At 42.5% G+C, this 144,179-nt stretch overlaps 1 protein-coding gene across 1 annotated transcript; it reads right to left on the reverse strand.

Moving 5' to 3' along the window:
- Positions 1–20,039: 20,039 nt before the first annotated feature.
- B4GALT5 (beta-1,4-galactosyltransferase 5) lies at positions 20,040–99,580 on the reverse strand. Its single transcript, XM_054981200.1, has 9 exons — positions 99,293–99,580; positions 47,648–47,782; positions 39,933–40,046; positions 38,848–38,972; positions 36,109–36,225; positions 33,761–33,948; positions 33,408–33,530; positions 32,621–32,722; positions 20,040–23,153 (listed from the first exon to the last, which is right to left on the reverse strand). Exons 1-9 carry the CDS (start codon positions 99,414–99,416, stop codon positions 23,006–23,008), a joined length of 1,176 nt encoding a protein of 391 aa, XP_054837175.1. The 5' UTR covers positions 99,417–99,580; the 3' UTR covers positions 20,040–23,005.
- Between the last annotated feature and the right edge of the window lie 44,599 nt (positions 99,581–144,179).

Consider the following 144,179-nt stretch of genomic DNA (forward strand, 5'->3'; position numbering starts at 1 on the left):
CAGGGAAATCACGAGGTGACACAGTTTTGGGTATTGGATAAGTCCTTCTGTAATCTTGATTTATGTACAGGGTTCATATGTGCAATTAAAAATGGAAGACTTTTTGACAAAGCACACACATGGGAGACAGAGCACACACATCTCCCACAGAAAGTCCCAAGTTCAACTGTAGACACCTACTTACTTAAGACAAAAGATCTCAGATAAGAGGTTAAGAAAGTTCTCTACCTTGAGATCTTATTGAGCAGATGCAGTAGGAACAGGGGTCATTGTGTAGAAAAACAGCTGGAAGAATTCATTAGCATAACTTATTAGCACAACTCATTAGCATATGCCACGCCCCTTGACATCACCAGAAGTGTGTCATTCGCATAACTGATTTGCATATGCCACACCCCCTGACATCACCTGTCCTGGCTGTTTTGGACCCAATCCTGGCCATTCAGGGCCGAAATTGGGCCCAAAATGGCAAAAAGGGGCTGGAAATGGCTGAAAAGGGGCCCAAAATGGTCAGGATCAGGCTGCTGTTGAGTGGGAGAGTAATCCATCACCCATAAGAGGCCCAATTCGGGCTGTTTCGGCCCCAAACCAGGCTGAAGCGGGCCCAAAATAGCGGAGAGTCAGGTGGGAGGGCCACCTGACATGTGACCTCTTTGGGGGACTGCTGGAACTGCATTCCTGCACATTCCCTCTCGAAATGAGCCCTGAGTAGGAGTAATATATGCTCTGGATAAAGCAGTTTCCTATGCTCAGGGCTTTTTTTCAGGGGGAACGCGGGGGAACGGCGTTCCAGAACCTCTTGAAAATGGTCACATGGCTGGTGGCCCCGCCCCCTGATCTCCAGACAGAGATCAGGGGACGGGGCCACCAGCCATGTGACCATTTTCTCCTAGAGCAACCCACTGAGTTCCTCTTTCCCAGAAAAAAAAACCCTGCCTATGCTCATGACAGGACTATTCAGGATAAAATATGTATGCGCTAAAGACAAACATAATCACAGCAATGAATCAGTAAACCGCAGTGATTGTATCCTTCCTAAGAACATGTGGCAACATTCAGAAACCAAAGCATTTGTTGAAAGAGGAAATTCTGATGCTAAATGTGGAAGACTTTAGTGAGGTTCTCTTTTGTTCCTACTTTTATATCTACAAGCTAACAAAGATTTATGCTACCTGGAGCCAGCTCAGGTTTTGATAGGAGGGTCAGATACATAACAAGCTTCAATGCCTGCCCTTAGATTTATTCAAGATTAAATGGGCGGGTGGACCCCAGGACTTTGCCCCCCTGTCCTCCTCTCTTAGTGGCCCTGACCATTCCCACTAAGCAATGCTACGCGGGATGCTCTATTTTCATTATTTATTTATTTATTGGCCCTCCCCCACTTTCTATGGGCATGAATGGAAATCTGAATATTCAGAATTATAAAATTCAGATTTAGAAATATGCAGAACGGTCAGAATTATTCACTGATTTGTGAACATTTCTGTATCCGAACTGCACATCTTTAAAATTAACAAATACATAAATCATACATTTAGACCCTCACACTAGGTAGAGTTGGCTTCTGTTCCCCTCTAGCGCTGGCTGGGGAAAGCAAATTGAAAACTCAGCAGGAAAACCCACACACAGGATGGAGTGTATTTGTTAAATGTCAGGAAATGAACACAGACACAGAGAAAATAAATGTCTCTGACTTAGGATCAAAAAACTTGACAGTGAGTTATGTGTAGCTGATGTTTTCTCTCTGTAAAAAGCAGCCATCTGGCTTGAGAGACCCAAAGGTTAGTAGAGTAGGGCTTTTAAATTCTTTCCCCTGTTTAGTCTCTTTGTTGAGAATCACTCCCTGCTCAACCTTTTTTCTTCTGCGGGCAAAAAGCAGCTTTGGGTGGGAAAGGATTTAGTCCCTCCTCCTCCCTCCCCAGTGTGGATGTTCTAGTCCAGACTCCAGAGCACAACCTTGGTGGTTTCTATCACCAGCAAGAGGTATTTTTGCATGCAGACATATTATGTGAAGACTTATTCACTCTGTCACAAGTGGCTGATCTAATTGTGTCAACACATTTCTCACATGCAGATCCAGTCTGCAGGTGATTTTTTTTTAATAAATGAAGAAGAATAAAGAATAAACTAGCCACATTTCCATTCTGGCATAAACCAGAGAAGGTACTGATGACTGAGAACGTTTTTAAATCTACCTAGGTAGAGCTACTTAAACAAAAGATGAAAATATGTGCAATGTATATATCTTTATCTTTGTCTGTCTTTAGTTTCAGGAATTCCATTTACTTTTATTTAATTCATTAATTTTGGTTTTCAGATATAATTTACTAACTTTTCATCTGATCTGGATGAGAGTTTAAGATTGTTCCCCTCATATAAGATACCCTCCCCTGCTGAATGTCAGTGAAAGAGAACAGAGTATGACCTAGTTTTACAGGCAAAACACATTTATGGCTGTAATATCATTACTCTCCATTCAATTTAGATGAAATTTTCCAGAACTCAGTCCCTCTCAGAAGTGATCTTCCTTGCTAAATTTTAGAGAGATTGGTGCCAGATATATAGGCCATTAAAGTTACAGCAGAGAAGGCAGAGTGGGTACTCGGATACATTCAGCTATCCAAAGAGATCAGGTGTCGTGAGTCAGCCAGGGATCAGCAATGGTGAGGACTCCTCAGGGGAAGAGGAGCCCTGCACTCAAACTACCAGAAGCTGAGGACTCCTCAGGAGAAGAGGAGCTAACAGAAGCTGATCAGCAGGCACAACCAACAGCTGGGGCAGAGCCAACACCCTCCAGCTCGAATCCAACAGGTAACCCCCAGCTAGCTGGTCCAGGGCCAGATCTAGGTGCCACCCGCGCGGTTAAATGCTGCTGATTGTGCTGTACTGTGTTTTTTGAATATGTACAATGAAAGCCACTGAACAGGCTTCAACTGCTTACAAACAACCAAACTGCTTGACAAAAAAACAGCTCTCACAACCCAGTCAGCTAGTGTTTGAGCATCTCTAAGAAAGACTTCCTCCAAACACCCCGTATTCAACCTGAATACCTCTTACCAGGGCTTTTTTTCTGGGAAAAGAGGTGGTGAAACTCAGTGGGTTGCCCTCGGAGAAAATGGTCACATGGCTGGTGGCCCCGCCCCCTGATCTCCAGACAGAAGGGAGTTTAGATTGCCCTCCGCGCCACTCAGCGGCGCGGAAGGCAATCTAAGCTCTCCTCTGTCTGGAGATCAGGGGGCGGGGCCACCAGCCATGTGACCATTTTCAAGAGGTTCCGGAACTCTGTTCCCCCACATTCCCCCTGAAAAAAAGCCCTGCCTCTTACCTTTTCCCAGGTCCTGAAATGCCATTTCTTCATTTTGATCAACTTTTGATCAACCTTTCCCCTTTCCCCTTTTCCATGCCCTGAAAATGGATTGGGCCCTCCCCACCACCAATACCCCCATTTTAAAAACTCTTTTACTGCAAAGACGCTCTGAAGTAGATGTAAATCTGATCAGTGGAATTCTGTGCTGCTATTCTGATGTTTATATTTTTACTTGTATTTTAACTGTGTAAATTTGGATGTTTTAGTATTGTTAATTTACAACAACTGTTTTATATATTTTAACCTTTATGTATTTGTAATCCGCCCTGAGCCTACTGGAAATGCAGGGAGGGCGGAATAAAAGTCAAAAATAAATAAATAAAAGCAATATTTATGTTTGGACTTTGCTGCTTGTTCTGTAACTGGGTTGAGACTCTGCTCCACATGTCTCTAACAGTAAGACAAACCGCCTGCTGCCCACAGCCCTCTTCTATCTGGAAAAGTGTGCTGGGTGGGAAGCAGGGACCGATGAAGCTGCTTCTGACTCCATGCATGCTCTGAAGCCCATTCCCCCACCACCATCATTTTGAAGGTGAGTGCAGTCATACATTAAAGGCAATTTGGGTTGGGGAAAACCCAAACCCCTCATATTTAGTACACGTGTAAATCAGGCCCTCATATTTTCTGGAAAACCTTCATGCTGCCTGTTTATTTTTGAGCCAGTTTGAAGTGCAGGTGCTTTATCTTTATAGCCCAAATAAATTGGGACTGTAAATGGACTGCCATATGAGCAAAACCTGTCCATTTGGATCTGTCACAGAGATGACACTGTCCATGTTCCAATTAACTGAGGGAGTGACAATGAGGGACAGGGCCCATTATGATGTCACCACAATTACAGTACTCGCCTCCTGGAACCTTCTCTGTCCAGTGATATATGCTAAAATGAAAATGCGCTCATTTGCCCAGTGGATTGGCCATTGTGTATTTTACAGCACTAAAGACTTATTTGCTGCATAAATTTTAGAGTCATATTTTATCTGCTGTAGAAGTTGTAATGTCTTTATATTTTTATTACTGCTAATTTTTTTACACACCATTCTAGTATTTTATTGCTTTATTCACTGATTTTTTTTGTTGTTTATTATATTGCTGGTGCTCAATCTTAATAGATTTGTATGGCCACTGTGCATTTTAACATGGGCAACTCCTGAATAGAGATGGGCACGAACAGCAATACGAACAAAAAAAAGCCACAAACAGCCCAACCTGCTGTTCACGAACAAGCTGTTTGTGAGACCCCATCCTAAACGAACAGGTGGTTGTTGCAAGCCTTGTTCGTTGCTGTTCATTGCTGTTCGTCAAGCCAGACAGTCTGGTACCTGCAAACAATTCCCTTGGCAATTTAGACAGGGATTGTCTGAACTCGGTCTGAACTCCTGCTGTTGCCCTGGAAACCCCAATCTAAGCCCAATTTAGCTTGATAGGCAGGTCTTCCTTTCAAGTGTGGAACGTCAAATTTGTTACAAGGGAGCAAAGACCAGGGGGGAGGGGAGCTCCCAGCGCTGTCTTAGTTTGCAGACAGCGGAGAGGGAGAGACTGTTGCTGCTGGCATTTTGATAGAGAGAGTGCATTGGAGCTTGAATTTTCTTTGTGTGTGGTGGGATAGGGATCTACCCCTTCAAGTTCCAGGGCTGCTGCCAGGCTCTGGGGCCAAGCTATTATTTATTATTAGTACCTTTCATGATGCCTGCTCAGGTCAGGTTTCTGGGAATGGTGCAGTAGGGATCTCGACCAAACTTGGATGATGGCTGGAGAAGAGCCTGCTGGCTCCCACGAACAGCCAACCACAAATATGTTCATTAACAGTGCCATGTTCGTGGTTCTTCCTCCCTGTTCGTGGATGGCAACAAACAATGAACAACACGTTTGGGTTTTTTTTTCTGTTCTTGCCCATCTCTACTCCTGAAAAGCTTCTGGTTTCGAAATAATTTAAATAAATGAATGAACAATAGGACTTAAGTGTTTCTAGAACTGCTGCCTTACAGTTTCTAGAACTGCCTCCTTACTGTTGCAAGTCCTCCTAAAAAGTCACAATTCCTTTGACAGGCATCAATTCTCTTTGTCAGAAAGAAAAAAACAGTATCCCCTTCACATACCATCTGGCAAGCTGGATTCCAAGTACTGCTCAGGTTCTTCTGGATTCCATGTATTGCTCAAGTTACTCTCACCAAGGCAAAAATTACTCCCCCTTTTGTAAATGGAAAGAAATTTCCCAACAGATGTGGACCGTGAGAGCTCATGAGCAGATGGCTTGTGGTTCAATCCAAGCCGTTTGGGGTTGCATTTCAAATTGGACAAAGGTTTAGAGACGAGACAGTGTGAGAAAAGACAGTTGCCTATTAGCCTTGATTATTATTATCTGGAAGTGTTTGGAAGGCTTCTCCGCCTAACAAGAGAACTGGACATTGAATCTGTACAGCTGGTATGATGAAGTGGATAGAATGACTTAGATAAAAGTGCTAACAGTAAAAACTTATCGAAATTCTACAATACAGACCGGTCTGACAAGCTGAAAATTTGTCCTTGGGCTCCGCTAGGCATGATTTTATAAAAACTTGCACGATCCACTGATCAACCTGTTCTTAACTCTCCCATTGGAATCAATGGGGCTTGTCTATGGTAAGGATGGCTAAATTATGACCAACTACTGCTTTGGCCAAGGAGAAATTCCAAAATTAATGGGCATGATTGCAGCATAATATCACTGCCGGGTGCTTTGTCTGATCTTGATTTTCTTTTTAGCTTCAAAGCACTGTGTTTTCTCTTTTGCTGTCCAGATTTCCCATAAAATAGTGCTGTTAGCAAAAATACACTGGAAACAATCCACTTGTCAAGTGAACTTGCTTATAAGTGCATATCCTCCCTCCCAAAAAACACTGAACTGAATGCTCACAATGCCAAGAAACGCAAAATTGTGCTTAGGCTTCTGTCCTTTAGTCTTAAGGCCTAGTATGCATTATAGCTTAGGATAGATCCTACCGGCTTTTCCACTGATGAAAGGGGTGGTCTGTCTTTTTTTAAATAGATTTTTATTAGAATTTTAAAATTAGATAAAAAACATACAGACAAAAAAGGAAAGGGAAAAAAGGAAAAAACTCATATACATATATAGATAGGAATACAGACCAATTTTCTATTTGAAAATGTCTAACAATATTACCTATTATATTCTAACTGTAAAGTTACCATAAGTAACTACTTTTCCTTTCCATCCATACATTCCTTCCTTGAAAGACGTGATCTCTGATAAGGTGATGCTAGGGGTCATGGAACCCATGGAACCCAACAGCCATACAGAACCAGTACTGCAACGAGATACTCTTCTTGTTTTTCACACTTCTTCCCTCCAGACCTTATCAGCCTTTTTGCTCTGTTTCATCTTATTCTTTTTCCTGTGTTGTGCAGGGGGCTTAACTGGTTCCCTTCCAGCTCTATGTTTCCCGATCTCATTGCATCCTACAGTGAAATTTTAGAGACAATTGCCAAGTCCCAAAGTCCTATAGCCTTCTGTAAACTTGCAATGATTTAAATGTGCCAGAGCCAAAGGGAAAACCACAGCTGTTTTTGTGGCAACCCTTAAACACCTTGCATCCAGTTGCTCATTTAGCATTATGTGGGAGAACTTCATACAAGATCAGCATGTGTGGGGCCTAGGAGACTTAGCTATTCAATGCTGGCTTTTAGCTGTGCTGGACTAGACCTTAAAGACAATTTTAGAAACTGCTGATGCAACTGAGTCTGCAGACCAAGGGGCAAAAGAGACCCAACTTGGAGCCCAAAGCACACCAGTCCTCAGAATGCAGACATCGGCAGACAGTCCAAATGCAAGAGGACAGGGGACCATGCCATACCTGTGCAGAAGCCGTGTAGACTACCATCACCCACAGACTTGTATGTTTATTGATGCTGAAAGCCCCTACTGCAGAAGGAAAGGTCATTTGAAGAAAGTTTGCTGTAATAAAGCAAAGAGAGGGTCTAAACTACAAAAAGTCCTATTACAGAGCTTACCACTTACAATAACCCTCAGCCACAGGAGGTACAGCAGAGGGTGATGAACATCCACTGTTCACAATGCAAAGACCACACATTGATCTTGTTATAGCGACTGTTACCATGAATAGGAGAACTGTCCAAGTAGAAGTAGACACGGGCGCTTCTGCCACTATTACAGGAGAAGGAACATCCCATGAACTAGACAAAAGGTGACCCAAGCATCCAGTTGGAGCCTACAACAGCAATCCTCAGGTCATACTCTGGTGAGAAGATTCCAGTTCTGGGCTCAGTGGATGTCAGTGTTACCTAAGTTGTCCCCACTGCCAGTCTACCACTCCTGGTTGCTCAGGGCCAAGGGCCATGACTGTTAGGACATGGGCACGAACCAGAAAAAAAACGAACCATGGGGTTCTTGGTTTGTGGGGTTTCCACGTACTAGCACGGAACTGGCCCAGTTACAAACCGCTTTGTGGTTTGTGGGATTTAAATGCCCCTTTCGGGCAGGGAAAGGGACATTTAATAGTTTAAAGGGCCCTTTCCTGCCACTTGCAATGGGCAGGACCCTTTAAACTATCAGCTGGCAGGCGGCAGGGGGGATCTCCCCCTTGCCGACTGCCAGCTGATAGTTTAAAAGGACCTGCCACTTGCAACTGGCAGGGCCCTTTAAATGGCCCACCACCCCAGCCCCAGCCACAACCCCTCACCCCCCAAGCCCCAGCCCTGGGGAAATGGCCATTTAAACTGGCCCTTTAATATGAACCAAATGAACCAGTAGCCCAGTTCATGGAAGTTTGTGGAAACCAGCTTCCACGTAGCCTGGTTCGCGAACCCTGAAGCGGGCTGGTTCATGGGTTTTTTTGGTTCGTATTTAGGTTTGTGCCTGTCTCTAGACAAGACTGGCTCCAGATCTTAAGATTCGATTGGCAGAGCATTCTGCAGCCCATTAATAAAATATCACAAAGCCTCCTATCTGAAATTCTCATGTTATATGAGGCAGTATTTCATGCTAAACCGGAGAGCTGAAGGACTGGAAGGTTCATATTCAAATTGATCCAGCAGCAAGGCCTAAGCTTTGCAAACCTCTCTCATTGCAAGCCAAAGGCTGAACTACAATGGTTGGAAGCAGATGGTGTAAATATAACCACTCACCTATTCTAAATAGGCAGCTCCAATTGTAGTGGTTTTGAGGCCTAATGGGTAAGTCTGAATATATGGAGACTATAAACAAAAAGCCAGTTAAGCTACTAGACTAAACAGCTACCCAGTTCCTAGATGGGAGGAGCTCTCTTCAAAATTCTCTGGAGGAGTCAGCTTCACAAAACTGGACATGTTCCAAGTCTATCAACAGATAGTTTTGGCTGAGGACTCACAAGTAATAGTCACAGTCAACACCCACAAAAGGTTATACATGTACAATCGCCTGTCTTTTGGAATCTCATTTGCCTGTGCCACCTTTCAAAGAGTTATGGAGGGCATCTTAGCAGAGCTAAGCAATGTTGTGGTATACCTCAATGATGGCCAGATTCCTGGACCAACTGAAAGATACCATCCAAGGAAATTTGAGGCGGTCCTCAAATATTTTGCAGCAGCTAGCTTAAGGTTGAAAATGAATAAATGTATTTTCTAAGCCGCTGAAGTGGCTATCTTGGACATAAAATGACAGCACCGGATCTCCAACAATTGGCTGAGACACTGAGAGCCACTGATAATACCTCAGAACCTTACGATGAGAAGGAACTGAAAGCCTATTTAGGTCTTCTAAACTACTATGGGAGATTTTTACCCACCTTTACCCAATGACAAACACGTTGATACAAATAAGTCCTGATCCCTTTGAGCAGAAAGCTAATGATGTATTTGTACTATCCTAAAACAGCAATGCCAAGAACTCTTCTATTTCCTCTGAAGAGGGAAAGGAAAAGATTTGCATGCAGAAAGAAAGCTCTAACCCTGGCCCTTGCAGAAAGGAACTGATTGTTCAGGAAGAGGTTATCACATACTCTGAAAACCACCACATTCCATCGGAATGCCGTCCAGGCCTTGTGATTGGCAGGGGGGAAGTTAGGGGTGCATAAGAATCCTATGACTTTACTTGTGACCCTCCGCTCTAAAGAAAAACAATGTGCTGGAGAGGAAGGCAGTGCATTTCCTGTTTGTGACTTTCACTGAAATCACAGTTCTTGTACTAACCATCTCTGTATCTCTAGTGCATTTTTTAGCCCAGGCTTCTTCTAAGGAGTTCAGAACAGCACATGCCGTTCTCCATTCCCCATTTAATTCTCACAGCAACCCTGAAGTTCCTCTGAGAATGACTGATTAGCTCCAGATCAATAACGGAGGTTTTGCGGCAGAGAGGAGACCTGAATTTAGGTTTCCCAGATCCTAATCTCACCCTAAGCCAAGGGTCCCAACCCTTTTGAGCCTGCAGACGCCTGTGGAATTCTGACAGAGCATGGTGGGCACATCCACAAAATTGCTGCCACATAGGTTGTCTACTTTCGCACTCATTTTTGACAACCATTAGTAAGTACAAGCTCATTTCTGATGTTTGTCTTTGCTTTCTAGAACAGAAGAGCAGGTGCTTTGGATCAGATCAACCATCTATCATCTTGATTCACACAGAAAGATTCCTTGAAAGGCCACCAAGCAGGGCAGGGAGGCCCAAGCTTCCCTTTCTTGTCCCCACCCCCCCACACACACTGATTTTCAGGGGGCTAGTGTCAAGAACTTGGCCTCTGCCATCGGAGCCTAGGGTGGGGGGGTGGTACCGCTGGGCTAGAGTCACAGACATTACAGCACCAAGCTCTTAAAAGAATTTCACAAAAAGTACCCTCACAAACCTGGGCGGAGGGCGCATTGATTTTCGGAGAGGCAGAAGATGTGAAGATGTTGGACTCTGATGGCAGAGTGGGGGATGGTACCGCTGGGCGGCTCTGTCAAGGTTATGCAGCTGGGAGCCTGGTGGGTAAGCTTTGAGCCTGAATGTCCACCCCCACAAATCCAGAGGAGTTAGCCGTGTTAGTCTGTAGTAGCAAAATCGAAAAGAGTCCAGTAGCACCTTTAAGACTAACCAACTTTACTGTAGCATAAGCTTTTGAGAATCACAGCTTGCGTCTGACGAAGAGAGCTGTGATTCTTGAAAGCTTATGCTACAGTAAAGTTGGTTAGTCTTAAAGGTGCTAATGGACTCTTTTCGATTTCACCCCCACAAAGGGGGAGGAAAACTAGTTATCTCTGAAGTATATGTGTAACTGTTTGTCTTAGGTACCTTATTCCTAACAAAGCCTTCATTAGATCATGATACTAGGATTTTACATTAAAGCTTCAAAAGAACCAAATAGTGGAGTCTTGTGTAAATTTCCTTGGCTAGATCCTTACAGCTAGCGTCTGAACATGGAGGTTCCATTTAGTAGTATGTGTTAGTCTTTACTGAAAGTCTTAGCTCCATAAGCTTAGCTCATGTCTGCTCCAATTTCTTAATCCATTTCACTTCTCAGTGATTTTATATCCTAAAAGGAAATAGGAGGTATCATTCATAACTTATACCTGCTGACTATTAAATGGCTGCTCATAGCAACATGCTACAATGCCTCCTATCCCAGTGAAAGACCACTAGAAATTGCTTGAGCTTAGTACGCACACAGATATGCAGATGACGTCACATTACTACAATAAAATAGTGGAGACTTGAAGTGACTACTGATGAAGGTTAAGGGAGAAAGTGCTAAACAGGATTACAGCTGAACATCAAGAAGACAAAAGTGGAATTACACAATTTTAAAGTTGACAGTGAAGAAATTGTAATTGTTAAAGATTTTCTGTTCCTTCGCTCAATTATCAACCAAAAGGGTGAGAATCAGGAGATTGAGACTTGAAGGGCAGCCATGAGGGAAGTAGATAAGATCTTTAAGGATAAGGATGTGTCCCTGGGAACTAAGATCAAGATAATCCACACTATGGTATTTCCTATTACTATGTATAGATGTGACGGGAAGAAAACTGATTCATTGAAAATGTGGTACTGGATGAAAGTTTTACAGCTACCATGGATGGCCAAAAAGTCAAATAAGTGGGTTCTAGATCAAATCAAGTCTGAATTCTCTCTAGATGCTAAAATGATGAAACTGAGGGTATCATACTTGGATCACATCATGAGAAGACAAGACTCACTGAAAAAGACAATTGTGTTGGAAAAGTGGAAGGCAGTAGGAAAAGAGGAAGACCCAAAATGAGATGGCTTGACTTAAGAAAGGAAGACACAGCCCCCAGTTTGCAAGATCTGAGCAAGGCTGTGAATGATGGGATGTTTTGGAGGTCATTGGGCTGAAGCCGGCATGGGGTGAGTGAAGCTGACAGCCCCGTTCTCCTGCCGACGGGGCTGTCAGCTTCACACACTCTGCACTGGCTTCAGCAGGAGAATGGGGCTGTCAGTTTCACAGACCCCCGACCAGGTTCAGCGGATAGGCTGAAGCCAGCACGGGGTGAGTGAAGCTGACAGCCCCGTTCTGCTGCTGCTGCATGCAGCCAGAGAAGGGGGCTGTCTGTTTCAAACGCCCGGCACCAGCTTCAGCAGCCGGTGCTGGGCGTTTGAAATTCCACGAACCACGAACTGATTCGTGAACTGGGTTTTTTTGGTTTGTGCCCATGTCTAGTGCCAATCCCTCGAAAATTATCATGGCATAGAGATTAGGGTTTAGTCTAGAATCTGAGAGAAGCTAACTACCTAAGAGAGCTCCTCCAGGACTTGCATATAACCTAACCAAAAATAGCACTCCCGCCCGAAGTTGAAAAATTAAATCACCATTTATATGATTTTTATAATGTTTTTAGTATACAAAGTGCAAAAGGGCTAATAGTGCTTCTCTAATATACCATTAATAACATCATAAGACTAAACCTAGATATCATGCTAGACGCAAATACAATTTACAATCATAAATATCACAATAAATATATAAACAGATCACAATAAATACAATAAATAAGTTACAAAAATATTTTCATTCCTAAGAATATCCAACAGGTGGAAAGTCCTCTAGTATATATAATAAGGAACTACTTTAACAGGTAAGTACAGATAAGTCTCCAGGGTGTAATATAATATATATAGTATATGCAGTAGTATTTCTTTATATACTCCTTGATTTGCTGTGACTTATAGCCACTTCTGTTTACAACGTTGTCAGCGGTAGGCTGTTACTCCATACCAACATGGTGGTGAGCTAATGTTGCCTTGAAATGTATTTTTCATTTATATTGGAGCCTATGAAGAAGTTTTGTACGAAACAGGATGAGTAATATGCTGGCAATGCCCACTGGCTCTTGAATTATTGCTGGGTTCTTTGATTCTTCCTTGGCTACTTAGCCATCTCCGAGGGCTACCCTGTGATTCATCCTATAGAAGTGGCAACGACCTTTGTGGAACTATAATAAAGTTGTTCTCGTGTATTTATTATAGGCCACTACATTGTACAGTGCAGTGTCATTTATTCACACAGGATATAGACAAAGCTTCCTAAATTATGTGTATGTAATTCTTCATTTTGGAATGAAAGTGGCATGATATAGTCGAATTACATCAGATCTTGGCAGCTAAGCAGGGTTAGTACTTGGATGGGAGACCTCCCAGAAAGACTCTGCAAAGGAAAGCAATGACAAACTACCTCTGCTTCTCACTTGCCTTGAAAGCCCCTTGTTGGGGTTGCCATAAGTCAATTGCCACATGACACAATCTTTTGTGTCACCTGCAGCCCGTTCTTGCTTCAAAGAACGTAGAGAAGCCTTGCTGTCTCGTCCAGGGATTTACAGGGATTTACCTGTAGCGCTTCATTTCTGCAACTAGGATTCTGTCAAGCTACTTCCAATCATGATCTTCAAAATAGTATTCTTAACCACTTAGGTGGACAAGGACATTGATAAAATTTTGAAGTCTTCCTTGAGCATCATGAATCTGCCTGGCTGAAAAATATGGAGGGGGGAGAGGGATGGTTGGGGGATGGGACGTGACATAGCTCAGCAATGGAGCTCATCATTCTTGGCATGTATAAAGACTTTGGCAAGAACAGAGTACAAAAGTAAATCTCTTAATTAATATGAACACATCTCCTTTCTCCATAAATCCACGTGTTGGCTCCTCGCCCTGTTTTGCATCAAATTAATTGAAGATCCTTGTCCTTGTGTTTCTCCTACCTCTGCACCTCATATCCCTCTTTTCTTGTAACTTTCTCATCATGATTAAATTTCTATCCCATCTTGTCTCCAAAGAACTCAGGGTGGTTTCTCTGCAGATGTTGTTTCTCTCCATTCAAGAATTTAGAGTGATAGCTACAGACCCAAGGTCACCTACCAAGCTTCGCCACTGAGCAGAGATCTGTCCTCTGTCACTCCAATATTCTAACCATTACATTGGCTCAAGGTCACCATACCTCCCCTGGAACAGTATTCACTGCATTATGCTTTCACCTTCCTTCCTTTACGGGATTGCACAGACTGTTGGGAGTCTCCCTTCGGGACCAGAGCTGCTTGGCTTTAGCAAGACTGTGGTATCGTATGTTTTCCACTTGCATCCCACGTCCCCTTGTTTGTCAGTCAAGGTTTTATTTGCATCTTTCAAATCCTTTTTTCTTGACCATCCTTGCAGCTTGGCCTTCTTTCTTATTTATTCCTTCATAACCCTCCATTGTTCCTTTGCCAAACCTTCCTTCTCCCTTTCCATCCTATTTAAGAGTAGAATTGCACTCAAGGATATTACAGAGGAGTTGCCACAATGGTTTGTCACAGCAGAATAAATCAGGAGTCCAGCAGTACCTTAATGATTAACAAAATCTGTTTCAGCTTTCAGCAAATGTTTTCCTGAGCCAGATGTATCTGATGGAAATGAGCTCTGGGTCACAAAACCTATACTGCAAGGTTGTTGCATCCAGCTGTCTGTTTCCCTCTTCCTTTCCTTCCAGCCAGCTCCATAGTTTTGTCTGCTCAGCAGATCTTGCAACGGGGTAGTCCTGTTGCTGTGCTGTAACAAAATGAAACCACCTTTCCTTCTCTTCATTTATCTTCCTCTTTTCTATCCTTTTCTAGTCCTTCATTTCACATTCTTCCCTTCGTTATCTGCCTTCATTTCTGTCCCGTCCCCCCACAATCTAATTTTTCTGTGCTCACTTAGAGTTGCCAGGTCCACTTACCCTCCCAGGAGGACTGGAGGATCTGGCACTCACCCTATTTGTCCTCTTCACATCTGCACTTTTCACATGAGTGCTTCTGGGCCTGCTCAATGACGTCACTTCTGGGAAGTGATGTCATTGTGCAGGATGGGAATGTACATGTGATTTGCAGTGGGCTGATTTGGGTCCCAAGTGCAGGAGGGCTCTTGGGGCAGTGCTATAATATCACTCCCAGGAGTGATGTTGCTGGACTGTCCTGAGAGCATGCCTGGGAGGCTTCTTCCCTTGTTTCCTTCCCCCCACCCCCGCCTGGGCGGGAGGCAGAGGGTGAGAGTAGGGGATCCCTCACCCCCATCCGATGAACGGCAACCCTAGCCCCCCTCTTTTATTTTCAAGTCTTGGTCTCAACTCCTTCTTGCCCCAGTCCTGCCTGACAACTTAGAATGTAATTAATAGTAGCAGCAAACCTTTCTTAATATTATGAAGAGAAGGGGGGATTGATTTAGTATTTCCCAATGACCTTTTGCACATGAAGAAAATGCTCTACCACTGAGCCACAGCATTCCGCCCCCCAGCACTACTATATAATCCATTTTGCCCCTGCTTTTGTTGTACCTAGAAAAAGGGTAAGCTGAAATAGATCTCAATAGCCGTGTGCTTGTAAATACAAAATTAGGCACATGCCTATAGACAAATATTGAGAGGCACAGGCTGAGTAAATGAGAAGGGCATTTTTGGCAGGACAACTTGTCTGGAAAGAGGGAAGAAAGTTGCTTCCGGTTCTTTGACGCAGTTAGGAAGGCTTCTATCAGGGACCTAGTCCCTAATCACTGCGCTCACAATATTTAACAGGAGTTTGGATATTGATTGAGCAGTTCTTCTTCCTGCCAAGAGTTGCAATACTTGATGCAGCAACAGCCATTGCAATAATCCTTTTTCGTGGATTGAAGGCAACATCAAAGGTATAACAATGTCATACCCTGACTTTTCCCCCAAGAGGGACCCAAAGTAGCTTGCATTGTTCTCCTGTCCTCCATTTTATCCTCACAACAACCCTGTGAGTTAGGTCTGGCTAAGAGCATGTCACCCAGTAACCTTCAATGGCAGACTGGGCATACAAGTATTAAGAGACGTATGACAGGTTGCTTAAAAGCTCTCTTATTACATTGTGACTCCCCCAGTACACACCACCATCCACCGTAAATCTCCCTTCACAGGTCTTGAGGCTTCCCAGACAGTTAAGGGCAGTCTCAACACGCCACCTGTCTAACCTCTAATTTTCAGGCGGAGAGCCCTGACTCAAGTCCCTTTTCTCCTCTCCCAGAGGTTCTACCAGACAGACGGACACTTCCCTATATTGACTTCTCCTCACCCAGCTACTGCCCAGGGCTACTGGGGACAAGGAATAAGTAGTTCACCAGCTGCTACAGAGTAAGCTCATGCATCCCCTAGAAAGCCAGGGGAAATATTGAAAAGGTCTTTCCCATGTTTTTTAAAGCCTTTATTTCATAGGTTTTTACTTGGTGCTGCTTATCAGATAGCTGTTTCTGGTGCTCTTCCAGGGCTGCTTCCACACATGTTGGATAATCCACTTTCAATACTCTTTAGTGAACATTTGGAACTGCTTTTCCATGTGTGGAACAAAAAATTCACTTCCAAAGGATTGCTAAAGTGCATTGAAAGTGCATTATTCAACGTGTGTGGAAATGGCCCTAGTTTCCACTTAGTTTCTAGGACAGAACATGGTAACATGCCAGGCTAGGGTGGGGGGTGAGGGGGAGAAGTAGCTTGGGGTGTTTCCCATTACTCAGAAGTAGCTCTCATTAAAGAAAAGGCTGGCAACTCCTGAGCTAGCAGTATTGTATGTAAATTAGTAGAAGAGGAAAGGTGCCATTTGGATTTTCTCATCTCAGGAATTAAAATTGCCTCATACTGCATGATAGTATAGAAATTACTCCCTCTCTTTCCAGGCTGCCACAAGTCCAGTCCAGCAAAGAAGAGCTCATTGAAAAGGTTTGTGAGGAAAGTGCTTAAATGCTTCAAAGAGTAGGATTTTTGCCGCATTGAGCGCAGTGGTAAGCCGCAGCACTGCAGCCCAAGCTCTGCCCACGACCTGAGTTCGATCCTGGCGGAAGCCGGGTTCAGGTAGCCGGCTCAAGGTTGACTCAGCCTTCCATCCTTCCGAGGTCGGTCAAATGACTACCCAGTTTCCTGGGGGTAAAGTGTAGATGACTGGGGAAAGCAATGACAAACCACCCCGTAAAAAAGTCTGCCAAGAAAACATAGTGATGCGACATCCCCCATGGGTCAGTAATGACTTGGCGCTTGCACAGGGGACTACCTTTACTTTTACTTAGCTCCATCTGATTTTTTGTGTGTTGTAATGTGTACAAGCAGCCTCTAGGGGACAGTTTTCTTCTTTGCGTGTTCTTCAGTCTTGGCCCTTGAGGGCTCCTCTGGAAAATCGGTGGCTATCCAGGCTTGACTGAGAAACTGACTACAAATGCAGGTTGAACCCAAGTGAGAGCAGAATAAAAACTTATTTGTATATCAACCTGGTGTGTTAATAGTGTTCAAGATACAAGAGCATGAATGAAATATTTGCATGGAAAGACAATGAAGTGATTACCACTACTACCATTAAAGGGGAACAGGGGATCTATTTTGAGCATAATATTGCTCAGCAATATTGAAGTACATTTTTATTCTGCCCTTCCTCTGAAGTCAGGCATATATGGGTCCCTGTTCCTCTTTTAATTTTCACAATAGGTTAGGCTGAGAGAGCAAGCGACTAGCCCAGGGTCATCCAGTAAGCTTCCATGTAGCGTTTCCAGGTCCCCTTACCCTCCTGGTGGGAGGGGGGATGACCCGGCTCTTACCGTGTGCTGGCTCTGCCTGGTTTTGTGTGTGCACTGTGGTCCCAACGTGTGCGTAACATCACTTCTGGGAAGTGATCTTTGTGCTAGCTGTAGGCATGCTCCAGTGCTTTGTGCGGGAGCACATCTGCAGCAGGTGCAATGACATCACTTTGGGAACTGACATCATCGTGTCCCCTGGAGGCCATGTTCCCAAGGTGCCTGCTGATGGCAGGCAACCTTCGGGGAAGCTTGCCACCTCCTGCCGATTGCTGGCTGATTGGCAGACAATGGGGCAAACCTCAGGAGTTTACCTGCTACTGGCGGGCACCTGGGAACCCTACTTCAATGGCAGAGTGGAAATCTGAATTCCACTTCACCACCCAGACCTTATCCCCCGTCTCAAGCTACTTTGATCTTATACATGCAAAAGATCCCGTGTCTTGTTTAGCTGGTTATTTATCTGATTTTGTCAAAATGGCAAAAATTCTACCTAATGAAGCAAATGCTCAAGTTGGATCAAGACTAAAGAATGGGTGCGGTGAGCATAACAAGATACTTCCAAAGTCCTTGAAGGGAATGGCAAATAAATTATGGGGGGGGGATTGTCTTTGATGGTATTATCACTGGGGAGAACTTAAATGGCTTTGTGATTCAACTAAAGCAGTCCTATCAATGGATGGAACCAATGCTATTGAATCCTTTAAGTTCCTGTTGGGACCATGTTTTGAACTAGCTGAAAATTAAGAAACTGCATTCCTCATCTAGGAATAGATTTGAGCTTCCCCCCCAAGAAATATAAACCAATGAAAGAAGGGATATCATAGAAGTGCATGCATTTCCTTAGCAAGCTAACATATTTTTTCTAATTATACCTGTATTGCTAGATAATCTGATTAGTTAAGCTCTTGAGAGTATTAAATGGAGCAGCAATGCTGTTCCCTTGACTCCTTTACAGTTCTCCAAGTCAGAGAAATGAACATGAGAACAAGGGTCAGAGAGAGAAGATCTGAGTGTATAGCCATTGAAGTTAATCTGATTTTTGGCTTCAGCCAAATTTGAGCCTACACACAATTACTTCATCCTTTTTTAACCAAAGGCAACTGATACCATTAATGTAATAATTTGAAGTGTGTGGGTATATGAGAACATGAGGCAACTGTGCCAGCTGATAGTCATGTGGCAAATGGCTAATTTTATGTCAAAGTGGGTCATTTCTAATGTTTCTCAATTTGGACAAAGGGCATATATAAGGCAAGGAGGTCACATTACCAAACACTAAGTGTTTTTAGGAAAATAAAGTAAAACTATTCATTTAAATTAAAGTCACTTATCAGACATATTCCAGACACCGGTTTTAATGCTCTCTGCCACTCATTTATAGTGGGTCAGAAAAGATCCAAGCAGTGTTTTGCTACCTTTGAGCATATGGTCAATTCTGTATATATACACAATTTTTTCTAAACCTTGAAATCCTCAACCATGCAAAGAATATAGTGCAGCATCAAATGCCTCTTGATTATTGCAATTTAATTACTAGTAACTAATAGTTTTCCTGGGAAATGGTCTATTTGTAGGCTTGGTTTGTTCATGTTACTTTTAAGAGAAGTGTACATTTCTCCAGCACACCACTAACGTTCAGATGTTAGAATTAGAAGTTAATGTGCAATTAGCCAAATCATGCATTTAAAGCAGCATGCAGGGTAAAAAGGAAACAACAGACAAAGGTTTACAAGTACTCTGGAAAAGATAGTGACTATTAGTAATCTTCAAAACCTTGTTTGAACAAAGCAGTATGAGTTAGATCCCACGGATTCATGACACTAGCAGTGCTGTTTTTCTATGGCACCAGGACCCATCGCCTAGATGCAACAGAGAAAAGGTTCCTTGTACTGGAGAAGTGCACCACTGATGACAGAATGGATCTGCATGATCCAACCCAAAGAGCTGAGAAAATTAAAAATTTTTAATTCTCCAGGGAAACTGCCCAAAGGTGGCCTACAAAATTAAGTCATGAAACACTTAAAGTTACTAAAACCTAGCTAGAGCATAACACATAAATCACTAAGGGGCTTAAAATGAACAACAGTCTTCAGGTTAAAAGCAACTATTAAAATGGCGTCAAAATACCAATCCCCTTAACAAGAAGTCTAGGTAAACAGAAATGTTTTGGCCCGGGGCCTAAGAGAGTAGGTGCCATGCCAGCTTAAAGGGGGAAATACATTTCACTGTTAAGGTGCCACTATTGAAAAAGCCCTGTTCTCAACCACAAGCGTCTACCTAGTGAATGGCTGATTGTTCTAATGTTGGGAAACCCATTTCCTGCCACAGTACCTGTTAATCTTAACATATTTAAATATTATAGATCAGTTTGCTAGGTCTCCTGCTAATCAGGGAACTTCCCTGAACAATAAGCAATATTCCCCCACCCCAAATACACTGGAGGAAAAAATTGAGCTAGATTGTTGAAATCTGAAATTCATCTGCTACTTAAAGGAACGAGGAAGTGTGGAAAAAGTGAAGCTAACAAGGGTTACTTTAAAAGCTAGCTGTTTTGAGTTGTTGTGAACTATCATACATTTAAATCTCTAAATTCTCTAACAATTTTGATCCTCAGAACTTTCCCTTAATAAATAAAGCAATGTTACCAAAATCTCTTGGTACCTTGAATATGTATTCTTTTTACTGAAAAAATCATTCATAAATTAACAAATACAAAAATGTACAAACACATGGGTAAATAAATGTAATGACACAAAGGATTGCTTTGCTGAAAATTGTGTGTGTTTTAAAACACTAGATTTCAGTGCAAAAATGTACCCCTGGCACCTCATAGGAAACGTAAGAGCGAGCTCAAACAGAACAGGATGGAAAGGAGTCGCACGTGGTTTCTTCAATGCTTCCTGTGACAGGAGGCATTGGGAAATATGTGGCGGTGGCTCAGCTGGTAAACTCTTTGAAGAGGAGCTTAAAAAAAATGAAATAGTGGATATTACACAATTTAAGCAAATTAAGACCACATGGCTCATACAAAAAAAAAAGAAGCATTTATCTTGTTCCACCCCCAGCAATATTAGCGGACAGTGTTGATGGGGGATGTGGAGCAGTGGCCTCGTCGAATTTCAGCTGCCAAAGTTATGTACACTTTACAGATGATTTTTTTTTTACACCGTATCACATGCGTTTGACAGTTATGTTTTTGAACCAGTACATTAACTATACAGTATTTGACTTAGCTGATAAGATTAACAGTGCACATTTTAAAAGTATTCCACATTTCTAAAGAGGGAAAGAAAACAACGTGATTGGGGGGGAAAACCTAACTAAACCGAGAGTGCCATTGATTAGGAAGTCAAACTGACCCTTTCATGCCAATCTTTAGCAAGTGCATTTCTGAGCAGAGGTAATTCCTTTTTTTGTTTTTCAAGGAAGTGGAATAAATGTTAAAAGCTTGAGAGATCTGAAGTGCTGGAAAGTCTGTCTATTTGAACAGATATATTCATTCAAATGCACGTGATGATGAATTCAGACAGTTTTAAATACATTCCTCAGTTGAAGCACCATTAAACAAAAATGTGGGTTCTTGCTAATTTTCTAGGCCTTAATAAAAGGGAAAATGGAATCAAAGGGTACATATGCATCATCTATATGAGAAAAATCAAAATTTAGGTTTTTATTGCTATGAGTGTCATTAAAAGAAAAACCCACTCAAATCCTTACCTCTGCTCTGCAGCAGCCATGAAGGGTTCCCTTATGAAATATTTTAAAGCGCACTTATTTCAAATACTTTTCACCTAAATTACAGGCTTACCAGCATTTTCAGGGGCAGACTTGCTGTCCTTTCATATGGGCTGATAAGTTCTACATACGTCTCCACACTCACGCATGTGTGCATACACGCAGGAGGAGGACACATTTTCATAACTTTTTTCAGATACAAGAAAGCAGGCCTGGTCAGTCACACCCACAACAGATGTATATGGGGGTTCATACAGCCACCGAACCAAGAAACTATATGTAAACTATGCAATTGGAGGAAGTTGAAGGCAACAATGCAGTAACAGAAATTAAAGCACTTTTGAGGTTAAGTACTCACAATCTGTCTCTATAAATACATATTAAAAAGCAATGCAAAAAAAGGACATTTTACCAGAGTTATAGACCCCAGTTAAAATAAAAAGTTTGAACACACTGTATAAACAGATGGATTGGTTTTAAACCACAGCAACAACAAAAAACAAAAAAGGCACAAATCTAAGACGACAGCTTCAAACAAAACTGGATCTGTCGAACTGGATGGAGGATATGGACCAAGCACTTCTGCCCAATGCTCACATTTTTTTCCTGAACTAATCTCAATGCCCTTCATTCTTCTAATTGTAAATTTGAAGTCTGGATAAACTTATCCCAACGTTTGTGCAATGCTCTCTCTGGTTAATTACCACAACCAAGAGCCCTAACCTACAGCTTTAGCCTATATTAATTCAGTGTACAGTTTTGTATACACAATAAATATCAAAATACTATTCATAAAACTCCTCCCTCCCCAAAAAATTAAATTACAGGTATCACTACAGATTTTTTTTGAAAGGCAGATTTAACAATCTGCAGTTGGCTGCCCAAACTCAGACTGCACTGAAAAAATGAAGGGATTCAAGGTAAGTGACAGCCAGCACAACTGACTGGAGAGGCCATCACTTGTAAAGGCAAAGCAGCAGGGATGGATGTGAATTCCACTGGTATTTGCCACTATGGGACATGGCAGAATATGCTGGACTGTCAGAAACAACTGGACTACAAAATGGTGCAAGATGGGTGTTTGTTCTTTTATAAATGTAATTTCTATCCCTCCACACACATTTTTTTTTCACCCCAAAGAAAGCACTGCTGTGGCTTCCATTTTTTTAAGCATCACAGCCTACCAAGCTCCTAATCCTGCAAGAGATCAGGCAAGTGATCCTGAACCAATTTACTCACACGAACACCGTCATGATGTGCTGAAACACCTGCACATGTGGGGTTTATGTGAATCACCTTAAGTTGTAAACCTTCAGCTTCAAATTATAAAAGAATTTTTAAAGAAAGGAAAGCGATTTATACAGCTTATTTACACCAACACTTCTTTAAGAAGCGATTCTGTTGTACATATATATATATATCTTCTCTTCAAGCAGGTCAATTAAAAAAAAACAATACAGACACAAATGTAGAAGAATGATATTGTAAGATGCAGTTTGTCTCTCATTAGGGCTGTTGCCTGCAGGATTGCTTCCGGCATCCAAAGTCGAGAAGCCAACAATGTCCTTTTCAGCCAAACTGATTTAATGAGTGGAAAAGCACATTTGATCACAGTTTGGTGTTGGAGATTGTTTAAGGAGATGGAATGAAGGGGGCAAAGCAGCAGGTCAAACCACTGTCCTTAAAAAAAAAAATCAGAAAGCAAGTGAAGTCCGAGCTTGCTGCACAACCAGTTCGAGTAGGGCTACAGTCACAGACCATCTGCGTGCATGCTTTCAGTATTATTCTTCAAAATACTGTGATCCTTCATTAGATCCAAGACTTTTCTTGTCCAGGAGAACCCTATAAAACAATATATCAACATGTGGTTTTGTTCTTCTTATCTTCTCTTAGTATTCATTCACCAGAGCCAGCTCTGGCGTCAGGTTGACAGTTATGTTTTTATACAAGGCGTCATACGTAACATTTGGAAAATAGTTCAAGTTGTTGAGGCCATCCAAAACTTGCCTCTCTTTGGACTTCCTCAGCAGCGCATACCTATGTCGAGAAAGAAAGAAGTGGTGGCATTAAGGCCAATCTGGTTCAGATATTAAGGCAAGGAGAGAGCCACTAAGACCCATCTCAACAACAAAACATTTCCAGAATACCTAATATTCCAGAGTACAGAATATTCCGGGACAATATGGATTGTCCTCTCCCACCTCTAAATGCACAAGAATTCAAAAACTGAGCAGCAGGGAATTAGGGTAATGGAGTACATACAACAGATCAGCTATTGAGAACATTGTCAAAAGTACCTGAATGGGAACAGCAATATATCCAACTATATTACCTGCTCAGTCCTATTGACAATAAAGTTGATTTTAAAATATCCATGTGGGTACTCCACATGTGGACTGAACCCTACAGGGCACAAACATGTTTTTCCTCTTCTCTTATGGGGGAAGAACACAGGCAGTCAATGTACCATTATGTGAAAAGAGAGGACTGTGTATGCCTCATCACTCCATCCAGCTGTTCCTTCTGGAAAGTTTGTTCTACAGGTACATAGCCTTGCTCTGTGCTCACGCATGAGTGCAAAACCCAGAGTAGCATGCAAAAGGAAGCTTTCGGTTGACTGGGGTTGGGCATTTGACTGAGGGAAGGGAAAATCCTGTCACAGTTTAAAGCAGTAACCAAGCAAGAGAGAATTTGCTTTCCAGACCAGATTAGATGCACTGAGAGCCAAACTACAAGTGATGTCTGACACACTTGTCAGCTTCCCTCAAGTTTTGATGGGAAATGTAGGCGTCCTGGTCTTACAGCTTGGCTCTCCATTTAATTGAAGTCTACAGAAACCACCCCCTCACACCCAGCGGAGGGGAAGGGGGGCTCCTGAAAAGAGCCCGACGCTTGAACTCTCCTCCCGATCGCATGTTCTTCCTTCCATAGACTGCTGCTCTGTAAACTTCAATTAAATGGAGAGCCAAACTGCAAGACCAGGACGCCTACATTTCCCATCAAAACTTGAGGGAAGCTGTTAAGTGTCTAACTCGTGTCAGGTGTCACTTGTAGCTTGGCTCAAAGAGTCCTGATTTTCTAAACTGCAACAGGGAAAATCTCCTTACAGTTGAAGGACTGAAGGGAATGAGGGGAACTGGCCAAAGAAGACATGTATCTTATTTAGAGAATTTATATGCTTTATCTCAGACACCTGCTCAAGGAGGCTCAAAGTAAGAACACAGCATCATCAGAATTAGTAACTGAAACAAGAAGCACAACTCAATATCCAGCAATCTAAACAACAACAACAACGTTTATTGTTGTTAATCTGTCTTCTAGACAGATTAGTGCCTCACCCAGAGCGGTGAACAAGTTAGTGTTATCATTGTCCCCACAATACAGCTGGAGAGCTGGGGCTGAAAGGAGTGGTTTACCCAAGGCCACCCACTGAGCTCATGGCAGTAGTGGGATTCAAACCAGTAGAGTGCTGATTTGCAGCCAAACCACTTAACCACTGTGCTACAGCAGTGTCATGGTCCCTAGGCTAGAAGCAGAATGTAAATTTAACAGATAACCTCTCAGTTGAAAGCCTGGAGAAAAAATGTTACAGCTGGCACCTAAGTGACAATAAGGGGGGGGGGGGAGGTTCCAGGTGAGCTTCAAGGTGAAGAGCATTCCAAAGGCAAGGTGCCACCACTCAAAGAGCTCTGTCTCTGGTTCCCACCTGCCTCAGTTCTGCAGATGGGAACACAAAGAGCAGGGCTTGAGAAGAGGATCTCATTGACATTTTTCATGGAATCCCATTTATACTGTCGCTGTGTGTATATGCATGTGATTAGTTTATATAAAGTCTGACAAAAATAATGAGCAAAAAGTTATCATGCCATGTAATGTTACATTTTTCAAAATAAAAAATGTTAAATATTTAAGTTACAAAAGTGCATCCTACTTAATGGTAAAGAAGTTCCACTTAGCTGAAAGCATGTATGTTTTAATGGTTATAAGCAAGCAATCACATAGTTTTGTTTGGGAAATTATCTGAAATAAAAGCTTGATTTAAATTGGCCTGTTCATCTGGGAGTTTAAATCATGATTAAGAGAAGCCTGCACTCCATAATTTGGACAGCAAATATGGTACCTTCTCAATTACCCAATAGGGGGTGTTTAAATATTGCAGAGAGACTAAGTGATTGAATTGCAAAGAAAGATTAATCTAGTTTTTTAAAGGAATAAAAAGAGCTTAGAGCAAAAATTTATCTGGAGAATAGTGCTACGGAGTATTTCCAAATAGCACAAAACTTTTATTTATTTATTTAATCAAATTTATACCCTGCCTTCCCTGCAAATGGGATCAGGGCAGCTAACAACTGAAGAAAACATTATACACGAAAATCATAAACAAATATCCAAAAACAATATTTAAAAGCTCAATACAAGCAGATCTTGCCTGTTTCAGACCTAGAAACAGAGAGCACAAAGAAAAAAAGACATGGAGAAAAACTGGAAATAAAAGAAAAACAGGAAGAGCTGGATCTGTAGAGGATGCTGGACTTGAACTTGGGCTAGATAAAACAATGAGTCAGGAGGAAGAGAAGAAAATGTCTCTGCAGCCACATGGAATATTTTAATCCTAGTTTGTTGGTCTGTAGGGTGGGGTGAGGTGGTCTGTGGGGTGGTTTGTAGGAACGTCAGCAGGGAATGCCCACGAGGAAGCTCAACATGGTGAAAGCACTGGCAGGGTGGGGATTCCCTCTTTCTGACAAACTACTGGATGGTATCAGCTAGACAGCACCTCCGCAAGCAGAACAGGACCAGGCTGAAGCTGACCCTACTGAAGCCAGTTATACTGGGTATAAGATTAAAACACACCAGTCAGTCAGGCCTTTCGGGTGGATTATTAACAATAGTGTGCGTATATACTGCCATTCTGGACAGATAAGTGCTACACTCCGAGCAGTGAAAAAAGTCAGTGTTACTATTATCCTCACAATACAGCTTGGGAGTAGGGGCTGAGAGGAGTGGTTTACCCAAAGCCACCTGCAGAGTTTATAGCAGTAGTGGGAGTCAAGCTAATAAGAGTGCTGACTTGCAACCCATTCACTAACTACTATGCTACACTGTACAAGTTTAATATCCCACTCTTCCTTCAGGAGACAGCCATTTTCAAGGATCTGGTAGGCACTTGCCCCATCCATGCGAGACCTACTTAAATTTAACCATCATCATTACGGTCCCACAGACCTGAAATAATTCTCACTACTGGCAGGAAATGGAAGAATGTTTTCAAATACTTCCACTGGAAGGAGCTCTCCACATTCCAGAGCTGCCAATCAGTCACATCAATGGAACTGCTAGCAGAGTTTACAGCCTCTTGGATCCTATGCATCATAAACCAGATTAACTTGCATTCTAAAGCAGAGGGATAACTTCTGAAATGCTGAGTTACAAGAGTGGAGAGAGTCACAAAGCAGTGAAAGTCCATGTGGTATAATGGTTAGCATCAGATTAAGATTAAGAATGTGATAGAAAGGCCATTTTGCAGTTCAATGCGTAAGTGACTGGATTTTTTGAAGAGCCAAAAGAACACATACAAATGGAAGGCAGATATATTTTAGATCCACCAATGTAAAGTGGAGAAGTAACGACTGCAGAAGGGCCTTCGACTACAGATAGTTAATTATACTGGAAAAGATCTGTCCCAAGAATCTGGCTATCAAGAGCCAAGATCCCCTCTCAACAATTCCACAAACCTGCATTTTATTATACACCATATATACACCATCCAATTTGATGGTGTAAGTCCTATATTCCTTCTAATGTGGTTTTACAAGCACACCACTTGCAGCTCTTCAATGTATTTGCTTCATTTTCAGGAGCAGTTTGGCCACCCATTTAAGTATCATGCTGAGTTAACAGCTAAACAGCTATTTGGATAATGATTTGACAGCTTCTCCCCTCCCCCCACAGAAACCATTTCAATATGACAAGCCACTGGAATCTCAGGTAGTACTGAGCCTTGGGGGCCCGTCCCTGAGACATGACAACTAGTAAGTGACAAAAGTTCAAGTGTGCTCTCCTTCATCTGCCACTGCCAGCAACTCCAATCTGTTGAGACAGGAAGCAAAAGATCAGCATCTTAATGCTGTCACATTTTAGACCTTTGCCTCTTCAGAGAAGGCAACCAATTTTACTGCTGTCCTCCACAATAAATGCTGGGGTTCGTGCTACAGGTTTATTGGAGGAAGGGGATGAATCTTCATAAGTTTAATATGGTCTATGGCTCAGATTCAAAAAACATTGTCATTAATGCCAGAGCTCTGTTCTGGATTCTGCAAAGAGGTATTGAGTGCCTTGATGCATGTGCCAAGTACCTCTCCTTCACTACTCAACCACAAACTCACCACACATTTGGAGTTTGGGGGACGTTTTCAAGTCCTCAGACTCAACTTGCAAGCAGTTCAAAGCTAATTTTAGAAGAGAATCAACAGTCTTTGCCAACTTGCTACAACTGTGATGCAACAACAGAATGAAAGTGGGGAAGAGGAAGGTATTTCATTCTTTCAAGTGGCTGCTCAGGGAAAGGAGGAGTTTGGAAATCTGCCTAGAATTTTATGCACAAGAGGCTCATTCTGTGCTTGAATATGCAGGTAATTCAAAGTGCACAATGCAATACTGATTGAAAATACTTCCAAAAATCTGTTAGTTACTTCTTCTTCTTTTTTTTAATAAAAATTTATTGGATTAGAAATTATGTAAATATTCCATACAATCATTTCCCTTTAAATAATTTCAATTCTAACCCCCTCCCTTTCCCCCCTTTTGTTGACTTCCAACAGTTTTCCAACCCCTTATCTTTTTTTTTCTTACTCATTTCAAACTTACTTTATACTATCAAACCTACTTTCATTCTCTTCTAAGCTTATATATTATGTTATATCACAGTACTACCTTTATTCCCTTCCCCTTTTACCTTATAAGGCTAACTATTACATTTCTAGCATATATTCTTTAATAATATAACATTATATCCGTTTACTATTCTCTTACTTAATCACGTCAATATGGGTCAACCAATTTGACCCATACTCCACATACTACTAAATGCTTCTATAACACTGTATACATTCAATATATGTCACTCAATTTAACTTATATTCTATATGTTACTATATACTTCTTTCCCATTTCCACATTTCTTATATTCAATCTATTTAAAAATATAATTTATCTGTTATACAGTTATCTGCCAGAAATATATTTAGTTAACTTATATCCTTATAATTCTTATAATAACACCTCTATTATTTACTACTATATATGGTAATCAAATAAAATAATTGCTTAGAACTCCTTGTTTAAATTCCCTCCCCCCGGTAAAGTCACTTCTCTCTTCTTTTATTGTATTTCAGTAATTTTCAAACTGCCACAGTTCTCCTCCAACCTCCCATTTTTTCCCCAGATAGTGTTTCAGTTTCTCCTAATCCATGTTGAACTGTCCTGGATCGAGATCTCTCAGTTTCCTTGTCATTTTGTCCATTTCCGCCATGTACAGCAATTTATAAATCCAATCCTCAATAGTTGGCACTTCTTGTACTTTCCATTTTTGCGCATATAAAAGTCTAGCCGCTGTTGTCATATAAAATAACAATGTCCTATATTGTGCTGGAATATCTTCCATTCCCAAGTTCAGTAGTAGCAGTTCTGGGTTTTTATTAACTTGAAATTGTAAAATCTCACTTATTACTTCTATTATTTCCCCCCAGTACTGCTTAGCTACCTCACAAGTCCACCACATGTGATACAAAGATCCTTCATGCTTTTTGCACTTCCAGCATTTATTTGACATGTTCTGATTCCCTAACGCAATTTTCTTTGGTGTCAAATACCAACGATAAATCATTTTATAGACGTTCTCTTTTATATTGGTGCATGTCGTAATCTTCAACATATTTTTCCACAGGTATTCCCACGCCTCCATTGTTATTTCTTTATTAAAGTTTATTGCCCACTTCACCATTTGAACTTTGACTGTCTCATCTTCTGTAAACCATTTTAACAACACTTTATAGGTCTTAGAGATTTCCTTTTTATCCTCTTGCAAAATTACCTCCTCTAATTCCGAATTCTCCATTCTTATCCCTCCCTTCACACAGTCTGAATTATAAAGATCTCTAATCTGTCTATATTGAAACCAGTCATAACTTGGAGACAACTCCTCCTGCGTCTTAATTCTTAGTTTAGAAGATTCTATTCGCGTTATCTCCTTATACGTTAAACATTGTTGTTCATTATCGACAGTTCTCAGATCTAATACTTCATATGGAACCACCCAGGAAGGGATTCCATCCGGTAGGTAATTTTTATACATCTGTTAGTTACTTCTTCATTGTCACTAAGTTCGGTTACCAACTGGTACTATGCTGCAATTATAGAAGCCGCCAGGAAGAAGTCATCCAAAGCAGGTGTAAAAATATCTTGGTGTCTACTTATGAACAATGGAAGAGTCCTAGCCAAGTATTAAATACTGAAAACAGAGAGCCAATGTGATCTAGTGGTTAGAGTATTGGACTGTGATCTGGGAGATCTAGGTTTGAATCCCCATTCTGCAATGGAAGCTTCCTGGGCGACCTTGGGCCAGTCACACTCTCAGCCTAACCTACCTCATACGGTTGTTGTGAGAAAAAATGGAGGAGCGGTGAATGATGTATGATGCTTAGGGTTCCCATTGGGGAGAAAAGCAGGGTATAAATTAAGTAAATATAATAAAATGGTTATTTACAATTTCAGAAATATTTTAAATGATTTCTAGCCTTCATGTTTTGGAAAGAAAACAGATGAAGGTATAATCACAATATATCCATTTAGCTCCACTTCCAGAATATAAGTAGTGCTCTAATTTTGTTTGTGGCAAGAATTCGTAAGGCAAATCTCTCCCAAGCAAGACCTGTGCACTGGCTACTGGGTGTGCCCCTGGTTCTGTGCTCTTTTAAGTAGAAAGAAACTCATACAGAGACAAAAGCTAAATACCCTAAGCACACTTTCAGAGTAGTACCAAATCAAGCACACGTGTGTATTTCAGGGAGATGATGTACCATTTCAATCTCTGTCAGAACCATGGCTGAAATGTAACCACTGCAGCATCCATTGGGATACTGTAAACTATACTGTAGGTAATGGGTCTGAATTACTAAGCAAAACAGCAGGCTACAAGAGATTTCTGAAAATTTAAGGCAAGTAAAAGACTGCTTTAGAAGGAAAAACATCTAAAAACAATCCATGTCACATGTTGGTCTTTGCACTGTGGAACTGGCTACATGGGCAATCCAAGAGGCTCAAAACCATTACAAGTGCCACGTTGAAGAGAAAAAAAAGCAGAGTACAAGTTCAAACAGTGGTGCAGCTAATTCACATCTGGAGCTTGCAAATTCACTCCTCCTTTAAGGTTACATATGTTTTTCTACCATAATGGGATTTCTCCTGTTGAATTGTGAAAAACTAAATTAACCCAAACCTTGATGGCAACTGAAGCTACCAGATGGCAATTCAAAAGGGGCTGCCATAAGCACAGGGGTATACTCACAAGCTACTTTTACAGTGAATGTAATGCAACTTTACAATGCAAATTCAATTATCTTTGAAAGTCCACCCTATATACTGCAAGCCTGTCAATCAAGAAAGAAAAGGCACTGTAAAAGCCTAATGCCTGATGTGATGAAGACAGCTGAGAGCTTCCCTAAAAAATGAGGTTAGCTCAGTAACAAAAGCTGTGAACAAAGTTGCTCATGCACTGCAGAACTAAAGTTCTGCACCGAGAAGGAATGATTCATTCGATTTCTACCTGATCCCTCCTTCAACATGCTCAGGGCAACTTACATAGTTCTCCCCCCTCCTCCATTTTATCCTCACAAACCCCCTCTTAGGTAAAAGGTAAAGCACCTGTGCAAGCACCGAGTCATTACTGACCCATGGGGGGATATCATATCACGTTTTCTTGGCAGACTTTTTGTTATGGGGTGGTTTGCCATTGCCTTCCCCAGTCATCTACACTTTACCCCCAGGAAACTGGGTACTCATTTTACCGACCTCGGGAGGATGGAAGGCTGAGTCAACCTTGAACTGGCTACCTGAACGCAGCTTCCACCAGGATTGAACTCAGGTTGTGAGCAGAGCTTGGGCTGCAGTACTGCAGCTTACCACTCTGTGCCACAGGGCTCTTACCCCTCTTAGGTAGGTGAGGCTAAAAAGTCAGTCACTGGCCCAAGGTCAGTGAACCCACGTCTCCCATATCCTATAACTTCTAACCACTGGTATAGTTGCAGATTTACCCAACGGAAATATTCCATTTGTAGTTTGGAAGGCTTGGGCTAATCTGAAGAGGACAAAGGGGCTTCGGTTGCAGGAATAAGGAAACATGCGCCTGCCAGCTGCCCTAGTTGGCGGGCAGGTAGGAGTAGAGGGGCAGGTGCGGGGGTGTAAGAGAGGGTAGAATGCAGGGAAGGTGAGACAGGCAGGCAAAAGTCTTGCAGGAGTAGAGGGGTGGGCACGTGTGGCGGGGGCAGATGAGGGAGGGGAGAATGCAGGGAAGGTGAGACAGGCAGGCAGGAGTCAGGCAGAAGGAGGCTGGCATGTGCAGGGCACGCAGCTGGGGTGGGCGAGGGGAGCGGATAGCGTGGTGCGCTTCTTCGCTCGCCAGGTGCCCAGCTCGGCCCCGTTTGGCTGGAGGCAAAGGGAGGGAGGGAAGCAGAAAGTGGGACGTGCTCCTGCTCCAGCCTCATTGACAAGCCCTGTTGCCAAGACTCACTTGTCATCCCTGCTAGGGGTGCGCGAGAGCGTGCCTGCACTGTGGAATCCATGTGAGTCATCAGCAACACGCTTTCTCAATTATGTTATAGGATACACAGTGGCTGAAATAGTGAAATTTTCTTTTTCCTCCAAAAAACTTATCAGATTTCTGCTAGTTGCTGTCCCATTTTGTCTGACCCAGTAGTGGAAGTCCTGTGATTCTCTTTGCTTCCATCACTGGATCAGAGATGCTGGGATACAGCCATTTCTTTTTTTAAAAATTATTTATTGAGAAACAAATAGTTATAATTACAGAAGAAGAAATAACAAGTTGAACAAGAACATTAACATCATGAAGTAACAACAACAAAGATAAAATACAGTTTAAACAGTTTTAACTATATATACTAACAGATGGAGTGATTAACTGTCACACACACACACACGCCGGAGGTACATACAGATATTAATTTGCCACAGTAATAGATTTTAAAAATATATTAATGCTCAATACTATATATTTCATTGTATGTATTGACTGTGTTCCTATGGGTAGATAGGCAAGGGTTTACTTAGGTGCATGCAAACTCTTAGTATAACTGCCTCTTTCCAAATGGTGATTCCTTCTTTGCTGCTCTATGATGGCTTTTTATACTCTTATTTATGGTGTTTATGTGTTTGCCTTTAAAAAAATAAAACTAAAAGTTCAGAAAATTAAAGTTTAAAAACAATTAATTTACCTTCCTAAGAACTGTACTTCACCTCTATGATGATGTGGAATTGACTTGTATTTCCCAGTGTCTCCTTCTGGCCGAGTAACCAAGTAGCCTGCATAATGGACCCTGAAGGAAAGAAAAAAAGGAAGAAGGTTTCAGCTGGCTTGAAACCAGCATTTTCTAACACTCTACAACCGGAACAACAATTGCTCCACTGTGCCTTCTAAGGAATGTCTCCAACAAGGTAGCTCAACAAGATAGACATACTTAAAACTGTTAGGACACAGACAATTAAAAACTGACACATGGGAGCTGACACATAGGTTACATCAACAGTATGTTTGCTTTCAGTTGTAGCTAGTGATTATTCTGTGTTAGACATTAAACTTTTGAGGAGCACACTTTTGCAGATTAAACTTGTGTTCCTGTCCTCAATCCACCCATCTCAAAAAAAACACATTATTCTAAAATCAACCAAGGTTTGTACAAGATGCTGAGGTTATGGGACAGGTTATGAAGCCAAACGCTACTCAGTAAGACTGGCACCAACCATGAGGAATGGAGCCAATCAATACAAAATGGAACTAGAAAGAGCCCTCAGGCAACTTGAACTGCTGAGACTGGCATATAAGGTTCGCTCAGGATGCAATATCCCCACCAGCTTATCAAAAATAATCATTCTACCAGTGTTACATCGTGCATGGAACACTTCATTGCTTGCATGAGACTAAGGATGTGGTAGCCTGTGGGAAAACCATACTAAACTAGAACTTGCACATGTGACCCCTTCCACCTCTTGTATGCCAAGTACCTGTTCCAGAGGTCATCATCCTCTCCGCCCCAGCCCCAGAAGGCATTAGGAAAGCCATTGATTTTTTGAAACTGTTCGACTGTTAGGCCACTCACCCCTCCAAAGAACTCACTGTAAGGGAGGCTGTATTAAGAAGACAGAATAAACAAAGTTAGTCAAACTTGTTGTGAACAGAACTTATCAGAGATCTGGGCAGACTGAGTGGCCTGTTTATATCCTGTCATAAGCCATAGCTTTCCAGGGTGGAGACAAAATCAGCCATGAGCTAAAGTGATGTTTGCCTTCATTCCCACCCCCTTTTTAAAAAGGTATCTTAAGTGCACAAAAGGGAGATGGGTCATTACTACACTTACATATACATATATTTATCCAGTTTTGCAGCAAAGTGTCTTGGCATCTGCCCACATCCATAGTAGTTACGGTCATTTTCAGGTATATGGTCCACATCATGAAATATCAGACAATCCCAGTCCAAGTCCTTCATTGCTTCCCGAAAGCCAACATTGAAGAGCATGGCACGGTTGAAAGGTTGATTACCAGCCTAGCAAGAGAACCCAAACATGTCAATTACATTTAAGCGTATTCACAAGATAGAAGATGGCTGCATAAAGAAACTTGGTCCCAATGAGTGTGCAATGGAGTGTGTGCACATGTATGGGCATGTGTTCAAAAGCACATATTTTGTATCCATACACTTCTCTAAGGAGAAATGCACAGTTTTAGGCCTTTCTAAACTAAAGGCTGCCGTTTGCTAAACTGGCAATTCAGCTAGCAGTAGTTCTTTGTTTGGACATATGTCAAACAGATCAGGGCTACATGAGTAGCACCATGACGTTTTTAGATTACCCCAGAAACTAACAAGAGAACTTTAAATGCCACAGAGTTGCCATACTAGCCCTTGGCACAATTAGGCCTCACTCAAAAGTGGACACACAATAGATCAAAATGGCTATATGCCCAACTGCCAGCTTCTGAAAGGAGCAGATAGTAATGCTGTAGCACAATGGTTAAATGGTTCAGCTGCAAATCAGCACTCTAATGGTTCAAATCCCACTACCACAATGAGCTCAGTAGGTGGCCTTGGGTAAGCCACTCCTCTCAGCCCCAGCTTCCCAGCCGCATTGTGGGGATAATAACACTAACTTGTTCACTGCTCTGGGAGACGCACTAATCTGTCTAGAAGAGCGGTATATAAGTGCAGTTGTTATTATTATTTATTGGAAAGTCCATCTCTCAATATCTGGAATAGGCAAAAGGCTCTCAAAAACACATTTTCTAGAATGAATTTATGAAGCTGTTTTATACTGAGTTAATTCACTGGTCTATGTAGCTCATTACTGGCCATATTTCCCAGAAAAACATATTCATTATCTAGAGATGCTAGGTATTCAATCTGGGGTTTTATCATTGCAAAGTACATATTCTATCATGCAAGCAATAAACTTAGTGAAGGGGATAGCTCCATGGAACATATGCTTGATATGCAGATAATTCCAGATTCAGCCCCTGATTTCTCCAGTTACAGGATCTCAGGAAACTGGAATGGGAAAGATTTGTTCTCAAGACTGAACAGCCGTTGCAAGTCAGAATACATAATATTAGACAAGAGGGACCAATGATCTAACCTTTTAAAAGTAGTTTCATAGATTTGTATTTTTAAAAACACAACAATGGGCATCTATGAATAAACAAAACGTCTGGCAATGTTGAAGAGTAAGTGGTTTGAATTAATGGATGGAAGAAACATTCATGTTAAAACCAAGTCAGAGAGGAAGGCACACAGAAAATGGAAGATTCTCAGAATTAAGAGCAATTTACTTGCAACACTGCTTGAACAGGTTAGGCCTCTCCAAGATGCCATCTGCCAAATATTGTGCACAGACCGACCAGTTTGGTTTTGTGGCCTCATCACCGTCCTCAACCTGGAGGCTACAAGCTCTAGAAGTATTGCATAACCCCAAATGTATTACAGGAGACTGTTACACACACAGGAGACTTTCAGGCACAATGTGCAGCTCCCAGTATTGTTGTTCATCCCAAAGTATGACTGATGTATAGAACTAACACAGCTCAATGGTCACCTTGTTCCAGGACAGAGACACCTAAACAAATCCACCCCTATTCCTTTCCTCCCTCCTTCCATCAAATTCAGTTTGCTCTATAAGCTTGAAAAGTTTTATTAGCATTGCTATTTTCAGTACATATGCCACTACAGCAAATGTTCAGGCTAGCGGTGTATGTATGAGAACTAGCCAATCACATAAGAAGACAAAACCATTTTTGTTATCATTCACAAGGCCTCCAGCCATAAACACAAACTTCTGCTGTCTTCAGCTTTTAAAACCCTAGGAATTACATCATAAGCACCTTACAACAAAATATTAGCTTTAGTTTCCTAGAAGTTTTATAGAGAAAACTTGGGCACAAAATGCCAGTAACCACAACAATTTTTGGAGCATGGAATTACACTATGTAGCAACTCTTGAAAGCTTTCACAGTATACAGTTTGGCAAGGATTAACTGCCACACACTCCAGGCACACTCTGGAGATTTAACACCATTGAGCAAGAACCCCAGAGGGATGGCAGTTAATGGTGTCTCTTACGTAATGTATCCTGGAAGAAAATCATCATCAATTTCTCTTATTTCCAATGGAGAGGAATTAGCCTTGGGAAAAAGAGGCGCATGCAAGGTAACTTACTTGCTCAATCACATAAAATGCGAATTGTAAACGTTGGCGTTGCAGCATTGGAATAAGATGTCTAAAGAGGACTGGAAGATGCTCGTAACGATTGCGGAATGGAATGAGGATTGCCACCTAGATGACAAAAAACTTGATTAGCTTTTCAAAATCTTCAATAGTTCCTCCTAGATTTATTTAAAGTATTTATATGCTCATCTATCTCCTGAGCATCTCAGGACCTTGGGCAGGTAAAAGTATAAAAGCAATCTGATAAAGCAAACATTAAAACAGATCTTGCTGAGAAGAACGAGGCAGCTGCACAAGAATGTGGGGGGAGAGGTAGTCCTTCAAGTACTAGAAGATTTCCAAAGCAATCTAAACTTCACTGAACTATCAATAATTATACGGCACATTAAGCATTGTTTTGGCACAGTAGTGTGGCAACAATAAAACTCACTGAACAAATAGTTACCAGAATCACATCCACAGGACATAGTAACCCAGGAGTCCACACAGGCCATACATAAGTTTAAACATATGGATAAACGAATTGATTTTACCAATGTAAAAATACATGTTTTCAAAAAACTTTGGTCATTATTAACTGGTGCCTTCTACTGCACATTATACCAATGGTTTTTACCCTCTTGGCAATTCTGAAGCCAAGGCACTACTGCAATAACTGACTGTACAAAGAATATATGAATAGTATCTCCAAGAATAAAATCCATCAAAATGGGTAATTTTGTGACACAAATATTTTGTCTTGGAAAACGAAGAAAAGTTTCACAGACTTTTTTTAAACTCTTTGGTTGTGCTGCTATTCAAGGTTCTATTAGGACATGAAAGGTTGGAAGTCTATTAAGATAGGGTTTTCAGAATACTCAGAATATATCCAGACAGTATTTGATCTTTTGGTACGCTAGCAAGATGCTTCACCCCAAGCAGGTTGCCACAGCTTGACATAGACCAAGTCCGGCTACGCAAGCCACAGCCTAAGGAGGAGCTGTGTGTGCCCATAGTGCCAGACTGGGAACTCGGAAAACTGAAGTGCAAGCAGATTTTACCAGCAGCAAAGTGTTAGAATGTCAGATTATGATCCGAGAGACTCAGGCTCAAATCCTCACTCTGCTCATTGGTTGGGTTTGGGCCAGTAACTCTTAGGCACAATCCTATAACATAATTGAGAAAGCATGTTGTCAATGACTCACATGGATTCCACAGCGCAGGCGTGCTCGCGCGCACCCCTAGCAGGGATGACAAGCAAGTCTTGGCAACAGAGCTTGCAGACGAGGCCGGAGCAGGAGCACGTCCCACTGCCTGCTCCCCTCCCTCCCTGTGCCTCTAGCCGAACGGGGCCGAACCGGGCACCTGGCAAGCAAAGCGTGCCATGCTGTCTGCTCCCCTCGCCCACCCCTGCCCCAGCCGCACGCCCTGCATGTGCCAGCTTCCTTCTGCCTGGCTCCTGCCTGCCTGTCTCACCTTCCCTGCATTCTCCCTTCCCCCACCCGCCCCCACTGTGCGCGCCCCGCACCTGCCCCTCTACTCCTGCCAGACTCCTGCCTGCCTGTCTCACTTTCCTGCATTCTCCCCTCCCCCACTGCGTGCCCCATGCCTGCCCCATACTCCTGCCAGACTTCTGCTTGTCTCACCTTCCCTGCATTCTCCCCTCCCTCACCTGCCCGCGCTGCGCCCCCCATCTGCCCCTCTACTCCTGCCAGACTTCTGCCTGCCTTCTCCCCTCCCCCCTCCCCACCTCTGGCAGCTCTACCTACCTGCCAGCAGCCTGATTAGGCTGAACTGGGGCAGCTGGCAGGCGCATGAGGGTCATCACTCCTACTGCTCCAGCTCCCTTTGCCGGGCTGGTAGACCTGGCCTCCTTTCCCCTCAGAGACCAGGTCTACCTCCCCATCCTTGGCTGGTTCAGTAGACCTTGCCTCTGGACCTATGGAGGCCCGGTCTACCTACCATGGTCCTGCCAGCTGGGTAGATGTGGCTTTCATACTCCTGCCTACCTGGCAGCACTCCCCAACTGCAGTGGCCCGATCCGGTGCCAACAGGGCTGGAACAGGCCTCTGCCAGGTGCAGAAGCCTGCCATGGCACCCCCCCCCCCCATTGCCGTACTACGGAGGGGGCAATGCCTGGCCCGCCTGCCCTACCCTTTCTAGCGCTCCCTGCCTGTGGTGGCCCAATCTGTCCCCAACGGGGCCGGAACAGGCTGCTGGTCGTAAGTGCCAGCCATGGCACCCGCCCCCCCATTGTGGTCCTGGGAGGCGGCAATGCCTGGCCTGCTTGCCCTACCCTTTCTAGAGCCCGTTGTATTTTCCCCCCACAATGGGCTTTGTTTCTAGTCTACCATATTGCTACTAACCTTTCAGAATGCAGCAGGTGCTTGTTCTGAAGACTCTGTGTGTGCACGCGCACGCGCGCGCAGGCTAATAGTTGCTTCCACCACTGGTGTCATGAAGCTCCAAATGCCACTTTAATTTACATGTTGGGTCACTTAATCGGGGCACTTGAGGGGAAGTATTAGGCTTAAAAAGGGTGAAGCTCATGGAGATTATGGTAGCTGTGACACCAAGACTATTATGCAGACTATGAGAGGAATTATGGGCCACGTGTTATCCACAAACCTTTGGATAAGCTGAAAGCCAATAGCTTTTTGACAAACTGCAAAAAGGAGGTCCAAATTGTTTCGCTGCATAGGGTATTATTTAGAAAAGCTCCAGTTTCAGCATTCCCATTCTTCATCTTACCTTCCAACGAGGCAGGCAGTCTTTAGGCTTCCAGTGGCCTCCTATTTTGATAGCGGGATCTTGAGAGAAGAACTGGTGGATCTCCTCCATGCTGATTTCACTCATATTTACATCAGTAGGGCCCTCTGCATAGCAATCAGACATTAGAACGTGAAAAACAAGCCCAGTCTGACCGAAAACATATATTTTTGGAATTCTTGCACTCATTCACCCTTATTATTTTGCAACCATTTCAATTTTTACATGCCCATAAGCTACTTTGTCCGTGAAAGATTTCTAGCCTTTCTTCTACTATCCATGAACTCAGCCCTGCTTTCTAAGCCAGAACACAAATGCAGAGAATTTACATCTGCTACAGGTTTACATGTGACACCACAGCCTTGCAAATAAGACATGAGAAGATGATCCTCTACTGCTACTTGTCTTGGAGCTGGGGAGCTTCAAAGTCTATGGCAAGTAGCAAAGATAGCCACACCTCATGTACATTTGTCCCACAAATGTAACCAAGTATAGAAATTGGTTCAAAAAACTTGGAAGCCATCAAGGGATGGTGGTCCAATTGCCAGGTTCGAGGCATAAGCAGTAGTTTCTGAGCATACCATCCCTCATGCAGGAAGATGGAGAGAGAGTCCCCTTAGGGATTTTAAGCACTCTCTATTAAATTATCTCATGTTTAAGGCATGAGGTCAGCTAAAGCAAATAATAATTAATTGAATTAAAGTGGAAGCAAACATATGATTAACACAGTTGCTGAGATCAACGGGACTTATTCTTGGACCATTCCAATAACTTTAATTTCATGGTCTTGAAAGTTATCCTGATATCTAGAAATCCATATACATGACTAAGACACAACTAATGAAGGCCTGCATTTGAATTTAGTGGCATGTTACCAAATTGGATTAACTTTAAAAAAATAGCGACACATCCATGTGTTGATGAATTCCCACCTACCAATAGCAAATTTGTAAAACTTTATCAACTATGATGACTTCAAATGAACCACCAAGATAGAAGATACCTCACTCCTACTCATGGAATGATGGGAAAGCAATCACTATGGAAAAGAAAGTTACAGTACTCACTCATAGAAGGGAGTCTTTCAGGGCAGGTATGGTTTGGAAAATAGGTAAAATCTTCAGGAAGAAAAGTTGTAGTCTGCAGAAAGGTTTCATTGTGGTTCAAATCAACAGCATAATCTAGATTGGGAGAAATAATGCATGCAGTTTAGAGTACACATTTTGCAGTGCCCTGTTGCATTTAGCACACTTCTTCACATCTATCTACAGAGCAATAAAGAACAGCCACCGGCCACAAGAATTTGCATATCATTTAATTCCAAATTAAGCCTCAAACTATCTGAATGAAAGGAGAAAAACTCTAGAAAGTCATTAGGTAATGCTGTCATAGCTGATACAGAGAATACTAAGATTTTTGCAATGATATTTTCTTGCACTTGCAATGTGGAATTTACAAGCCCCCAGCTAGCTTGTTAAATCTATACCGAATTTGAAGACAGAAAAGCATTATTATTCTTATCCAACATTTAAATTTGATCCTCAGTTGCTCCAACCCATGCCATTAATTGAGTTCAGCAGTAATTGCAGCAGCTTATTCATACACAAATACGAGGAAGGCCAATGTGGAATTGCAAACAGAAGACAGCCCAGGGCACTCCATTAGGGCCTGGATGAGCAAGTTTATTATGCCTACTAGTTATTGTCATTCCAATATTTACATAAACAAATTCCTATTAAAATCAGACAAGTAGTTCAAGCTATTTTCTCCATTTTGTTCTAAGCCTTTGCACTGAAAGCATCTTCTTTATGTCTTCTAGATTAAAAGTCTCACACCTTGGGGTCGAGAGAGAATTTCAGTCCCCCAACTTCACTATCTTGCTACAACAGCTACTATTTCAGATGCAAGAACAAGGCATCTTTTTAAAACTGAGAAACCAGATACCACTACTGCAGACGTATCTCAATAGGACACCATGTTGATCTTTATGATGAGAATTCACTCTCTTTTGTTTTTATATCCTGTCCTTTCTCCCAAGGAGCACATAACAGGATTATTTTTTATCCTTTACCACAACCCTGTGGGGTGAACAGGAAGGTTCAGGAAGGACTCAGAAAGCTTAAGGAAAGGCAAGAGAAGACCTGAACTGTCGTTATGGAAACTCCAGTTTCAAAGCAAAGACAGGGGTGTTCAGGAGACCTGTGTGCTAAGAATTCTGAAGCTCTTCAAAAACTGCAAAGTGTTAGAGATGAACAGTGGCAGCAGAAGGGATGTTATGGATGGGAATGCAGAAGGATTATCTTAACCTGTGTTCCAGCACACCATTTATAAAAGTTTTGGCCTATTTCTTTTCTCTCCATAGGGAGAAAAGCATGAAGGGGGAGTGGTTCACTTAAGTGAGAGACTAGTTCATCCCAAAATGCCAAGTGAATGATACGTTCTAGCAGCGAAGAACTCTGTGACAACTGCCTCTGTTGCTTAGTAGTTCTACTGGATGCCAAGTTATTTCATAAAGTCTCCCTAAAATAACCTAAAAACAGCATTAGGAAAACCAGAACAAAAAGTAGTTTCCAAAGAGCAGAAGATGAATGCTGTGTGTGTTACGTGCTGTCAAGTCGCTTCTGACTTTGTAGGACGTTTCTTAGGATCTCCATATCACTGACAGCCTTACTTACATTGCAGACTGGAGGCTGTGGCTTCCTTTACTGAATCAAGCTATCTGGCATAATATGAAAAAAGAGCAAACAATCTGAAAGGCCAGTACAGGCTTTCCCTCTTTACTTTCATATGGAAGCTTGAGTCAGGCAGACCTACATTACTTGGCTTCAGAGAAACTCAAATGTTCTTGTGGACCATCTCTGCCTTGGCGTGGGGCAGTGACAATACTGAAAAAATGAGACCAAGCTGAGAACTAGCTGTGAGTCAATGGTTGCCAGCACTGAAAAGGGACAATTTCTGTATAACAACTGCCTTGATACCTTTAGGGTTCAACACAGGCACTGATACTTTCTTGGGCTGCAGGTGCCACCCCTAAAACATAAGAGCCAGACATGTTTCAGATGTCAGGGTTTTATAATTAAATGACTGTTTTTTCTAACTGTTCTTTCCACAAAACCTATTTGTAACCTCTTCAAAGTTGCTTGTAGTTTTATTAAAGCTATGACTAACACATGTAAGTAAAATCAAAAAGAGTCCAGTAGCACCTTTAAGACTAACCAATTTTATTGTAGCATAAGCTTTCGAGAATCAAGTTCTATTCGTCAGATGAAGAGAACTTGATTCTCGAAAGCTTATGCTACAATAAAATTGGTTAGTCTTAAAGGTGCTACTGGACTCTTTTTGATTTTGCTACCACAGACTAACACGGCTAACTCCTCTGCATCTATGAACATGTAAGTAAATAAGCAGTTTGTTTATGACACAGGAAAATTGCACTTGGAAAATCGCACAGGAAATTCTCCCCCACCCCTCCTCAATTGGCTCATTCTTCCCAACTCTTCCATTGGCCAGACCACTAATTAGCCAATCTTCAGAGCAGGTAGAGAGCCTGTCATACTTTCTGCTTAAAGCCTCTTGCTGTCACCACTGGTATGCAACTGCTGATGAGAGTGGGAGGATGTGGAATGGCTTTCCTCTTTACCCTCCCCACATACAAGAACCAGGCTGGAGGGGGCAGGAGGCTTTAGGAAAAATGCATGGAGACCTTCCCACTCTTCATCCACCCTAAGATGCCCAGCTGACAGGGAATGTCGCTGTCACTATTGCCTCATCCTTACTTGCACCTGTTCCTACCTCTTTGTCCTCCCTCAACCCTCCACTGTTAACACGTCTGTGTTATTTTGCAACTTTCTCTCCTCAAGGGTTTCTTTTAGTTTATTTAGGCTATTTATATGCCGCCTCTTCAGAGTCTTGCTCAAGATGGATTACAATAAAAATAAAGTAACAATATAAAAAGAGCCAGTTTGGTGTAGTGGTTAAGAGTGTGGGACTCTAATCTGGAGAACCAGGTTTGATTCCCCACTCCTCCACTTGAAGCCAGCTGGGTGACCTTGGGTTAGTCACAGCTTCTAGGAGCTCTCTCAGCCCCACCCACCTCACAGGGTGTTTGTTGTGGGGATAATAACAACATATTTTGTAAACTGCTCTGAGTGGGTGTTAAGTTGTCCTGAAGAGCAGTATATAAATTGAATGTTGTTGGTGTTATAACAAGATCTCAGTCTAAGGGTGTGCACACACACACACACCCAATTGGGAAATCTGGATCCAGGTTTCAGGGATCCCAAAAAATTCAAGATTCCTGAAATTTTGGAAAGATTCTTTATTTTGGTTAAAATGGATCAGAGAATCCTAGATTTATCTGGCTATTATTCCCTATTAAAATTATCTTTTTTAAAGAACTTTTAAAATTTTATTAATAGAATTAAAAGCCCAATAGAAAGGGCAAAGAAATAAAAGAAAGAGTGAAAGAAGTATACAAAAAAGGGGGGGAAGGGGAGACAGAAATTAGAAAGAAAACAATAATATGTTTCATTTTCCATTTTCTCTACAATACTTATCTTATTTTAGCAAACATCATACTTTAAATGTTAATTTCTCCAAAATTTCTTTTTCTACTACTGCCCCCCTTCTATTTATTTTTTCCCAGATCTTCTTAAAAATCAAAACCACAAATCATCAAATCATTTTTCCTTGTTTCACGCAGAAAATCAATAAGGGGTTTCCAGTTAGCCAAAAAAGTAGACAATGTTTTATCTCTGACCTATGGAGAAAATTATCAAGGGGGGGGGGGGTCGATTTTTCAATCAAATTCCACCAAATTTGCAGGGAATCACTCCTGACTATCCTCTAAAGACCCCCTTCCCCAAAATTTCAAGAAGACTGGACCCCGGGGTGTCGTTCTATGGGCCCCTGAAGAAGGTGCTCCCAGCCACTCTCCCTTGTTTCCTATGGGGAAACATTTCCAAGCAGGGTCTCAGGCAGAAACACACAGGGCAAGGTTGCCAGTGGCCAAAGGCATACCCCCAAATGCAAGGGGAAGCCCAACAGAACCAAACTGAAGCAAGGGAATGGATGGAATCCCCTCAGAATGAAAGTGAATCAAGGGACCAACATCAAACCAGAAAATCGTGTCAAAACAGAGAGTTCTGCCCAAACTAAACTGAAGCAAGGGACACTGCTGTAACCTGGTCAGTCTTTCTTCCCTCGAGCTGCAAAGTCACCTCTCTGGTAGAGGTTTTCCCAGGTAGACAGGAAATTCCCCTTGATGGTACACAGCCTTGGCCCAGAAGGCTTATGTTTTAATCTGCATCCTGTAGCTATTGCTCAAGATTATATATGACATATGGGTTGTCATGAGCAAAAACTCATCTCTAGCCTTAATTCCCTCACAATTTCCTGTAATTCTATTACTCTATGAGAAACGGGGGTTATTTTGCCCATGGAAGTAATTGAAAAGATTGGTTTGCCCATTTAAAATTTTCTACAGACACCCAATTCCTGTTATGATTTCTCCTCAATGAGCTGCAATACCCTGAAGTCCCTCTCCTCCCTCCCCACTGCCTTTCTTTTTTAAGTCTGAGGTTCATCTAACTCGTGAAAGGGGTCATTCTGGCTCCCAATAGACTTGGCTTGAAAGTGAAAGTACGTGGCATAATTGTATTTAGACGTTCTAGTAACCCCCAACAAATATTGAAAAATGATTTTAGTACTGTTTCCATGTATAAATAGATGGACCAACATGTATTATCTCAATTTTATGGGAAGGTGGAGCAAATAGTTAAAACATAAATTATGGAGAGAATTTTTAAACAATAGATATTTGTTGTGCAAAAATATCACCATTTTGGATCCGGTGTCTTACATGAGTTTTGGAACTGGGGGTTGACACAACCCCCGAAGGAAACCACTGTTTGCAACCTGAATTGTTGTATATATAGTAAAAGCAGGTAAAAGCCCTGGGTTTGTGCTCTCTCAAAGCTTCCCTTATGTTCATAACCACATTGAAATGCTCCAATTGAACTGTATTGCAGTTTTGGAAAATGGGGTCATTCTGGCCCCCTGCAAGACAATGAGACAAAAGAGGCACCCCTGGGTAAGCATGCTGCCAAACACTAAGGGTGAACCCCACAACCGGAGGTATATACTGAATCAACCCAAAAAAGATTAACACATTATCAATATGTAAACTTTTATGAAAGCTGTGTAGAAAAGTGCAGCAGCATAACTATTAAAGTGACAAGTGCTGATAATAAATAACCATCCCTCTATTCCCATACAATAAATAGCTATGAACAATGAATAAAAAATCTAATCCACTTAATAACAATATAACAATTCTAACAGTTATTCGCCGTATGTCCACTAGCTGTAGTAGCAACATATATTAAAATGGTGGTAATCAGTCTCTTTTACTCCTTTGTAGATGCACAGGGATGAACATTTCACAGCAAGAGACGCAGGCAGTGGAAATCCAACAGGTAAGTATAGTCGTTGTTTGGTATTTAATTTGTAATAATCGGTTTGTATTCATTTCTACAGGTAGGATCATCCTAAAGAAGGGGCATGTATGTCCCCTGCCCGACGAGATGCCAGTGAGTTTAACTCATTTTGCAAGAAAATTTCCTCAAGGGTAACACAGTGATCCACTATTCAGCCACATCCAAGGCTTGCCCACAGATGACACCATGTGTGACTTGCCCACCACTGCCACCATGTGTGAGCCGTCCATGTGGTGGCAGCAGCAGGCAACTCGCACATGGTGGCAGTTTCAGTATTATAATAGTTAAAAATTAATTGCTTTCTTTAAAATAAACTGTGTCTTGTGCTTTAAAAGTGATGGAGGTCAATTTTACTCTATTTACATTTCTGTGAGGTTTGATGTTTTCAATGAGGGGTATTTTTGACCCCAATTCCAAATTTTACGCTTCTTTGTCCTGCATTGCTGAAGAAAGTTATTTTTGAGGACTGATTTTTTTCTTAGTAGCTAATGCCATGACTGAGAGAGCTATCAGGTTTCCATTCCTAACCCATTCAATTCCTAACCATAACCCAATTGCAAGTTAGTTTAGTTGGGGTTTTTTCCTTGGGAGGATTAACTGAATATTGGAGCAAGTGCTGATAACTATCAATGAGAAGAACTTAATGCACACTTTACATTAAATAGACAACTTACAACCACACAAGTTTATTGTATTTTCTACTGCATACAAAAGGCTGACAAAACACACAACCGCCTTTCCCACACCTGGCTCAGTCTTCTAGGAATCGTTAAAATTGATATATTTGAGAGTATGGTATGAGGCAAACCAAGGCTTAAAGGTCTCCATAGGAATTAAGGAACTATATGCATTGCTCTTAAATTGAGATGCAGTTCGTTTTAACAGACTACAATCAGTTGTGCTTTGATCTACAAGTGGAATCTGGAGCTTTGTGAGAGCTTACTGCTGCAATCACACAAGGATGCCAATTTAACAGGAGCATCTCTAAAGCTCATCACAACATCCCAGAAAGGACTTCATTTTTCCCTTGGAGCCAAAATGTATGGATCTCCACCCCATCTCCTCAAGAGCTGATACCCATACTTGCCAAATGAAGTGTAATGCTCCTCAAATAATTTGATTAGGGATTATCCAGCATATGGGAATGGTCATGATTCCTATTTATTCTTTCCCATACCTGAGGAACAACAAAACCAGGTTTCGCATCCTCAGCAGGAGCTCTAAAAACATGGAATCCCCTCTAAAAGCCAAGAATTTTATGCCATCCTTTCACATGTTCTAGCCCACAAAGTGATTATCACTACTTTTTTCCACTTCTTTTGGGGTGACTAGTGATGTAATGGTGTGTATAAAACCATTTGTGCACTCTGTGTAGCAGGACTTGCTCACTTCCCCCTTCTGCAGCAGCCTCCTGACCGCTCCCCCACCTCCTGCTGCCCAGTTTTGTGCTGGGTTTGCAGACCTTCTGAAACAGTATAAAGGGCAAAAGGTGGGGTCTGCAGTGGAAAGGAACAGTAGAAACCAGTTCCCCTGCTAAGCATGGTGGAACACAGGCCAATGCATCCTTTATTCCTTCCCTCTCACTGCATACTTCATTATTACCCAAGGAACTGTGTACATTTACATCACCATCAGTATTTGGCTAGCCTATGTAGACATGAGAGATCAACTGTGATATCAGTAAGGGGGAAAAGCACAGCATAGCAAGCCTCTGGTATAACTGCAATGTATTTCAATAGATTTCTTCACACATGTGGATCTCAAGGTTGTGTGACTAACATTCAGTGTGTATTGTTTAAGTACGACTTAAAATAATTGCTACCTGGTAAAGATTAAAGTTACTAGATCTTAATAGGATATTTCTGAAAGACTGCTGTGCCTTTTCTCAGTAATATAAGCAGTTTCCTCCAAGGAATTTTCATTTAATTATACACAGGCTCGCTGCTTCATATTGAAATGATGGGTTGACACATCACATCAGTATAAAGCCTTGCCAGGTTACAACACACACAGTAGTGTGGAGGTGGAATTCCAGTTTTCTGGTTTTGAATTGCATCTTCAAAGGAAAGCAGTACTTCAGTATCTTTACAAATACCTGCTCCAGATGATGCAATACATCATGTATTCACTATCCTGCAGTACTCCAGTGCTTCTGGGGATACAGCCATTTCAAAAGGAAAATCTTTTATTTCCCTCACCATGCATACACACATTTGAGATGTCATTTCCACATGACTTATTTCCCTCACGTTGAAAGACTTATAAAGGTTTATAAAGATTCATACCTGAATCATTCCCACTGATGTTCCTCTTGGCATAGGCACTGCGGACCACCTGCTCATAAACCTGCGCTCCTATCGTTCTCATGTTTTCACGAATCATGATGCCTTGGGCTTGCATCATGAAGAGGTAGGTGTTCACTGCAAGAAACCAGAAAATATTAGGTAAGTCACTATTTTTCTTCAGAAAAAAAATAATTCTTAAAGTCTTTTAAGAAGTGCTTCTTTACAAGGGCTCCCCAAAAGATGCCCAAATCTCCCCCGAACCAACCTGTTGCCTAAAGTCCTAATCAAAGTACAGTGACTGAGAAGCAAATTAAATAAAGAACAAATGGAACTTAAAAACAGAACTTATTCTTCAGCATCTGCCAACTACTCCACCAGTCAACTTTATTGTGAGCATGCATAATCCACATTCGGGATTGAAGTCAGCATTTAAAAACTCTTTAATTTTTAGGCCATACAGCTGAGCAGTTGAGACTGAACATGAGGGCAAAGAGAGCCTCCAACAGGCTTCTACTAGTCAGCAGGGGTGATGTTTTAGTGCAACTTCACCTACACAGTTGTGCCCAAGGCTAAAAGAAGAACGCATGCAGGTCTTTACAACTCAGCTCAAGTTATATGATTTGGCTTCTTCCAGCCATCTTGCACAATGCAAAAATATGTGCACATAACTCTGTCCTTTAAAGGCGGCTTAAACTGAGAAGATCAAGCCACCTGCAAATTAATGAAGCCTCCATAGGGGAGAAGGCATCATGGCTTCATATACCATGATACAAGTCTTGAAAGACAAGAAGGCAGCACAAACTTATAAGAATGAAACCAGTGTTGCTGTTCCCTTCAAACAACAACACTTTATCATGCTCTATTTTTCTGCCAACAAATGATATTAATAGTGGTAGAAAGTGCTGTCAAGTCATAGCTGACTTGTGGCAACAGTTGCTGTGGTTTTCAAGGCAAGACTAACAGAGGTAGTTTGCCACTGCCTGGCTCTGTAACCAAGATAGTCTCTGGAGGCCTCCCATCCAATTACTAACAAAGGCTGACTCCTGCTTAGCTTCCAAAATCTGATGACATCTGGCTTGCCTGGCTATCCAAGTCAGGGTATGTTAAGTAGGGAAAAGAAAATATCAAGTACAACAACAGCACATCACTTGTACTCTGGAAGCTAGCATGGTGTAGTGATTGGACTAGAATCTAGGGGACCCTTCAAATCCTCACTCCGCCCTGGAAATTTACTAAGGGTTAGTCACAGCTTAACCTACACTTTAACCTGGTTGTTGTGAGGATAATAAGGAAGAAGAATAGTGCTGTGTTTTGAGTCCTTGTTCAGGACAAAAGCAGAATGCCTAAATAAATATTCAGATGCAGCAAGATAGTTTGTTCTGAATCCTGGTTTGCAGGAAAGAAAAAAAACCTCTGTTTGTCATTCCACCAGATTTGGGCATCCTGTCAAAGTGTGGTTTGTTGGGTATGCAGAAGTGGTCAACTTGAGCCAGGTAGGAGAGGAAGCTTATGATATATGACAGAACTTAGCTATTACATTGATATATACTAGAAAAGTAAAGATTCCAGAAATTCTGAAGCCTTGGGAAAATACATTCCCCCCACCCCGTGAAAGTAGAAGATTTGTATGTACAACACTTTCATAAAGTACTAAAATAACATGAAATCACTATTAATGGCACTTTGTGGTACATTTTGAAACTACAAATGTGTTCATTTTATTCAAATACGTGGCCAGTGTTAGAGATGGAGCTGCATGCTACTATACCTTAAGTATATCTGAACAGTAGACCTCAGTTTCCTCTAACACTTAGTTTCACTTTGACAGTTGCAACATACTATGTAGAATCTCCCAAATAAAATGCTGGTTTACAGGTTTTGAGAAGAAAATATCACATATTATGTTTTCAGGTGCTTAGAAATACTGTGGCGAAGTAACTTAATGGAATTACTAAACACAGGAAAAACCCACAAAGGCCAAGCTCAGAACACTGCAAATGCTTTTTTTTAAAGTAAAAAATACTGTTAAAGAGCAATGGAAATGTTCACCATTAGTCTGAACTATTTAAGAGCAGAATGCTCTGAAGATATGTAAGGAGGAAGAAAGAATACAGCAGCAAGAACTTAACTATCCTGCAAAGCAACATGTTGGTAAGAGCCTGGTATCCTGGGCAACAGAGATTGCCTAGTACATGCTGGTACCAGGAAGTGCTGTACTCCTCTACGTATACACTCACTTGGATAGAACAAACAGTAGATAGGTTACTTGAGGCTATAACCCTTACATTCCTTTACAGAGTTCTCTTCTAAAGTACATACAAAAGATAGTCAGTTCCCCCTCCCTTGAACAGTTTAGGCACCTAAAATATTGCAATTTTAAACACACACTGCAGCAACTACAACACAAACTCACAGCTCCCTTTTGCCCCTTGCTATAACAGCTCCTAAATGGCATGTAACAAAAACACCAATTTAGCTTATGTTCAAGAAGTCTCCACCAAATACTGAATGATGAGCATTTCCACTTTGACACTGGGAAACATTGCCAGTAAGTTCTGCTAATTCCATACTTTCTTGTGCCCTGTGGTGCTTGGATGCTTACTTTTTAAGAAACTGAGTCGGACACTTATTTTTGTACATCACAAACTTAAGTATGTACAGTGACAGAACAGGTCTGTACAATGACACAAATGTACTATTTCAATGGAAGTTGGTTTAAAAACTCAAGTCAAGACATTTTTATTTAATGGCTCTCTTACATAGTAACAGTGGGTTGGATCCTATGAATGGAATGATTGCAAGGAACAAATCTTTTCTGCTTCCAGCCTCCTGGATGTACACCAAACTGCACTCAAGGGTCATAGGAATATAGCAGGACAATGTGGGTACAGGAAGAAGTGGGAATCTGCAGAAACTGCACACCATTCTTGTATGAGCTCCTATTCCATTCACAGAAGGGAACATTTATGAGCAGACAATTTTGAATGTTGTTGTTGTTGTTATTATTTTGACTAATTTAGCTTTGAACTATAGGCCCTTGTGCTGTATCCTAATCTTTTTAATGGCTCCACAATCCTTAAAAGCAGCTTGTTGGGCACAAGAAGCTGCAGGAGATAGGAGAAGCAGGAGAGATCCATTTCATGAATCCATTCCAGACACAGGATCCAAACCACTGCGCTGAAAAATCTGCACACATCAGGGAAGATGAGAGAAGTTGCTAAAGTGGTTTAGAAAGTGAAGGAAAGCTACAGCCATGAAAAACTTATTTAATACAGTGCAATTAGATTTGGGGAATATGGGTCAGAAATGTTTCTGACTGCTGTGACGTGCCAGATATACAAATTTTCCCAGACTACTGGAAAAATTCTTGCCAGCTACTCTATGCATGAGGTATGGCTCCCTCTAAAATGGTAAGCATGAAGTGCTAAGGCCCAGTGCTAAGGCCCAGGCCCAGGCCGCAATTGCTCACAAACGGAACGTTCCTCCATTTAGAAGATATATTAGTGCAAATCCTATGCTAGAATCCTCTCCATTACCTAATTTTCTAGTTTTTAAAATGAAAAATCAATCAAGTGGTAGTACAGCTCCACAGCTTTCTTACCGCAAGTGCAAATCAGGCTTGACAAAAATTCTTCTTGGCATAATAATTGCTTGTAACAGCATGCTTTAAGCTAGGAGACCGGAAATAGCCAGCTTCTCCCACTACACCCAGGATCCATAGGTATCTGTATAATGCTGAAATGCAGTGCTATTTAGTTTGTGGGCTTAATTAATAATACTAGGCAGTGGAGACTGCATGGATGAAAGAGAGTTGCCAGACCACACACCCCACAAAGTCCACATGACAGAAATCACATGCTACTAGAATGTCAAGCCGTTCTCCCAATTACACACAACTGAAACCTTCATTAAAGAGTATGTATCACAGATAAGAATAGCCAATTTAAATTTCTGGAGAGATGCCTCAAAACATTCAAGGCTTCCTCATAAAATGTTCTTGATGGTGTTCAGATATCATTTAGAAGTAACACAAGAACACTGGGGCTTCCTTCTGGAGGTCAGGCCAGTACAAATATTTTGTCAGTTATAAGCCTGATACTCCTGCAAACCTTGGTGACTGGGTGGGTTCAAAACTTAATGAAGTTACATTTACAGTTCAAATCCAATAGAGCCTTGCAGGATGGTATGTTACAGCTATCCAGATCAAGAGGGATTAATTACTTCTAACACATGAACATTGGCCTCACCATTACAACAAAAGTGTTAATATATAAACCAAAACTAGGGACTCCTTGGTAACAAGCAATGCATAAGCACAGATACAATAAATATTATACAAATACAACCCTATTAAACACACTACTTAGTGGGGATGAAAGAGGAGAAGCATTCCACTTAAGCAGATTACAGTCTTTGAAGTCTGAGTTTTTTAAATAGTAAGTTTACTCCTTACCATGGTGCCTCTATCACAATAGGACTTCTACCTAATTACACACTAATCAAAATGGCCCTACACCATATTATTTATAGCCTCACCACAGCTAAAAATTACAGCATAGAAGCACTGAGTAAATATCATTTTTTTCTCACAGCTGCCAAATTAAGACTGATTGGGCTAAAGGAGAAAAATTGGGGATCATAAAATTCTGCTTAGCTAGAAAGTGCTGATTAGGTATTTATATATAGCAAACATCTGTAGAAACAGTAAGCCTTAAGCAAAGTAGGCAATCTCAAAAAGGTACACATATGACAAATCTACAATACTGTAATGGTAATTTATACCAGTAATACAACTTGAAAACAGTAATATTTAAGTTGACTATCTTGACTTTTCTATCAATGTTGATGAGTCCTAGGCCACTTTTGAATGAATTCCTGGGCTAATCTATTATATCAAAATATTTTGTCGTCATTCTACTCAAGAAAATGTGGCAAAAATAAAGACGTTTTTAAGATGAAAGGTTCATTTGCATTTGATTTCTTGTACTGGAATCTGTTAAAACTACCCATTCCATCTCTCCCCGCAGCATCCCTTCATGACACAGCTTCAAAGGTCACCCAACCCTCAAGAATAGTTGGAGAGAGTCTCTATCGGAACTCAGTTCAGATAATTTAGACACAGGCTCTCCCACTCATCTACAGAATAAGATGGCAGAATTCTGAGGTTGTAGAATGAGTTGATAAGGAGTTGACTGGGAGATTTCTCACACAATCAACTTATTTCTGATTTTCTTAACAGAGCCAATCCACAAGCACTGAAATCGGTTTGGGTACAGTTCTGCATGTCTGTCTTCCTTTTATATTTTTACAGTTGTGGAGACAGTTTATTTTCTTCCTCATGTGACTTAAATAACCAGGATTTTCAAGTGAGGGAGCTGTTGTCATCACTGGTGATATCAGAGCACTCCGCCTTTTATTTTTTACATATGCTTGTATCGATATAGTGATGAGATCTGAATTTTTTTTAAAAAAAGAAAACTCACGCAGTTTTTGCATGAGGAAGCCTAAAAGGGAAGCAGCATCATTACCCATATCTAAGTTCCCCCCATCAGCAGTCCAAACCAAAGAGGCCTGCCTGGGCTGATCCAGAGGTAGGAGGCTAGCAGTGGTGGGGCAAACCCGAACATCCATATACCATCCTAAAACCTGATGCTGCCAACTTCACTCCACAGTTCTGGAGGGATGTATTGGTTGCCTGTTTCTGGTGCTGGTCTTAACTGGTTTAAGCCTCACACAGCTTGAGATCCAAACTGCTGAAGGACTGCCTCCCCCTATGGGAGCTGAATGCCAGCTCCACCCTTCAGTTCTTCCCTACAGGAGGACAAGGATTGTGCCTTCCAGGTTCCAAGATTTCTCTATGATACCTCCTGAGCTATGCAGAAAGCTGCTATTGGAATCTTAGGCGGTGCCATCCCTTTCTACTTTTATTTGGCTGTGCAAAACAGCTCTATTTAAGAGAGTTTTACATTTATATTTAAAAGTAACCTGTTTTCTCTTTTCAGGCAGCCACTTTTTACACTGACATTTTAGAATTGCCTATATCTATTGCCGTAAGCCATGTTGGGTTTACTATGTTTTAAAACGGACCTTTGGACACTTACCGTGAAGGGTCCTTCTCCTCTGGGGACAGGAGGACATCTTGGGTGTTTCCTTTCGCCCAATCAGGGAGGCAGGAAGTTGAAATTTTCTTCCTCTTCCTGTTGGTGCCTGGAACACCCTGCTCTCCAGTTCGGGTGACTCCAAACAGCAGTAGAAAAAGTTAAAAGCCTCAACAAACTAGCACTGGAGGACCCTACTGAGAGGGAACACAAACATTAAGAGCTTAGAAGAAAAACGAACAGGTATGAATAACATACACAACCACAAGATAACATTGAACAATGACATCAGTGGGAACGAAGCAAAATCAGGGAAGAAAAAAGGTGAACAGATCAGCAAGGACGAGAGACCTAGGGAGGGCAAGATGTCCTCCTGTCCCCAGAGGAGAAGGACCCTTCACGGTAAGTGTCCAAAGGTCCGTTCTCCCTCTGAGGCAGGAGGACATCTTGGGTGCTCCCAAAGCAGTTACTCTTTAACGGGTGAGACAAGGTCCTCGTCTTGCATTACGTGTTGTAAAACTCTTCTTCCGAAGGCAGTGTCAGCGGAATCATAAAGGTTCAATTTGTAATGCCTAACAAAGGTAGAGATGTTCGACCAAGTTGCGGCTCTGCAGATTTCTTCCACGGAGGCGTTGTTGTGGAGAGCTGCGTTGGTCGCTGCACTTCTAACGGAGTGAGCGGTGATGCCCTGAGGTAAGCCTCTGCCGCAAGCTTGGTATGCTTCTGCAATGCACAGACGAATGTTCCTACCTATCGTAGCGTTTGACATTTTCTTGCCCACGTTTGGCGGGCACGTGTTGACAAATAAAGAATCCGACCTCCTAAAAGGTTTGGTTCTGACCAGGTAGATTTTGAGGGCTCTGCGTACATCCAATGTGTGCCACTCCTTCTCCCTGGGGTGTGCTGGCTTGGGACAGAAGGATGGCAAGTTGAGCTCCTGTGATCTGTGAAATGAGGAGACAGCCTTCGGAAGGAAGGTAGGATCTGTACGCAGGACTACTTTGTCCATATGAAAGTCACAAAGTCCCGGTTTGACAGAGAGGGCCCCTAGTTTGGAAACCCGTCTCGCTGATGTAATGGCTACTAGGAAAATAGTCTTTATCTTTAGCCATTTCAAGGGGACCTCTCTCAAGAGCTCAAAGGGTTTCCTAGTCAGCGCCGATAGAACTACGTGTAGTCTCCACGTGGGGAAGCGGTGCACTGTTGGGGGACTCAAGAGGGTAGCCCCTCGCAAAAAACGTCGAATATGTGGATGTTTAGAGATACTAAGTCCATCAGGAAAGAAGAGTACTGAAGACAAGGCCGCTACTTGTCTGCGTAACGTGGCTGGTTTCAACCCTGCATCCAGCCCATCTTGTAGGAAGTTCAGAATATCATTCAGGTGTGGATGTAGATGATCGACCTTTTTTTCTTCTGGCCCAGCGAACAAAGGCTTTCCATGAGGTATTATAAATCCTCGCTGTAGATTTCTTTCTAGAAGAGAGCATAGTCTTAACTACCTGTGTTGAATATCCTAGCTTGGAGAGAGAGATCCTCTCAATTTCCAGGCGGTCAGACGCATCCAGTCCGGGTCGGGGTGTAGAATCGGACCCTGGTGAAGCAAGTCTGGAGTGACTGGCAATCGGAAGGGAGGAAGAACAGCTAGCGATTGAAGGGACGAAAACCAAGGTCTCCTGGGCCACCATGGGGCGATCACGATCACTTCCACCGACGAGTCTGCTATCTTCCGCAGCAACTTTGGAAGGACCGGGAGTGGAGGGAAGGCGTATAGAAGACCCTCCGGCCACGGTGATGACAAGGCGTCTATCCCCTCTGCTAGGGGATGAAAAAATCGAGACAGGAAACGTGGGGTCTGACAGTTCAAGTGAGTCGCGAATAGGTCCATCACTGGTCGGCCGAACCTGCTCGTGACCAGGTGAAAAATTTCCTGTTTGAGTGACCACTCCCCTGGTTGGATGGTCTGTCGGCTCAGCCAATCCGCTTGTATGTTGTCTGTCCCCTTTATGTGTTCCGCCTGGATCGATGCTAAGTGTGTCTATGCCCACGAAATAATCTTCACTGTCTCTTTGTGTAACCTGGAAGACCTCGAGCCGCCCTGTTTGTTTAGATACGACTTGGCGGATACGTTGTCTGTCCTGATCAAGACGTGCTTGCCATGGATCGAGTCTGAGAAGTGTGCCAGGGCCAGGTGGATCGCCCTGGCTTCCAGTATGTTGATGGGAAGTCGAGACTCCTCCGCGGACCAAGTCCCTTGAGCCGGACGGCCGTCTAGAGCCGCTCCCCAACCCGACAGGCTGGCGTCCGTGAATAACTGAATCCTCTGGGGATGGAGGAATGACTTGCCTTGGCGTAGGTTGGCTGTCACAGTCCACCATCGGAGATTTTCCTTCACCTTCCACAGCACCTTGATGAGGCGGTCTGTTTTGGTCATGATTAAATGTTGATGTGGACGGAGAAAATTGAGCAGGGCCCGGGAGTGAAATCGGCCCCAATATATTGCTTCGCAGGCCGCCACCAGTGTGCCCATCAGCTTGGCCAGTCTCAATATGGATGTCGATCGCTCCTGAATCACCGACTTGACCAGCTCTTTGATTTTCAGAACTTTTTCTTGGGGCAGCAGGATGAATCCCCTTTTGGTGTCTAGCATCATGCCCAGGTGAAGTATCGACTGGGATGGGTTCAATGAACATTTGTCCAGATTGACCAGGAATCCGTACGACTGAAGACACCAAATTGTTGACTGGGTGTCCCAGGTTGCTTGGTTCTTGGAACTTGCTCTCAGGAGGATGTCGTCCAGATACGGATGTGCATGAATCCCGGCTTCTCGCAGATGCATGATGGGGTTGATTAAGATCTTGGAAAATACCCTGGGGGCCGTGGCCAGGCCGAAGAGAAGGGCTCTGAATTGAAAATGATGACCGGCGACGCAGAATCTCAAGAAACGTCTGTGTGAGGGATGGATAGGTATGTGTAGATACGCCTCGGTGAGATCTATCGAAGTCAGGAATTCCCCGCTGCGAAGAGCCTCCGAAATGGACCGAAGCATCTCCATCCTGAAGTGTTTCAGATAAATAAATCGGTTGACAAACTTTAGATCCAAGATCGCCCTCCAGTCTCCGTTCCTTTTGGGAACTGTAAAGAAGATGGAGTAGACCCCTGAACCTGACTCTTGATGACTGACTGGTTCTATTGCTTGAATCTCTAAGAGGTGCTGTATGGCTTTGAAGGTAATCTGATTTCTCTTTGAATCTTTTCGAAGGGGAGATCTGAGGAAACGGTCCGGTGGGATGGACTTGAATTCTATGACGTACCCTTGAGAAACTACTTTGATGGCCCACGCATCCGCTTGGGTCTCCTCCCACGTCCGTACGAAGTGCTGTAGTCTCCCTCCCACCGGTATGCTTTGAGAGTCAGGACTTCTGGGCCTTGGACTCAAAGCCCTGTCGATCACCCCTTTGTTGAGGTGCCTTGTAGGATCTGTTGCCAAAGGGGTTTTTTCTGTGACTCGTCTTTGGAGAGTTCCAGGAAGATCTTTTGTTGTCCTGTCGGTATCTGGGTAGCACATGTTGGGAACGAAAGGACTGAGAGTTGTAAACGCGTCAGTCCACCCTCTTGATCGTCTTCGGAAGGGCCTTTTTCTTGTCGCGTGTCTCCACCAGTACCTTTTCTAGAGCCTCGCCAAAGAGCCTGTCCCCTTGGAAGGGATAAGCCATAAGTATGAATTTTGAGTGCAAGTCGGCTGGCCAGGCTCTCAGCCATAGGAGTCTCCTGGCGGCCGCCGTGGAGGCTATGGCTCTGGCGGAAAAAGTCAGAGCGTCCAAAGTTGCATCCGCCGTAAAGGAGCTTGCTTTGAGGATTCTGTTTGCACCCTCCATTAATCGCCTGCGGTTGCCTGGTAACAGCTGTGTGAGTTTCCGAATCCAGACCACTGCTGCTCGGGAGACGATGGAAGCAGATGAGGCAGCCTTAATTGCCATTGCCGAAGCTTCGTGCGCCCTTCTGAGTTCAGTCTCTGCTTTCTTGTCCAGGTTGTCTCTGACGGATCCTTGACCATCCTCCGTCAGTAGGCCAGAGGATTGAAGGGCGGCCACAGGTGCATCAACCTTGGGAATCTGCAAAAACTCGTTGGTAAAAGAAGGTAAGGCGTACAGCTTTTTGACAGAACTGTGGTACTGTTTAGAAGATGTTGGGGCCCTCCATTCAGCCCTTAACTGCCTTTCAAAGTATTCCGGGAAGGGGAAGACCCTTTCAGGAGTGCTATCTCTAGCGAAAAACTCTCTGTTTCCCTTGGGTCTGGATGATCCCTTGCCTGGGTCTGGGTCCTCCTCCCCCCCTTTTGTAGACTCTTGAAGTTCTAATGCTGCCAAGGTTTTGGACAGCAGATATTGATAGTCCTCTAATTTAAAGAGTATATTGGACTGTTCTGGAATGAGGGTGTCCTCATCCTCTACCTCAGAGAGGAATTCCCCTTCAGCCTCGTCCTCGCTTTCTGAGGACGAATCCCCCCCCCCACGACTGTTCCAGCTCCCTGGGGTAGACCCGGGCCGACTTCTGGGCCGCCTTAGTAGGCCAGGAGGATGCAGTCCGACGCTGCTTACTGGGGGGTGGGGAAGGAGAAAGGGCATGGTCACTATAAGCCCTGGAGGGTGGTTGACAGACCTTCCCAACCTCCTCCCGTACAGCCTGCCTTAAGAAGGATCGGATGCTTCCTTGCAGGAACTGTTCAACTTCGTTGGACACATTACCTGCACCTTCTGTGTTGTCGTCTGTGGCTGGAATGGCGGCATCTGGTCTAGAAACTGTTTCCACCATTTCTCCCGGCGGAAGGATGGCAAGCACGTCTTTTTGAGCAGCGCGGGAAGAGACGCGAGCTCCGCTGGCTTTTCCCGCTCTTTCTGCGGCTTTGCGTTTGGCGCCTTTTTCAGCCTCCTTGCGATGGTGCGAAACGGCTCCCGGCTCCAGCGACGATCCGCGATGCTTCTTGGGGGGGGTTACACGGCTCGCCAGCCGGAAAGGTGCCGGGAAACCGATCCAGCCCCAGGGGCAGGACGGCACCGGGTAGAGTTGCTGTTCCATCGGCCGGGATCACCGCTGCTGGGGCTTCCTCCTCGGCATCCATAAAGCTCCCTTCTGAGTCCCTGGGGTCCATGACCTCCGGTGTTGCGATCAGAAGGGAGAGAGTGGGGATGACAGAAAAAAGGAACTCTGAAGCAATAGATCAAAAAGGGAGATTAAGAAGAGAGGAAGAAGGAAAGTGATCTAAGAAGAATCGAGAATAAAGAGGTAAGATCAGACAAAGGAAGGTAGGCAGAGAATCTGCCCGAGTGACTGCTCTCCCTGGAGGCAGGAAAGAACTGGAGAGCAGGGTGTTCCAGGCACCAACAGGAAGAGGGAGAAAATTTCAACTTCCTGCCTCCCTGATTGGGCGAAAGGAAACACCCAAGATGTCCTCCTGCCTCAGAGGGAGAAAGGCAGTATATCTTTACCACATTTAAAAAGCCTTCTTTATGTTAAAAAAAGTCCCTGCACATAAGAAAATCAGCATACAGAACCTTGTAGCTTATGTCTTTGATGCTGTACTACTTTTCCACTTTAAAGGAATTAACCACTGTGAACTTTTTTAAAAATTCAAAGCTTATATCTGAAGTCCAAAGTGGACAGTCTATTTTACCATCTCACTCTGTTGCATGCATAGCCCAAATCTTAGCTTTATGGATTATCCAAAGCCAACTCACAAGGAAGACAAGGCATGTAGGTAAAAATCACCTCTAATCAAGAAAGGTTACCTTTATGTTTCTGGAAGAAATGCGGATTTCTTGCTTTTAAGCCATCAGGATTATACAAACAACCTGTAAGGATGTGTGGGCAGATTAGCTAGTCAAGTTCCCCCAAAAGAATGCACAAAATTAATGTCGGTCCAAATTTGCGGCTATGGCAGGAGCACAGAAGAGAGCAAGAGCAGTGTACTGGTTGATAATGGAAGCTTGTTGGGCCAGTCATTCTATCTTAGCCTAACCTACTTCACACAGGGTTGTTGTGAGGATAAAATAGAGGAGAGAACGACATACACCTCTTTGAATCCCCATGGGGAGAAAGGCATGGACCAAATGAAGTAAATAAAAGGAAAAAAAGAATGAAGCTATCCTGTAAAGAAGAAACTGCTTTAAGTTATTAACTTATCAAAATAAGTACAGAAGAGTTTTCTCTGAAACCTTTCACAATAAATTGTAGCTCCTATTGTAATAAATTTCTAGCAACTAACTTATGATTTGCGGCAGTTACCTCCAAAGGTAAACAAAATTCAATTTTTTTATCATTCTTAACTCGAACAAATCACATTTGGATTATATATGATCTATTACCAATGTAATGAGATTAACTATGGCTACAAGAGATACAAATTATTTGTATACATATTAATGGGTTTATCTATGATCTAATCCAATTTTAGTGTGACCTACACTTAACACTTACACCCCAAAATAGAGTAACTCAATTCAACCCATATGACAAGATATCTATTACTAACAGCAGTTTTCCTCAAATGTGCATTACATGCATTGCACTTTCATTTGCTATATGAATGCAATGGCGAGAATGTAAGTTCCTTTAGAAAGCCTCTCTGAACAGTGGCAAGGTGTCTCACTCCTGTTTGAATTCCAAATTTCCTCTCACCAGCTTGAAGGCAGTTTGGCACCCAAATTCCTGGGGACTTGGCAAACCAGGGTTGCATTGATCTCTAACTGTTGTTCATCTAGGTCTTCTGTGCAAGCACATACTGGAACTATTCTTGTACAGGCTGGCCATTCGGAACAGGAATATATAGCTTTAAGACTCCTCATGGGGCAACCCCTCCTCCCTCAGACTGTGCTCCTAAAAAGACATGTGATCCAGAGAGGTCGACACCTTTCCCTCAGTTCTCCTGTGCCACTGCACAGCCCTCCACAGACAATGCAAGAAAGATCATAGTGGGACCGGAGGAAGGGAATGTGTGCCTGCACAAAAGACCTAGATGAACAACAGTTACAGGTAAGTACAACCTTGTTTTCATCTGCAGTTTTTAAGTTCTGTCCCACACTGGGAGATTAGCAAGCTACTCATCCAAGGACGTGGGGTAAATCTCTCAGGAAAAGAGGTTGCAGTACTGCTTGACCCACTGCTGCTTCTTTTCTAGCACTGACATCAACAAAGTAATGCTTGACAAATGTGTCTGCAGAAGACCACGCAGCTGCTTGACAGATGCCTGCCAATGACAGTCCACAATGGAACACAGCAGAAGCAACTTGAGCCCTTGTTGAATGAACAGGGAAACTAAAAGGACAAGGAACTTGAGCAAATGCATAGCAAATTTTGATAGTAGTCACAACTCATCAAGAGAGAGCTGCAGCCCTGTCCTTTTGGGCCAGAATGACAAAGAATGCAGAATCTCTTCTAAAAGATTGTGTTCTATCCAAACAAAGCAAAACAAAACTGCTCTTCTCCCACCCAAAGTGTGTAAAATGAGTTCTTAAAGTGAGTTCTTGTAGTGAGAAGGGGTTCAGAAAAAACACTGGAAGAACAATGTTTTGAGAGACATGGCACTTAAGACACAATTTTAGGCAAAAATTGCAAGCTTGTATGCATCACAACCTTATTTGGATAAATCTTGTACAGTGCCTCCACCTTCTTAGTGGTTGCAGGAATCAAAGAAGGTCTCTGGCAGAGTAAGTCCATCATCCCCAATAAATGCTTCAATCATAAGCAACACCACAGTGGCCGGGGTTAAGTAGAGATGATGACAATCTTTTCACTTTTGTTGCGAGGCAGAGACATCAATATTCAGGGAAGCTGCCATGAACAGCACTTCGTTCATCTATCTTTGGTCTCTGTCCAGTTTCCTTGCAGGAGGGTCCAAGGAGTAGGCAGAACCAGGAAGCAGAAACCTCCTGCCCATTGATGTATATGGGGTCCTTCAGACAACTCCCAGAATGCAAGATCCAAACAGCACTAAAGATTCTCTAGAATGGGATTGAGGGCATTGCTGGCTCCAAGGAAATGCTGTCAGATCTGAGGACTGGAGACTTGACATTGGCTCCGATGTCAATCCAAAACAGGCATGGTCGATGGCCTGGTGTGCTCTGCTGGGGCAGATATTTTTTTTGCTGCTGCTACTGGGCTTGTGGCATTAGATGTTACTTTTCCTCACAGAAAAGTCTGAACGAGGGTGGCTCGGTCTCCTCTTGCTTTGGATGTACAGATTGCTTTGGCTTTCTCCCAGGCATAGTAAACACAAGCAATGTCCATTGTCTTAAGTCATCTTGGGTTCTTCATGTATAAAAATAAAAGTATCAGTACCTCAAGCTTCTAATCAGAATCAGTTTCTGAAACTTCTGATTTTGAACCTTTGTTTCTATCCTCATCCAGCTCTTTGAAAAACTTGAGGTTTGCACAAATTGAAATAAGCTTTTCTAGTCTTTTATACTTTCTTGGATTTAAAAACTGTATATGTCTACAGCACGCCTCCCTCTGTCATTAAAAGCATTTAACTCATTCTAAAAGAGAAAATATTTCATAGGAGGTTTTTAAGCACTTTCCCAAATTTCATGTTTTTCCGTCAGAAAAATGGGAAAAAACAGGAAAAATGTTTTTTTCGTCAATATTTTTCTGGATTTTTTTCGAGCCTTCATATCCCTACAAACAATATCATATAAAAGAATGAAATCTGATCTCCAATTGCAGGCTCAGCCATGGCACACCCAATTATACAACTTTATTTAAGATATCTTTTTATCCCTCTACTTAAAGTATAGATTATAATTATTTCCATTACTAATTATAATATAGGTAAAAAGGTCTTATAAAATGATTTTGTAGGACTATGCTCCTTAATGGAATGGAATTTACAACTAACTAACTGCAGAAACTGTTATAACTAAACTGCTTGAGCTGTATGCTCAATTAAAATAGCTGCTAGGTTTACTCATAATAAAAAGACTGAATAATTAGTTATTGCAGTCAGTGGAATTTCTCCTGTGGTGAAATTATTAAATCTCAAAGACCATTGAAGAACCTTTGCATCCAACCATTCTGAACAGTTCTGTTGCAGGAGTAAAAATGATCTGTCCTTATTAGCAGCCTTGAAGGAACATAAGAACAGCTTACACTAGCAGCCCTGATTAATTGAAAAGTTCAGTTAGTATAAAATAGATTTTATGTATCTGTACACAAATATGATAAGGACCTCCTATGCATGTGTAGTTAGTTCCCTGTCAGTCTTATGAATCTCATCGCACTGCAAGGAAGATTCAGCCTTTTGATGCTCACCTAAGAAAAAGGAATGATGGCTTCAGGAAAATTGAGATACTTGACTCAAATTCACCAAAAAATAAGGAAAAGAAAGAAAAAGCCCTGTAGCTCAGCACGACTCAGAAAGTGCTCATCTGATAGACATTCCAGTCACAAAAAACTGTCAACACAATATTCAATACAAAGAAGATCTGGCATTACAACTCTGGCAGGGTGAAGAAGTGAGCTTTGAATCACCTCTAATTAGAATCTTGAAACCCAAGGATTAACATGCATATTACAGTTAACTGCCAGGGTGGGAAAAACTCTGTGCCCCAGGATTCAAAAGTAGTAAGACGGTTTGCTATGAACAGAAAATAGCAGAATCATTTGTCAAGGATTTTCAGGAATATGACTTAACAGCCAGGAATGTTTCTATTTCTGTATCTACCAGCAACAGTTGCATATTTTAATACTTAGTTCACCTGAGAGAATTCTAACGCAGCTTTTGCAAATGAATCTATCAATGCTATTAGCTTATAAACATTGCCCCAGCTCTGCCAATATAACCTTTGCACCTAGCACTAATGTACTGTAAAGAAAAGAACTATTCTATGACCAAATATGCTGGTGGTTTTACTGAGACTGCATGAGACTGTTTTGGGCTCAATATTTTATTTTCAACTTTTGGAGTTGATTACTTCCACATAAATCAGGATTCTAAATCAGGATCAAGCCCACTGGTTCAGGGCATAGGGAAGAAACAAACTAGTTTTTCCAGGCACCTGCATTTGTATGTCAACATAAATGGAAACCTGGAGGTTTCTAAAACTACAAAGCCATCAATCATACTCCATGTGTGCAAGTGGGAGTGCACAGCACAAGCCAGCTTTACGGCAGTCACAATTCTGCTTGCCTTTGACACTGGAATGTAGCCAATACAGTACACTCTTGAGAACCCCCCCCCCCTCATTTTAAAAGGTATGAGACTCCAGCCCTCAAAATTGAAGAGGAAAAGCCTTGGAACCTTAATGACCCACATTTGGAAGGCTTAGAATTTATAAATTAAGCATACCACATTTCCAAATCCCAGAACTCCCAGAGGAAGCCCACAATTTCTAACAATGGATTTAGGATTATTGACTTGGATTGGCAATGGCAGAGATCACTGCCTTCCAGGGAGACAGAAAGAAAGGGCAATATCCTAGCAGTTAGGACCTTAAGGCAAATTCCCATTAACTAAATCATAGCCTTGCCAACTAAAATACATACATACAACCCAAACATGCCAAACATTCATGTGGTCTCTGGATAAAATAAGGTTAATTACTACACAAATGCTGTTCCCTTCAAGCCTTTGTAAACACAGTACATTTATGGGAACTGTGAAAGCAACAAACAAAACTAATTTAGCCCAGTCCTCCTCAAGAACTTGGGGATGGTCACTATGACTTTCAAATGAAACAAAACTTTTCTAAAATCAAGTGAACCAAAATGTATTAAACACTATTCAGAAAAAGTCATGTTCCAAGTGGAGGAAGAGAAACCGTTTCTCTCCGGTCCACATTTGTTCTCCCAACTAGATCAGAATCTGCAATAGTGCTTATGAGAAAATCAAGTTCAGTCATTACAGAGACAAATTTCAATAGCGCATGCTCAACCTAAAAATTGCAGGTGGTTACAAAATATATTAGCATTTTTATCTGCACTCTGAAATTCCGTTCTCTACCTAGCTTGAGCTTTAATCTCATGAACTGCACATTTTAATTTGTCTAGCTGTTAGTGAGCCTTTATGCTGTTTTATTCACTTGGGTCTACTTTTAATTGCTTTGGACTCCCAGTTGCTTTCTTAAGGGATTACCCTTTATATACAGCAACCTCCTAAGCAGCCAGGTGTGCTTGTCTCAGGTTTCAAGATGATTACCATGCTAGTACCTTTATCAGCACCTAAACAATGCAGCTTCTTAGATCTTGAACAGGCTGAGAACGCAACACCCAACAAGAAGGACAGGTAAGTCTGAAAGCAGAAGGTGAGGCAGTCACACAGCTACCTCTTGCAAATACAGCCTTGCCTTGACAGCATTATTTCATCAGATCACACAGTTGTCACAAAGGACAAAACTAAGAATGTACAAAATCAGAAAAACTCTTGTAAAAATCAGAGGCGAAGCAGTAGAAGAAAACTCTTAAGAGGAAAGAGAGCCAGTGGACTTGCCACACACACACCAACTCTTTTTTAGTTTGGTTTACTGGCACTAACCAGGGCAACAGGCAAACCCTTCTCCCCAAACTAGGTATCCTTTAACCCCGCTGCCCCGCAGCTTATCCCTTCTGTTAGTTGGGCTCATATTCTCCAAGTTCTACCTTCATCTCCCCAGCCTTTAAACAGCAAATATACCATCCCTTCTGCTCTTCCTCCATGTGAAACATTCTGGGCAAGCTCATCAGCAGGTGCCTTCTATAATTTCAAACTTTCTGAGGCTGGCCATTTGACCTCTCTCATTTTAGACAATTTCTGATGCTTTAAAAATATTTTGTACTGCTTTAAAAATATTTTTAAACCCATATGTTAATTATTTCAGAAATATGATTTATACCTCGATATATATGCATGAGCTTAAATGAGGATTTTTAAAAAATGAATGCAAACATTGAATACTACTGCCAGCACGCTACAGAGTACCTTGCATTGCCCATTCCACATATTATTTACAACAACTGAACACAACTGAGACTAATTCTCAAAACTACATTTCTTTAATAGTAGTAGTGGTGTTTGACTCATTATTTTGTAGAAGTATAACATTTGATAGCATGTCACATCAGGCCACATGCCCCCTCCCCCACTGACATCTGATCCAAGCAAGAAAGATATCATGTCAAGTCTCCTACAAGCAGCACTGGTTTTGTAACAGTTTTCATTGCATCTAAAGAAGTAAGCTCTGACTCACAAAAGCTCATGCTGGAATAAACACTGTTAGTCTTTAAGGTGCCACTGGACTCCTATTTCAAGAAAGCTGAATGATCCACTTCGAAGGAGAAACTTCTTGATAAAGCTCCCAGTGGAACCACTGTCCTGAGTCTGACAAGTTGTTGTATGTCTAAAGATAAGTATCTAATGTTAGATATTCTCTCCCTCTGGAATGTCATGGTAATAATAACGAAGGAATAAACTTAATTTGGAATACAGCAGAAATATATTCTTTTAAAAATGCAATTTATTGTGGTCTATCAAGCACACTGAAAACTTTTCTATGCGCAAGTAAAAAATGGCTTGCAAGGCATAGGTCACGTTATATTAAAGTAGCTACAACTAAGGAGCTTGGACATCTCCATCAGAAGAAAACACTGCTTTGGCCATTAATGCTAGCCGTTGTTTATATTAAGTTCTGGTTCTTCACCCACAATTCACACTTAACTCTGTACTAGAACGCAGCCCTCATGCTAAGCAAGTTTAAGTTTATTGCCCCTGCACTGTAAGCATAATTAAACAAATCTACTACTTTCTTTATTGAGGCAGTTATAATTGTGTAGTCCAAAAAGACATATGGGATTCACAATAAAAGGTTTTATATTTCCACGTGATATAAACTCTTTGAATATGATTTTTTTCTGGGCAAGAGGAATAGTCAATTTTAGTCCAGTCTTCCTTATAGGAAAGAATACAGCATCTATACATTGAAGTATTCATATGTGCGTGAAAGTTTGCCACTGCCAAGTTTAACCCCCTTTGTTAAAATACAGCTGTAGCAGTCACAGGGTAACTACCTGAAAGCTGCTCTTTATGAATGGCAAGAAGTCATTTCAAGTAAGGCAGAGACTAGTGAGCTTTTCCTTTCATTAAATAGAGCATAATCCACGTAAATCCTGTTATCTGGGAATTAGGTTCCTTGAGTCTAGACATATGGGCTTTTATTTTTCTGGGTAAAACACTTAGCTTCAATGGTAAAATGGACATCTGAACATGTTACCTGTAAATGAAAAAGTACAGAGAACACCAGCAAGTGTTCTAAATCAATATGTTTAATTCTCAACACTGCCAAATCTGTGGATACTTAAATCTGGAGATTGAGGGTCATGATGAAAAGCCAAGCCAGATCTTTCTACAAACCTTTTAAAAGCCCCAGGATTACAGAAAAAAATTGGGATCTTTCTCTCTCACTCACACTCACACAGGTGGCTAAAACTTTCCAAAATTATAGAAGAAGAGCCTGTAGCTTTAAGAAAGGAATGGCCTCAGTGGCTGTTCCTGGGCAGCCACAGTATCCCCAGCACTGGTTTCTGTCAGTAGAAGGCAGGGGTTGGCAGCAATCATGATTGAATCACTAACAGCAACTTGGCATCTATACACTGAAATATTCATGTGTGTGTAACTCATCAAGGTAGGGTTGCCAGCTTCAAGTTGGGAAATTCCTGGAGATCAGGGGGGGCTGAAACGTGGAGAAACCTGGAGAAAGTGGGGTTTAGGGAGGGAAAGGACCTTGGCATGGCATAATTCCATGGAGTCCACCCCCAAAGTAGCCATTTTCTCCAGGTGAACTGATCTCTGTGGCCTGGAAACCAGTTGTAATTCCAGGAGATCTCCAGCCACTACCTGGAGGCTGGCAAACCTACATCAAGGGCTTGGTACTGTTCACTAGCAGCTATTCTACAAAACTCAGTGTGTTGTGCAATGGTTAGTTTCAGAACAGGATCCGGAAGACCCAGCTTCAAACCCCTACTATGGGCAGGTCATACATTCTCAGTCTAACCTACCTCACAGGGTTTCTGTGGGATAAAATAGAGGAGAGGAGAATGATGTAAGACGCTTTGGTTACCTCCAACTCTGGAGAAAGGTGGGGTATAAATGAAGTAATAAAAATAGCTGAAGATAGGGGGGTCAGATAAAAGGTAGGTTTCTTGATGAGGAGAGAAAGAAACCAGTAAATGTGAGGATATGGGGGGTACCAATAGGAAGGAAAGAGGAAATAGTATGGGGAAAGGATACAGGGGGAAATGAAGTATTTCCTGAAAGTTCCCTATCTGAGCCAAGGAGCCAGACCCTGAAATCACTCTTTGTTTCCCATGTTGTTGCAAGTGGAATACTTTGTCTAGTTTCTGCACATGCAACAACATGGGAAACAAAGAGCGATTTCAGGGTCTGGCTTTGTCATTTCTCTTGACAAGCGAACACCCCAAAATGTTGTGTTTTTACCAATGACCTGTAAATACAATATAAGGGGACTAAATCAAAACTTGTGCATGTTTTGCTCTACACAAGATGTTCAGCTTTTTATGATGACCGCACCATCAGCATCACTATACTGTACCAACCACACAAATAATTACAAGGGACTCAATAAGGGAAAGTTCCAGCTACTGCATTTTATTTTAGTTCCCATACCCTTTTAATACTACAACAAAATTCAGTGGCCTAACTGACTAAAACATACTTACTACCACCAGGCATATAATTAGCTATGACAACTCAGCAAACCTGGCAGGAATTATGCAATTTAATAAATACCCAAGTTCTGCCATAAGATAAGGCCTAAACAAGAAACAGAATGGTTGATTAATGTGCTGGTTTTATAATGCTGCAGATTAAACACATTTTTTAAACAATATGATAAATGTTTTCTGAAAACTACAAAAATAGCATATTTATCAACTACAAGCATGCAACTCAGCTTCTCACACATTGCTCTTTTGGGAATATAGCTTCACAGATCTACACTAAAGTAACCTAAAAGCTGGACTACTGTTACACACTATGTAGGACTGCCCTTGAAGACAGAGCGGATAAAAATAGATTTTTTAAAAAAATTTAAATCAGATTTTTTTTATTTAAATAGGATTTTTAAAATGTTTTTTGAGGAAAAATCTATCTAGTTTTCTATTTAAGATATATATGGAGAGTGCTGGATAAATAACAATAAAATTTGCCCACCCCAACCCAAAACAGTCCAGATTAATCACATCCAATACAATGTTCCAAATTAATAGTTCTTTTGCCAGGTCTTCAAACTTCAGCAGTATTTTAAAGACCATTGTTTCCAAATCCACAATCAGAATTTTTTTTGGCATTCTGCAGCAACATTTTCAAAATAAAATGACTATATAATAAGAGCAATATATTCATCAGCTACCACTGGTATCTGCTACATTCACAGAAGGAATATTAAAATGGCAACTTAATCATATACATTAACTCTCTGGCTCATGATATTCTCTCAAGTGGAGCCGAGTCGTGTCCCCCTACCTCCCAGAAAGACAAAATTTGGAAAAAGAGTAATTTACAGGGATGAGTTCAGCCTGCATTTGTAATACCTCTAACGTTTGCATTCTGAAGCAGTTCGTATTAAGGAACCAGTTTTAAATCTGCTATCCCATGACACACTGTGTGCTGTTTAAATATTCTCACCATGTTTAAATGTTCTCGATCTGGAATGTCTTCAGCTAGACCTCTTATGTTAAAAAGTTAGTACCCTCCATCTTATCTCACTTCATTTAAATAGACAGAAAAGGAAAATTGATCCAAGCTGCCATGGTACAGATAAAATGCCACACAATCATAGATAATGGCTACAGTCATCAGAAAAACCATTTTTGAAAGTTTTAATTTAGTCACTTTCCACATTTAAGTGAAATCTAATTTCAATTACCTTCAATAGGCTTCTGGGGGGGGCAGGAAGCTAATATATATCTATAACATAATATATATAAGCCTAGACAACTGGATTCTAATTGTAAAGGTTTAAAACTGAGATAGTCTGCCCAGGATGTGTGAAAAATTCTCTAGCCACTGGCTGGTGAAACATTTGAATCCCTTCTGGCTCTCAAAGCCTGAATCTCCAGCAAATGATTTTCTGCAGAATAAACGTGCATAATAGACAGACACTTCAGCATTGCAGGGGGATCTAACTGCTTTCCACGGCTCTGGAGGTTGCTGCTATAACAATCTTCTCTGACTCAGCAGCTGAAGGGAATGCTGGGAAAGAGCACCAAAAAAATTTCCATGCATTATTAATGTGGACTCTGGCCCTGAGTTGGAAAAACACTTACCAAGGGAAAAACAGAACTGTGGACTAAGGCGGCTGGCCTCTACCCGGATACGCATCTCACACTGTGCTGTTTACATTTCTCATCTGGATACAGGCTGCACTTCACATTTCTATCTCAAGCCTTAGCCAAAAGATGCAGGGCTTTCAGCGCTGCCTTGATTTTAAAGCTCTAAACTACAAGTGACCAGTGCCTTCATTAAGATTGCCCAGTGATGTGTGAAACCAGATTCTTCTCGTCAGACTGAGCTTCTTTCACTGGCTGAAGGGCACACGTTAATTAAAGTATGTATTTCTCTACTCTTCTCATGCAATCTCTACCAGTTGGGATTTTTCTCCTTTTGTATATTACATGCATGTGCAGTTTAGTTCTAACGGAAGGTTCTTTTAACTGTAGCTGAGAGCAACATAGATTTTATCTCCCACTATACTGGTCTATCTAACCAAGTGCCTAAAATTCAAGATCTTACCCGCCCCCCCCCCGCCCCCAGCCGTACCTGACAAACCGTATTTGCTTCATGGCTGAAGAAAGTAATCAAACCACACTAAAGTCACTCTTGTCTCCAGCATTAACGAGCATGTTATAAATAAGAGATGGTTTAAGGCTATATCTACATTTCAGATCATCTTTGAAGTACCTGCCAACACACGCGCACAAACTTAACAGGTTTATTTTGTACCCAACTGCAGCTGTATACAAGCTCACTTGACTCCAGTAGTCTACTAATCTCTATTACAGCTGGTTCACAAGTTTCTTGGGCATAGATGGGTACAATAACATAGTAGAATAAGAAAACAAATCTGTATCTCCTTGAGCACTTAACTCTAGCAAGAATGAGACCTCTTGATGTGCTGAATTGCTGATATACATAATGTCTTATCACATATACAAGCAATCACACATGTAGGAGGACCTAGTTCTCATTACATAATGTACACAGAGCCCAGATTCACTACTGCAACCTGTACCTTGTTAAGCTATGTGCCTGGACTTTGGGTGAGTACCAGCAATGTTAAGCACTAATTGCAATAAATAAATATATGTACAAACAGTATATTCAGTCCAACCTCTTAGCCTACCAAGTTAGTATCAGGCAAAATATAAAACCCATCATAAAATCAGTTAAAAACAAAACGTGTATAAAAATCAGGATGGGAAGGAGAGGTCACTGAGGGAGTGCCAAATGAAAAAAAAGAAGTCTTCACCCTCTAAATAGCCCAGGGGAGGGTGTTTTACAATTTTTCATTAACCTATTCTAGTTCACTGACTTTCAAATCATTCTACATCATAGAAAGCTATACTAAAGGCATTGTAAACCATTTACAGAAGGAGTACTGTGATTATCTCTCTCACAGGGCTCTGGGAATTGAAGTGAGATGTTAAAAGGGGCTAGTCATGTTAATCTGTTCAACCAGAACAGAAGTGTTTTTGGCATTTTAGTGACTAATATTGGAGGATAACTGGGTACCACAGCATCTCTCATTATGTTTGCATCTGAAGAAGTAGGCTCTAGTCCACCAAAGCTTATGCCAGAGCAAGGGGAAGCAGCCCCTTGCACATTAAGCCATTTTGCTTGACACAAAGGGCCAGATCTCCACCCAAGCAAACAAGGCATTGGTAGCACTAATGGGGAAAATGTCAGGAAAGATGGCAACAGGCATGGCTTATGCATGTCATCGCCTCCCAGATCTGCACAAACACCAACTATCCAAGAGGCTGGCAGCACAGGTGAAGCTTGGTTTGCACCCAGAAGTTTGGTAAAGTATAAGCCTTATCTTCCCCACTTCATTTTGTTTGCCAGCCCACCATCATCTTCAGAAGCAAACAATGCTTTTTTGGGCACTTGGGCCAACATGGTTGCCAACCCCTGTGCTAGAGTAATCACTTGTTAGGCTTTAAAATGCCACAAGATATACAGCACTACAGCAAACACCAGCAAGAGGTATACAGATTGCAAGACAATTCTATCTGACCTTAGAGTGCATAGAAGCCTGTTGATCCACAGGAAAACAATTTTAGGTAGATTAGCCATGTAGAACTGCAATAGAACAGGAGGATTTGAATTCAGTGGCACCTTAGAGACCAAAAAGACTTTCAGAGTATAAATTTTTGAGAGTCAAAGCTCCTTTCTTCAGGTACAGGGAGGAGTGGAGATCCCTGAGCATTTGTATCCTAGTCAGGAGGTAGGCAGGGTGAAGTAAAGAAGGGAGTCAGCATGTAAAGGTAAAACACCAGGCTAACAAAACACTCTATACCCGACATAGCCCTGCAGAGAAGATTAGCACATCAAGCACCAATCCATATGCAAAATAACCTCCTCAGGATACAGTGAAGCCTCCCGCCATTAGCATTCCACACCCTGGGAAACTCTTACAGGATGACTCGGCTCAACCCCACCCCTCCTGAGTAGATAGAAATGACCTGCCAACATCTTTTCCACACTGTGACACTGAGAGATCTCTGTCTTTTGGTGCTACACCTCTGAAGATGCCAGCCACAGCTGCTGGCGAAACGTCAGGAACTACAATGCCAAGACCACGGCAATACAGCCCGGAAAACCCACAACAAACTTTGTTACAATACAGCTTGATTAGAGCAGAAATTAGCATCTATAGTGAGATAAGAATCCTATGTCTTTATTCAGCCTGGGAGCAGGGGCAGGGGCCACTATCTGATCTTGTTGGTCTCTAAGGAGCCACAGGACTCAAACTCTACAGGAAAACAAGATGTCAAATCAAAGACAAGACTTTAGATGACGACTTATTTTTTTACTTATCAGAGGCAGACTCCAATCAACAGGAATTTATATTATACAAATAGCTGGTTTTGTGAAACAAGGTGGCCATGAACAGAAATGCTGTGCAGTATGTGCAGGAAGATTTACTACCATTAGTCATTGGAATATACTGGGACAGGCCCTGGTAAGTTTTCTTTGAATCTAGGAGCCAACCCAAGCTACATTTTTCAGCCTTCAGGGCTGTCTATTTTAATAACCACATTTCTTAATTACTGCTGCCTCAAAACCTATTCTAACCTCTTCTTCACAGTTCCTTTTATTAATGCTCTTGAAAGTGTTTCATGTTACAGGGTTAACTTTGGTAGTCATCAGCACAAGAAAAAGCTAAACTCTGAACACCCATCTGAAGTTGCCAAGGTTGGGAAATTCCTGGAGATTTGGAGGTGAAGCCTGGAAAGGGGAGGGACCTCAGGGGGGTATAATGCCACAGAATCCACCCTCCAAAGCTACCTTTTCTCGAGGTGAACTGATCTCTGTAGTCTGCAGATCAGTTGTAATACTAGATTTCCAGGCACCACTTAGAGGATGGCAACCCTAAGAAGAGATGTAGGACCCAGAGGTAAATGTACAAATATGTCCAAGGACCTCTTAGGATCTCAATGAAGCCATTCTAAAGATATGTACTTCTTCAGGATTCTGACTTCTGTGACAAGGTAAATGAATGCTATATGAATGCTACATTATGTCCTTTCCTGCCATGAATATCCACTCCACCTTTTGAAGGATGAAAAGGAGCCTTTTGAAATGAGACACTTCTTTCTTTTATTGTAGGTGGGAGAACAAAGATTGGAAACGGCTGACCTGACAGCAGTCACGCTAAGAGAAGCAAGTTTTAAAAGACGTGAACCCTTTCCCTCTCAACTTGGCTGCTGCTATACCTGAAACTCATGACTACCACCCCTCCGTCTTCCTTGTCACAGCTGCCCCATCTTCATTGTTACAGGTGGAATGAAGCTTTCTGACACTAGCAAAGTCCCTTTAATTACAGCTGAGGAAAAAGGGGGGTGAAAGTTTTGGGCAGCAGCCTCCTGCTGTCAAGTTAACAGTATTTGCATTAGCCAAAAACACTTAGGTGCCATGGCGCTTAAAAATTTCATTGTGGCAACATGACACTCAAGATTTTTCAAGCTGTGCATTAGAATAAATTCGCAGAACTACCAGCTGTCCGGGGTCAGCAGCCTAGCCCCCGGACTTGCTGGGAGGCAGCGGCGGGGGGCAGCCGGGAGACAGCAGTTCAACCGCTCTGACTGGCAAACAGAGCCAGAACCTGCCTGTGCCAGGGGGAAGGGGCGAGGCCCCAAGGCCTCAGAAGGCGAGAGGAGACAAAGGGAGCCCAGCTAGTCCCACCCCCCCGGGGGAGGAAAGGGGGCTAAGCAGAGCAGAGGAAGGGGGCAAGGACAGTGGGTTTGGGGACTGAGCAGTCGCCCACACAGAGCCCTTACCTGAAGAGAAGGAGCAGCAGCCCCAACAGTCCAGAGCCACGCCCCAGCTAGAGGATAGTAGCCTGGCCCAGGAGATGCCAAGAGCCAAGCCTCTCCAGGTGGACCTGCTGGAGGCACTCTGCTGGAGGAGCTGGGCAGCTAGCCAAGGGCCACAGCTGGGCCTGCCTTCAGCAATCAGCTCAGCCAGGAAGGCCTGGCAGCCAGCCAGGGGGCTGCAGCTGGACCTGCCTTTGGCAATCAGCAGAGGCAGGGAGGCTTGGCAGCCAGAGAACAAGGCACAGCTGGTGCTGGTCAGTGGAGCCAGATCAGCTACCCCAGCTGCAACTACTTGGGGCAGCCCAAGATCAGGCTGGAAGGAGGGCGGAGCAGAGAAAGGAAGCCCTATAAAGGATGGCTGGGAAGAGCTCTGGGGTGGTGGGTTTGAGTAGGAGTGATGGAGTGGAGCAGAGTGAGAGCAAAGACCAGGAAGAGAGTGGATGGAGGAGGAGAGGCCAAAGGGGGTGAGTGGTACAGGTTGAGCAGACTAGCGAGTGGATTGAGAGGGAGTCTGGGTGATGTATACCACCCATCCTTTCACAGAGCAGGGTCCTGCAGCATCCCTGGCGCCCCTCTGACATCAGGAGCAGACTGCCCGGTGCCCTGCCCAGCAGCGGCTGCGGCAAGCCCTGACACCAGCTATGCATTTAATAGAAGGTGGTTTGGTGGCCAAAACCTAAAGGCTTTCTCTATAGACTGAAGCCTTTCCAAATGGCTTGTAAGTAATGTGGTATCATTGTGAACAAAGTTCCAGGGCTCATTACATTTCTATAATCAAGGATCTGTAACAAGCACTTGTTAGCTGTTCTACCTATCTCTAACATGTTTAAGCTTTTCTCAAGTCATTAGTCATAGTGTACTCGGTCCTAGTTTGATGGAACTTTCCTTGGGAAGTCACTTAGCATCTTTTAACAAAATCCTTCCAACTTTGGTGATTAGCTTGATTTGATTAAACTGGCCAATCTCCCCTCCATCCATGTTGTTGCGAGCTCTTGCTTCTAAAGTTTTAGTGCAAGCAGTGCAATTGAAAATCTTTTAAATTGAATTTCAAGTACTTTCTGGGGTCTGCAATTTTTAGCAGCCAGATCTGTAGTCATCACCATAGTTTTCCTCTTGCAATTCCTCTGAAACACACAGAATACTCCAATAAGTCACATGGGCAGAGATTTGGAGAAACTTGTACAGCTTTTGCCTACACCAAGGCCAACAATACAAAAATCACCTTACTCTGAAACCCTTTGGCAAGAACAGAAACCTCATATCACACAAGTACATGGGCTGCTTTTGCCTGCTCCAAAATTCAGCACGTTATCCTCCCCCACAACATGCACCTCAAAAGAGATCTGTATGTTGTTGGACATCCTGAACAGGATGGAACCACTTGGCATTAGCAGCTGCTTCTGTACAGGTTTGCGTAATTTATATCTATGATGAAAATGAGATTCAATATGCTGGAGGCAGGAAAATATGTTCCCAGAAATAAGGCTTAATTTTTAAATATAAAAACAGTTTCGATAGTATGTGTTAGGGAAGCTTGCTGCATCTCATAGGTTTCAATGACACAACTTTCCTGGAGGCACAAATAACTACTGGTGGAAAATTTTCCAAATAACTTGTAATAGTATGCTCATTTTTTGAAATAAATCAGGAGGGAAAAAAACAAGTTGGTGAGGACAAGTAAGTATTTAAAAAAGGAACTACTGGATGTAGCAGCTAGTTCTGCTAAGTGAAGACTCAACCCTTTTATGTCAACCCTGCGCACCAAGCCTTTTCCATACAGGAGAACTAACATGTTCAAAGTTATGTGGGCTGAAAACTATTTTGAAACAAGAGGCTGAGGCTCTTGAGATGCCACTGAAAGTGCAGCCTATGACTTGCATCACCAACAGAGCCAAACAGATTTCAAGGGCTCAGGCATAGTCATTTCTTCCATGTATTCAGAAGGCTTTTAAAATAGTTATTTACAGTTCCACTGCATAAAAGAAAACCCTGCATTCCCCATTTACGAGTAGAGATGTTATTTTCAGTTAGCTATCCTCACAGTATTTATGCACTATAGAGGTCTATCCTGTGGGGAGCATGCTGTACAAGGGAGCAGTTAATTGCTCCTGCGAGCTTGCCTGTAAAGATGATCATGCTTACATTTCTCCAGAGATATTTCTGCTGGGAAGATAAATTCAAATACATAAATGTGGCATGACTTCTTTCAAAAGCAAAAGCAGATTAAGACCGAGCACTATTCATGCTGGGGAACATATATAAACAGGTTTTTCAAACACATTCTTTAACCTGACATTCAGAGCAAGCTATATAAACTTACTGCAAAATTATAATAATCTCATCTGGTTGCATTCAGACAGTACACAGATCTCCTACCAACAGAACACCTTGATATATAGGACAAAGTAACTGCCCCTCCCTGCCAATCTCAGTCTCACAAAAAAAGTAGTAGCCCTCTAAGATTTTCATTAGCTCACCTGCTTACATATACCTATGGGAATCAATCATAGTCTTTTTAAAAAAGTAAATCTGAAGAGCTTCTCTGCCTGGTCAACTGGAAGTAATTTTTACTTAAAGGCAACATTGTTTCAGGCCTGCAAATAGCCACCTTAAAAATCAGTTTGATAATTCTACTCTTAGACAACCATGGGAATGTTTTTCTATACACAGATGCCATAAATATTTTTACCTGCTATTCTAACCCTTGGTTTCTTTGAAGATGAGGCTTCCTTACATGGCCCTGGTACTGCCTGAGTAGCAGAGTTTGCCTTAATCTCTGCAGCTAGTGAAGGGATGTGTGCAGTGTAATGTTATATTGCATGTTGTCTGTCATTAAGTGCTATCAAAGAGAACAACATCTGGTTCCAGCAGAGTATGCAAAAGAGCAGTAAAGCAATAAATACAGGATCTTAGGAGAAGCTGCCAGCTGGCCTGTCTGTGTGACAGATATTAGTCGTCTAAATTTCTGGTGACCCCATGGATGACAAATATCATAATCAGAACCAGTGGCTGTACAGGAACTTTAATATTCAGCAAACAACAGGTACTAGTTCATTACTTCAAGGCCTGCCCACAAGCATGACCTTAACCAGCGCTAAGGCAGATACAGCTGAAAATGTGAGATACCACCATTGTAGTTAGACTAAGAAGTTATGCAACAACTAAATATAGGAAACCAACATTCAAATCCAGTCACACAAGAGTTGCAATGAAGTTTTTACAATACATCAGCAGCTACACAGTAGAGAAACAATGGCCACTGGCTGGTATGGCTTTTTTCTCACTGCAGCACATTGGCTGGAGAAGCTACAGCTGTTGAACAATTTCCTGACACAATCATTAAGTGGACAGAATTCCACATCACAAGCTGTGTCGTTTACGTAGCAAATAACTATTTAAGCTTGAGAAAATGGCAACTATGAGGGGGACCTAGTAAAAGGGTGATAAAGGGCTATGCAAGAAGCATTTCAAATCTGAAGCTAACTAACAGGCATCCTCTTGGGATTTCAAGATGAATTGTTTGCCTATTTCATTGGTGACTTTAGGAAACAAAAAGCATGGACATCCTGATGACATCAGTTTAGGCAGTACTGAAATGTGGACATAAGCAGGAAACTTGTCCTGTACAGGACAAACGGAATGTCCTTGTTAATGTCTGTAAGACATGGCTGAGGTCCTTATTCATCACACGAATTCTCTTCCCATCTCACACCGTCTTGTCTACCTAATAAAATATACTCTACAGTCTTGTTTATTTCTTCAGATATATGAAGTTTCATATTTGATTTGAATTTTTTATTTCTATATGCTTGAGCTGAAAAAGTTATAGGGGACACTGAACTATTTTTGCCATTCCTGGAAATTCATCAATAGAAAATGGGGGGGGGGGAGACACTGAATTTCTTGTGAACGTTCCTTCTAAAGGGGGACATTTTCCCATCATCCAGTCAAGGAGGCAGGTCTCCATGAGTGGAGTCTCAGTTCAGAGACTTTCCAAGCCAAGGAACAAAGTCTCAAATGTAATAAGGGAAATAGGAAGTAAACCAGATAATATAGAACCGTAACATGTAACATGCACACAGTGGTATAGAATAGTAAAGAGGTCACTACAGACTGTTGGCCATAAATTGGCCAGTTTGATGTAGTGGTTAAGAGCAGCGGGGGACTCTAATCTGGAGAACTGGGTTTGATTCCCCACTCCACTTGAAGCCAGCTGGGTGACCTTGGATCAGTCACAGCTCTTCGGAGCTCTCTGAGCCCCACCCATCTCACAGGGTGATTGTTGTGGGGATAATAACAACATTATTTGTAAACCACTCTGAGCGGGCATTAAGTTGTCCTGAAAGGCGGTATATAAATTGAATGTTATTATTGTTGTTATAATACTCATAATCAGAAGGCCTTTCTGCAGGATGCTGCCATGTCACAGTAACTCTTCCTGCCAGTTTTCTACCCCTGGATATCATACCAATCTCTGACTGGAAGATAAAACATTCTTCTTCCCAATCCATGTTCTGAACAGAGTCTAAAGGGTCATCACATCTGCCTTAGTGGGATAAACTATCTCAGCTGTACACTGCAAAAAGCATAGGGACCCAGTCTTCCAGAGGAGAGAGGAAGCATTCGGATGCTATTCCTGCAGAGGCCTTTCTACTGCGTCTGATAAAGCAGGTTCCAGGAAAAAAGATAGCAAATAAAGGAGGAGATCTGTTAAATATAAAAGAAAGGAGCAAGAGTTAGAGGGAAGCTGAAAAGGACAGAGCACCTACAATCCTGTGCTCCTTTTCTACGGAAGAAAAAAAACTGAAGAACTTGGTAGCCCCACCAGTGAAGACAGAAAGATGAAGACTTGTCTTCTTGACTAAATAGTATCAATCACTCATGCTAAGATGCCCTCCCCCTCAGGGAAGAATTGCAAATAGCCAGAAGAACCAAACACCAATGTGTTACACTAGCAAAACTGGTAAAAGAACTGGCAAAAGTAATTCTCAGATGCATCAGCTCAAGAGGTTATAAGCTCATAAGCTACCAGTAGTTTGCGCATCCCCTAACGACCCAAGAAAAGATCCGTTCTACATCATTTAAAAAAGTTTTTACTTCATAGGATTTTAATTTGTGCTGCTAAACAGACCTTCAGTTCTAGTTGTTATAATATTCCTAGTCCACGCTGTATTAGACAGAACCAAACCTAGAAATGTGTGTGTGTGTGTGGGGTGTGTGTGTGTATGTGTTGGCTCATGAACTTTTTCATCAGAAGTAGTTATCATTAAAGAGCAGGCTGGCAACCCCTATATCACGGAATGCTCTCCTCAATCAGAATACAGAAGTATTAGCATTGGTGGTGGTGGAGAGCGCCCTGATTTACGGCGACCCCTGGTGGGGTTTTCATGGCAAGAGGCTAACAGAGGTGTTTTGCCATTCCCTGCCTCTGCAACCTAGATCTTTGTTGGAGATCTCCCATCCAATTACCAATTAAGGCTGATCCTGCTTAGCTTCTGAGATCTGATGACATCAGGCTCACCTGGGCTATCCAGGTCAGGACAAAGAAATCATACCTAACATTATTAAAAGTTGTGATTTAGGTTTCTAAAAAAATGTAGACTGAACTTTGATTTGTAATTAGTACAGAAGTTTCTCTCTTAATACTCTTTAAGTGTGGCAAACATACGGTCAAGTGACATTTTTGACCAGTCAAACGGCCAACTCCAAGGAGTTTGTGTAACCCTAGGAACTAATTGGTTTACCCCAACAGAAATGGAGTCAAGTGACTGGAGCTGAGCAGGCAAGGAAGAGGCTCATTGCTGGCAAGCTTAATAAAGTTTTTCGGCCTTTTATCACTTTGTATGAGGTAACTGGAAAATGCTGTATCTAAACATTAACAAGTATGTATGTGGGGGGTTAAATTTAGTTTGGTATTACAGGGTTGCCACTAAAATTTTATTTTTCATTTCTCTGACTTTCCCTGACCACCATTCAAATATAACCACAAGTTAAAAAATGAACAGGTCGTGTTGCATTAATGCAAGGCTTAATGAAATGTTCCACTCTACAACTACCCAAGTTGTTGCATAAAATCAGGAATACTCAACTGCAAAAATATTTGTCAAAGAGATTTAATATCAGCTTCTTTCAACATTAACTGCAGCAACATCTGTTTTGCAATTGCACCAAAAGTTACACCAAGATACAAACTTCAATTCAAGTAAACTCTGAATGCTAACAAATGACAACATTTGTTGTTTTAAAGGTACACTAAAAATTATATAAACGTTCTATCTAAAATGGTTTCTCTGAAGCCACATTACGAAACTTAGTTTTGAAATTGCAGTAATAATCAAGTTAGAAATTAGAATACAAGTAATCTGTTTTTAAAGAATGAAGATTTAAGATATAAAACTATCACTTCTACAGTTTTCTCTTTTTATTTTGTAACTCTTTTAGTTTCTCATCAATTGTTTCCTCTTCCATTTTGGCTTCTTCTCTCAGTCTTTTTAGCATTTTCAAGATGTTTAATTTGTCCCTCAAGTTTTTTCTTTCTCCTGAATTTCTTCTTGTTGCTTATGGTGTTTAGCCTCCAAGTGCTCTGTGTAGCGTGCATGAGCATGCCTGACTGACTGCAACAGATTCCTATCAATTACAACAGATTCAAGTCCTCCACAGTTCAAGACAGCATCCTAAACCTGACGTTGACAGACAACAGTTTCTTCATGCAAGTTCTCAATTAACATTAACTTATTAACTGAAAATCCACTTTCAACAGAAGCATTACCATGAGACAGGATAAGGCACATTTCGACAACAGTCCACAGGTCTGAGAAACTTTTGTTGGACATCGAAATACCACTGTAAAACGTATCCAGTCCAATTTCATCATTTTGTTTTGCAACATATGCTTGAAATTGAGCCTTGAACTCATTGTGGGCAGCTGTGGTTAAAGTAGTGTATTGTTGCTTTGATTTTTCTGCTACTGTGTCATTGACCTGATTTGCTGCATGTAGAGCTTCAAGAACAGCCCCTACTCTGGTGATTCCAAGATTTGGCTTGTATAAAATTATAGTAGGATCTAATGCTGATAGACCACGCACCATCTTGAACTTCAAAGGACTTCTCTCATTCAACTTTTCAACAACAGCTACTACCATGTTTCGACACCCTAGGCAAAACTTGGCCACTTGACGTTCCCTCAGTTTAGTTTCTTTCAACAGCTTCTTTGCTGCAAAGCCAATGTCAACCTTGCTTCTGTCAAGCAAGTTCTCAATTTCATGTCAATTGTTAACAACTGGGAACCAGAAGACATGTTTTATAGTATTTCTGATTTTATGCAACAACTCATTAGCTTCTTGATTAGTTTTACAAAGTTCTTCATACAAAAACGGTGCCAATGGTTTCTGGTTTTGAAATCTTTGTAGAAATGTCTCACAATCTCCAGCAATCATTTTCATGAAAGCCATTTTGCACTTCATGAGTGGATCTTGCATTGCAGCTTTTATACAAATTGCAGGTTTACTGTGGGGGAGTTTTGCTTCTTCCACATACTTCTTGATGTTGACTAAAACAGTCATAGCTCTATCAAGGCACTTAACATTCTTCAACTACCTAGTGGAGCAAAACTTCAGGGGAAATAGTGTGCTTCCAGTCACATCAGTGTATGATGCCCTCCTAGCTGGGGAATCTTTGAACAAATACATGTTGCACAAGACTGAATTCAGGTCCCATTTCACTGCTTGCAACCCTGTTTTAAAAGACCCATGTACAACACAAAGGCTACAAGTTCCAAAGTCAATCAATTCTTTTCCTTCTTCTTTACAGTCAAGGTTGGTTTTAATTTCTTCTTTTAGTTTTCTCAGAAAAAGGTGATTTATATTTGGCCCATCCATAGATACTTGTAATAATTTTGCAACTGATAAAGAAGACATGCCTTCTTGAAACTTCTGAAGAAGGTCTTCAGCAGTAGCAGTTTGAAGAAAAACAATGGGGCTGTCTCTTCACCCTCTCTGGTTTTACTATCTGAACTTTTACTTGGCTTTGAACCTAAACATATTGCAATGGACTGTTGACTTGATTTAATTTTCAGGTTCTTCTGATGTGATGGTCCTTGTGCATGGGTCTCCACAGCTCTAATTCCCATATTACTTAGTTCAAAGGTTTTGTAGCACACTTTACAATAACCTTTGCATTTGTCTCCAGCAACCGGTGATAGTCATGGAACAAAGTCAGGATGAAGTTTGAAATACAGCCACAGCATATTAAAAACTGTCCTCTTAGAAGCCATCTTCAAAATGTGGTTTCAGATACAGCTGTACACAGAACCACCTGCCTGACACCAAGACGTTAGCAGATTTGTTTCTGGCAAGTAGGAATTTTCCAAAGCTGGGAAAGTTTCATTTTCACTTTCTGATTCCAGAAAGTGTAATGAGCAGATCAGCAGAAAGCAAGGAGGTGGAGTTTCTGCAATCTAGAGAAGCAGACTACCCTCATTTGCAACCTTTATGCATGGGAGAAGTCAGGAAAGAGGGTGAGAGAGCTGGTACTCTGTAAACTCCAGCAGGAACAAGCAATCACATTTGCAAAATTTACTTTGCATGGTGCAGAGTAGAAAGTGCTAGTTGTCTGTGAAATCCAACAGCGGCAAAACTCATTTGCAACTCTGTGCTGGGTGTAGCAGGAGACAAAACATCCATTCCATACACAAACATGACCCAAAAACATGCTTATCTTTATATGTAAGTTAAATGCAGTACTAGCAGGTAGGGATGAAAACAGTTAGATGTTTAAAGTTTGTATATTGCTAAACGTTTAAACTAGCCTTGCTTTGCAAATGCTACAGACAGACCTTGGAAATTATGCAGCGACAGAGCTCAACAAACACATTAGGCTGGTTGCTCGGGGTGGAGCTGAGAAAAAGGTGGAGCTAAGAAAGGGCATCATTAAGTTTTACTTGTATTCTGCTACTTCTCTATTCCAGTTGCCACAAGAACAGATCATGCTCTTGCAGCAGGAGGTCAAAAATCCACTGCTTGAATATATTTTTATCACAATATCCCTGACTTTCCCTGACCAATTTCCATTTCCCTGACATTCCAGAAAGTGGCAACCCTGTATTATTATTTGGGATCATATTTTTATTCCACTGCTGTGTTTTTAAGATGAAGTCTGGTTTCCAGCCTGTTCCTTTAATCAAGAGGAATGCACTAAAAGGCTTGGGCACTTGGCAGACCCAAAAAAATGGACTTCGCTCACCAAAGCAAAACAGCAGTTTTTGGACCCTTGGAGAATCTTACTGCAATCTGTTGATACATAGTTTTCAAGAAATTCAAGAAAACCGCAGGCAGTTTATTTTTATCTATAATACACTAGCATTGGAAAGCCTCCATTTGTCTATTAAGTGGTGTGTGCTAGAGTACATGACCTTTATACATCTCCCAAGATGGAAGTCATCTCATGCTCCTAAGTCTTCTCCATTCCATCATCAACCTTTCAACATGCAAGTTTCTCATGCTACTTTCCACTTGTATGACTTTAACTACTAAGTCTCAAGAGCTCTTCAAAGGCCTTTTGTGATCTGCTGACAAAGAAAAGCCAAGTGGGCTGCAGTGCTTATTTTCGGTGCAGTGCTTATTTTTGCTTATTACGGTGCTATCTTCTATGACCACTTAAAGTCACTGGTATTCCCTGGCATTTTTTCCACAGCTGCTGATAGCCATTGAAAGAGTCACCATTAAGTACAGGTACAGAAAAAATAACACAAAACAAAACCCAGAGTGAAAATCATCGTGTAAACAAGAAAGCAGGATTGCACTTACCTCTAACTGTTGTTCATAGAGTGATCTTCCATGCAGGCACAAATGGGAACTGCGCATGCACAGGCCAGCCATTGGTGTTCTAATGCTCCTAGAGGCGTGAGATGCTCGCCTAGCCTTTTTGCACACTTTCCCCCTCCAGCATGGCTATAAAAAGTGGGGCGAATGGCTGGGTACCCCATCCCACTTAACACAGCAAGGTCCCCATGGTGTCCAATGGGCCAACCCCAAGTGGCCCAATGACAACTACAGGTAGACACCCTTCCTACAGCTCAGCTGGGTGGTAGGGGTTTGTTTGGAAGGCGGGGCTGCATCAGCGGGAATGCACGGACAGGGTGCAATAAGAGCCCAACACAGCCAAGGGCCAGGCCGGAGACATGGCCAGGGAGCTGGCTGGACAGAAGAGGACAAGGGGGCAGGGTACCAGCTGGAGGAAGCCCCTATAGGCTGACTGGCCCAAGCACTGTAAAGGGCTGAGTGGGCCTATTTAAACCCTTCCAGTACCAGGTGTAGAGAAGGCAGATGGGGCTGCTCCTGTTCCACAATCAGCATGGAGAGATGACCAGAAGGGACAAGACAGCACCCTGAAGAGAAGAGGATGACCCAAGTGAGCACAACTCCCTCTCCTCCACAGCTGAGACCTGAGGGACCTGGAGGCCCAGACCCACCTCCAGCTGAAAACCAGGAGGCAGCTTTGGCCATTGGGCTCTACTCCTCCCTTCTCCATTCAGCAGGGCCAAGCCACATTTCTACAGTAACACTTCTCTGAAGCAGTCCATCATAGCCAAAGCCTCTTGCAACTATTTCATCAACGTTCCTGGAAACAGAAAATACTTCTTGCACTTTCTGCAAACCAGAAAGAGACAGACTCCCATCTATTAGCAACTGGCTTAATCATTTCTGTATTTTGTGCTGTAGTCAAAACTAATTACCAGAGATGTCAAAGAAATAATCTTATATCTCAGATAATATCCAATGTTCATAGAAAAATAATTTTTCTATTTGCTTTCTATGAATTGATAATTTGTTTTTCTCATACTGCTTGCATACATATTTGTGTAAAACTAAAGAAACCACAACTTCAAAGAACCCTCAACTGGGCTGCACCTGAGAATAAAGTGGACTGTACCAACCTTATTTTCTTCACTTTGTCTTTTTAAAAATATGCTGTCAACATTGAAAGTGGGTCGTCTTAAAAGGTATTGCATAGGTTATGTTCACAGGTTTCACAAGTATCAGAAAATGCAAGCTAAAATAATCCATGAACTTCAGAGCTTCCATAAGAAGATACTGAATGTGGGGCACTTTATTTTTTAACTGAAATCAGGACAAAGACAATGGTTTTGTTTCTTCAAATATAAACCCTGATACCTGTCAAAACAAACTGAAATTGCCTAACTAACCCTACAGTTATCAGAACTCACACTTTAACTTGCATGCTAGCCAACCAAAACTTGAGTGGGTACACATTTATGCCAGCATATGAACAACAGCCAACGTTTTTATTTGCTCTAGTTAGAAAAGCAGTAACAACATATCCATGAAAACTAATGAACAATCAATGTTATACAAGAATAATTTCCATGTGTATAAGTTCACAGAGAAAAAATAAGTAGAATCTATGAACTTATAAAAATAATTCTTGTACAACCATTGATTGTTCACTACTTAGTTTTCACAGTTGTGTTGTTACTCCTGTTCTGTTCTGTGATACTCTCTTGGTTATTTATCTCTAGTTAGAAAAGCAACAAATGACTGAGACAGCATTATCACTCAAGACAACTTACCTGTGACTAGTAGAAAGATTTTAAAACATTCATAAGTTACCATTGTAATGGATGACCAACATTTATTCAGTGGAAAGTAGGACCATGATGACTAGTGCTTCTAAGCACTTCTGGAATATCAAAGGTTCTTTACTACTACTTGTGCATTGATCATAGCTTTTACTCCCCTTTACAAACATTTTTGGAAACATTTCTTTACTAATGTAGGGAAAAAGTCAAACTATTTGGCTATACTTAAAAATCCAAAGGCACCTAGCCATCTTAGTGTAACCTGCAGTCCATTTTGTCAAATGTTAAGTACTTTGTACCTGTGTTTCTGTATTACTATTGTTTCAACAATACAACAAAGCTACATTAAGGAACCAATACAGGGCTAAACTCCTTCCAAAGTAGAGAAGAAATGGATCTTGGAAATAAGATGTTGAATAATTAATATTTTTCATTCTGGGGCCATGGTAAGGGAAATGATGTAAAGTCATAGTATTCATGAATAGGACCAATTGTTGGAAAAAAGCACAACAGGTAACCTTCATGTCTAAATTGTAGGTGTGTGTTTACAGTTTTTTCTCCCTTTACAGTTTGTAGGTTGCAAAGTATAATTAAAGCACACAGAACGATAAGCTTGGATATTTGATTGAAGGCTGGGGCTCAAAGAAAGCGGTCAAAAGCATTTGGAAGGGCTCTTTATGAGACTGTTAATCTGAATGGCTTTCCTTTGCCATATAGACATCAGACTGAACACTGAAGTTCACTTAGCAACTCAATGTTCTTCACCACAGATCAACTCTGTCAAAAGCTTTGCCACCAAAACTAGAGAGCCGGTGTAGTGGTTAAAAGGCTGAACTAAGACCTGGGTTTAAATATCTACACAGATGAGAAATTTGCTGCACAAGCTTGGGTTGGGCCAGGTTGAATGTGTGACTATCTCACAGGGTTGTTATGGGAATAAGTGCAGGAGGACACAGCCACCCCAAGCTCTTTGAAGAAAGGGTAGAATAAAAATGTAGGTACCTGGGCAACAATACAGATTGTTACCAAATACTTTTGAAATGTATATATTATGTTACAATATATGGAATATGTTCTATACTACCAAATCCAGATGCTGCTCGCAACAGCAGAATTTGAGTCCAATGGCACCTTAAAGGCCAGCAAGATTTTCAGACAAGTGTCTGAAGGACACTCAGACTCTCAAAAGCTTATGTCCTAAACATCTTATTGGACCCTAAGGTGCCCCTGGATTCAAATCATGCTGTTCTACTGCAAACCAACATGGCTCTCCACCTAAAACTATGCTCTGAAGGCAGCAGAAACTCTTCCTAGAAGAGGAACTTAAAGAGGAACTAAAAGAATGAGGCTCTTGTCTCATCCCAATTCCCCACAAATTATAGGGGTTTGCAGAGCATGCAAATTAACTGCATAAAATTGTTCAAAATGATCCCTAAATTCCAAGACTGAGTTTGCAAACATCTGTAATCTTGTTATCAACAATGCTTGGATGAACAACATGAAATGTGATGGTCAAAATGGCCACCATCTGCTCTGCCACCCGCAGAGAAGAACAGTAATAATGAGCCATTCTTTAAACAGGAAGGTAAATCATCACACACTTATCTAGCCTGGCTGCTGATGGAGATGAACTGTCAACAAGCGAACTGGTAGTGACAGGCTGAAATAGCACCAAGGATGTGTGAATCGACCCATTATCTCAGGAGAGCAAAAACTGAAATCCCAAGATGATAGCTTAAGCCTGGCCTTCGCCAAGAAACGTTTACAAGCCTTATGTTTCTACAGCCCTTCTCACCATTGTCTCATTTAAATCTTATCAGAGCAGACAAAGCACTCTAAGATTACCTTTGCAACTGCATTTCTTCCTAATCACATAGCTTAAGATGCCCCCTCCTCCAGCGGAAGCAAGTCTTAGATGTGTCATGTTGTACGAAAGTACCAAGTGAGACAGTGTCTGCATACATAAAATGATTAACTAGGCAGTGCTCTGTAACTGGATATAAAACAAATGGAACAGATTCTAATCACCCAAAAAATGCACAAGCCACTTTAAGCTGCCTCACTACACACTGCATTGTGCTAGCCTAGGTACAGCTTGAGGGTCACATGCAGACAACAAAGTATATCCTGTATGAAGAAAAATCCAAGCACAAACAAAGCTTTAAAGATCCTTGTTGCCCCTGGAGTAGCCGTAAAGCTCACTATGGAAGAAGGACTGCAGTTAAGATTCCAATTCACGCACACAAGCAGCCTTATAGGTGTAGCTTCATGCAATGAGTTGCACCCAAGTTTTCTACTGGTAAAGAAGGGGACATGCCCATGCCCATGCCCATGTGGGGCTGTTAAGAAGGAACTGAACCTTAAAATCATCAGAAAACTCTGAAAGTTGGCTAATATAGGATGTAGAAGATCCCGGCGTGGCACCAGATAAAAAGGACACTGGAGAATGTTGGAAACAGTTTCAACATAGTCCATTGTACAAGGACAACATCTGCTAGGATAAGGAATCCCATGAAATCTACCAGATAAAATGGCTGAAGGAAGAACATTAAATCTGGCCAGAGAAAAGGCTCTACGCAAATTGGGAGCCAGGAGCTGGTAAAGGTATACTGCTGGGAAACTTGTATTAGGGACAATCCCCAAGTTTAGGGGAGAACAAGTTCTATTAGCAGAACTATAGAGGGTTTGTAACTCTAATCCCAAAAGACTGGATTTTATTTTTGAGAAAGCCTTGGACTCAGAAAGCAGGGATAAAGATTCTATAGATAATACCCACGTGGGACAAGGGCTATAATGAGAAGAGGAACTGGATTGAGCAAAAAAATGACCAGATCTCACCCAGTAACTGTTTGCATAGGAAGCTGCAGTGATAAAAGACCACCAGCTGTGGTGGCATGAATGCAATGGACACAACTGCTGCTTGCCATGTGGAGCTACACCCTAATGGCTGTGGTTAAAATGTCCACACAAGTGCCTGCTTGCACATATAGATAAGTCTCAAGGCTAAGGACAACATATGCTATTTTGCCCCAAAATTTCAGTTAATTTCAATCACCATGATTGGTGAAAAGTGAGTTAAGAGGGTAGGGAGAGATCTAGATTGCTTCAGAGGGAAGAGGAAATTCTCTTTCTGTATCAGGATATATTTGGAGGATATGCAACTTCCTAGAAATGGTTATTTGGGTTTTTACCCTGCCCAATCCTAAAGCATTTAAACTGCACACAAAGACCCTTACAGTATATGAAAGATGTCAAGAGAAACCCCTCGAAGAGCTCTAGCATATGCCTCTATGTTTTTCATTTACTACAATTACCCTTATGGAAGAAAAGATGTACACCTTTACACACTGCACTCATGTTACGAGCTTTTTAAAAGAGTTCCGCAAGCATTTAATGGTCTCTTCAGACACACCCAATTCATTTCTTCACACAACTATAACAGATTCTTACAACCTTTCACACTATTATGACCCATTTCCCTCACCTGCCAAGACTTTTAGGTCCCAATGATACTAATTACTGAATGTGGGGAAGGCCCTAGGAATAAAGGCTTTAAACAAGTCCATAACCCGAGCCAGAAAGATCCCAGAACCAACTCTTTGAAGAGCTGCAGTGCACTGCAGCAGAATGGATATATAGTTTGATCTAGTACAACACTTCCCCTCCTCCCTCTTCTCAATGTTAGCAAAAAGTGGAAGATAATCCTTGGGAGATACTCTGGACCCTTGTCAAGAATCTGGCATATAGAAACTGCAAGTGGAATGCGGGAAAGAGTAGAGAGTATCCAAATGAGCAGTTAAGAAGATATTAAAAATCATCTAGGTGCGTACATTTCAAAAGTTACTTTTTAATTATGTATTGGAACATCAGGAACAGCATGATTGTTAAAGATACTAAAAAACGTGTGTATTCTACTATTCAGAGGATTTCAGTACTTGCTAGCATGCCCAAAAGGAGGCCTTTGCAGTGTTATCAAGTTCAGTCCTCTTTACTCCATTAACACAGGAGGTTTTATGGCATCTTTTAGAATTTGGTACAGCAAAGGGCAGCCTAGTCATTCTTAACTTGGACCACATGGAATCACCATGGGGAACATTCAGAGTTTGGGGGGACAAACAAAGTACATCTGGGATTCTAGGCAGCTACATTTCTCCCTCAGGCCTCTAAGAAAGTAAAAATCAAACCTAGTTTCCTGATGGATAGATAAAAGGATCTCATTAAAAGTATGCCTCAGATCTTTTATCATAAATATATAGCTATAAAAATAGAGGTGTTTTGTCTAGAGTGGTATTTTTATGTTGTAAGTTTTGATTTGAAGGCATTTGATGATGGAATGAATGGTGGATGGATTTAAGGACCACTGAGTTAGCTATTTCTTCAACTTAGTTCAAAGATAAACCCAGAAGCAAACATCCACACACTCGCCCCAAATCCTAATGTCAGTGGATTATCACCACACAACTGTTTTATGAGCAGTAAATCTATTAAGGAACATGAGGCAAAGTAATATTCTGTGTAAAGACTGCTCCCAAGGTTATAGCAGATTACACATTATTCAGTAATTAGAAATGTTAGGACTAACCAACACTTAAATTTAGACAGGAGAAACGAACTTGGAATAGGGCACCTTAATCTAAAATTGCAAATTAAATATTTGAAATTATAAAGTTGACACAATTCTTCCACAAAAGAAGTAATGGTACAAAAATCCCTAAACCCACCCACCATTTTAAAACAATGAATATAAGATCAACTGTACTGGAACACAAAAATGGTAAACTAATCCGTTAATCTATGTGCGGTAAACAACTATGCTACTTACTATGGAATACTATGTGCAGTTTTGGTCATTTTACCTCCTGAAGGGTATTGCAGAGCTGGAGTACAGAACAGAAGAGGGCAACCAAGATGATCAAGATGTTTGGAGCACCTTTCCTATGAGGAAAAGCTAATGAGACTGGGATTTTCCAGTCTAGAAAAAAGACTAAGGGAGACAGGCTAGAGGTTTATAAAATGATGCACAAAGCAGAGAGTAGACAGAACTCCCTTTCCCAAAACACTAGACTTGGGGGCATTCAAATTATTTGTTTATACCCCATTTTTTCCCCTATGGGGACTCTCCTCTTCATTTTATCCCTATAACAATCCTCTGAGTTAGGTTAAGATGAGATAATGTGACTAGCCCAAGGTCACCCATCAAGCTTCCATGGCAGAGTGGAGATTAGACCCTGGATTTCCCAGACCCTAGTCTAACACTCTAACCACTACACTACACTGACTCAATTAAGTTAATAGGCAACAGATTCAGGACAGACAAAAGAAAGTCCTTTTTTATTTTTAACAAACTGAGTGATTAAAATGTAGAATTAACTGCAAAAAATGTATCCTACACATATAAATGGCTTTAAAAGAGGATTAGACAAATTCATGGAGGAGAGGTCCATTGGACACTACCAACCATGGTGACAACACGGAACCTCCACATTCAGAGGCAGTAAACCTTTTAATACCAGTGGCTGAATGAACCATCAGGGGAAGAACTTGGCCCCTATACCCCATTGTTGGCCCTCTAGAATAACTGGTTGGCCACTGCATTAGACAGGATGTTGGACTGGATGGACCACTGGTTTGGTCCAGTAGGGCTCTTCTTACGTTCTTACCAAGTTATGGTTCTCAGATATAGGAACCAATAAAAAGGCAGTTCTAAAAGAAGCAAGGAAACTGTTCATGAGGATTAGGAAGCAGCTACTGAAACTGTTCCTCTCTAGTCATAGTCTAGTCAGTCTTCAAAGTGTAAGGTAAGCCTCCCTAAACAGTTACAGCCAGTTGCTACAGCATATGTGAACTACAGGTTCATTTGGCAAAAAAGCCTGTTTTCTGCTATTCTACTAAAGAGCAAGAGCTCATCTAGAAGCAATGCAGGGTCAAGACTACCGCATACCTTGAATAGATTTTACATTAGCAAGTTCTTCACTGCTCATCATAGAAACGTATACAGGAACTACAGACAGTTTGCATGATGTTTGCATGAATATATTAGGTAACAGCTAGCAGCTCCATTTTCATGAATTCTGCAGCAGCATCTCTCTTCCTTCATTTTTTAGAAAACATTTCTTCATTACTGGAACTCAGGAAGGAGATCTACCTGGTGAGAACAGAATCATCACATTGCTCCATATGCCAGGAAATGAACACAGCATCCAAATCAAACTGAAGTTGAAAAGGAGAAAGCACAGCTGACTTCCACAACAGTGAAATGTGGAAACCATCTATTTGGCATTTCCTGCACTCATTTAAAGCACATATAAAGCACACTGAGTAAATGCTAGCCTTGACATCTCAAGCAGTGGTTTATCTGTGGAACAAAGACAATGTGCTATTTATTGTCTACTATCTCGTTTTAAACCTGTGAAAACCTGTGAGTATCAGCATAGATTTTTCTTTATTAGTTTTTATTTTCAGCCTTCACAAATGCAGAAACTTAAACAAAGCATTAAAAGTTTATGAGATAAGATTTGGTCCAAATGATTGTTCTAACCGGAAGACAATTCCCTACCTAGACCTGGCCATGTGGATTTATGCCATGGTAAATTACTTCTAAATTACTATAAAGCACTCTAACAGGATCTGTTCTTGGGGACAGCTGGTACAGACTACTACTACTTCAGCTGGTACAGAATACTACAGTTTGACAGCTACCTGGAGCTAGGAGGTATATATGTATTACATGTATTCTGCAATCACTTCTCTGGTTACCAATTAGTTTCTGGGTTCAATTCAAGATGCTGATTATTACTTGCAACAGTGCTTCTCAAGCAATGGTGCATGTACCACTAGTAGTGCGCAGAAATAGTCTAGGTGGAACTCAGGATTTTCATACCAGTAAGAATCTGCTTTCCTTCATTCTCCATGGCCACCTGAGAAGTGCCACAGATCATTCATATGTGGTGTGATTTTCTTGTTAGCTAATAGTAACTTTTAAAGTTCTATGTTTCTCCTAATCCCTGGTATCTCACACCCCTTTCATACCAACAAGTGTTTTTGATGTGCCACTTCCTGCTGATATTACCTGTCAGGGGTGACCCATTAAAGCCATAGCAATAAAATTTAATCCCAACAATAATACTGCAAATTTAATGTCCTTAAAGCTCAACATAAGTGATTAATATAACAATTCTTGTAAACATATAAATGTCCTTCTTGGAAAAGGTGAACTTTTTGTTTCTATTGTGGTGGAACCAAGGTTCTTTGACAGAGTGATTAGTGGGATGTAAAATAAGAAGCTGAGAACTATTGACTTTCAAAGCCATCATGCTCTAAGATTCACATACCTGCAAAACTGTCTCTCTCAATATGATGTGTTGCTACAGCTTCACTCACCTGAATAAAATTTTTAGAAAGTGCTACCCAGCAAGTGATCAGCAACTGCCCCCACCTGATCATTCTCTGTTGTGGCTCCCACCTAGTGGAATGGCTTACCTGATGAGGTCAGGAAGGATTCTACACTTGTATTGTTCTACAGAATGTGCAAAACAGAAGTGTTCAGAAAGGCATTTATATAACGTAAAAAGAAATGCCCCAGGTTTGCAGAAAAATCTGAAATCTAAAAAAATACATCATGGGGGAGGTTAAAAATCCCCAGAATGATAAAAGGATCTTTAACCAGATGTTTTCAGTGGCGGCTGCTAGGCAACCATAACAGTTTAGTCAGTATTCCAAGCTTCATTTCTATCAATAAAAAGTAGGGGAGGCAGCAAGCCCTTTTCAGGGTCATTTTGGCCTTTGAGGGAGGACTCATTGGGGCCAGGCCCAGAAGCAGCCACCGGGCAACTTGATACCACGACTGGCATGACTCACCCAGGACTGACTGCTTCCTACTGTTTAACAGCAGCCCCCTCCCCCCAATAAAAACCAGTGCAGTGAAGTGGTTAGAGTTTCAGAGAAGGCTCTGGGAGAGCCAGGTTCAAATCACTACTCTGCTGTGAAAGCTCACTGGGTGACATTGATGCAATCACAGTCTCTCAGCCTAACTTGCCTTTCAAGGTTGTTGTGAGGATAACATGGAGGCAAGGAAAATTATGTAAGCTGCTTTGTGGAGAAAGGCAGTATATAAATGAAGTACATTAAAATACAGGTGAAGATGGGGAAGGGCAGATAAAAACTAAGTTCAAGTACAGAAGAATGTAGGGAAAAGTGAGTATATGGATGCTACCTTTCCCTACACTGCCAGGAGAGAAAGAGGAAATAGTGTGGGGAAGGGGATGCAGAGAAAAGGGAAGTACCCCCACAAGTTGTTGCAGGTTCCCTATCAATGCAACTGGGCCTGGTTCAGCCAACACCATGTAATTGGGCCACAGGGAAGACACTGCCAAGGGGTGGGGGAGGTTTAAATATTACATTTATATCACATTTACTTTGCTGATTTTTTTCTATTCAATTTAGTTAGATTTTTATACATTGCTTCTCTGTCCAACGGGGACTCGAAGCAGTTTACATCATCCTTCTCCGTTGTTCATTTTTCCTTCACAAGAATCACCTTGACAGCCAAGAGAATAACTGGCCCAAGGTCACCTAGAGAGCTTCCATAACAGAACGTTGGTTTAAACCTTGGTCTGAGTCTGACACTAAATACTAGGAAACACTGTTTCATTGGCAAAGCAGACTTCATACTTCATGAAAAATCTACTTTTAAAGTTATGTTCACTAAAATCCAATTATGATCTTTCCCAATGGGTTTACATAGTCAAAAACTTTTTGCAAAGTATTTTTCTAGAAGACCCACTTTAGTATGAATGTTACAGGGAGCTAACATGTACATGGCTAAAAATTAATGTATAATTTGCAACTCTCTATCTAGATGAAACATGGGGAAATAAATCTGTAAAGACCTGAAGTTTAAAGCATGTTACAAAGCACACCCTTAAAACTGAGTCACTGGTTCGTTTATCAAAGCAAGCAAGAGACTGGCTAACTGGAGAGGAGTTGCAGGTCTTTCTTCCTGGAATCTAGATATCAAACCAGGAAACTCATTCTTGTCCAAGTACACACTGCATTCCCGGTCAATACTTACATACTACTTGATATTAACCTAGTACAAGAACAACAATGGGACAAGAATAAGCCTTTAAAAGAGAGTTCAATTTAAGCTAATCCACAGCTGCTGGGAAAGACTAAATATCCATTTCCTGATCAAGCTAAATGGCTTAGAACTCAGCATGCCAAATGCATACACATTATGAAAGTGGTGCCTGGAGAGCAAGTAACTACAGTTACAGGCAATTTTCAGGACTGTGTTAACTTGTAACCTACCCAGCCACACACAACCTATTAAACCACCTTAGTGTTTCTGCTTTTCCCAGTTTCCAAAAAAAGTATAAAGAGTGATCTCAGGCACTAAGCATGTCAAAAAAGTATGTAGTTAGTGGGCTCAGATGAGTCAGATAATGCACGCCTACTTTTAGCACACCTTCAGTGAAAATGATTGGACTTTGTCTTTTTTGCATCTTTTAAACTATGAATCTACAACTTGAAAATTTATATTATAGCCCCTAGGTTTAGCTGCAGAGAGGGATTTTTAAAATATTGTGTTCCTTATTGAGTTATCCAATTCAGGAATCAAATGCCTCCAAAAGTACAAGCATCTATTTCATTGAAACATTTTTGATTCACCCTGTTACACACTGGCTTTAATTACAGAAAATTCTACACTATTTATTTCACATTGGTAAAGATTACAGGTAGAGCATTTGGTATATTTTTATCCTGCCCTTCCTCCATGAAGCCCACAGCAGCATACAATCAACAAAAGCAAAACCAATGAAAGGAAATGAAAATATACAATCAACCTGATGTATAAATCCCCAATTTTTTACACAAAAATGCCATTAAGATCACACAACTACTAGGGACTTTTTATTTTGATTAAATGAAGGAAATGAAGAGATCGGAAGGAGAGTATTTTTCAACAGATAAGATAGAAGATTTTAAGATCTGAATGTTCCTAAAGCAAAATAGTTGGATACATCTTTATTACTGTCTTCTATATTTTCATTCACTTAATGAATACGAGAAAGCAATGCTCAATTGGGAAATGAAAAACTAGCGCACAGTTTGCCTTATTATGAAAAACTAGTGCCATGTTTGCCTTATTCCACATAAAAATAAAATGAATGAAATTACTCCAATAAAGACCAAGAGGTATCAACGGGTATAATGCATTTGCATCATTAAAGGAGACACCCCATCACAAGAGTAGAGAGACATGTCACATTACATTTTTGAGATAACTTAATGGCTCTCTCAGAAGCCAGTCCTATTTTGCTTTCTCCCAAATATGCACAGGGCTGTAGCCTTTAAGGAATAATACATATGAAATTGAGTTTTAATCAGCAAAATCTAAAACAATTAAGTATGAACATTCTAATATCTAAATGGCATTTACAGTTCATGACAGATGACCAAGGCCCAACAAAATTTAAGAGTGCTGAGGAAAATATAACGACTTGCAAATATGCAAGATGTTGTGAGTGTTTTTGCAATACCTAAGCTCCCTGAGGACTAGTGATGATATTCTGTTACCACTCTCAGAGATTAGATTAACTTCCACATAATAATTGTGGTCCTGTGCCTGTTAAATAATCATAACTAATAACTGCACTTATATACTACTCTTCTAGACAGACTAGTGTCCTACTCAGAGCGATGAACAAAGTCGGTGTATTATTATCCCTACAATACAGCTGGGGAGGTGGGCCCGAGATGAATGCCTTATCCAAGACCACCTACTGAGCTTATGGCAGTAGTGGGATTTGAACCAGCAGAGTGCTGATTCACAACCCAACCACTAAAGCAGTATGTTACATGCCTTGCTATATGAGATATTCCAGATCTTTACACTTGGCTAATTTAGGCACTATGTTAGACTTTTTTAAAAAGTCTGTCAATAGTGCAGGACATGCAGCTGCAGTTGTACTGCTTGATTTCCTCTGACTATAGCTGATTGATATTACAGTGTATAAGTGTTTTAAACTGTTTAACTGTTAGGACTGTTTTCTGCACTGAGAATTTATCTGAACTGAAAAGCAAACCTGGACTTAACTGTTATAGAAAACTGACAATTTGTTTCATATAGTTGTAAAATAGCATGTAGCCAGGGAAACTGGAAACAGATACCATGACCTTGCTATGTTGCACTGCTTGCCTCAATGTTCCGTATCACAGACGAAGGACACAAAGTATAATATGGATGAGTTCCTATTTCATTGACCACTTTTCTTGTGTCCTATTGAGCAATGAACACATCTTTATGATTTTATTAGTGCAGTAACACTGCATGTTCAAACATAATGAATGATTATACAACTTGTTATCAATTAATGTTTATCCTGCTCTGAGTGGCACTAAACTATATGTCCATAATATCCAAGGCTTTAGGTTTAATGAATAGATTTAATGGCTAAGACACACCAACACAAGATAGGCCAAATAATCAGTACTGCATATTAGAAATGCAGGCATCAACTGCAATGAAGGTACTAAAATTAGCATTTAAAAGCACATAGTTTTAAGGGTTACTTTGAATGCAATGATTTTGTGTTGACAAAGCTTGTACCTACTGTTCTAAGGATAACACTTGCATATTCCTGGAGAAGTATTTTCAAAGTCCATAACCATAAGCTCTGAATGAGGCTACTCTCATTGAGAATGCAGCTCTCCTAAACCACCCTGAACAGCACTAAGAGAGCATGTGAAAAAGAGAAAACTTATCAAAAGCCTTTTCACTTAACCAATGTTCAAAACTACTGTAAAGTGAAAACACAGAAATCATCTGTTAGTGGATAAAATCCAGAGGAAGTATTCTTATGTTACATGTAACTTGAAGAAAAATATGCACCTTATAAAAGAACAGGACATCCCAGTTAACTAAAAATTGTTGCATCTGGTGTACCCACACACAGAGACAGCACAGTCAGCATCACAGACCATCATCTTCAACAGCAAATTCCTCTGACCCCTTTTTGTCAATACCTAGAATCCAATGCAATGCCTTCATATCAAGTGCACATTTGAGAAATACCTAGCTCTCTACTATCTCCTGTCATGGGTAATAAGAACAGCTACTGCAGAAAAATTCTCTCTTTCAGACCAATGCCCAGCTACTGCTACACCCTTTCCCATCACTTCTCATGCACACACCTAGTCTTTCCCCTCAGCTTTAGAATAGAAAGAGAGAGGGTAAAGTGGTCAGTTAGTCAAGGTCACAAACACACAGGGTATGGAAGGAAAAAGGAAATGATACAGAGCAGACAAAGATGGAGAAAGAAGACATCAAGCTTTGGAGGATTTAGCTGTGCAGATGTAAAGATTGAAAACATTTAGTTCCATAGAACAAATCCCAACATGAAAGATTTCCCACTTCAGCAAAACATAAGACATAAACTGTAAGATCATTTCAGGTGGGTAGCCATGCTGGTCTGCAGTCAAAGAGCAAGATCTGGGTCCAACAGCACCTCGGAAATCTACTTTTGTCTTTAAAGTGCTATTGGACCCAGATCTTGCTCTTCTAAAGCTTTAAGAATATCTCAAAATCCAGGGAAGTATTGACAGATAAGATAAAGTGCAAAAGAGATTATAATGAAGATGGCCATAAAAAAAAATTAAGGGAAGTAACAGAGGACAAAAAGCAATCACACATAGTAATAAATTCCAGACATACAGCAAAGGGTATTTCTGAGATGGGAGAGAAATAGAAAGCGAGGACAAACGATTATATTTGAGACACACACCAAAGGGACGGGGCGGGGGGAGAACAGCAGAAAAAGAAAAGCTTATCTTTGAGATATTTGGGATGTGGGAGGGGGGGAGAGAAAGCAGCAGACTGGAGGCCTCACTGAAAGTGACTCCATTTACATAAACATTACAGGAGTGGGGGAGAGGGAGAGGCAGAAAAGGTAGAGGAGCCTAAGGAGAATCTCCTGATGCAGCCTCAGGAAAAAAAAGAGCGGGGCGGGGGGGGGGGGAGAGACGTGCGTGTGGAGCCCGCCCCGAGGCTGCGGCAACCGGGGCTGGCCGGGGGCGGGAGAGACCGGCGCAGTTCGGCCGCTCCTTCCCCTCAGCCCCGAGCCCAACCGCGAAGGGGCTTCCCTCCCCCCCTCCTCCCCCCGCTTTCGCGTCCGTTAGGCTGAGGGGGAAAACCCTCCTCCTCCTCCCGCGCGCTCCCCCCACGCCTCCCCCCTCAGAGCGGCGGCGGCGACGCGCGTGCGCGAGCTCCACACACACACCCCGCCCCGCGAGCTCAAAGCGGGGGCGCGCGCCCCCTCAGCCTTTCCTCCGCCTCCGCCCGCCGCCCTCGCCCGCTCTGTTCCCCCTCACCGATGCCGGGCGCCACATAGACGAAGTAGAGGAAAGAGGAGGACAGCGAGAAGAGGAAGAGGGCGGCCACCAGCGAGCGCCGGGGAAGCCGCCAGGGCCTCCGAGGGCTCCGCGGCCACCGCATGGTCCGGCCCCTCCTCGCGATCCGACTGAGGGAAGCTGGCTGAGGCGGCGGCGGCGGCGGCTCCTCCTCCCGCTGCTCAGCGCCGCTCCTTCCTGGGGTCTCCCCGCCGGCCCTGCCGCCGCATGAATGAGAGGCCGGGCGCCGGCGCTGCTGAAGGAGCTCCCCCTTCGCCCGCCTCTCTTTTCTCTTCCCTCCGCCCTGGCGGGGCTCCTGCAAGCGCCGGCGGAGCGGCGCGGGCGGGGCCGCGAGGAGGCGGGGCCAGGGGCTGACCACCCACTCTCCCCGCTGCAGCCGTGAGCGGGGCCGCAACGCGCATGCCCGGCCGCTCGCGGCAAGGGGCTGCCCGCCAGCTGCTCGTTCCGCACCTTGCCCTTCGCCTCCGGGAGCGCGTCCTCCTGATTCCAAAGAGGTAACCCCGTGGATTTGTCGGCAGCAAAAATCGCGCCGGGGCCTCTGATGAAGCAAACTCTTCTAAAGGCTTCTGCTGGAATCGTCTGCAGCAGAACAGCAGGGCTGGAGTTAAGGTTGCCAGTTCCGTCTTGGGAAATGCCTGGAGATTTGAGGGTACAGCCTGGGGAGAGATGGAGAGGAGATTTCAGCAAGGTATAAAGCCATAGAGATCATCCTCCAAAGCAGCCATTTTCTCCAGGGGAATTGATCTTTGAAATATGGAGATCAGTTGTAATTCCGGGAGACCTCCAGGCGCCGCCTGGAGATTGGCAACCGTAAAGTTGCACCTCACAGACCACCGTGTTTTTTAAGGGTGGGTGCTCCACGTGTCAAAAGCTTATACCCTAGAAATCTTGGCTCCTCTGGATTCAAATCTTGCTGTTAGGCTCTAATATGCTGCTGGACTCCTTTTTCTTTTAGTCTATGCTTCCTCCAAAGCTCAAGGAAAGGGTTGCCAGCTCCAGGTTGGAAAATTCCTGGAAATTTGGAGGCGTGGAGCCTAAAGAGGGCAAGGTTTGGGGAGAGTAGGGTATCATGCCATAGAGTCTACCCTCCAGCCGTTTTCTCCAAGAGAACTGATCTCTATCACCTAGACATCAGTTAATGTAATTCTGGGATATCTCCAGCCATCATGTGGAGATTGGCAACCTTGTTGTATACAGTTGTCCCTTCCCACCCTCAGAACAACCCTATGAGGTAAGATAAGCTGGGGGGGGGGATCAAGTTGCCCAGGCTGCAATCTTAAATATACTTACTAGGGAGTAAGCAACATTGAACTGAATTAGGGTTGCCAACCTTCAGGTGGGGCCTAGAGGTCTCCTAAAATTACAAATGATCTCCAGACCACAAGATTGCTTTGAGAGGTAGACTCTGGCATTCTCTTCTGCTGATCTCCCTTCCCCAAACCCTCTCTTCCAGCCTTCATCTCCAAAATCTCCAGGAATTTCCTGAGCTGGAGCTGGCAAGGATAAACTGAATGGACATACTTATGAGGAAGGATGCTTAGGATGAGCGCTTTTTCGGTTAAAAAGAAAGTGCCAGTACTCTCCACTAATTCTCTCTCTCTGTAGATCCCCACTGTAGATCTCTTTCTCATTCCCTTTGGCTGAGTGGGGCAGGCCAGTGGCCAAAGATCAGACTTGGGTGACCCTCCCCCTCCTCAAAGGAGCAGGTAATATCACAAAAAAGAGAGGCCTGTTTAGGATTGAACTGGTTGAACCCTGGTTTTCCCACTACATGCTAACCACTACACTACACTGACTTTCAACAATTGGAGGGTGTATGGTGCTCTTTGCAAAATGGCAAGTACTTAAAAATTTTAATGGTGCCAAGTTTTTTTTTAAACACTGTATTATGAGCATTAGTTACAGATATTTGCAAGAACAGTCATTTTGAAGAAAAAGCCATACTTCTGGTATTTTTTTAAATGAGTAGTACATGTATTACAGCAGGCATCAAAACAGCACCTTTCGCATAGGAGGAAAATTAGACGACACTTGCCACCAGCAGTTTCTGTAAGTGTTTGTGGTTTATTGTTTAAAATTGGCTGCTTAATTAATTAGAACCTGAAGACTCATTTTAGTCTGATAAATTAACAAGTTAAATATTATAGCCTTAATTATTACTAGTCTAAGCAAGTAATAATTATTACTAGAGTTCATACAGTGATATCCTAAACATGTTGCCTCAAGAAGTATGTTCCACTGAGTGTATAATTCCTACAATCTATAGAGAAAGACTCTGTCGGCTATAATATATTAGGATTACACAACTTAATTTTTTTATTTGGCTACATTCACTATGTATGCATGTGATGGTGAAATATGGTGGAGTACTGGCATTAAAAAAAACCCAACCCCTCGAAGCCAAGGATTACAGGTTGCCACAGAGAAGTAATATGGTGTAATGGTTAGAGTATAGTTGGTGGGTAGTCGTGTTGGTCTGCAGTAGAACTTGTGTTCTTAAAGAAAGCCTCTCGTGATCTGAGGTTGGTATAATGTGGTGGACAAGAACATGCCTAGCATAGTACTTATCAAAGTATGGGTCATGAGCAAGTTTCTTGTAGGCGAGTAAATTGCTCTGTCTCCTGAGCTGGGGCATGCTTAGGATTATAGGTTGCCATAGCTACATAACGAGGTCATGTGTGGAAGGTTTGCCTGCGTGTGTGGTTCTCCTGAGTTTACATCTACCATGGACTCAATAATAGACATGACTACACAATTTAATTTTTTTAAAAAAAAATTAGCACTGCAAGATCAACCAACAAGCGTCCATGGCAGAGTGGGGATTCCAGATCCCAGATCCCAGTTCAGTACTCTAACCATGGATTTTAGTCCAGGGGCACCTTAAGAGACCAACGAGATTTTCAAAGTGCTCCTGGACTAAAATCCTGCTGTTCTCCAGCATCAGATCAAAGTTCCATCTATCTAGCCCAGCATCTTGCTTCCCACGGTGTCCATCAAGACGCTTCTGAGAAGCCTTCAGATAGGGCTTTTTCTTACTGTGTTATTTTTCAGCAATTGTTATTCAGTGACATATTTATTTATAGATATTTATACCCTGCTTTTCTACTCTGTGGGGACCCAAAGAGGCTTACAATACTTCCTCTCCTTCTTCATTTTATCCTCCCAACAACCTTGTGAGTAGATTAGGCTGAGAGCATGTGACCGGCCCAAGGTCATCCAGGAAGCTTCCATGGCACTGTGGAGATTTGAACCCGGGTCTCCCAGATCCTAGTTAAGCACTAACCACTACATCACACTGGCTGCCTTAACCTGGAAGTCCCATTTATCTAGCATGGCTGATAACTGCTATTAGACTGACCTTCCATACATGAGTCTAATCCATCTAAGGCAGCAGAATGGGAAGATCCCAAAGTGGTAGAATGGCTGTACCACTTCAGAATGCAGGTGGGAGAACCACATTTTTAATGTTCCTTATGTAAAATCTTCCTGCAGATCAGGGCTGGTGTCAACACACAGTGAGGTGGGGCAGCTGCCAAGTGGGGCCCCACTGCTGCTGACCCCCTACTCACGCCTCCTCTGATGCCTGTACTCATACCCTTTCCCTGCCTGCTTGTGAGTGGCTTTGTCACCTCTGCTCCTAGCTACTTATGCTGCCTAGCACTGCTGAAAAATGGCATGTAGGTGGTGCACAAAGCATCAGCATTCCTGGTGTCCATGGCAGTGGCACTCCTATCTGCACCCACCACCCTCAAGGAAAGGGCGCACAGGTAGTGTGGGCAGCTGTGACTGCAGGTGTTGGGACAGCTTGTGGTTGGGCAGAGGAAGGACACAGGCAGGTGGGGCACATGGGTTGGAGGCAGGAAGAGGAGCCTATTAGTGGGCATAGGGGGCACTCTCTGCCCAGGGCCCCCCAAAAGCTGGAACTGACCTTGCTGCCAATTAGAATTATCACAGTCTGCCTTGAGTCTTGGTGAGAATAAATAAATAAATACAATCAGAGAGAACATTTCTAGCGTAGAATGTCACATAGTGTGTTAATGTTCCACCTGTAGAGAATTCTTATCTGTGAACAATGTAATCCCCTGCCATCTGAAAGGGTACAGTCCATTCTACCATCTCTGCGCTTGGCCACCTCATTATCATTGCATTATGCTGCACATTGAGACCAAGCCTAAACTGACTGTTTTGTTGTGGTGAATCCCATAAACGAAGTAAAATCAAAAAGAGTCCAGTAGCACCTTTAAGACTAACCAATTTTATTGTAGCATAAGCTTTCGAGAATCAAGTTCTCTTCGTCAGATGCATGGAACAGAAACTGGTCAAATATAGAAGAGGAGGCTTGTGTGAGGCTTCAAAGGAGTTTGCCGTGTTGGTTTGTAGAGTTGTTTTGCCGTGTTGTTTTGCTGCTACAAACCAACAGGCAAACTCCTTTGAAGCCTCACACAAGCCAATTAATCTCCACTCCAAAAGGAGATGTTTACATTTACTGGCAAAGGAATGTTTTGGTTGCACCCTCCCTCTCCCCCCCTAACTGCATCTTCTCTCTCCTCCTCTCCTCCCCCCTCCTCTTCTATATTTGACCAGTTTCTGTTCCATGCATCTGACGAAGAGAACTTGATTCTCGAAAGCTTATGCTACAATAAAATTGGTTAGTCTTAAAGGTGCTACTGGACTCTTTTTGATTTTTCTACTACAGACTAACACGGCTAACTCCTCTGGATCTATAAACAAAGTATGGATTCTTTTGTCCTTTGTCAGTGGTAATATCTATACTTCTTGCAAAAAACAATGTCCTCCGTAGTCTGTTTTCTCCATTTGAGAAAGATATGCTGGTACGGTTGCCAGGTCCTCTTATTCTCTCAGTTGGGGGGGTCGGTGGGTAGGCCTGGTGCTCATCTTGTTCTTTGTCTTCATGTGCATGCTCCTGGGGCAGTGCAACGTCACTTCCAGGAAGTGATGTCATTGCACAGGGCTCGGGAATGTTCCTGGGGCAGCGCAATATCATTCCCAGGAGTGATGTTGTTGCACTGCCCCAGGAGGTCTGTTCCCCCACTTTCCCCCCTGCCAGGTGAGTGGTGGCAGGGGATGGAGGGTGGGAGCAGGAGATCCCTGCCCTCATTAGGGGACCTGGGATCCCTATATGCCAGCCAGTGGTTCTTAGCTGATTGCCTATGATTAGCAAAATAAAAGTCCAGCAGCACCTTAAACACTTTTGTTTCAATATGAGCTTGTATGTATGTATGTATGTATGTATGTATGTATGTATGTATGTATGTATGTATGTATGTATGTCGTCTTTGAGGCGGGTCCCCAACTTTTTTGAGCTTAAGGGCACATTTGGAATTCTGAGACAGGGTGGTAGGTGCAACCACAAAATAGCTGTCACAGACTATTTTGCTACAACAGACTAACACACCTACTCTGCCTATTATTTGATCACTATCAAACATTCTTTGAAATGTATATTGGCATGTATCCTCTGAAGTTGAGATTGCCATTGTGCAAATGGCAGCTTAGCCTCTTTCAGGTTTTCTTATAATGTCATTTGTTAGCCAGGGCAGGAATGGAAGCTTTTTACCAACTGGCCCTGGGGCAAGCTGGGGCAAAGCTAGAAACCTAAAAATATTCTCATATTGGCCACCACCTTGATGACAGGCGTCTCCAGACAGGGCAGATTTTATTTCTTCCTTCCTTTCTCTAAAGGCTTTACAACCTGTCAGCTTTACAACCTGTCTTTCTTCACTCAAGGTGAACAATAAATAAATAAATGCAAGTTAATAAAAATATGCAAACAATATTAAAAACAACTTGGGCGTGTTAACAGAATCACAATAATCCTCCTCCTCCACATAAAAAGAGAAAGAGCTGAATTTAAAAATAGAGGACACGCCTCTTTGTAAATGGAAGTTTTTGCATCATCTGAAAAAAGGCAATTATTTGGGTTGTCTTCCCCTGTCTCTACAAGGAGGTGGTAACCAAGGGTGAGTGCAGCCATTCAGCATTCAGCACACTCCCCATGCCGTCCTGCGCAGAGTACCTCCCATCAAAAGCCCATTTCAAAGCCAAGGAGAAAAGGCAGGATAGACACGTTTTAAATAAATTAATGGAAAAGGCTTAGATAGCAGTAACTTTGCAAAGGATTACATTGTCAGTCCTTGCCATCATCTTTCGTACTTGACAGTCAACAAAGACGATCCTTTGCAGAGTTACTCCAGGCTAATCCCACTCATTTACATTGCAGCCCTAAGCAGAGTTACATCCTTTTCAGCTCATTAACTTCATGGAACTTAGAAGGATACAACTCTGCTTAGGATGGCACCTAGGGTGTTTTACTCCCTTTATGAGACCTGTATTATGCTGCCTCCTTGGCTTCCTTAGTATCCCAGGAAGATTTTCACTGCCGCCAAAGGCTCTTGCCTTAGTTCTCTTAAGTTTAACCTGTAGTATCGGAAGTCTTAGTAATATCTGATAGAACAGTCAGTGGGTAGGGGTAGCTGTGAAGTTAAAAGGATTCCTTTACACTAGATACAATTGCAATTTTACTTAAATGGTGATTACTTAAAAGTATATATGCATAATGGTTTCAGGGTAGTTTAAAGACATAATGGTTTCCTTAAGACTACGAGCAACCTGGTTGCAAGAGAAGTACAGTTTTCTTCATATTTTCTAAAAAGATCTAGTCACAAAGAATTATTTCCCCCATTTGCCACTTAGACTAATACCATCTACCCAAGAAAAAGAACACAAGCTTTTCTCAGACTACAGCACTTCACAACTTCTGTCTCTCCCTCAAAACAATTCTCTCAGTTACAGTTCACTCCAGCACCTTGGAGTCAGCTACCATCCAATCATAACACACTTTACTTACCCATCTAGCTCCCTTCTTTCTTCCCATAGAGACTTACTTTTTAAACCATAGGCAATCCTACTTACAGGATTCTTATGATGGTAAAATGGAGAAGACTGACATGTGCTGGTCTGAGCTCTTTGAAAGAATAGCAGATAAAAATCTACTAATAACAAAAACAATGTTTTTCAAAAATAACTTTTAAAAATAGTTGCTGTTCCTTTGCTTTATTTCATTAAAAGAATTAACCATAAGTTGACCCAGATATGTCAGTACAAATGCCCAAGAGAAGAACTGTTCATTGTTTTACATCTGTAAAAATATTACCTAAGAATAAAAATTACAGTAATGCATTATAAAGTTTTAAAAGTTAATGTGAACATTTCACAATAACAGCTAATTGGTTTTAGTAATTAGTATGTTTATTAAATATGTTGGTAACAAGAATTGCCAGCTTGCCTAGAGAAAAATGTCCTTTTAACATACTTAATGGAATATTCTGTACCAGGTGATGTTATTGACCTGAATGCAATAAGAAGCTTGAGCTTCCCACTTGCACATATTAAGCATTTTTTAAGGGGAAAGAATGTTTTTTTCCAGATTTGTTGGCAAGCCTGTTGAAAACCTAAGTAATTTTATTTGTTGAGCTAGCAAAATTAACACTCAAAAAATCCTTGACCAAATTTAACAATATTTGACTCGTCAACTGACCAAGTCCTTTTTTGACAGGTTCAATAGCCAATCCTACTCATTTGCTGCTGGACACATACTTGGGGTAGAAGACATGGAATTTCTTTCTGTACTAGACCACTGGGAAATACTGCCAATAAAAAGACAGCCCTTGAAAGATTAGGCGATTTCCCCCCCTCTCCTTATGCCTTTCACAAAGGTAGTGATGGAAAGAGTTGGGTATTGCCGGCAGCACAGTTGTGATACTGGTAACTGTAGACTAGTGCTCTGGCACAGCACATACTGGGAAGCACTGTGAATTACGTTTTTATTTATTATTTTGTTTTTATCCTGTCCTTCACCGTGGAGATCAGTGCAATGATATGTGACTAACATTCTCACAACCCTGTTAAGTATATTAGGCTCAGAGATGACTGATTCAGCATCAACCAGTAGGCTTCATGGTTGAGCAGACATTTGAAGCAACATCTGTCCAATCTGAGACTGACAGTCTACCAGCTGTATATACTGGCTATCCACAGTGTGGTCTAAATGTTGTGCTGCCGTGTCTACCATGATGACCTTTGCAGTAGGGCTGCCAAGCCCATGTTGTCTGTTGTCGCTCTGTCCAGTGGACTGGGAAATTTTTAAAAATGTGGAGTCGTGGGCTTATCTGGTGATTCCTAAAGCTGGCAACTGGTGGAAAGTTTGGCAGAAGGCATGTCTCAGGAGAAAAATTAAGAAGAAAAATAAAGCTTCAACTACTTACAGGGCCCTGACCAGGATAGCCCAGGTGAGCCTGATCTCATCAGATCTCAGAAGCTAAGCAGGGTCAGCTTTGGTTAGTAGTTGGATGGGAGACCTCCAATAAAGACCAGGGTTGCAGAGGCAGGCAATAGCAAACCACCTCTGTCAGTCTCTTGCCATGAAAACCCCACCAGGGGTTGCCATCAATCAGCTATGACTTGGGGGCACTCTCTACCTCTACTTACAGGAAATTCTTATCATAGAGTTCTGGCGATTTCGTAGAGCTATCTGAAAAATGTAAGAATTTCCAGCTTTACTGACATCATTTCTGTTCACACAGGGAATAACATCAGCACCTCAGCCATTGCCTTCCCATTTTTCCTCCCCCTATGACTCCCTAGGCAGTCAACCAGATGCATCTAATGGACAGGCCAGCCCTAGTGACACCATGATTGTTGACAGTGTACCATTCTTCCTAAGAGCTACATGGGAGAACCTGTTCACCAATTTGGTGTCTGCCAATTAGTTTCTTGGCACCCTCTTCTTTTCCTCCCAAACATCTTTTTTCTCAAGGTGAAAAGCTAATCCTGCTTCCACCCCAATGGAGTAGGAGGTACTTCAGAACCATCATTTTTATAATTTATTTATTTCTATCCTGCCTATCTTCATTGCACAAGATGGCTTGTGACCAGGAGGCATTTGGAAACACCTGTGTCCATCATAGGAAGACGCTTGGCTTGCAACCTCCAAATGTTTTTGTGACTGGCCCCAGCCCCCATAGCAGCCAATTTGTGATGGCATCCAGTTAGTGCTCTCAAAATTCCAAAGGTGCCCACAGGATCAACAAGGTTGGGGATCCCTGCTGTAAGCACTATTGCCCCATGCATATTGTTTCTACTTGCTTGTGTTGCTGGACTGTGCTGCGGAGCCTGCCTTCCCTGTCCAGCCCTTGGCTTTGTCACAGCATAGTCTTCACTGTCTTGTTACTTCTCATTAATGCAGTTATTAAACCCACGATGCTTACAATTTACATTCAATTTAAACATGACACTCCACTGCAGTCTATCCTGAATTAGCAACATTCTCAGTGGCTGCCTTCCAGACTGAATGGCATTCTTGGCACCGATTGTGGTTAGTTTTTTATTCACTTTACAAACCTGGAAATGAAGACACAAGTTTAGGCACACGGCCACAGCATAGAGACACAGCGAACATGCTAAGCCCCCATAAATGATAAGCTGGGACAATGGGGAGGCCATTTTTAGTAGCTTCTCCACTGCAAGTGTCAAACCAGAGAGCCAGTTTGGTATAGTGGTTGAGCATGTGGGACTCTAATCTGGAGAACTGCTTGAAGCCAGCTGGGTGACCTTGGGTCAGTCACAGCTCTCCAGAGCTCTCTCAGCCTCACCCACCTCACAGGGTGATTGTATTGGGGATAATAATAACATACTTTTTAAACCGCTCTGAGCAGGCATTAAGTTGTCCTGAAGGGTGGTATATAAATGGAATGTTATTATTATTCAAACAACCAAATTGACTGGGAAAACATGGGATTCAGAGGCTTCTTTATGGCAAATATAATGTGTGCATTGCACTATTATTAAGACAGACATGAGACTGTGTTGGAGTAAAAGGTGACACAGCGTGCCTAGACACTGGGGGATGCTATATTTCTCTTTGCACTAGAACCAAATTGTGTGTATGTGTTAATCTCTTATTGAAAAGGATGCCTCTACTTGTATAAACTCAGAGCTCCTTCTCTTCCTGTGTCTTTTGTGTTCTCTCTCACTCCTGGTGGTCTTGCAATAGGCAAGATGCTTATCCAGCTACAGGTCTCCTGTGAGACTATATGCCAGCGACATGGCCAGGTATATATATTCATCCATACACGGGCAGCTGGATTAGCTGGCCACTTGTGATAGAGAAAAGTATCCTTTAAATTAAGCTGCTATCTCCTTTCTACTACAAAATGAATGTGAATCTACCTCAAAGTAAGTTTTCATTTTTTGCAATATACTTAATTGAAGTGTGCTTACTGCACATAATTTCATAATTTTCCTGACTGTGCACCTGGAAGTTAGATTAATTTTTCTCCGACTATTAAGTGCAGAAATACAGTGAAGCCTCCATTTACCCTTTTCTACACTCCCTCTTTTGAAGTGTTAAAGCATTTTGGACTGTTGATAGCAGTATTAAGTCATAATTTAACTCTGAATAAACTTTGCCACAACCACAGGCTGCATATATCAACACATTTTTCTCCCTAGTCATTGAGCACAAAACAGAAAACTTTCAGCCCTGTGAGCAATTCCATTGCCACCTACTAATTTTGCTGACATAATTGTACTACAGAGATCAGTTCTCTTGGAGGAAATGGCAGCTTTGGAGAAACGGAAGTCCTGGAGTTGCCATAGAAGGTGAATAGTCGGCTTCTTTTGTATACCATAGAGACTGTATGGGATATACTGACTAGGAAAAACTTCACCTATAAACTTCACCCTGAGAGATAGGACTGCTGCTGGCTGTTGTCTTCCTATGGGTTTCCAGAGTGGATTTTTCTTCTTAACACAGAGGGGAAAAAACTGAAGGGAATTTTAAGCAAGTAATGTAAAATGGGGGAAAGTGATATGAAATGGGAAATTAATATTTAAAAGTTGAATTTTGGTGGAAGGAAGTGACCTCATGGGGAGGGGCTGTGGCTCGGTGGTAAAGCATCTGCTTGCCATGCAGAAGGTTGCAAGTTCAATCCCTGGCTGCTGCAGTTGACAGGTTTGGATAGTAGGTGATGTGAAAGACCTTTACCTGAGACTCCAGAGAGCCATTGTCAGCCTGAGTAGACAATACTGACCTCGATGGACCAATGGTTTGATTCAGTAGAAGGGGACTTTCATATATCCATGTGTGAAAGGGAGCTGACCTTTGATCTGGAATGACCACACAGGATATCACATTTTAGGCTGTAATATTGCATCCCTACTAATCTCCTTCATTTCCCCGAACTTATCCTCCAAAGGCATTGTCCCCAGATATCCAAGGATTTCCCATGCTGGAGGTGGCAATCCTAGATTCACAGACAGCTAGAGCTTTCAGTGACAAAAATAATGACATTTTTTTAAAAAAAACTTGCCCTAATAATGTGTTCAAATAGGCTAAGGATTCAGAGTGATGGCACCAGAGACGGCCTATCTTTTTTGTTGGTCATATATAAGACAAAGTTCTATGTGTGAGTGTGTTTTCTGCAATGCAATAAATTCAGCCAGTGCTTGTCGTAAGAGCTGTGGAATTAAAGATGGGTGGATTTCACAGCTCCTTTCAACAGTGTCCATAACATCGTATTTTGACCTGACTTTGAAAACTGTGAATCTTTGAAGCCTTGTTTTCATACTGGGTTCACTGTGACCTTATTCAACCAAGAGCTTTGCGGATTTCAGCTTGCTTTCAACTGGAACATAAAAGGAAGAGGAAAAAGAATGTAATGAATCATGTTAAGGAACAAAATTCCCCAAACTATTGTTGCAATAGTTAACACCTCAATTTCACCCCTAATAAGCTCCACCCAAGACCTTGGAGGTAATTTTCTGTACAGGAGAATTGGGGGGGGCACTATTTCATTTTCATAACTATTCAAATGTAGTTGTGAGAATGTCAAACTAGGATCTGAGAGACCCAGGTTAAAATTCCCACTCTGCCAGGCAAGCTTGCTGGGTGACCTTGGACCAGTCACATATTCTAACCTACCTCACAGGATTGTTGTGAGGATAACATGGAGGAGACGAGAATGACGTAAGCCATTTTGGGTCCCCATTGGAGAGGAATGAAATAAAATTGCATGATATAGTTTTATATTCTGTTTGTCTAACACGTTATTTATCCCACACTTCCTCCAAAGATCAAAGGGATATTGTTCCCCCTTTTAATGCTCACAACAGCCCAGTAAGGTAGGTTAGGCTGAGTGTGTGTGAGAGGCCCAAGGTCACCCAGCCAGCTTGTATAGTGGAGAAGGGATTTGAACCTGAGCCTTCCAGATCCCAGTCAGATACTCAAACTACTATATCATACTGGATCTGTACCTTCCACAGCAGCAAGATCCAGAGCAATTTTACAAGGTTCATTTTCTTTGGAGGAATAGTCTTAGGTGTTTTTTTGAAAAAAATGTACAAGTGAACAGATATTGGAGGTGGGGCATGTGTGCAGAAGCAAAGCACACAGCAAAGCATACCAGAATCACAGCAATCTCAGCCCCAAAGCAGTTATAGCACGGTCGCAGCCTCTGTTAACCAGCTCCAAAACATTACAATTGCTTTTCTTTCTCCAGCCAAACACATGGTGCCTTAAAGGGTGTGATCCTTTGCATACAGTGCTAGGGTTAAGACCATTGAACGCAATAAGACATTTGGAAAACATGCTGGAATCAAGCCACACATCACCTTTGAGAGAAAATAAGCAAAAACAAAACTGTGAGTGTGCAAAAATGGGTTTTTGAAAATGCCGAGGTCTCAGATCTGCTCTTGTAGTGATAGCTTACTGTAAAGGGGTTTGGCAGCAGCTACCAAACCTCCATCTGGAACGCAACGCTCCCTGCCTTGCCAGTGCTGTGTTTTGCTTTATTTTTTTTCTGTTTCTGGCTCAGAACAGGGTGCATTGGAATTGTTCTGCAGGTAGTTGTAAGAGTCTCTAACATGTATTTCTTGGCTGCTGCCGCAGCAGAAAAAATAGACCTTAAAAGGAGAGAGTGGGTAGGAGTGCATAGGATCGTATTCAACAGCCTACTGGGGAAAGTTTATCGCCCAGTTCAACATGCCCTAGTTTATTTAATGTGTAGTAGCTATCTGAGAAGGTGGGAAAGCAGAAAGCCACAGGAGAAGAAATAAACGCAAATACAGCAAGGCAGGAAAAAAGTGTGGTTTTTCAGACAAGAAGCAAGTGGAAGGTGATTAATATTGGTAAAGACTGGATTTTCCCTGGCTTCCTTTTTGCTCTGCCCACTACTGCGTTCTTCTAATGTTAAGTTTTCTTGCCCTCTGTGCCATCATTGTTGAGCATCTATAGAATTCCTTTTCATGTGACGAGAATGGGAAACCGCACGTTTAGCTGATGTCTCTAAGTTGATGAAGCCAATGGGTAATATAGGAAACAGGAAAAGGCTTGGGTTTCAGGGGGAGATGCTGATATTGAGGGCTTATTTCACCCATGACATGTTATGAAACGGAACATATGAAACTAACACATGTTTGGAAACATGCATACTAGAAAGGCTGGATTGGCTGCAGCTTGGTGGCATGCATACATCCTTGGATACTGCACTTTAGCAATCCATTTGCAACCAGATATGCCTAGCCACATGGGGAAATGATTGCTATAGTACACCGAGATCACAATATCCAAGATGTGTGGAATACTGTATGGCATTTTACCCATTTTATGTGACCTGTACGTTTCTGCCTCCTTGATTTCCTTAGCGTTCCCTTAGAATTTCACTTTTGCATTAGTTCCGCCTCAGTTTGACTTACAGTATACGAAATCATAGCTAAAGATAGTAGTATAACAACAATCAATCTGTGGGGTTGGCTGTGAGGTAAAAAGGGGAACCTTTAGGCTAGATGAAACAGGCATTTTGCTTAACCAGGAATAGAGTTTATGTAAAAGCATATATGCATAATGGTTTCAGAATAATTTATAAGTATATTGGTTTCAGAGTAGTTTATCATAGACATGGGCACGAATCGGAATATGAAGCAAATTTCATCACGAAAGGGGCCATTTCGTGTATCGCAAAACCGTGTTTTGTGGGGTCACGGTTATCACAAAATTATCACAAAATGCACGTCTTTTTGGCCTGTTTTGTTAACTTCGTGAACAATTTGTAATTGTAGACAGGCTGGCACCGATCCATTGATTCCCTAGGCAGACCTTTTGTTGCTATTGGAAATGCCAATCATAGCCTACTTACCCTTGATTGGCAGCTCTCCTAGTCATCTGGAGAACTTCCATTCTGCCCTATACAGCCAGAAGCTGGGGGTCAATTCCCTAGGCAGCCAAGGAGGTGGCCCTTCTGTAGCCATGGGCACACCCATCTTATCCCTCCAAACCACGTTAGGCAGGTCTGTCAGCCAACCACAGAGCACCTGTTTTTTATACAAGGCACCTCTCTCTGCCTTGTGTTTCAGTCTCAGTAGACAGAGGGAAAGGGAGGAGGACCTGTTGCTGGGATTGGAGTGGGAGAGTGTGTGGAAGGATTTGGGATGGTGCTTTTGGCTGCTGCTGCTTTAAAGAGAGTGAAAGAAGCCTCTTATGTCCAGCTCTTGGCCTTTCTGTGGGAAGGTCTTTGGGTGAGGGTGCCTTTTTAACTCCACCCCACCCCACCCTAGTCTCAGGCCTTAGCCTGACGCTGAGACCTAGGTCTCCTCTTTTTTTTTATTTGTTTGTCTTTGTTTCTTCTCAATTCTTTCTCTGCTCTTTTGAGGACTCACATTCCTGCTGTTTCCTTTGGTTTTGGTTTAGGGCCTCTCCCTCCAAGCCCAGTCTTAGGGTCACTGCCTGGCTTTGGGGCCCAGCTTTGTGTGGACTCCAGAGGACCTCACTCTCTTCTGTTTCCTTCTCTCTTGTTGTGCACTTGACTTTGGTGCAGCTCACTCTTGTTTTGTGCACCCACTGTGGGCATCTCATTTGTATTTTGAGCACCTCTCCCACCTGGGCAGGTGTCTCTGTAGTGTTTAGGGGCTCTCCTTTCAAGGCCAGTCTCAGGGCCACTGCCTGGCTCTGGGGCCCAGCTTGGTGTGGGTTCCTCGCCTGAGGTCTCACACTCTCTTCTATTTTCTTTTAATTTGAGCACCTGTGCCACCTGGCCAGGTGTCTGTGTGGCGGATTAGGGCTCTCCCTCCCCCCAGTCTCAGGGCCACTGCCTGGCTCTGGGGCCTAGCTTGGTGTGGGTTCCTTGCCTGAGGTCTCACACTCTCTTTTATTTTCTTTTAATCTGAGCACCTGTGCCGCTTGGCCAGGTGTCTGTGCAGCGGATTAGGGTTCTCCCCCACCCCAGTCTCTCCCCATCCCAGTCTCTCCCCCCCACCCCATGTACAGTGAGTGGGTTCTCTCGGAAGCTCCTTTGCAGGGGCATGTGTGCTGGGGCATGTACTGCATGTGCTGCTCTATCCTGGGGACTGTCTGTCCATCCATCCCACCCTCCCATGCATGGCCTGGGGTGAGGGAGATGGCCCCCCTGGGCATTTAGAATTTCCTGTCCCCAAGGGGGAGGCGTCTGTCCATCCCATGCACATCCTGGGGTGAGGGAGATGTCCCCCCTGGGTATGTAGAGTTTCTTCCCCCCAAGGGGGAGGTGTCCATCCATCCACCCCACCCTCCCATGCACGTCCCAGGGTGAGGGAGATGGCCCCTGGGCATGTAGTGTTTCCTCCCCCAAGGGGGAGGTGTCCGTCCGTCTGTCCATGCTGTCCTGCCATGTCCTGCAGGTGGGTTCTCGTCAGCCACCACCAGTCCTCTTCAGAATGAGGGCTGGGCATTTTTTCTATCCTCGATGCTTCTCCCCCAGTAAATGTGGGATGGTATCCATAGGTGCCACCATGTCCATAAGGTGGGTTCTGTGGACAGGCAGCAGGCAAGAGTCCATCCGTCCCTCCATTCAGAGTACTGACCCCTCAACCTCTGTCCATTCAGTTCTGCCATGTCTGGCTGGTGGGTTTTGGCGGCGGCCATCCCCAGGAGTGGGACTTATAAAATCCACATGCTAGACGTGGTATGCCCCTTAGGGCCAAAGGGGGCACTATGGGACACCCCCTGAGCCTGTGGGTGGGGGAGAAGGCCCCCTGGTAGAGAGGGTCTTAGAGTAACCTCCCCCCAAGAGAGGGAGACATCCATCCCATCCGCCCGTTCCCTGCTGCCACGTATGGCGAATACAGACTAACATAGCTAACTCCTCTGGATCTCCCTCCAAAGAGGGGGAGGCATTCATCACTGCCACCATATTCGGCAGGCATGATATGGTGGGCGCCCCTTAGGGCACAAGGGGGTGCTGGCCACTCCCATCCCTGAGCCCGTTGCCCATGGGGGGAGAAGGGAGGCAGTTGGCTCCGCTGACCGCCTCCCGGGCCTGCGAGGAGTCGCAGCCACCAACAGAACCCACATACTGTATTTGGGGGCTGCCCCTTAGGGCACAAGGGGGTGCGGGCCACCCTCACTCTTGAGCCCATTGCCCATGGGGGGCAGAAGGGAGGCTGACCACCTCCCACATCCACGAGGAGGGGCAGCCACTGAAAGAACCCACATGCTGTCTCTTGTGGGTGCCCCTTAGGGCACATCTCAGGATGAATGGCGGAGTTTTGTCCTGCACATCCAGCTTGTCCAGCTTGTCCTGCACATCTCAAACTCTTGGGACTGTCCCTGCCTGTTGTCCATCCCTCACTCTGTCTTCCTGGACCAGCTCCACGCCACAGCCGGTCCTTCATCCTCCTCTGATCCAGCAACTCCCAGTCCCCATTTCAGTCATGTACTCTGGCAGCCCTTCCCACCCTTTCCGTTGACCTTCCTGATCAACATATTGCAAACTGGGAGGGTGAGTGAGGGAGGAGAGCCTGCTGAAGTCTCCCTGCGAGTTTGACATCTCTGGGTATGAAGGGGGCCGTTGAAATGCCCTCGGTGGTGATGAATCACGAAACTAACGAATCGTTTCAGCAAACGTGTCAATTTCAGTAAGTTTCATGATTCGCAATTCATGGATCATGATGAAACACGAAACTCTCGTTTCGGGCTTTTTCCATTTCATGCCCATGTCTAGTTTATAAGAGTAGGGGTTTCAAAATAGGTATAGATATTTAAATGTTTATACACAGACCCAGTCACAAAGACTGATGTTCCACACAGTTGCCATTTAGGCTAAAAAATATCCCCCAAAGAGAAGAATATGGAATTCTCACTTGCCCCATGGGCTGATTTAATCCACACACCAAACACAGAGACTTCTACTCTCGGCACTTCACTCACAAAAGAGCTCTCTCCTCTCACCCACACAGATACAGACTGACCCTCAGCACTGTGACTAAACTGCAGTTCACTCCATCCCCTAGAGTCCAGTGACTGCATGTTTCACTCACCCATCCAGCCCTCCTCCTCCTTCTTTTAGAGGCCTGCATTTTAAACCATAGCAACATTCATTCAAAACTCTGCATTGATTAAGAGAAATAAAATACACAAACTGTTTATAAGGGAACATATTACTTTCCCCCCTCACACTATTTGTAGCAGAACAGTTTCTTTTTCAGAAAGGCAGTGTGCAATTTCCAGTTCGCAATGCAGTTGTCTTTAGGAGAAAAGCCTCCGTGATTGTCTCTGTCATTGTCTTTGCAAAGGTAAGCTCCTTGTCTTACCCTTTAGCTGGTACACATCTCTCCAGATGCTCCTTGCTGGTCCTCTGGTCTGACTTGAACTCACATGGATATGCTCTGGATACCTTGGTTGCTGGTTGCTCCAAATTGGTCCAGGCTGGATGTCCACCTCTGGTCACTGGCCATCACTAGTTGTTCTGGTCTGGTTATTTGTCTCTGGCCACTGATCATCACTGGTTGCTCTGGTCTGGGAATTTGCTTCTGGTCACTGGTTAGCCACTCACATCGGGATAAAGCACCTGCAACTGCAATCTTTCCCTTTTATTAATTGTTAATTAATAATGTTCTTTATAATCTGCCTTTTTAACTGACAGTCAAAGCAGAATACACAGTGTAAATTCATATGATCAGCGGCTGGGACAGTTGATAAACAATGCAATAGGCCATGGATTGTTTGCAGAATTTGAAAACAAGAATAATTCCAAATAGAGAGATGAAACATTGCTGAAACAAAACATAAGTAATTTGACATGACACCGGATACTACCCAGAAGGAACATACCTACATCAACAGATAGTATCCAGTAGTATAGTATACAGTCCCTGTCCGATTACCAAAGGATCTCTGAACCATTTCTTACAGCACAGCCATATTATCTAACTCAAAAAGCCCTCCTGAATAATTCCGTTTTGCAGAGTTTTCAGAAAGCCAAGAGCGTGAGAGTGGATGTTAAGATTGTATTCTTGGATTCACCAGGACAGCCTCTGCAATAATGTATTCGTGTTTTTAATTGTTTGCAGCCATTTCAGTGAGTGATGGTCTGTTAGTAGCATGAATGCTTGGCCCCAAGTATAGCTTTTTAAGTTAGTGAGAGCCCACATGATAGCCAGGCACTCTTTTTGCACAGAGGAATAGTTTTGTGCCCTGTTAGGTAGTTTTCTGCCTAGGTAAACGAGTGGATGCTTTCAGTTATCTCTCTCTTGCATCACACCATCATTTAATAATGTCTTTTCTTTAGGTCAAGTATTTTTAGGTGTTGGTGCACATTCACAGTTCAGCTTTTCACTTCCAAGTTTTAGCTTAGATAAGTTGTTTCGTTGTATTTTTTCTTTCTGTTTGGCACATTCTTTTTATCTGTCTATACCTTTCTCTCCATCTTTTGGCTTCTCTTTCAATGACAATGTTTTTTCAATACTCAGTTTTATGTCTGGGGACCATTTGATCTGTTGGATGGTGCTTTTTCCTTTTGCCTCTAGTATTAGGTCAATTAATTGGTTTGCATCAGAAATTGTTTATGAGTCATATATAGGCCGTGGTTGATTCTACTGAAATAGGGTGTAAGTGTATTGATGTGCACTACCTCCCTCTTTTCCTTTCTTTGGAAACTGCATAAGTGAGGTTATCCTGTTTATCTCTGATTACATAAGGCCCTTTGCAGCTTGCTTTTAGTTTATTGGCTTTCACAGGTAAGAACATCATAATTAAGTCCCCCACTTCAAATTCTGTTTCAGGCACCTAAATCGTACCACTGATTTTGTTTTGCTTGCACCCTTGTGATATTGTCCTGTACTATTTCTGACATCTCCTCCAACTTATTGCTAACTTGTTCTCTTTTCTTTAAGTTTCCCTTCCCAACATTCATGTATCAGGTCTAGCAGTCCTGCTTTTCTCCGGGTAGGCTTTGGTAGAAGTCCCACTATATCTATTGCCGCTCTGTACAATACCTGACAATAAGAGGCAAGGGTCTGAGTGGAGCTTTAACTTTCTGTCCATGCTTCCCCGCCTTTTGGCATATGTCACAAGATTGATAGAAAGTCTTGACATCCTGTGGTGTCTTTGGCCAGAATTCTCCATCAACCTCTTTCTGGTTTTCCCCATCCCTAAATGTTAGGAATAGGGAAGATCATATGCTCTTTTCAGAAGGTCTGCAATTGTGGCAGAGAAATAATGTTTCTTTGCTACTATTACCGCTGCTTCACAAGTCTTCCAGTGGGCTCTACAGCATGCACTGTCAGACTCAGCATGAGTTTTCCATCAGCATCTTTTTAGATGTCTTCCAGATTTCTTTAGGTCACTCAGCTCCGTGGTAAACCCTTCATGTACAATGGCTCTAGAAATTGGAGGTTTCTTCAAAGTAGGACATCTCGGAGCTTAACACTTTAATGCCAGTACTCAGTCCTGAAACTTAAAAAAAAGAGTACGTCTAAGCCTATATGGAATGCTTTGCTAGCACCACCATCCGCAACCAGCTGCCACATGTCTATCAGAGGAGGAAAGCTAGGAACAACTCCTTGCCATCTGAACTGGATCTGAGTTTCTGTTCCTCTTCTGTTGCAGGTATTTAGCCTGAGCATGGCCAGAGGCAAAAGGCTCTGGCGTGACCTAAGGAAAAGAGCCAAAAGAGCCTTGGCCCTTAGCTCTTATACATAGTTAGCAGCCTGTGAACCGTGGCCATGAGCGAGTCAGGCTGGATCAGTCCTGAAGTTAGGGGTGTATTGAACATATTTATTGCTTGTCTATATTATACTTTGTGTTTCTTTTTTTAAGCTGCTTCTGAGTCCCCAGTGTAGAGAAAATCGGGCTAGAAATAAAGAACACTAGTGGGAAAGGTTTGTAGGGCTGAGGATGTGATTCCCAGGTAGTCCTGACACTTTACTTTTTTAAAATACACAGTGGAGGAGAAAGGAATGTTTATTATTATTGGGATTTGTGCTGTGTCTAAAAGTAGGCCTGGTTTGCCTTGACACTTAAAGCCTTTGCATCTTCCTCTGAAGGTGTGCCATTAAAACAGAGAACCTCAATAGCATATTGGTCTAACAGCCTTCTTTTACTGCATGCCCCCTTTGCACAAGTGAAACGAAGGGAGCTGTAACACAGTGCTAATAGCCCTGAACAAACATTGGATGCCTTTAGTTGCCTTTTGAAAACAGAGGGCTCTAACGAGTGGCAGATTCCGAGCACCAAGTCCAAAAGTGACTGATCTGGCCAAGCATGAGGAAGTAGCTGCTAGAACTATAAGTAGTAAAGGAAATCGAAATGGGCCTGTACTTGCCAGGAAATGGGCATCGTTCTCATATTGCAAGTGACATAAAGTGGAAATGATACAAAGAAAAAGAATGTCTTTGTCCGGCTACTGTTGTTTTCCTGATGGATACCTATACAAACTTGTAAGATTTGAGTCTGATGGCACTTCAGAGACCAACAAGATTTTCAGGTATAAGCTTTCAAGTAAGGACAACACAGAGGAGAAAAACAACAGCTTTGCAAACCAAGGGCAACCACAGAGGTTGGAACAACAGCAAAAATTTAATTGTAGGAAATAAAATATGAAAAACACTGGTATAAAATTTAATTAAAATACATAAATTAGATTTAAAACAGCTAATGGTTTTGTTTCTGTTCTTTCCTTGGTCGGTGTCCAGCACTCCATCTTGAATTTTATGTTCTTGCTATATAAGATTTGCTATACAAGGCCTGGCTATACAAGATTTATGGGCAAAGGAATTACGACTCCTAAAATGATATATTGCCCTGACTTTATTTCATGCTGTTCTGAGGCAGAATTCTAAGGAATTAACTCCATGTTATTTTCAGTTTCATCTCAGCATTCATTGTGTGCTAGATCACGTATGTTTAATTTATGCATTTTATTGATGGGGTACTATTTGTGATATTTTCATACCACTGAGGAAGGCCTTTAGGCTGAAACGCATCTGGTTTTATTGGTTCTGTATGTATGGCAATGAGTTGTACTATAATACCTATATATTAGTGGTTTTATTTTATTTATAAACAAGGCTTTACTACATATAAGTAGAACCATATGATTTTGTTAATCTAATGTCTGTATTTCTAATTAAACTTTATACCAGCATTATTAACCCATATTTTAAGTTATTTTCTACTTTTGTTCCAACCTTCTTGATTACTAGGGTTTCCAGGTCCAGGTTTGGAAATTCCTGGAGATTTTGGGGGTGGAGCCTGGATAGGGTGGGGTTTGGGGAGGGGAGGGGAGGGGCCTTAGAATGGTATAATACCATAGAGTACACCCTCCAAAGTAGCCATTTTCTCCAGAGGAACTGATCTCTGTCACCTGGAGATCAGTTGTAATTCCAGGAGATCTCCAGCCACCACCTCCAGCCACCTGGAGGCTGGCAACCCTATTGATTACTCATAAGTTTTCAAGTGTCAAGTCTCCCTAAGATACAATCTGTGGCTCTATCAGGTGCCACCGGACTCAAATCCTGCTACTTTACTGCAGATCAAACAGCTTCCTGCCTGAAACTATACAAACTATGGATACCTGCTTATGTAAACCTTACTCACATGATCTGCATTTCTTTTCTAGTGTCAAAGCTGGCCACGGCCAAAAGCAACAGTACACAAGTCTGGTCACTGTGGGTGAGCTCTACAGCTCTGCCTCCCGAGGCTTGATTTGGAAGCTTGGCTCTGAAATGGCACCAAAAGATGATGCTGATGGTAAGACAGGTTAGCTAAATGGAACTATCATAGTTAAGCACAGATCCATGCTATCAGTAAGGCCAGAGCAAAATGTGTTTGTCATCTTGAAGTGGACACACAGAGATGGCATTTCGACATGAGCTGAGATTGCACTTCAGAACTTCCTGTGTGAATTGCAAAGAGTTCTCAGGTGTGCTGAGAGTTTTGCAGAAAACTAGTAAAGAGTCCAGTAGCACCTTTAAGACTAACCAACTTTATTGTAGCACAAGCTTTTGAGAACCACAGCTCTCTTTGTCAGATGCATGGAGGGTATGAAGAAGGCATTCCATTCAGATTCAGCAATAGAGGGAAGGGGTCACACCCAACCTGGATTGCGCACTCCACCTCTCTCATTATTTTTGTAACTGATTTTTATTTACATGTCTCTCACTCCCTCTTCCCTCTCTTCTCACCACCTATATATCTCTAGTCAGTTTCTTCATACCCTCCATGCATCTGACAAAGAGAGCTGTGGTTCTCGAAAGCTTATGCAACAATAATTGGTTAGTCTAAAAGGGGCTACTGGACTGTTTACCATTTTGCAACTACAAACTAACACAGCTAACTCCTCTGGATCCTTGCAGAAAACTGGATCCATAAGATAGGGGTATGGACTGGACATATGAGTGCAGCAGCTCATGTAGGCTTGCCAACCTTCAGGTGGAGCCTGAAGATCTCCTGAAATTGCATCTGATCTCCAGACTACAGAAATCAGTTCCCCTGGAGTAAATGGCTGCTTTTACCAGCCCCTCCCCAGGCTCCACTCCCAAATCTCCAGGAATGTCCCAACCCAGAATTGGCAATCCTGAGCCCGTGTGTTACTGCTGTCATGGAATGACTGTAAGATCCTTTTGAACTCTCTTTGATGAAGTTTTTTAAAAAGCAAAATCAACTAGAAATAATTAATAGGGTTGCCAACTCCAGGTTGGGATGTTCCTGGAGGTTTGGGGCTGGAGCCTTGGGATGGTAGGGTTCGCAGAGGGGAGGGAACCTCAAAGGGTATAATACCATAGAGTCCACCCTCCAAAGCAGCCATTTTCTCCAAGGGAACAAACCTCTATGTTCTGGAGATCAGGTGTTAATTTCAGAAGATCTCCAATCCCACCTGCAGTTTGGCAATTCTACCAATGAAAACGTTTTGTTTACAATGTTGCTGACGTTAAGGGATTTTTTTGGAAAAAGAAGCCATGCCTCTTCCCTTTTGGCCTGCTAAGAAAGTCAATAGTAAAGTTGGTCTTGGCTGTTACTTTTACTCTGATATTTTCTTTCCATTTGCATATTCATTGTGCAATCTATAGAGGAATGTCCTGAAAGGAAGACCATCATGAAGAAACGGGGAGTGTTTGGGGTAGCCTGTCTCAAACAGGCTCCAGGGTAGATACCTTGAAGGCCATAGATCTTTTTATAGTGCACTCCCTCTCAGCCTTGAGCATGCCCCTTCTGGGGCTCTTACAAGATAACAACCACAGCCAAGTCAATGAAACATTTCTTTTTAGTTTTTATGACCTGTCGAAATTTGAAACCAACCTGTCATTCATTTGTATTAGTTGTAAATCTTTGAGATTTCTTTTTGCCCGTTTGTGCAATTTTTTTTATTTCTATAAACAATATTGTTTATTTTACTCAGTCTATGAGAATATATAAATGTAAGCCAAAATCTTCTATGAATATACACTGCTATTGTACGAATGCATCAAGTTTATATGAGGAGCACTCTCAGTAAACTTTTTCCTTCTTTAAAACACGAAAAGTGTTGTCTGCCTTGGTAGATTAAAATTAGCTTTGGAGGGGTCTCCTAAATTGGAAAGGTGGAGTAAATCCCCTCATTGCTGACAAACATGGCAAAGAGTTAAACTGAGTTTAGGAATATCCCCATCAACATTATTATTTTATGATGTAAAGGCCCACAGTCAGGTGATGATGGTGAAGCCAGACAGTTGAAGATTAGAGTGGGTGAAACTTAAGGATAGAGAGAGTTGAGAAGAATATAGGCCAGTAATTAAACCAAGAAACCTCAATCCTGCAAAGCTAGCAGCCTAAACTATCAAGGTGAAAGCCAGGAATGATGCAAGATAAGGAACAGGAAATGAGGGAAGAATTCCAGGACCCAAAAGGCTTGGCAGATTACAGACACCAAGTTAGATAGATAAGAAACACTTGGGTGCAAGAAAAGAAAAACAGAAGCGAGCACGTGCCTCATACACTGGCAAGGGGTCAGGTCAGGTCTCACCAGGAAATAAAGAGGCTGACCAGTTTCAGAGCTCAGATCGTATTTAGTCTCCAAATATTTGATCTCCAATATTTGAACTCCCAGTGTTCTACACAAGAAAATGGGAATCCCCCCTTTAATTGAATGAGAATAGCCACATGAAAATTGAATAGCCACATGAAAAAGGAGTAGGGTGGCTAGCTCTGGGTTTGGAAATTCCTAGAGATTTGGGGTCAGCCTGGGGATGGTGGAGTTTGGGGATGAGAGTGAGTTTAGCAAGGATGCGATGCCCTAAAGGCCACCTACCACAGCTGCCATTTTCACCAAGGGAAATCATCTTTGTAGTCTAGAGACCAGTTGTGATTCTGAGAGAATGCCAGGCCTCACCTGGAAGTTGGCAACCCTGGAGAGCCAGTTTGGTGTAGTGGTTAAGAGCAGCAGGACTCTAATCTGGAGAACCAGGGCAGCCCTGCATAGAGCGAGTTACAGTAGTCTAGTATGGAGGTGACTGTTGCTTGGATCACTGTGTCCAGGTCGCTGGTTGAGAGGTACGGAACAAGATGCCTGGTCTGCCAAAGGTAGAAAAATGCCGATCTGGCAGCTGCTGTGACTTGGGCCTCCATTGACAAGGATACATCCAGGACCACACCCAGGCTCCTCACCACCAGCATAGGTGCCAGATGCCCAATCCAGGCCTGGGAGCCGTATTCCCAACCCTGTTGACCCATGGCCCAGATACAGGACCTCCATCTTCGTAGGGTTGAACTTCAGTTGATTCTGCTTCAACTGCTCAGTCATGGCCTCCAAAGCCCTGGCCAGAGTATCTGGCATGGCATCTGGTCACCCATCTAACAGTAGACATAGCTGGGTGAAGATTGCTCCCCAAGCACCACCTCTGTCCCTGATGGTGGAGAAAAGAGATCAACCACTGCAAGGCCATTCCACGTATCCCCACATCGGTGACGCGGTGGATCAACACTTATAGTTGGCTGCATCAAACACTGCCGTAAGATCTAATAATAGTAGCAGCTCCGCTCTGCCCTAATCCAGATGCCAACAAAGATTGTCTGTCATGGTGACCAGGGCCATCTCTGTTCCATGTTCTGGGCAGAAGCTGAACTGGAATGGATCCAGGATAGAGGCATCCTCCAGGAATACCTGCAGTTGTTTCGCCACCACTCGTTCAATCACCTTACCCAGGAACAAGAGGTTCGATACTGAGCAGTAACTGGACCGGTTGGTGGGGTCCAAAAATGATTTCTTCAGGAGAGGCCTCACCACTGCCTTCTTCAGGGCTCCTCGAAAAACTCCAGGAAAGCACGAATGACAGGATATGTACTGAGACCATATTGGGATGGCATATATGGCTGGTGAGTTGCATTCAGCATGGATAGCAAGTTGCACAGGGCAACTTTTAGGGTACGCATGTGTCTTACAGGAACGTTGCTGACTGTGGCAATCTTCCCTTGAACAAATGGAAGATTGAGGAAATGGCAGGTTCAGTGCAAGTGGCATAGCCCAGACCTAAGAATGGCACGTAAAGGCCCACACAACTTGTGAGAAGTGGCAGTGTTGTATACTGGCTAGATGTTAGACTGGGATCTGCTGGGGGGAAGGGTGGATCCGGCCAGTTTGGTGTAGTGGTTAAGAGTGCAGGACTCTAATCTGGAGAACTAGGTTTGACTCCTCACTTCTCCACTTGAAGCCAGCTGGCTGAACTTGGGTCAGTCACAGCTTCCAGCTCTCTCAGCCCCATCCACCTCACAGGGTGTTCTGTTGTGGGAATAATAATGACATACTTTGTAAACTGCTCTGGGTGGGTGTTAAGTCATCCTGAAGGGTGGTATATAAATCAAATATTATTATTATGTTATTAAATCCCCATTCTGCTTTGGAATCCTGATAGAAAAATTTCCAGCATTTCTTGAACTCTGTATTGGATTCTTGCTAATGCTATGTCTTTGTAAACTTGTGTTTATTTACCCTGTGGCATGGAAATGTCCTTGATATTGACTGTAGTAATCTCACACTGTGTAATCCGCCTTGAGTCTCAGCGAGAAAGACAGACTATAAATGACATAAAGAAATAAAGAAAATAAAATAAATACCTCAATACAGTAATATTAAATCAGAAACAAGTTATGTCCCTATGAATTTATGTTCCTATGGATAGGTTTGGGAACTATAGTTCAAACGACTGCAGAGGAAGGACAAAGTGAAATTTCCCCCCAATCAGGTTCCAAGTCTGCCTCCAGCTAATTAAGATCACCAACAGCACTGGTCTTGTTTCCCTATCAGCCCCAAATCCATTTTTTAAAATCATGACATGGATTTCAGAAAACTGAACATTGTGTCGAGTTTAGTTTGCTCAACTAGGATCACGGAGCTCCATGAAACTCACTAGGTGACCTTGAGGCACTCTCCTTTTCTCAGCCGAACTTTATGTCTCAGAGGATGGGATTGTGGCGCATCTGCCTGGCAGGCAGGAAGTCCGAGGTTCAGTTTCTGGGATTACCAGGAAGTGGGTGATGAAGAAGACCTCTGCCTGAGACCCTTGGACAGCTGCTGCCAAGCAGAGTAAAAACTGACCTTGACAGACTAACAGTGCAATCCTATGCAGAGTTACTCCCGTCTAAGCCCACTGAAGCCAATAACCTTAGACTGGAGTAACTCTCCATAAGATTGCACTGTATGAGTCTGACTGATCAGAAAGGTAGCTTCCTGTGTATATATGTTTACAGGGTTGTGGTTAGGATAAGAGGGGAGGGGAGAGAACCATGAACAATCAATCAACTATTCATTATGGCCAAAGATCAGCAAAGAACCACGAAGGAAGAGGCTGGACAAAAATACAGTCAGTAAATAGTAATCTAATTTCTGTGTTTTAAAGGAAATATTGCTATTCAGTGGGCAGGCTCCCCCCCCCCCCGTCTTCACAAAGGTCTAAAACTAACCAAATTTCCTTCAAAACTGAACAGCTGTTGTGGTTGAATTCTCAAAATTCTATGGCAAATCAGAGGGGCACCTGAAAGGGCCAGAGAACTGGGTTCTATGGGCCAACTTCAGCTGACAGTCGCTTGAGTTCTGTGGCTCCATTCTGACCCAAAGGCAGTGCAAAGCAGCATTGTCCTTGACTTCCTGGTTAATAAATGCCAGGGGAGGGCCTGTCTTTTCTTCCTCTGCCCTATCCTGGCCCAATAAAACCTGTTGACATTTTCATTTTGCAGTCATGGTGGCTGCTGTGTCAGCTGGGTCCAAGCATCTTGTGAGAGTGTGGACTGAGCCCTTCAGCGCTGGGGCCATTAATGTCTTCATGTCTTAATGACTTTCTCTGTCCCTTGGCTTTTCCTGTGATTAACCAGTAACTAATCCATGATAGCCCTTATCATTACATACCTATTTAATTCCTATAATTGCCTCCTGCTAGGGACTTTGACAGAAGGCACTGAAAAACAGAAGATTGTTGATAAAACCCAATCAATGATATTTGCTAGGGTTTTTTTTTCTTTTGTGAGCTTTATAGGAGTTTTCTAAGACATCCTTTCCAGGGAAAGTTTCAGGAAAGCACCTGGCTCCTTCTACAGCAAAGAGACCATGCCTCAAAAGCATTTGTCAATGAATTCAGGGAAGTCCTGTCTCACAAAAGGGTCTGAAAGAGGAGCAGAGAGATGACCTCATGCTTTAAACGGGTAAAACTAACAATGGTCTCTTAATCATTTACCTCACGGCCCCTAGCTGCTTTTCAGTGGGAGGAAAACTCTCTTAAAAGCATTCATTTGAACCTCCTCATTATGCTGTTTGTGACTGATTGACAGAAGTCAGTGCTTGGAAAACAAGAAGCGCACTGTTGCCACGGTGTAAAATATTTGCTGTTAATCATGTAACAAACTCAGTAACACATACACAACACAAGGCTGGTTCAGTGTAACTCAATATTCTACTGAGGAACAAACACTTAAGTAAAACTAATAGATGCTACAGAACAGCTGGCTAAATGAAACGTAATTGCAACTGCACTTAGACACACCATTTCAAAATATGATGCAACCCTGAACCTTCAAGTCATGAAACTGGCGGAAGGAAACCAGGGGTTTTAAAGCTGTGCATATTTTTACACATAGTCATTTCTGTTGAACTCTGATATACCAGCATTAAATCATGCTGCTGTCACCTCTCCTAAACGAAGACAACATTTAAATAGCATTACTCCTAGAGAACGTGAGAAGTATAGAAACCCAGTAACACCGGATTATCTTTTCCCCTTGCAAACAACTCAACAGTGGTACAGTGTTTTCATGGCAGTTGAGTCTGTCTCGTGCTATTTGTATCACATGTGCAGATTAATGCACAAGAGACTGTCAAAGGTATCTCGGCTAGAACGTTAAAACCTACATTGTACAATCTGATTACAGATGGTGCCCATACTAAAAGAAACTTACTGTCTTATAAGTAAATGCCTTTATTCTTGAACCAAGTTCAGGAGCAAAAGGCTTTTGCAATTCAAAAAGAAAGTTGACTTTTTAGTCAAGTACAATTATGCCTCTCTGGCAATCAAAGGCTGCTAAACTATGGCTAGTTATGTGGACAAGCAGTGTTTTGATCGTTTTAGGACTATCTTCTACACTTAGGGCTGCCATCACCCCCCCCCCCCCGCCGCTGCTGCCCCCCTCACTCTCCTGACCAGCTGGGGGTAGGCACCTAGAAACAGGTAGGCAGGCTAGAGGCACATGTACAAAGCATGCATGCGTCCACACAATGCTGGCAAATGATGTCATTTCCAGTGCAATGTGGAAGCGCTGGGTCACGCTGGAGGCCAATTCTCTAAAAATCAGCCCCAAACACAATATTTGAGGCCAATTTTAAGAGAATCAATTCCCTGTATGACCCATTGATTCTGTGTCATAATGAAAATTATGTCCTTTGTTGGTGGTGTGCCTACTGCTGGCACCCTCCCAATTTGTTCGTGGGAGGACTTGGCAACCCTGTCTACACTAACCCAGATCAATGAAAGTGTATGAAGCCCTTAAGTCCCAGGAAGGGATGAGTGTGTATTATAACTGTACAAGTTCTGGGGAATTTTGTTTGGATTTGACATATATGGTCTCTGTTGACTTTCTTCTGTGGTAGTCATGTCTACAAACCAAAAAGAAAACTTTTGAAGACTTAAACACTTCTCATCAAATTACAAAATACCTCATGGCTAAAAAACCCTTTCTCCTTTTTTGTTTTGGTATCTGGTTATGTATGTTTGTGTTTTTTAAAAACATGGTTCAGTTTGAGATCTACAAAAGTGGGCTTAGATTTGAAAGGGTGAGGATTCAGAGGAAGGGACAACAGGATTGTATGGTAAACTCTGTTCCTGTTTCTTTTTCACAGTAATTTGGATAACAGGAATTGTTAATCAAATTTCTGAGTTGCTATAAATATACACACATGTACAGTTCTGAAAATACATTTAATGTCCTGTTAAAAGAAATTTGACTCTAAGCATTCTTTGAAGAGTGGGCCTGAATACTTCCTGATGATATATTTATTTATTTATGAAAATGTTCATACCCTGCTATGACCTTCCCTCATCCTTAGACAGCAGAAATGGCACCAGAGGTATTTTAAAAATTCAAAAAAATAACTAATTCATTTATTTTAGAAGGGAAAGGTCAGGTGAAACCAGGGGTGGTAATTCAACAAATATATATCTGTGGTAAAATGCACAGGTTTCAGTTCTTATGCTCTCCACAGATACTTAAATTCTTGTTTTGAGGTTTTTCTTCCCTTGGTTTCCCCCAAATGCTCTAATATACTTTATTTTAGTATTCTCTGTCACTTTGGGAGTAAGGAATGCTGGTACCCACTTTCTAGTAGTACCCCAATCACCTTCTCTTCAAACACTAGTGCTTTCCTTCAGTCGTTAACTGAATCTGAAAGTCTCAGCAGGGTTTCCAACCACACCTGACTAGGCACATGCCTGGCAATCCTATGCTCTGTCAGCAGAACTACACGAGACGAATGGCATGGGAATGCATGTACACGTTTCCCCGTTGCTCTCCTGTCCACTTGCACAGCATGGCCACACTGCATGCATCCTCATGTTTGTTCTGGCTTGGGTTTCTTCAGCATTCCTCCATGACCCAGGATGCTATCCCATCATTCACCTCCACTTTGCCAAGCATCCCTTTTCCCTCTTTCTCCCCCCCCCCCATCTTTGTTCCCATCTGTGCCCACTCTTTCTCCTGGTCAGGAGTGGGGCTGTACTGATGTTTTTAAGAGAAGGTTCCACGAGGAGCTCCCTCTTCGCCCCTCTGCCTTTGCATTTCTCTTCAGACCTCCCGCCAAGCATCCCTTTTCCCTCTTTCATCCCCCCCCCTTTCCCCATCCGCCCCCACCCTTTTTCCTGGTCAGGAAGTGGAAGCAGACAAAAGTGGCCATTCAACAGCGGTGAATTACTGATGCTGTCCACAGACACTCGCCACTGTGATTACATGTATAACCCGTAAGTGCACAGACTAGGGCTACAGGATCCATGCTGACCTCGGGGAAGATGGACACTGGCAGGTAGGATCAGACATGATTATATTCACTCGCATAGACACGTGTAATACGTCTCTTGTGGTTTGGCCTTGTGAGAGTGAAGGGAGCCTAGAGTGGTTCTGTGCTTGGATAAGAGATGCTTGTTTGGTTTCAGTTTTCAAAAAAGAAAAATTTGCTCCTTGTGTGGCCACAGAGGTTGGTTTCCGTGGACAGAGACAAAAGTGAATTTGTGTCAGTAGTCAAGCCATAAGTGAGCCCCAGGTGACAAAATGATGGGTACCATTTTTGAGCCCAGTAGCACCTTTAAGACCAATGGGATTTTCCAGGGGATAAGCTTTTGAGAATTAAACTCTTCATCACATATGAGTAGGAATAGAGATCTCTGAGTCTTTATGTCCCAGTCAGAAGGTGTGAGGGGTGTTGCTGAGATAGGGTTGCCAGATAGTCTCTGGAAAAATACTGAACCCTGTGGAGGGGGCGGGGCTGGTAGTCACTTTATGGATTATCTTTACACGTGCACTCCTGGCCCTAGAGCAATGACGTCCCTTCCAGAAGGGATATCATTCTGCCAGCCCATCCCTCCTGGGGGCATCCCTTGATGGGGAGAAGAAAGGTGGGGGCACTGTGGGCCCGGCCTGCAAGTGACTCTGACCCCCAGGACAAGTCCTGCCTGTTCCACAGCAGCGAGTGGGCCGGCTTCCTGTGCACTGTGCCACTCGCATCCCTTCATCTCCTTTCCCTTCTCTTCCCTCCCCGCCAGATGTCCAGTATTTTGAAGTGATTTCCCCTGGACAGTCCAAGAAAATACCTGTCTGGGTGAAACTGGTTACCTAGCAACTCAATGCAGAGAAGTAAGACAGAATGTAAAGGTACAATGCAAAATGTAATTAGTTTGCTTAGAGGTGGGGAGGAAATGCAGAAAATTAGCATCTGTAGAGAGATATAAATTCTATGTTCCTAGTCAGCCCAGGAGCATCGTTCTGAATTTGTGAATGAACTCAATTGTAAAGTCAATTCAGTTGTGAATAAATTTGAACCTTGTTTATCTACTGCAGATCAACATGGCTACACCTGAAACTTTCTTGATGGGACTGCCAGGCAGCATGTCCAGGAATGCTCATTTAAACCATCATCAGAGGTTGTCATCTGGGCTTCTCCCAGCTTTGGAAGTGAGATAGTTCATGAGAGATGGCTTTCTGTGTAATGGTACCCTGAGTTTAAAACACACTCTATAGGATTTTTACCTCCAGTATTGAAAGGGTGGGGGAGAGAAAGTGAGATTATTTTGTTTCAAATTAGGCCAGGCTCAATTTAACTTGTGGTCCATTCTACATTTTTAGGTATATCACCACTGAGTAAACTGTTTTCTAACTAGCTTGGATTAGGCATTCACACTTTGAAACTATAATAGTCCTTTATTAAACATTACCAAAAATAGAATTACTGGCCTGCATCCTACCACTCCACTCAGCCAATTCTGAAGACTTCTCCCTGCCCAAGGAGAGAGAACTTCAGTGGCTCTTTCTACACACTATGCAGAAAGCAATAGACAGCAGTGTAGAATGTACTACTTCAGGCTGTGCAAGGAGTTTTATATTTTTAATGTTTCCCTCATGTAAAAAGCTTCCTCCATGTGATAAAACCAGGAAGATTCCTAATGTAATATTTCACCTTTTTGTCTTAATTTACTATATGCTTAAAGGTTTTTTTCCCAACAATGTGGGAAATATTAACAACAATAACACCTTGGTATATTCCAAAGCAGAACAGTCCAACGTTCTACCACTTCATTATGTGCAATATGTGATTGCTTTATGCAGCCCAGAGGGGTTGCCAACTCAAGGTGTGGAAATTACTGGAGAGGATGGGGTTTGGGGAGTGGAGGAACTTCAGCAGGGTATAATACAATACAGCCTGTCCTTCAATAGCAGACATTTTCCCCAGGGGACCGGATCTTTGTCATCAGATGATTAATTGTAATTCCAAGAGAGCACCAGGCTCCACCTGGAGGTTGGCAACCATAAGTCAGCATTAGAAGTTCCACTATCCAATGGGACTTACTCTCTAATAAGCGTGCATAAAATTGTGGCTGTAATTCTGCTGTGGTTCATCAGGCTTACTTACTTCTGAGTAATTATGCACAAACATTCAGCCTTACAGCATTTCTTCTTTTATTAGGGTTACCAAAACAGGCCTGGAGAAAAATGTCCTGTCCCTTTAATAGTGGTTTAAGCCGTGGAAATGGACAGCTGAAGCTCTTCCTGGTATGAAAATAATTAGCATCACCCAGGAAATAACAACCTATTAAGCATTTGTGAAAGATACAGGACATTTTTTTTCTCCAGGCCTGTTGGCAACCCTATTTACTGTAGCCATTGGACTTTCAAAGCTTTAAATGAATAGTTGTGACTGTGGGTTGTAAGAAAGGTAAAAATTAACTGGAGGCTTGTCTGAGCATAGCTGCTACAGCCGCTTCCATTGCCAGTGATTTATACCTCATCTAGAAAACGACAGGCCAGAGTGGAGTTGCAGCCGCTTATGATTTATTTGGCTGCATTGGATTTGGCAAGATAGTCTTCACAGGAACACGTAACAGGAAAGGAAGTTAATTGCTTTTAATCTGGATGGCAAAGACAATGTGTTTGGAAAGCTATTTGCATATATTTTCGAGCACATAAAATAAGCGATTCCCCCTCCCCATGTCAGGTCTACACTTACATAGATGGATGCTTGTCGATTGAATCTCTTGGCTTCACATTAAACCTAGGAAAATTAACCAGCAGAAATCACACAGTGTGATTTGTAACCAAATAAAAATACAGAACCACCAAGCAATGTAACTGAATATCCTCACACAACCCCGAGATGGAACACCTCTTGCCATGCTCAGTATCTACTTTGCATGCAGGAGGTCCTGGGCTTAAATGGCATCTCCAGTTAAGAAAAAGAGCCACAATAACTCTGATCAACAATTAAAATTAAACTAGCCAATGGGTAACACCCAAGAACACAAACGGTACTGTTTTTCTCTCTGAGCCAGCTGATGCAGTCAGTTGCAGGAAAGGAGCTGTTGCTCAGTGGATGGTCCCAGGTCCAGTCTGTAGCACCTCCAGTTTAAAAGTACCAGGCAGTAGGTGATATGAAAGCTCTCTACCTAGGACCCTAGAAACTTGCAGTCAATCTGAGTAGACAATATTGATTTTGAAGTACCAATGGTCTGATTCAGGGCTTTTTTTCAGCGGGAACGCGGTGGAACGGAGTTCTGGAACCTCTTGAAAATGGTCACATGGCTGTGGCCCCACCCCCTGATCTCCGGACAGAGGGGAGATTAGATTGCCCTCCGCACCACTCAGCGGTGTGGAGGGCAATCTAAACTCCCCTCTGTCTGGAGATCAGGCAGGTGGGGCCACCAGCCATGCGACCATTTTCTCTGAGGGCAACCCACTGAGTTCCACCACCTCTTTTCCCAGAAAAAAAAGCCCTGGTCTGATTCAATATAAGGCAGCTTCATGTATGTGACTCATGGGCCTGGGTTGCTGACAGAGATGGAACCAGTAGCAGCCACAGAACACTGCAGTTCTTGGGCCAGTGTAGTAGCAGGCCAGGAGATGGGATCTTGGTAGGGTTTCCTGGCACAAAGGACTCCAGCTCCATTTTCAGCAAGTGCAGCTTTTACTTACTTCTCACAAAGAAGAAACCTCTTCTGTGTTATATTTTATAGCCCAACTAAGTGTGAATGTGAAGATAATGGATTCTCACAAAACAACAAGGACGCTTAGGGGTTGCCCCACACTCACCGTCCCCTCCAAAACACAGTGTGTGTCCTACACACCAAATGCGTTCTCAGTTACCATCTCTTCAAATACGGTACATGCCATACGCACCTGATAAATTCCCAGCTAAGTGATTATCATTAAGAATAATCTCTTACTTATAATTATTCCTTTCCCGTCTTATTTACCTTTAGCAATTAACCAAGCACTCAGAAAGGGCCAACTTCAAAGGAAGCTTCCCATTAGCTGGTTCCAAATCTAAAAACCACTCCTTATGCCCTCATTGGTCAGCAGTCCAAAGCAAATTTTACCTCCAAAAGGATCTCTTGAGAAAGAGATGACACAGTGGCAGAGCTCCTTTATTCTGGGGAAATATTGGTCATAACAGTAAAATCTGAGTATTCTGGATTTTAGCCTAGTTGATTTCTAAGGTTAGCTCAGCAAATTTTCAACAAAGAGAAAGTAGTTAAGTTATATTTCTTTTCCAAGTTGCCTGATGCCTCAGTCTCTCTTTGTTGACCACAAGAGCTCCCCCACCCCACTTTACATGTTGTTGGTTTGAGATGGTGAGGAGACTGGATGACTGGACCACTGAATTAAGTCTAGGGCTTACCTTTCTTTAAAGGTACCCCCAGTTTGGAGGAGAAATGGCACATAAAGACAACAGTCCCAAGAGTCTGAGATGCTAGTGAGAACTCACAAGGCCTTTTTTAAAAAACCCTTTGGTTAACATGTTTCTGACAAGCAGTGCTTCCCCAAAAGAAAATAATATGAGGTGGCAAAGATAGCTCCTATCAGCTGTGGAGCTCCCGTGGAGGTAGAATGGACAGAACCACTCTGGACTGCAGCCAGTGGAGTCCAATTTTTAATGTTCCTCTGTGTTAAAATAAACATCCATGCAAATATATCCTAAATATTCCCCCACAAAAGGCACCCATAACAATCACCTCCAAAGCCCCCCCCCCATCCTCTAGGACTCTGAACCAATCCTTGTCATTTAAACTTTATGCAAATCCATGTGATTGCCAGCCAATCAAAGCCCCTGGAACTCCACTGGATGGGAGAGGGTTAGCTAGCCCCAGAGGGGGGAAAAGATACTTTCATCCTCCGATGGGAAGTTTGGTGGCTGTGGATAACAGTGTCAGTTTAGACACACATTTTTATTTTGGCTTTCAGTTAGGATTTGAGGTCAGGTTAGGGAAGGAACCTTGTTTTAGTGGATTAAACAAGCATCCTGTTAAGGGCTCCTCAAATATCTTTCTGTGTACAGCTTCTATGACCAGTTCTCTGGGAGTTAAAGGAGCTGCCAGGAACCTATCAGCTGCGGAGCTGTGTCAGGGGAAAAAAAAAGAATAAAATTTCTCCTTAGTGTTTGGATTTGCTGTACACTCCCTTTTAATTATCCCACATGAAACTTTTTGCTTGTTATATACTTTATTTTCTGTAAATAAATGCATGTTGTTCAGTAGCATCTGAGTCTGATCTTTCAAGTCAGAATTGTGACAAGGAGGTTTATACTTACCTCACAATTAAATAGCATATTATTACTTTAGCAACACAATGCTTACACACTACCAACCAATTAAATAAAGCTTGTGTCTCCCATTTTACTGATTGTGGGCATCTGAGGAAGGGTTTAAACAAATAAAAGGAGAAACCAGAATGTGGGATTTGGACAGCTGAGGGCAGTTACCTCAGAAGTCTCCCTCGTCTTTTTAGCCTCCTCCCCATCTCATCCACACAGTGCCCCAATATAAAAGTGGTGATAGTGCAGCGGCCACAGCACCCAAAGTGACTAGCGCCATCATTGACAACAGCCTTGTGAGGTTGGTGTGCAGTGACTGGCCAAGGTTACCCAGCAAGTTTCTATAACAGAGCGAGGATTTGAACCAGGGTTTCTCAGATGCTCTAACCACTATACCACACTGGCTGTCAGGGAGAAATAGAAAAGCAGCACAGCAGGGAGGAAGATTCTATAACCTTTCTCTACTAACTGTGCTGTTTTTCTATTTACAGGACGTTTGTAGCATAAAGGAGCATTACAAAAAGTGATCCTTCATAGTTATCCACCTGCAGTCTGCAGCAGTGCAGTCCATTCTACTACTACCCCATTCTCTTGCATGCCTTTAGGCTGTATACTACAGTAAATAACTTAAGCAGTGACCCTGCTGGGAAAGAGAACTCACTGTGTTGTGTAAAGAGAGAACAAACCTTCAAGGGAAACCAGCTCTTCCTGTTCCTGTGGAAGTTGGCCAGTTATTTATATATTTATAGCCTGCTTTTCAGTGTGTCCTGTCTACAAATCAAATGGACCACTGAAGCCAGTACAAAATATTTCTTGGGAAAGAAGTCTTAACTGGACACATGTCCAGGCAGAATGGAGGGATGTCTGGTAGCTTCCTAGCACTCTCTCCCTTGGCTTCTAGCTACAGAGAGCACAGATTGGCTAACCCTAGTGATGAGATTAAATAGCTTCTTCCAGTAATTAGTTTCTCTTTCAAAGTATCTTAAGGCATTGAATGAAGGTTCAAGTTCAGGCTATACTTTAAAAGTTTTTTTAAAGTAAAGTTCCCAACATGGCTGGAGAAAAGTATCCTGTCCCTTTAATAGAGGATCAATGGGATGTTACCAGATGACGTTATTTACCTCTGTGCCTTGCTAAGTGTCAACTATCCATTTCCACATACTAAGTCCCTATTAAAAGAACAGGACATTTCTCTCCAGGCCAACTGGCAATCTTACACACAACCCCCACAAAGTAGAGAGGGACAGCAAGATTGGTCCATCCCTCAAATAGGTTGTGAAGGTGGGTGGGGGAGCTGGCCTGGAGCACTTGAGGAAAAAGTGCTGGGAGCTCTGATTGAAAGGTATGCAGCTTTAAAGATACAAGGGCCCTGCTTGCCGTTGCTTCTAGTCTTCTTAACTGTAGAGGAACTTGTGTTCACATTTTTGAAGTGCGCTGATTAGCACACACCACTCCTGTTCCAGGATAAACTTCTTAGTAGTCAAACTGAATGGAAACTTAAGACCATGCAATGACTGTAATTGGGGGTTGGTCATCTTGACACCCAGCACAAAGGTGTGACTTTTAAAAGAAATCACGTGAGCATTGAGACCTGAGAGCCAACTCCTTTCTGTAATTCCACGAGGAGCAATAGTTCAGTCCTTACGGGTAGGAAAAGCCAACACCCATTGAATCACAGCTTGCAGCATGAAGGTGCCGTCTTTTGCTCTTATGTAACACCAATTTGCACTCACAGTTATGAGCCCTGTAGAAACCTGGAGGCGATCCAGCATGTTGCCTTGAAACAAAGGAATAGCTTTGCCTTGCAATGGTCTCATAAAAATAAACTAGAGAGTTGCCCTCCAGCTCCTGATGGTTTCAAACTGGCAAATCCTCAAAGTGGATTTTAAAAATATCTTTTTAACCATCTTCCCGGGCTGCTTCCATGCCGGCAGACTTTGGTGCTGCTTAGCTCATTCACTCCTTTTCTACTATCAGAAAAAAACAGAACTGCAATTGTGGTTCAACAAAGCACTGAATAAAGTGCTATATGTCCCCACAACTCCCAGCAACACTAGCAGGATCCTACTATAGATTTACATGGAAGTAAGTCTTATTTAGCAAAAGTCTCATTGCAGATTCTTTACTTAATTAGTTACTTCCTGAGAGGCAGTGGCATTTATGGAGCATTTTGTTTTCCTGGTGTGTATGGGGATGGTGGTCTTAAATATTGCTTTTAGCCTTTAAGTCTGCTCACTTGGTCATTTATATTTTATTTTTAATACAATTATTAAATCATACCAGTAAACAAATCAGCAATGGCTTTGCCAGTAAAGAGAAAAGCAAGCCTTTGGTCCCCCCAGGAACAAGAAGTAATAATTAAGTCTTAATTCAAACTAGATGGTGAGTGAACAGGAACTGCCAATTTTTTTCTGTGTTTATTTTATTTCTGTCCTGCCTTTCTTCCATCATGGAACTCAAGTACCTTACGTAGGATTCCTGAGACACAATAACCCTTTAAGGTAGTATAGCCTCTACTTTCTTTCATTAAACAAAATCAGATCAACATGATCATCAAGTTTCTGAGAAAGGAAATCTGATTTATTTCTTTTTTCATTTCTGAGAACATCTTGGTACATTGCTCTTTATTTTTTAAAAAAAGTTTTAAAACAGTCTTGTACAGCACCTTATCTAATCCAAAAATTCACTTAAAGAAAATAGGCATGAATGATTTAAAGTGAGGACAGCAGATCTGGGCTAATGGAAAGTTGTCTGAAAGTACATATACTACTCGGCTGGCCAGCCCTCCTTCGAGAACTAAAGAGGGGTGTGTGGCATAAGTTTATCAAATCATGCATGGTCTGTAGAATGTTTCTTTTCCTTCTAGCATGCTAGAACTTGAAGGTAGTAGGACAAACAAAAGGAAGCACTTTGCACAATGCAGAATTAACTTAGCAAATAAGTTTAATAATGTTTTAACACACACACACACCCCTCCAGTAACAATCTGGTATGTCTCCTGCAGAGCAAGACATTATTCCTTGGGTTATCACAAAAAGCCGTGGCAACCGGATGTAGTGATGGCCACTAGCTTTGATGGCTTTAAAAGGGGAACTGATTGACCATTATGGCTAAGGGGCACATTCCTGTTCTGAAGTTGTATGGTAGCTGCAGAGGCAACTACACTGGGGCTTGAGTCTCTGTGCTTCACTTTATAGGCTTTCCAAATCATCAGGTTGCTTTGTATGGGCAAACGCGATCCTTGACTAGGTGGACCATTGGTCTTGTTCAGCAGAGCTGTTCCTATGTAATACTCGTAGTTACAGTGACTGCTTTGAAGCTGTGAAGCTTCTTCTTGGGAAGAAGCACAGCACCTCCTGTGATGCAAAACCTGACCTAGGGCTGACTCACCAGAAAAGGAAGTGCTCTTAGACTTTCTAAAGCTTCCCAGCGGCAGGGCTTGCCAGGAGTTGGGAAGCAAGAGGAGGCAATCTTAAGCAGGCCTACTCAGAAGTCCCATTTTATTCCATGGAGCTTACTCCCAGGAAAGTGTTCTTAGGAGTGGAGCCAAAGACACTCAAACAAATAAAGGAAAAGACAGTGGTATGTGCGGAATCAAATGCTCTGCAAAGGAACAAACTCTGCTTTGCTGACTTGATTCTATAGTTCTATTGTATGATTATGGTTTGCGGTTTTACTTCTTTATGTGTTACCTTATTCATTCTGTGCTACAGTGAGATGGGTGTGGTGTACATTCCTTAAGCAAATATATTTGTAGGAAATATACACACACACTCACGATGATCCCTCTCATGGGAATTGCTCACTGGTTTACATTGCAGCAAAGAAGGCCCTTTTGGGGCCTCAAAACATGAAGGAGAAAGAAGGGTGTGATAGGAACCCCCATATTTTGAATGTCAAACCAGATTCTCAAGGGCAATGGAGGCAGGGAGATGGAGTTACCAACTTTTGGACTGCCTACCAAGGCTGCCTCTTAAAGGACACATTGATCTATGCCTATTAGCAGGTGACACAATATTTTGTTCCATGCCTTCAGCAATTTCTGAACATCAAACCTAATGGGAAGGCACAGAAACATGCTGAGACCGGTTTCTCATCTGGCTACTGGTCCAGCTAAAAGAGAGTTGTTCTCATAGACCTGTTAGGATTATCCATATGGCCAGGCTCACAGGCAGCATCAGGGGTGTGTGGCAGTGCCCCTTGAATTTTGCCACCTGGCATGACTGCCTGATCTTCCTGTATGATTGAGTTCATAGCAGTAAACAAAGGAATCCACACTTGGAAGTATAAGTACGCAGCAAGACTAACACACCTGTGTCAAAGAACCAGGACCCCCAACAAAGACTCTGATGCTAAGTCAAAAATAATTGTAGTAGCCTCCATTACTCTAAATATCCAAGGCTCATCCCGGTGTTTCAGTAACTACAAAATGTCTCAACTAAAACATTCATAAGCAATCCATCGTGGCCAAACAGAACAATCCTGAAGGAAGTAGACATAAGTCTGATAGAGAAATGCATTTCACCATTACATAAAGGCGGCCATTCTTTAAAAACACCTATTTTGGTGGGTATATTGTATGGTATGCAAGGTGGCAGAACAAGGATTCATTAAAAAAAATCTGGTTGAGTAATGCTTGAAGAATAGTGGGTTATTTTCCTGTTACAAAGACTGGATGAACTGTGTGACATTTTGTATTTGTTGCTATCTCTAATTATTTGAAAGCCAGCATAGGGTAATGGTTGGAAAGCTGAACTAGGAGCTAGGGAGACCCAGGTTTGAATCCCTCATCTGCCATGGGCAGGCCCTGCGCGTCCATGGAGGCGGTGCTGGCAGCCGCCATGAGCACTGAACTCTGAAGGAGGCACCATGCCAGCCCCTGACAACCCCCACGGCCCGGAAGGGGGCTGCATCCCCACTCATCTCTCCACCCCTTTGCTGCTGCCGCCTGCCTTGGCTCAGCTCGTGGCGAGCCGGGCACCCAGGCAGCGTGGCAGCAAGCGGGGAAGTGGGTCGCCTCCCTGGCCCTTTGCCGCTGCCGCCCACCTCAGGTGAGGGGGACGCTCCTGCACGATGTCACAAGTGATGTCATTGTGCCGAGCTGGAGTGCGTGCATGCTTTGCGCATATGTACGGGGCAACAGTCACCACCTCCTGCCCTGGGAGCCCCACGACCACACTACACCGCTGCCCCTCCCAATCACCAAGAATACTGAAAGCAGGCTGGAAAAGCTGTAAAAGGTATAATGTTGGAGATGTATTTAAAATTCATCATTTTTAAGCCTATAATATCAAGTTGGTTAGTGGGGGGGCCACGTGCAAGTAGGTATCCCGCCTCAGGCGCCAGAAACCCTGGCACCGGCCCTGGCCATGGGTGACCTTGGGCCGGCTGTTCACTCTTCACCTAATTTTTATTTATTTTTTAGACTTTTATACTGCCTCTCCCTCGAACAAGTCCTGCAGCAGTTTATAATCTATTTCTCAAGGATGTTGTGAAAATAAAATGGAGGCAGGGAGAATGATGTGGTAAGCCTGTTTCAGTTTCCATTGGGAGAAAAGTAGGGTAAACAAATTATTTCTAGAAGGCTCTTGTTTGGAGTTAATATTCTATTGCTACCAACAAACAAGCAAGAATATAGCCTACAAAAGATAGCCTTCACTCAGATTGTTTAAAACTGGATAAAATGAGTCTGATAATTTGCTACTGAAATCATTCTATATACTGATGTTATCTAGAACAATTTCTTAGTGCGAAGATGTGTAATTTGTTCATGCCATCCACTTTTACATGATGTTGTCATCAGCACAAAAAGAGTAACAGTAACCTGATTCCCTTACTGAGACCACAGAAAGGTTGCAAACGGTTTCTTCTCTTTTCTTTTAGCAAGTAGTACTTAGATGGCCCTAACCTGGCTCGCCTAGGCTAGCCAGATCTTTCCAGATCTCGGAAACTAAGCAGGGTTGTGGGATGGGAGACCACCAAGGAAGTTCAGGGTCATTGCACAGAGACAGGCAATGGCAATCCACTTCTGTTTGTCTCTGGCCTTGAGAACCTATGGGGTTGCCCTAAGTCATTGTGACCTGACAGCACTTTGCACACACAGTACTTAGATGATGGGGAGGGAGGGTGGGGAACCTAGAAAGACACTTAGGACCCTCTGATCCCAGCAGCCACTGGTTGTTTGGCCAAATCCTCCCTCTTTATTGAAAACTGGCCCCTAACTTTCATTGCTTGGCTTCTGTTGTAATGTCCCTTAAATCTTAATACTTCCCTTTGTCCTGCCTCTGAAGATGTTATTTCAGTTCAGGCTGGGGAAAAATCCATATTGACTTGGATTCTTAGAAAAGCGAGCTGAGACATGCTAGAGGGAGGCAATTCTTTGTCTCCCCTCTCTTATTCCAGCTTTCTTTACTCCTGCCCTGAAATCATGTTTCTTCAGATTAGTGGAGCTAAAGAAATGATGTGTTTGTGTGCAGGGGGAGGGGGGCAAACTGGGAATTCACCGCAGGTGGGAGGAAATCAACAAAACTTGCCCTTCCCTCCTCTGCAAATCAAAAAGCCATTCCATCAGAGAAGCTGCCAGGATGACGCCATAAAACCCAAGCCATTGTTTATAGATTAACAGTGCAACCCTAAGGAGAGTTATTCCAGTCCAAGCCCATTGACTGCAAGTGTCCAAGTATTTGCAATATGGACCGGTATGAAAAGTACAGGAGGTGGTTCATGCTGCATCTATTTATTTAGAGCATTCTCTCAAATCCTTCCTCCAAAAAGCTCAGAGTAGCTAGGTTTGATCAGCACAGATAATATGACAGCCATAATAAAGAGCAGAGACTGCTTAGCAAACAGAATGTTCTACCAACCAGAGCTTCAGATATAATCCATTGTGGTAGATGGTGTGAGCGATGTGAGATGTCACAGGAAGGAGCAATGCAGGAATTAGTGTGGTGTGTGGTTTCCCCCTATTTATGTCTCTCACTTGCTAGGTACCTTGTAAGAAACACTCAACTTCATCAAGTAATAAATTAAAAATGATAACCTGGGTCTTGTAGAAGTGGTATTACATAGGGGTCAGCTTTTTTGAACAAAAGAAGATGCATTCTGTTGGTGTCAAACAACAAAACAGGGTTATGGCTCAGTGGTAGATCATCAGCTTTGCATGCAGAACATCTCAGAGCCAAGCTACAAGTGACGCCTTACACAGGTTGGACGCTTGTCAGCTTACCTCAACTTTTGATGGGAAATGTAGGCATCCTGGTTTTACAGCTTGGCTCTCCATTACAGCTGCAAGACCAGGACGCCTACATTTCCCATCAAAACTTGAGGGAAGCTGACAAGTGTCCAACCTGTGTCAGGCGTCACTTGTAGCTTGGCTCTCAGTTTCAGTTTCATCTCCTTTCAGATGAGGTAATAGACAATGTGAAAGACCTCTGCCCAAGACCCTGGAGAACGGCTGCCAGTTGGCGTAGGCGTTACTGCCCTTGATAAACCCAATAGTCTGACTTGGTATAAGGCAGCAACTTGCCTTAGGAGACTGTCATCCTCTCTCTGAGGACCAGAGACAAGTCATGGCAGGTGGGAAAGAACAATTTGCAATGTCCTAAAAGGCAAACAGCAGCTCCTCAGGACATTTCAGGTCAAGAAAATGCTGTGGAGGGGAAGGTCTAATATCCCTCTCCCTGCACACTACAGTCTTGATCGGCATCTGGTCTACATTTGCCTGGGAATTAAGTTTCCAGTGAGACATCCCAGAACCTGTAATATGTGACTTGGCCAATATTAACTGAAAATGATCTTTGGAGATGGAGGGAACTATCACTCCTGTTCTTAAAATGTGTACGAATTATGCAGAAGGCACACCCTATTAAATAATGAGGGTGGGGCTGTGGTAGAGCATACATATTTTGCAAACAGAATGTCCCAGGTTCAATCTCAGGCATCTTCCAGTTAAAAGGACCAGGCAGCTCCTGATGTGAAAAACTTCTGTCTGAGGCACTGGAGAACTGCTGTCAGCCAGAGTATACAGCATTAATGTTGATATATCTGACTTGCATTCCCTGCAGCCAGGTGGCAGCTGAAGGAACTTGTTTCTCCAACGAGATACAGAGTGCAATACAGATTGGAATTGTGGCACAGGGGACGAAGGGGCTTCAGCTTTCCCCTGCACCATTTTCCTGACCTGAAATGGTCCAGGAGGATACTTTTAGCCAAGTTGCAGGGCCATTATATGGACTGCATACTTGCAGAACTATACACAGATAAAGATTGCAAAAATAATTGAGGTTCTTCAATGCCAAAATTTACTTATTCTAGTTGATCTTCAGGTACGTTCCATCTCTATAAAGAACTGAAGTTCCATAATGACTATTGGGCCAAGATCTGGGTTCAAATCCTAATACACTCATGAAGCTCACTGGGTGACTTAGGGATAATCACACTCTCTTTCAGCCTCATCTACCTCACAGGAGTGTTGTGAAGGTTCAATGGAGGAGGGGAGATTCATGTATTCTGCCCTGAATTCTTTGCAGGAATGGTGAGTTTAAAATGTAATTTTCTGGTTAGAGATAAGTAACACACAAACGCAGATAGACAATTCTCCACATTATCCCTCCCCCAGTATATATCTCCTTCTCTTTATTTACCACTTTTCAGGTCAAACAAAATTGTCTGTCTAGACTGCCCTGTAACCTCCAGAAATCAAGAATAAACACAGA

The sequence above is a fragment of the Eublepharis macularius genome, chromosome 5 (genome assembly GCF_028583425.1).
Source record: "Eublepharis macularius isolate TG4126 chromosome 5, MPM_Emac_v1.0, whole genome shotgun sequence".
Lineage (NCBI taxonomy): Eukaryota > Metazoa > Chordata > Lepidosauria > Squamata > Eublepharidae > Eublepharis > Eublepharis macularius.

Excerpts from the sequence above, each read along its gene's own strand:
- B4GALT5 (XM_054981200.1), bottom strand. The coding sequence starts at position 99,416 with ATGCGGTGGCCGCGGAGCCCTCGGAGGCCCTGGCGGCTTCCCCGGCGC. Across the intron at positions 38,973-39,932 it reads TGAAAGACTCCCTTCTATGA|AGGGCCCTACTGATGTAAAT; the intron begins GTGAGTACTGTA and ends ATTGCTATGCAG. Across the intron at positions 23,154-32,620 it reads GAAGTACAGTTCTTAGGAAG|GTATGCGCTGCTGAGGAAGT; the intron begins GTAAATTAATTG and ends TTCTCGACATAG.